Source organism: Patella vulgata, chromosome 5 (assembly GCF_932274485.2).
Source record: "Patella vulgata chromosome 5, xgPatVulg1.2, whole genome shotgun sequence".
NCBI classification, from domain to species: domain Eukaryota; kingdom Metazoa; phylum Mollusca; class Gastropoda; family Patellidae; genus Patella; species Patella vulgata.
Window position 1 is genome coordinate 15,980,907 of NC_065883.2, and position 142,569 is coordinate 16,123,475.

Sequence of the window (142,569 nt, forward strand, 5' to 3'; positions counted from 1 at the left end):
ACAAGTACATTGCACCCCCCCCCCCACGCCCCCCGCCCAGTAGCGTTACGCGTGACGTATGCTCTTATTTATCATACGAGTTAATGCGGAACAGTAAGACAATAAACCCCTTTTGATATTTTTCTCTTCATTACAATTGTCACTCCAATTACATAATACTATTTAGTTTTTGCCATGCATATATGTTATAGATGCTTTGTTTCAGTTTAAATATTTGTTAGAATGTTAGCCTCAAATCTTATCTGAAATACAGGTTTACACCTAATCTAGTAGAAATAATTTTGGGGGAGAACTTGTCTGTTGTTAAATCCTATTCAGTTTATTGAATAAATTATTCAAACTAAATACTGAAATCGGTAATTATTGATATTGACCATATAGAGAGATAACTCCTTGTATCGTGTACCGTTAATATATTTCCAACATTCTGTGTGCCCCCCTCCCCACCCTGTCCTTTGCGTTTGGGGTATTCTTGTTTAAATCAAAATTAGATGTTTTCGCCAATATTTAATTACAGAAAACTGTAACAACAATTCATGAATCCATACAGGACAACAACAAGATCAAAGGGGTTTATTCTACAAAAAACTAATTAAGTGTGAAGAGTAACCATTGAGTATAGTTAAGCAATTAGGTAGCTATGATGATAGATACAATACTACCGACAGAATGGGATAGTTTTTCGTAGAATAAACCCCTTTGATCTTGTTGTTGTTCTGTATGGTTTCATGAATTGTTGTTACAGTTTTCTGTATATATTGATCTCATAATTCTTGTATTACTGTATTAGTTTGATAAAGTTGAGAGAATACTCTACGAAACGTCGCCCAAATAAATAAGTAGCTGTTTTTCCATAAGTATGTGTTTTTTGTGTATTGCTCTACCCAGTTACTAAATGCCTCTTAAAGATTAGAACAGTTGTATGGTCGTGTAGGCATCTATGACATGCAGTAGAACGGATATGAGCAAATCTATTATAATAAAAAAAACAACAGAATATTTCCGAATGAAAACTTTTAACCTCTGTAAATAAATACAAAAAGCAATTCGAAATAAAATTGAAAAGAAGGTAATTTCGAAAAGTAAAACCAAAAATATAGGAACCACCTCAGTTTCAATAAAATCATGCATTATAACTATTTTTATTTATTTATCTTTGCTTCTTCAAATTTAATTTGATTATTCGGATGTAACAAGTTATACATATTTATTTTATATAGAGTGCCAGTTTTTAAATTAGGGAATAAATGTTTTTAAAGCTTTAGATCATAGTTAGTTTTTATATATCTCTCTACCATAAATAATAGCCCGAGCATTTCACAGAATATCTGGATTTAAGTATAGTATTTACGGCGTAGATTTGATGTAGAGTATAAGTCGAATCGTCCTATTCTACTGTTTTCCGACCTCCATCCATATACATGTATAAGTCGAAGCGGTTTAAAATCGAATGTTTTTCAATTCCACGGTAGCAATCTTTTATCGAGTTTCGGGACTATTATCCTAGTCTATATAATACCGTGCCGGTTTACGCCAGAATTAATTGGCCCATTATGTTAATTACCATAAAATAATCACTTTATAAATGTAGGACTAACTTGATTAATATTGGTTTATTTGAACCAGTTTTTATTTCAATATATCTGATAAATATAAGACAACACGGGCGCTGTTTCTAATCACACGTGTTTATAAAGTACGTTAATAAAAATGGAATACAACAACGCAATATAGTATGCAGTCAAAAGTTAAAGAAATGTAACCATTTTTTATTGTCAGTTTAAAATACTGAGCCATTCAGATACAACTGCCGAATTGTCATGAGCACGCGGACTTTTCAGACAAAAGTATAACCAGAAAACTTACTGTCCTTACATACTAAAAGTTATATTACTGTTATTAATTCCATTCAATCATTAGTTTGTCTTCAACTCGTCATTTGTGTTCATGGGCATCATGATGAGATGGCAACGTTATATGATTTATATTTATGTTCAAACGAATACGTCATGTGATCAGTTATTTGTGTATAAAACAAATGATAACCTCCCATGTTCAATAGTCTAATTGTGTGAAGTACTCTTGCCTTAAAAAAGAAATAATTATTGGGGGGGGGGGGGGGTTCTCGCTGCAAATAGTATGCATCCATGTGTTTGGAAATAAAATCTGTAACTTTTATGTGGTCGTTTATTTTAGATCTAAAGGTCCCGGAAATAATATTTTATATTTGTGCTTTAGTGTTTTCCTCCTTGCTCGTGATTGGCTATTCACGATAAACGTGGCATATGGGTCGATTATGTTCATGTATAAGGAAAGGTATAGCAACGTCAATGCAGAAACCGATATAAATATCAAAACAAAACTATACAGTTATATGGGACAACAATCACTGGTTTATTATACACAAGCACGACGTTTCGATAAGTATTCTCTTATCGTTATCAAGCACAATGACATTTAGTAAACTTGAGGGTCTATATAAATATGTCTGCACATTTATAAACAAATTTTGTTATCGGCTTAAATCGATTGTAACACTTGTTTAAATTGTAAAGAACATAATATCAATTATAAAACGATCAATTGACAAATGTAATTTGTAGAGTGTTCATAAGAAATAGTGGGCGACGAGTGGACGGATCGACGGCAATATACGACCATATTTCCATGTGGGCGCTTACAAAGTAATCCAAAGTCACTGAAAATATTGCCTCGAAATAGACTGAGTGACTAAGTGGTGATAATTGTCTCAATTTTTTGGGCGGGGCGGGCGTAGGGGAGAGGAGCTTTTTAGTCCTGGATTTACGTCGTTTTTGATGAATTGGTAAGATAGCCACGAGATATGGTTTGCTATTCAGGATTTACTATAGAAAGCATTCAAGACACACGGTCTCTGACAATTAACAATAATTTACAGACCAATGTTCTAGTTCACTTTTATGTCCCTTGAATCCGGGACCTATAGCGATCGATATGAGTAGCAATAGTTACGTGACTTCTTTGCACAGCTCTGTGGAAATCATCGTTGGAAAAAGGAGTGTATATATTATTCCAGGTCCAACACGACAATTACACCCAATGTATCTTTGTGATAGTTATCAAAATCGTGAAAAATCTGTGCGTTTTGTTCAGCTGAATTATGCGAAATTATGTGTTAATCAGTACGAGTATCACGACGCCAAATCGGCATATCATGATAGTGCACAATATTGTTTACAAATGTTTTGTTATTATTTCGTATCATATCATGTATGATCTAATTAGTATTCGTCTTTAAACCGTTTCGACTTATATATGGATGGAGGTCGAAAACAGTAAAATAGGATGGTTCTTATACTCCACATCAACTTCTGTGAAATGCTGTGGCTATTATTTATGGTAGAGAGATATATAAAAACCAACTATGATCTAAAGCTTTAAAAACATGTATTCCCTAATTTAAAAATCGGCACTCTATATAAAATAAATATGTGTAACTTGTTACATCCGAAGAACCAAATTAAATTTGAAAAAGCAAAGATAAATAAATAAAAATAGTTATAATGCATGATTTTATTGAAACTGGTGTGGTTCCTATACTTTTCGAAATTACTTTTTTAAAATTTTATTTCGAATTGCTTTTTGTATTCATTTACAGAGGTTAAAAGTTTTCATTCGGAAATATTCTGTATTTTTTTTGTTATAATAAATCTGCTCATATGCGTTCTACTGCACGTCTTAGAGGCCTACACAACCACACAGAAGAAGAAGAAGTGTTTATTAAAGTGTCACAACGGACAAGACAAGAACGCATGCAATACCATAAATTATGATCACATTATTGATATCCATATGTCTTCATAATTAACGTTTAAATTAAATTTAAATGAATGTATGAATTGTGTGCTTTATTTATTTTCCATTTATTGTCAATTGGTATGAGCTGAAACATTCATCGCTGCACGTATATATAGCTTTGCTCCAATAATGACATTTTGTGCAATGTTATGGGGGTTTCAAAAGAAACGTGGTCAATGCTGAGTTAAAGACTTAATTTATTTTTCTACAGTAAATATAAAAAATAAATCGTCGTATTGGAAATGTGAAATGTTATGCCTTTTTCAATAATAATGGATTATTTGTTGCGTTTCAATATGTTAGATTAAATAAACACTAATTTAATGTCTGCGATATCAGTTAGGTGGAAGCAGACGTCAAGTAGAGCTATTTCACACACAGAGCGTTCTTAAATAACATCTACAACTTCTAGATTTGACGTCGTCTTCAATTACAGCTTCGGTGAATGGTAGTTCAAGAAGGCCGCCATATTGCACTATTTTGTGCTTCGGTCTGGTCTATTTCAGATATACACAATCATTTCTGTTAAAGTTTTTAGCGTGGGGATTGGCAAATAGTTAATTTATTTCAGTTCTAGACAAAAATTTAAATCTTTAACGCAATTTTAAAAAATAGCCAAATTCTGGCTGGGATTACTGCGCAAAATGGCCATTCACTGTATACGTGCGAAAAAAAAAAGCCAGCTACCATTTAATTTTTGTACGTTAGTTACGTACGGTCCTTTACGTGACCCGGAGGTTTCACATAGTGGTAAAATATACAAATTTCAAAGTTATACCATTAAAAAACAACTGTAGATAGACCCTTCCTGATAATGGACGATGAACTGGTCTAGGTTTAATTTTATTTTCATAAATATCAATTTATGCAACAAATTGTTTAAGGCAAATACTCTAATTTGGATAGCTCATGCAATATTCAGGGCAATGGCTATATAATATTACGAACTGATAGAACGGTTCATTACCATAGAAATACAAAATACATTAAGTAATTTACTTTAAAAGATAAAGGAAATCACGGTGTTTAATGGAGTAAGGCACCGAATCATTGCTCGGTCACTCGGGATTTTTTGTCTGGTTCCCGTTGTCAGTGACATCTAGACACTTGGGTAGTATGATAAATCTCTGTCCGGGTTAATATTATATGTACGTGACATATTACATGTACGTCTTCATTAGCTCCTTGCAGAAACGTTGGACATTGAACGCGATTTTGTTGATCGAGACTACTATACAGAGAATTTGATATGGCATGCTTGTGTGTATATGCAAATCTGAAAAGTACAACTATTGATTTGTTTTAAATTGATTTCAAATGCAGGTACACAGCTGGAAATTTATTTGAAGAAAAAGAAAAAAAATGAGTGAAGTGGAGATTAACGTCCTACTTTTCTATTCCGATCGAGCTAATGACGATGTGCATACCCCATGTATCTTGCGAATTGCTCTGTTTTCAGCTCTTGTGGCCGTTTTCTGATATTAAGATCCATTTGGAATTAGATTCATAACATGTTGATTGCTTATCAGATCGGTCATTTGAATCAACGTGTCCCGGTGTCTTTTATCCGCCGAAGAGTGCGAATGCCGCAAAATAGGTAAAATGCGACATGATGATCGGGATTAGTTTATTTTCTGTGGAAATTTCACAACGAAACGGTGAAAACTATTTTTGTTAGCGATTTTTTTTCATTTGAATGCGCAGTCCATTATTAAGTGAAAGGGCTTTTGGGATACAATTGACGAGTCGTGCAAACACTTGCTGGGATTTCAATAATTAAGGGGGTCTATATCTTCAATACAATACAAAAATAAATCGATTTACAGGCCTGGATCATTAAATCGACAACGAAAGGAAAAGAACGGGGAAAGTTGTGGTTAAATTGCAACAATTTAAGGAATTTGATGAATGAAGAAGACAAAATGGTATGTAAAAAAAGACCCCTCCAGCACCTATAGCATTTCTTCATTTCGTTGCGATCTGTCGAGTGGTTTTGATTTATACAACATAATAAAGAAAGATATACGCTGGGTATAAACTAATCGTCAGTAATCAAGTCGCATTATCCCTATTTTTCGGCGTTCGCCGTTCGTACTTTTCGGAGAATCAAAAACACCGGACTTGTCTCTATTTTTACCTTTCACTGCTAACTCTGCTGTAAACTCTTTAGCCAAATATTTGTTAGAAGTATGGTCTCAAATCATATCTGAACTAAAGGTTTATAGATATACTAGTAGACGTGCTGTTTTGAGAGAACTTATGTAGATTCTGCCTGTTGTTTAATCCGATTCAGTTGGAAGAATCAAATATTGTTTAAACTTTTGTCTTCCCTCCCATCCAGCACGCCCCCCCCCCCTCCTCGTCCTGTACCACTGACAAGGGGAAACCGCTCCGAAGATATCCTGTACAGATCTCTGTTAGTGTAGTCAATGTGAAAATGAAACAAAAAGACCATTAAAGATACCGAATTTGATGTTTAAACATACAGCGATGATGATGATGATGACTAACTTTGATGGGTATTTTTTGTGCGTCATGCAGCATCACCTGACATACTGTTATCTATTGCAGATATTTGATAGAAAGGGAGGTAACTCCCCTTTTTTTACCGTTAATGGATTTTCAAAATTCTTTGTTCAGCCTTGTCATTTATGTTTTGGGTGTATTTTTTAAATCAAATTTTAACCAATACGCTATTCATTCCCAAGAATGAAGACATTGGGTGGTTTTCGTCAATGTTTAATTTTATGCCAACTTAAGAGTGATTAGTATAACTATAGAATTTACTCGACAATTGTCGCGAATTTCATCAGGCCCTTAATCAAGTTTTGAACTCATATGTGGGCATTGAATCGAAAGGTCTGTCATTGAGTCGAGTGGCGTACTCTCGATTCCCCGCCTGTCCGACCTCGTAGGATTTCTCCTGGTCCTCCAGTTTCCTACCATTGCTAAAGACCCCTACGCGCAGCCGAAGTATTGAAATAAAATTGAACTATGTGTTAATTTCTCTCTCTAGGTTAAATGTTAAGGACCTTATCAGATGGTATAAGAATAAGGTTATCATTCGCGAAGATTTATTTATAACTTTGGTGGTATTTTTCTAGGCCATTTTTACACAAGATATTATTTCAAGATAGTTTTTACAGATAATTTCGTTTGATTGTGATATTGAGCTAGTCGGGGATTTAATGCAACGTTACAGTGAGTAAAGTCAATTCTTGTTAACTCTTTAATTCTTTAATGGCCCTTTTCTGTTCCCGAGTTATTATATAAGATTTATATGTCTTATTACCACTTAAATGGTCGTGTGATGATGGTAAATTAATTTGGGTGTTTAAGTTCTGATCATATTTCTCTACTGTATTGTGCGAGGCAAGGAACTTCATTTTGGTCAAAACTGTTTCTAAGAAACCATGTAAATTTGATGACCTACAATATTATTTCTTTTTAAAAGCAATAAAGTCTAGAACACTGTGCTGTGGTTTTAGAATTACAGTTCCCAATATATTATAATAGTGTATGGAACTCGCAATTTGAAATACCGTATAATAACCATATAATATACCCCATTATTGTGAAAAACTGTTAGTTGTATATATATATATATATTAATTTCTTTTGGTATAATATAATATATAATATACCCCATTATTGTGAAAAACTGTTAGTTGTATATATATATATTAATTTCTTTTGGTATAATACAACTAACATTTTTTTACAATAATGAGGTACTGTGTTGTGGTATTTGGTAGTATTTAATTAGTATTGAGCAAATTGTCCTGTCGGGGGGAATTACCTCCCTTTATTAGTTCACGTGTGGTTTGAAAACCGATTGTAAACACCATTACATCTGGGGTACCACAGGGTTCCGTGCTTGCTTCGCTATTTTTTCCTGGCTTACATTAACTATACAATGAATAAATGTTAATTCAAATATACCACATTTGACCTATGATACCGCTATGTACTTAATCGCCGTAGATCCATTTCACTGTCGCTCATTGTAAAATAAAGATTTATAATCTCGTATTCCATAATGCCCACGTCAAAGAGATACCAAACAGCATAAGTACCTTGACCTGTTTTTTTACAAATCCATGCCAGACGACTACCAATATCTAATTTCAAATGTAAGGTCACAGGCAGACTGTTTTCGTAGTTTTAATTATCATATTTCTCGAAAATCACTAGAAATTATTTACAGATCTTTTATTTTACCAGTATTCGATTACGCAGGCGTTATTTGTAATAACTGTACAGACATTTTTCCTGAGTAAAGTGAAATTCTGCATTTAGACTGACAACGTACAGTCACAGGTCCAAGGAGAGAGAGAGAGAAATGGGGTTTAACGTCCACTCGACACAAACTAGGTCATTTCGGGACTAACATATGGTTTTTAAATTTTATTTCAATAATTCGCTAGCGCGTAGGGGTCTTTAGCAGTGGGAGGAAACCGGAGGACCCGGAGAAAACCCACGAGGTTGGACAGGCGACCCTACTCCTTGTCACGTACAACCGGGGATTCGAAACCACGCCAGTCGACTCAATGACAGACTTTATGATACAGCGCGCTCACGCTAACCATTCAGCCATGCAACCCCCCCACAGGTCCAAGGAGAAAATCGTGTAATTGGAATTATTTATAAACAAAGTGGAATTACGCCATGAAAACTATTCGGTGTCGAAATCGGCTCGAAACATTTTATAAAATTATCAATAAACTTTCGCCGCAGAATATTCAAACAATATTCGACTCAACATGTCAAGACATACTCTTACTCTAAAAAATAACGTGAAATCGGATAACGTAGCCTACTGATGTTTCATAAACCTTCTGGTGGATGGAATGGAATAAATTAGATCATATTAAAAAGTCATTAACGATTGTAGAATTTAACACCAAAATCACAAAAACGATGCACGTTGCAAATTACTTATATACATATTTCAAATCATAAAGGGGGGGGGGGTGGATGGCCGAATGGTTAGCACGTGCGCGCTGTATCATAAGGCCTGCCATTGAGTCAACAGGCGTGGTTTCGATTCCCTGGTTGTTCGTGGCAAGGAGTAGGGTCGCTTGTCTAACCTCGTGGGTTTTCTTCGGGTCCTCCAGTTTCCCTCCACTGCTAAAGACCCCTACGCGTAAGCGAATTATTGAAATAAAATTGAACCATGTGTTAGTCCCGAAATGACCCAGTTTGTGTCGAGTGGACGTTAAACCTCATTGCTCTCTCCCTCTCTCTTGGTAAGTCCTATATTTAGCGAAGAGCGTCGTAAAACTATATTAAACTATCCAATATGATAGAAGACCATTAGATTACCAAATCGTGTTTGAATTAATATGAATCGCTTGTTCAAATATGGATTTGGTAATTAGTAGTATTTTTAGATTAAACTGGGTCTTTTACTTTTGTTTTACTAGCAAATTACACATTTTGACCTCAACTCATCTTCTCCTTCCTTTTTTTAAATATTTTTTATTATAATCATTAACGGTGATCAGGCTTGTTGTACTAAATACATATCTAATGGAAGAACGTTAATATAAGCCTATGACCTATTTTTGTATCGGTAAAAATTATGTATGTATACTACTGGAACCTGAAACAATATTTATTATGTATTTACCATTAATTTTTAATATGAAGTATATCAGTACCTTTGTAGCTAGTAAAACTGGTCAACGTTATGTTATCCATGTGCATAAATTAATAAATTACAAGCCAACGAGAGAGATAAACAAAGATAATCATGAATTTATTAATAAATTAAACTGTTTCATTTATCTACGTGTATTTGTATAGTTTTGTCCAGTTTCGATAACGGTCTCCTTCAGTGACAAACAGTATACGGTAAGATTGCATATTTAAAGCGAATTTCTTAACATGGCTATACATCTTTGATCTGGATCACAAATTAGATTGATGATTTCATTGGACTATTGTTATAGTAATACTGAATAATTGAGAACATAGAAACAATGCTGTTATACAAAGGTTATGTTATGCGTAGCAATCACAAGCTACGGGGTTTGTTGGGGTTTTTTTGTTTTTGTTTTTGTTTTGTTTTTTAAAAAAAATATTACTGGATATGGTAATTGAGAATATAGAAACAAAGCTATTAAATTTATCATTAACATATACTTTTCGGCTTGTTAACGCGACATTTTTCATCTGAGAGCCATTATAATCTTACAGGCATTTGCATTCGCGCATTGACCATGAAAATTGCGAATTTGAAATCGACTTTGAAAATAAATTAATATAATATAATCCACACGATTGTTTGAGCGCATTTCTTACTCTTAGATAATAGTTCTGATTTGGGGGAAAATAGTATAATTTCTATCTACTTGTCGCTTCGCTGTGGGGACCGCTGAACCGATCCACGTACTAAACCATATTGGAATTTGGTCACTTGAATCGTGAGGAAGAATTCGGTGATTTCTTTTTTAATGGTGTTCTAGTAGTTTAGACATTGCATTCTACTGTCAGACACTGGAGATATAGGCATTGCGGCCTTTTCTCTTGATTCGTGAAGAAGAATTCGGTGATTTCGTTTTTAATTGTAGGGTAACGTGCTGTACAGGATCGATGAATCGATTCACCACAGTTGGTTAATTCATTCCGTAGTTTGAGAAATAGACTTTGGCGTATAAATTTCATGATTTCTGTTTAGTATTTTTCGGGCAAATCAATCATTTGAGACATTAAGGGCACACGCCACATTTCCAGAATCCATTGTTGTTTGATTTATAATAAAAAGTATCAAATTAAATCTTGTTTATTGTTTGTTTCATGACATTAGCTGCCGCTGCATCCAGTATCCGAACCCTGTCCTACATTATCAACCATTTCCGGTTTCTTGCGTTTGCATTAATGATGAAGCCTCTGATATATCTAATACACGGTATTTTAGTATAGCAATCATTCATTTCATTTTTTAGATATGAAATTTTTATAAGTTTACACAATCTGTTGTGTATAGACTACTCTGTTTGAGACGATATTTTCAATTCTATACCTTTATGGAAATTACATGATTTTTATAACTCAATAATTTATTATTTATCTGTACATGTGTTGTTTTTCACTGTGTAAAACAGTTTTAATTTGCATGGATCTATAAAATCTGCTTTATATAAGCTACTCTGTTTAAGATGATATTTTTAATTCTATAATTTTATGAAAATTAAATGATTTATTATAACTTAATAATTTATTATTTATATCTGTATATATGTGTTGCCTTTCACTATGTAATAAAATTTCCTGTAGGATAAGGCATTATATTATTCTCGCTTTAAAAAAAAGTTTAATTTACTCCACACAACAATTAATATTAATGTTTTGGGTTAACTAACCAATATGGCTTTACTGGCTTTAATTGTCATATTGGTAAAATGGTGTCTTGCTGTTTAGAGTTCATTCAAGCTTCTTGCGTAACAATCTTGATATGGATATTCATAAGTGCTGGGCACATCCGGGCAACACACGACCTACATTTTAACCCAGAACTGTACTATATATACGATCAATGGTTTTACTGTCGAACGATAAATCAATCTACATAGTTACCTACATTGTTTAACATATGGGTAGCCATCACGTACCGCGCATATCCTAACAGACTTTTCCAGGGGTTATACAGAAGTACGAAGCGTCGATAATCCAAATCTGTCGGCTCGTTTTGTCTGTGCAATAACATTATAAGCATACTCAGTAACTACGCCGTATTAATATCAGGTAAGATATCGATTACTGTAGCCATACCTATGTGGTGTGTAATAATTATACAACCGTACGTTGATATTTTGTTTTAAATCGAAAGAAAAATATACCCCAGCCAAAGAGGCTTTTAACGGGTGGTACTTTTTACCGCCGACCACCGACGACTACCGCCGACCAATACTTTTACCGCCGAACAGACACATGCCAAGTAGTAGCCAGAACAATCTGAGTTAACAACTACCTGAATTCACACCTTAATCAAGAACGTATAGAGATGTCCATGTATATTGCACATGGTCATTAATCTGTATATATGGCTAATTGACACTTGAAAATCACATCTTGCCATATTAAACAACATAGGCATATAGTTCCCATCCAAAGAATAATAATTTATATGATTTATATTGACCAGCAGAAGAGACGTGAGGCGGCAACGAATCGACCTTTCACTGCAGAGGGTGCAGTCAGTTGCCCTCTTTGTGGTCGTTTGTGTAAGATCTCATATGAGGCCCCACTAATTTGGTGATAGGTTGGACATTATCGTCTTCGATTGTCGACCATATTTATATATAATAAAATCTATATTTTTTTTTATCAAACTCTGTGTATTTAACCAAATCTATTTATTTGTCACTAATAATTTAATTAATTTTATATAGTCGGCGGTAACAAGCATTTGGTCGGCGGTAACAAGTATTTGGTCGGCGGTAATTATATTACGATCGAAAGTCATTACAATGCGGTCGGCGGTAAAAAAGTATTTAGTCGGCGGTAATTACACGACGGTCGGCGGTAAAAAGCATTTGGTCGGCGGTGGTCGGCGGTAAAAAGTACCACCGCCCAAACAGCGTACTAGCTGACCCAGTATCAACCAATCACAACCTTCTATTCAACCTGTTAACGTTTAATACGTGAACAATTAGTTCTTAAACCAAATCGTACCTTATTAAACATATGAAAAAATTGTAGTTTAGAAGATGATGGATAATAATCGTAATATATTTCTTAATTTCACATTTATTACTACAATGATTTTCCTATGAATTAAAAAAAAAGTTTTTATAGGCCCTCATTTCCATGTGGACGTATATTGTCGTCGCCCTTGACACTCTACAGGTCACAATTTGTATCCGATTTTGACGAAACTTGAAATATAGGTTTAGCTCCAAACGATCTCGGTTCCATGCGATATACTTCGAATTCCTAATTCAAGCGTTCTTTTACAAGCACGTCAATGGGTGAGGTCAAAAGCAGTGTTGGAGTTAATATATGTGACGTAATGTAACACTAGTTTAACTATTTTCCTAAATTTGGACCTTAAATAGTAGCTAAGTCCGTAACTCAATATCATCCAAAATCTTCGACATTGAAAACACGAAAAGATGGGCTTCTGATATCCAATTAAGAAAAAAATAAACATTTTACCATTGGTACACGAATCGTGTACCATAATGCGTTTCAGCGCCATTTGTAACACGGTGCTCGTGTTACTCGAAACAAATTTAAAAATGGCTTCCGCTCAACCCGCTTCGTATCTTAACTTATGTAAAAAAAATTGACTCAATGAAATCTCAAATTTTGTGTGTTTTACATAAATCTTGTAGGGCTTTTCATAATGAATAACGGCATTAGGAGGAAAATGACAAACGTTTGTGAAAAATTGATCTCGATAAAGTGTCAACCCCAAAGGGATACAGTTACTGGTCTATTGGGCCCCATGTTAAAAAATCGGTAAACTTCCCTGAGCCGAGGTTAGGAAACACTTAGCGTGATATTGCAGTTGGGTTCACTTCATTTGTGTAATTTAAAGACACGAACATGTTATAAATATGGCGTAGCTCAGTAAAATGAGTTAGTGTTAAGTTTTGAGGTAAATAATTAAATAATAAATATATTTTAAGTGTTTGTCTCCTCAGAATCATATAATTATAGAAAAAACTAATTTTGAAAATGGCCATGCATATCAAATTTAAAATTGAATTTATTTTCCCAAAGTATAATGGGATCCTGGTGAACTATTTAGCTGACACAAACTCGTATAGCAGAAACACTAGCACTAACATTTTGTTCTGACCTCACCAAATGTGTAGGCGGGTTTTCCGGCCATTGTCGATCCCAACGATCATGACTTAATTCTTTTTTTTTACAGCAATAGACATATACATAGAAAATGAGCAGTGACGCATTGCTAACATCTATATATGACGTATCCACTCCAAACTTTTTGATAGATCTAGATATTTTAAATGAAAATGCCAAGAAGATGTTGACGACAGCCAGGGAATTAGGGGTAGAATTGCGACCTCATGTCAAAACACATAAATGTCGGTAAGTGTAAAGTACTTTCAGTGACGGAAATGTTCCTTATTATTTTATTTTTCAGTGATACCACTCAAAATATTTTCTATTTCTATTTAAGTTTAGCACACAGTTGTGAGATGTGAGGCAAGACGACGTGACAAAGTGGAATCAAATTATCTGTTCCAGATAATTAAGGGCAAGGTAAAGTGACAAAAATTGTCACAACACCTGAAATGGGGGTGGGGGGCCTCAAGTACTTTCAGTGACGGAAATGTTCCTTATTATTTTATTTTTCAGTGATACCACTCAAAATATTTTCTATTTCTATTTAAGTTTAGCACACAGTTGTGAGGCAAGACGACGTGACAAAGTGGAATCAAATTATCTGTTCCAGATAATTAAGGGCAAGGTAAAGTGACAAAAATTGTCACAACACCTGAAATGGGGGTGGGGGGCCTCAAACAATCATTCACAATACCTTTAATGCCTTTATTTTGGTGTCTAGACATGCTTGAGATGATACTGAACAATAAAAAATGGATGAAAATCAAAAATAATGACTTTGGAATTTGTAACTTTGGAAAATACGAAGCAGATATACCATTCAGCACCGCACAGCTACGGGATAAACAACTCAATATGGGAAATCACAAAGTCCACAGAGATACCTGAATATATACACTACAACCGTCAAGACTTCAAATTTTGAAAACTATCTTTGTTTTAGCAAACCACGTGCGTTGAGACTACTATGGAACAAGATGGTGTCATTTTACCGTGCCCTTGACATAATATTTTGTCGGCATTATTTAAGTAGATCCCTTTGATATTTGGATGAAAAAGAAATGCTATTATGGATTTCATGGTATTTTATATGTTGCGTTGTTTTGTGGGATGACAATCGTTCAATGCTACCATTTGTTTTTAATATAAATAAGGGTGAAATGGGCGCTACCTGGGCCCTTATTCACGAAAACTTAAACTAAGATACAACCCAAATTTTAAGAAATGCTGCAATTCGATTGGCTGACCAGTAAAATCAATTTGCATATATATCCAATGAAGTTGCAGTATTTCTTAAAATTTAGGTTGTAGCTTAGTTTAAGTTTTCGTGAATAAGGGCCCAGTGTTTATATTTTAGCTATGAAATATGTACATGCTATTGAAGCCAGTTGTTTTATAGTTGTTTTTATATACAGTCACAGTGAAAGTTGTTTGTATATCGAACAGTGAAATAGTTGCTATTAGTTATTGTTTTTATACGCCCACATTTTCATGTGGACGTATATTGTCGTCGCCCCTGTCCGCCTGTCCGTCCGTTCGCACTTTGTTTGTGGACACTCTGCACTCTGCAGGTATTTTTGATTTTGACGTCCGTTCGCACTTTGTTTGTGGACACTCTGCACTCTGCAGGTATTTTCGATTTTGACGAAAATTGAAATATAGGTTTATATCCTAAAGATCTCGGTCCCTTTCTGTATTGGCATGTATCGGACCGTAACTTGGTCCTATCAGTGGTTGTTTTTATATTAAATAATAAACTAGGTCCTATCAGTAGTTTTTTTTTTATACTAGATAATAAACTAGGTCTTATCAGTAGCTGTTTTTATATTGAATAATAAATAGGTCCTATCAGTTGTTGTTTTTATATTAAATAATAAATTATAGGTCCTATCAGTAGATGTTTTTATATTAAATAATGAACTAGACCCCATCAGTATTTTTTTTTATTTTTTTTAATATTAAATGATGAACTAGGTCCTATCAGATGTTGTTTTTATATATCACAGTGAAATAGGTACTATCAGCACTGGAGGAACTAAATCAAGGATCAGTGTCTCAACAATAAAAGAAGCTTTGTTTTTCTCTAATGGAGGATTCACGGATATTCTATATGCCGTACCTATCACAGATCACAAAATAAAAGGGTGAGTAGTCATTAAGATTCGACTAATATAAAATAAAGTGAAATGAAATGGGGTTTAATGTCCTATTTGTCTGCACCGACTAGGATAATGAATAGTGCTATGAGGGAAATTTTGCCAGGACAGCGGCGCTACTGCCTACTATTATTTCGAATTCCAACTGCCAAATGTTCTTCTACATGCACGTCAGCCTGTACGCGGGACCTCGGTTTTTCGTCCTATCCTAGCGACTAAACACTGCCCCTGATCCACCGCCAATGGGAAACCACAGCTGGGATTAATATGACACATTAAGTGCGAAATCCACACATAGAAAATATGTTTGTTTTTAAAGCTTTCAAGATATAATAAAAGAAGTACCGAGTTTAAAGTTGATGTTTGATAGTATGTATGGTCTAAAATGTATGATTAATAATCCACGTAATGATGGTCAACCCTGGGCAGCCATCTTAGATATAGACTGTGGCTACGGTAGAAGTAAGTATGGTGTCTGATACATGTTTCATTCTCGAAATGAAATAAAATGAAATGGGGTTTAACGTCCTACTGTTCTGCTCCGAACTGGTCCAATGAAGACAGGCATACGCCATACAGTGTCTTATGAGGGAAATTTTGCCCGGGCAGCGGCACTACGGCCTACTCTTATATCGAATTCCAATTGTCAAGGGATATTTTACGTGCACACCATTGTGTACACGGGGCTTCGTTTTTTCGTCCCATCCGAACGACTAGACAGAGAAACACGCCGGCAAATCTGGATGAACTTTCTAGGCCAATGCAGGGATCGAACACCCGACTTCCAGGCTAGCGAGCCAGCGTCTTACCCACTTGGCCACCGTGACCCCCCGGTTCATTCTCGGTAACACTTCTGTTAAAATAAACTCAAAAGTTCTATGGAAAGCAAATACTGTATTTTACTCGGTGCTACGAGTTGTATACCGTCAAAATCATTTCAATAACTTATTCAAAACATATATGTTGATGTTTGAGATATGTCACTTTTGATTGCAAACTAGGTTATTGAAAGTAAACAATATTATCTCGTTAGTGGTTGACCTTGTATGGGGGGCTGGATGGCCGAATGTTTAGCAAGTGCGCGCTGTATCATAAGGCCTGTCATTGAGTTAACTGGCGTGGTTTCGAATCCCCGGCTGTATGTGACAAGGGGTAGGGTCGCTTGTCCAACCTCGTGGATTTTCTCGGGGTCCTCCGGTTTCCTCCCACTGCTAAAGACCCCTACGCACAAACGAATTCTTGAAATGAAATTCAAACCATATGTTAGTCCCTAAATGACATAGTTTGTGTCGAGTGGAGGTGAAACCCCATCTCGGGGTCCTCCGGTTTCCTCACACTGCTAAAGACCCCTACGCACAAACGAATTATTGAAATGAAATTCAAACCATATGTCAGTCCCTAAATGACATAGTTTGTGTCGAGTGGAGGTTAAACCCCATCTCTCTCTCTATCTCTCTCTCTATCTCTCTCACTCTCTCTCTCTCTCTCTTATCCTGTAAATATGGCTTCAAAGCATGTCGAAAGAATTGATAACATCGCCAGCCACGTTTAAAAATAAATATTGCGTGTGTAATCAAGTCTATTGCTATTTCACAAAACATTTAAGTATCAAGCGAAATAGTCATTAAAGTTAACTCAGTTATCCAGGCGCCTGAAAAACAATTTCCGAGAATAAAGATAGAAACAGACATACAAATTCTGTATTTTTGGCTTTCCATAATTAGTTGGGGGTCGTTCTTGAATTTTCTCAGAGGAACGGCCATGAAAATATTTAGAGATATTGTTTCTACTTCTTCTTGTAATTTCAGCCGGATTAGAATGGGATGGAGAAGAAGTTTTATCTGTTGCTATGGAAGCCAATGAAAGTAAAAATATAAACTTTTTGGGTTTATATACTCACTGTGGGAATTCATACGATGCGAAAAATGTTGAAGAGATCCACAAAGTTGTCGATGAGACTTGCGACAGAATCGCCTCTGTTGCTAAACGGTAAGTGGAAGTGTTACATCCATACGGTAGAATGAGATGGGACGTTGAAACCTTAATTTTGTACGTTTGCGCTAAATAATTTCGCGCGATGTGCACGAGGCAAGGTATGTTTTATCTAATCGCAAACGTTCTTCTATTTGAAACTATATGGTCATTTTATTGTATGATATAATTATGTATACGATTCATATATCGATTCAGTCCCATTAAGGCCTATTGTTATGTTCAATAACAGTGTATTCAGATGTATGGATAATCAAAGAACTTCGTGCAATTTTCTGTAACACAGGTTTTATTTGTAACCTAATCTAGAGCCACCGTGACACCGTGCTTCAAAGAAAATTTGGTGGTAGTCAAATATAAGAAATAAATGATTTTCTAGCCTAGAAGAACACGGCATTAAATGTGAAACTGTTGGCAGCGGTTCTACGCCATCTTGTAATCAACCAACACAGAAAATGGCGAATCTCACTGAAATACATCCTGGTGGTTATATATTTAATGGTAATTATATTTTATCCACACACTTAAACTTTTTGAGGCTTTTGTGCAAAATAAAATGCTACATTCTCGCCATCTTCAACAGAAGGTTTGATCTCGCTTTAACCACGTACATCTTATCAAGGCCTTCACGTTATACCCTGCATATTTCGGCACTAATTTCGATTGGGCACAAGCCCAGCTTGTGAACCTATCAGATTCCTTGGTCGTCGCAAATACCAAGTCTCGCGCTTTCAAGCTAAAATGTCGACCTGTGATAATCGGGTTGCAAAGTTCAAGGTTCGTCCAATGTCAAGGTTTCCGTGGAGGTCGCGATGTCACAATCTCTGATTGGACGCTACTGTTCATGTGTCTTTAGATAACATAGCTATAAGTTCGAGAATTGTGAAGTAATCTAGCAACGTCCAGATGTTGTAAAACACGCAGTAGTTGCTACAGGAACATGCATTCTCGCAGAATGGAGGGAGAGTCTTGCTACTCAGACAAAAATCATCCATTTCAAGCCACAGACCAATGCAAAAAATGTTGTATAGTTGAAGCAAAATCTCCAGATCATGCCCAAGGTGATTTTGCTTCACTGGGTGTCGTACATGGGGCTTTGTAGGCTAACTATTTCCAGAGTATTTGACATCTGGTCTAACTTGTTGTAGGTGATTCTCGTCTTGGGGGATTTTCGGATTAATTTGATAATTGTGAAAGGATTTCTTTCTTCGGGGTGGGATGGGGTGGTATAAGGGTAGATCACTTCAATTTCGTATTAGAAACATGCTAAGCAAGTATTCCGTCACAGATAATATAACTGATTTGAAATGGTTTTGTTTTAAAGATTATGGTCACACTTTAAATGGAGCGTGTACAATAAGAGACATCGCTGTCAAGGTAGCAGCAAGAGTTATCTCCCACAAGAAGTCTAAAAATCACCTCCTCATTGACTGTGGTTTTCTCGCTCTCTCTTTCAATGGTTTTGAAGAAGTTGGTAATTATGGAGACCTGTGTGCTTTTCAAGATCATCCCGATTTAAGGTGAGTCATATGCTAATCTCGGGACCATTAATTTTAACTACAAACTAATCATTTTAAAATCCTTTATATTAAAATAATTTATAAAAATACAAAAATGTATTATAATTTGTGTAATATTCAATCAAAAATTCTTCTTTACATTTTACAAAATTAGCCTGGTAATAATTGGGAATGATATTGAATGCATGTATTTTTTTTACCCCCATACGATCAACATTATTTTCAAACCATCAACCAATCATATGACTCCCGACGACTTACATGTACAAATTTGCTTAGTGCCTGATTAGATAAAGAGGGTCCCTGGGCTTTAAGAGGCAATTCCTATCCCCAACGCTCACAAAAAACATTTTCTTGAACAAAATGTGAAACATGGACGGGAAATCTTTCTTAGTTCTTTGCGTTGAATATGCAGATTGGTGTCGCGCTAATAGATTGGATGGAGCTTAACTATGAAATAACTAGACAACTTCAATGTTATTGCACATGTTTTCTAGTTTTCACCAGTTTTATTAGAATTCATATAGAGAAGTGGGTGGATTTTCTGTACAATAACAACGAGCATGAACATTCTTATTTCACTCATTATTGACAGGTCATTTATATCACGCTTCATTCGTTAACAGGTTTAACACCTTGAGAGAGAGAGAGAGAGAGAGAGAGAGAGAGAGAGAGAGAAATGGGGTTTAACGTCCACTCGACACAAACTAGGTCATTTCGGGACTAACATATGGTTTAATTTTATTTACATAATTCGCTTGCGCGTAGGGCTCTTTAGCAGTGGGAGGAAACCGGAGGACCCGGAGAAAACCCACGAGGTTGGACAGTTAACACCTTGACCGTCGTGTTATAAATATTGTCACTTAGTGAAGCCGAAGATAATAGCCGAGGGGGGGGTGCAAAATGATCTAAAGTGTCGCGCTTCGAGCTGTAGCTGGCCGGTCACTTGTGGCTTGTGGTCGTGGTTTCGATCCCTGGTGTGAGCGTATGTGACTTGGCGAGTAGGGGCGCCGTCTGAACCTCGTGGGTTTACCTCAGGTACTTCGGTTTCATCCCACAGGAAAGACTCGTGCGCGTGCTAAGATAATAAACATGAAAATAACTGGTCTGCGATACCACCCCGTTGGAAGCGGACTTTATACACCAAGAACAACAACCGAAGATCATGATTAGTGTTTACAACTAGAATCCGTGTAAGAAATGCCTTTGACACACTGACCACGAGATTGTTAGGCCATGAAAATAAACCGAACAACGAATACAAATTAATTTAATTTTCTTAATCCTAGGTTAAAGGGCTTAACACAGGAGCTAGGGAAAGTGACTCTGAAGGATGGCGTTTTAGATTTTGATAAATATCCAATTGGTACAATGTTATTTATTTATCCTTTCCATGTAAGTATATCATAGTACTTATTGGATTACCTTCTTCTAGGAGCCATTTTATGAATTGGAAAATAATGATCCTTGGAGATTACAAAATAGGGAACATATACTGAGACATATACTGGATTATTGGATATCTCGTTTGAGAGATACACTTTAAACATACATTATGCAAGAGCTACATCTGTCTATTGCAGGTCATTCTTTAGGCCTGAAATGTTATCTAAATTATTAATTAGACATTAATGAACTTATCCAGACCATAATCAACTCTCGATGGCATCGCTAGCCTGTGATCTTTAGTGGATTATGTTCGGATTTATTGCATAACTTTCCTTCACGATTTAATTTTCATAGTTGATCAATTTGACTGAAATTTTCAGCAAATTGCCTTTACATTATCTATTTTTTAACTATTATAGTGAGAACTACCAACTCGTTATCTAATCTCCCATAATGTGTCTTTAATCTTGCTATTTTGAATCATTAGATCGCGACGGTAACATTTGATATTTTTATTTCCACGATCGCGTATAGAGCACCACAGATCAATTTTCTGAAACATATAAACTTGATATTGGATAGAATGGATTGTTAAAAAAATGGGATTTTATGGTTTTCCTCTGAGGTATAAAATGTGGCTTTTAAGAAGATAGAGCCGGTACAAGTCATACAGTTCTGTGGACGCAACGATATGCAGAGGTCGGCAACTGCACACCAGTGCTGACAATGTTCGTCGCCGACTACGATCTACCGGATAGTTTTACGTTGGGCCGTTCGTTCGTGGGCCTTAACATCCGGTTCCACCGAGGAAAATATACCGTTGGGCCAATTCTGACTCGACGCCGTTACTGACCGACAATGTTTCCCCTCGTGCCTAGGTTTCACGCCAAAAAGTTGTTATATCCTCCGTTGGTTGTTGTTTTCTTGTTGTGTCAGTAAATGTCCAACCTACAATCATATCAAAAACACATTTCAGCTGCATTGTGTCTAACCAGTACTTCCATTCAGCAGTGAATTTTCATCGCGTATTTTAGTCAGTTATTTAAAGAAAATTTTAAAGGAAAAGTTAAAGCAAACTAAAATTCCTGTGCGACCGTAAAATTTACTTTTTGTTTATTTTTTAGTGTTGTAATACTGGTACAAACTTTCACCATTACTACGTACATTCTGGGGACAAGATAGTTGATGTGTGGACTCCAGTTCGAGGTTGGTGATCGGGGACCCCTCAACAGCAACCGAAACATTCCGTAGTTACGTGAACTGGCCTATTTAACATCTTCTGTCATGGGCAGCAACCACGCATTTACTAGATTTAATTCTGCACTGAATAAATTTTAATTTATCTCTCTTCGGCGTATCAGTTTGTCTGTTCCCCGTGAAGATATCTGCTGCAATTACAGGCGGAAAATACGAGATTTTCTTACATACTCAAATTACTAAGAAACGGTATTTCTACTGGACACTATGTTCTTAGCATGCATGATCCCGCCCCATACATTTACCCTAGAAAAAAATGAAAAGGGGTTTAACGTCTTACTGTTGTGCACCAGCTATGTTAACGAAAACGGTTATAATAGGCCATGCAGTTTGCTATGAGGGAGAATTTACACGGGTAGCGAGCGACTCGACGACCAACTCTTATTTCGAATTCCAACTGCCAAAGGATCTTGTATGTGCCCTCTAACCTCTACAAAGTTTAATAAAATTGTAAACAGACGGACTGACAGTGGTGACGACAATGTGTACCAGTATTAAAATTCATCCACTATACTCCAAAATCATAATCATGAAGTCAATTCTGAACTATCTAAATTTGATAGATAACAGATCACCGATTAACAGTTAACGTGCCCTTAAAAGTGGTTCTTCTTGCATGCTACACTACATTGGCACAAATATCAGGAACCCAGATATACAATGTGTTATCAAGTTGGCATCATAAATATAATATTGTCTGGTGGGTTCATATTACTCGGCTTAGGCCTACTAAAAGACTGTACTTGGCTTATTGGCTTAGAGAGTGAGAGTTATGGGGTTAAATGTCCACTGGACACAAACTAGTCATTTCAGGACCAACATGTTCAACTTTATTTCAATAGATCGCTTGCACATAGGGGTCTTTAACAATGGGAGGAAACCGGAGATTGCGAAGAAAATCCACGAGGTTGGACAGGCGACCCTGCTCCTTTTCAGCTTTACACAACTTTCTCCCTTGATAATTACCCAAAATGATGACTGAACATCTATGTGATCAGCTTCAATTTTGATTTTATTACAATTTAACAAAACCTTCCATAAGTAATAAATATAAGAGCATCAAAAAGTCTATTTATCACCCCACTTAACCTGGGCAGAAAATGCACAGTATAGAACTTACCTCCGGTACTGATGCAATGAAACTACATGTATGCAACAAGATTCATCACTCTCACAAGGAGCCCCAAAGCATTCACATATCAAATCAAATCTGCTTGGTCCAAGCAGAAAATGCCATAAGTATCACTACTCTCAATTAATTAAAATTAAAGTTTTCATGTCCCAAAGCATCAACCAATGAAATTGCTTATTTCTACTTAGCCTCAGTAGAAAATGCTCATCTTCAGCTCCATCAAGGCAATTGACCTTATAAATACATGTACCTATACGAAGTTTGAATATTCTACCTCAATTAGAAGCAGAGACTTCAAAACATGTGACGGATAGACAAATGAATACCTGCTTTCTCCAACAGGGTTGGACAATAAACAAATTTGTACCAAATCTGGATTTTCTATTCACACAAAATATTGACACGTCTAATGGACATCTACACCAATTTTGAACTTTATACTTCCAAATATTGTGTTCCAAAAAGTGTGATGGATAGATAAACAGACAAACCCATTTTAATAGTTCTCTGAAAGGGTAAGAAAATACACACATTTGTACCAAATCTGAAATTTTTATTTACTCAAAAAAGTTAAAACTAAAGGCTGATATAACACCATTAGTTACATTTCAACACAACATGAATGGGTAGGATTGACAATCCAACCAAAAAATATACTTCATAGAAGCTGAATATTAAACAAATTCAATTTAGATTTAGACTTAAGATTAGGAGGCAAGGTTAGTTGGTTAAGAGTTACTCCACTTATATATCTAAAGAACAAAAAAAGAAATGACTCCTTTGGTTAGATCATTAGCCCATTCTTTTAATCTTTATAGATGATACAACACAATTTGTACATGAAGGACATTTAAGTAGAAGCCACTTTGAATCTGGGAGGAAAATTACATGTAGATGGTAGCCTACATGTGCATATATTTATATAAATCTAATTTGCGCATCCCTGGAGATACATGTATATAGTCAAGTTAAATCACATCACACCGAAATATTTTGCCCTATTAAAGATCCTCTTTAAAGTGACTCCCTTCCAATTGCAAGGTTTTTAATGGATATTGTATCCAATATACATGTCTGACACAAAACAGCATTGTATTAAAGTGACTCCCCTGCAATTGCAAGGTTTTTAACTGATATTGTATCTAATATACATGCCTGGCACATAACAGCATTGTATTAAGAAATCAAAAACCATAGTCTATATAAATGTCTAATACATTAATAATTTACTGACTGTCAAAATCCCATTCTGAAAATAATTCAGTTAATTTTATGTACACCATCAAATAAATCATGTACATGTATATTCAAATTAGATTTAGTCTTATTGCTTATTGTGCCAGTCAGACTCGATCAAAAGGCATCTTTAAGAATTGATCATACAATTGACTGGCACAGCAATTTAGACTATAATGTAGACTCTGTTTGTATATTCTCCATTGTATAGAAAACATTGTACCACCACACCAACATCAAGTATTAACATTAATATTCAAAGAATATTTCATCATAATAATAATAAATTAACTCTAGTTATGAATGTATATAAATAATAGCCTCTCTGTCACTCAGATTAAACACTGTTTCACAAACATCAATATAAATTGTCTCGTCTTTTGCGGACATCCACCAGATCATTTTGACAGACACAAATCATCCATCAACACACACAAAAGTTTGAAACATGCGATCAGATCAAGTACAATATATCTCAGTTAATCCAATGAATATCAACAACAATATGGAAACAGTGCACATAAATTCAGACCAAAATTTACGTATTTTTGAAATTTTTTTGCAAATCCGTCTGTTGTGTAAGTGGATGATGAATACAGTATTAAACTGAAGACGGACAGGCTTCCAGGTCATGGTTGGTGAGATCTTTATTTAGACTTTCTTTTTTTCGATTTAGAGATGATATTTGGAGAGAATTGTACACTGATCTGTTTTCCACCCATTGTTGTATGATGAAGTCTTAATGCAATCTGAAATAAGATATTTAATCTAATGCATACATTTTCTTCTAAGACATAATGTCTTAACCCTTAACCGGTCATTTTCGACTATAGTCACTACAACGTTATACAGCTAAGTGGTCACAGTCGACTTTACACGGTCGACTAAAGTCGACCACAGCAAGAACCTTTTTTATAAGCCGCATTTGAGTATTTAGTTTCGTATTTAATTGATATGGCCACACATGCGTGTCAGACAGGAACTTGACTTGTCAAGGGCATTGAGAAAAACATGTCTTTGTTCAACATTTTTGGACGAAAAACGTAATTTAACGGTGTCGGGAACGTTAAAGACGCTCGAAGTGGTTGAAATACTTATGAATTATTCCGAATCGGATTATATCGATGACACCGATTCTGAAGACGATATTTCTGATGAAAAGGATTTAGAATGATATGCAAATTATAGATCAACTTATCCCCAGCAACTTTTTTATTGGTGTCAAGAGTCTATCACTTATAATTATTCGGCAGTCGTCGATTAAAATAGGCATACAAAATATTTCACGTCAGCCTTTATTTAGCCTGACCACTTGACGTCATAACGTCAAAATGATGTCGATCAGTCAGGGCTGGCCACGAATAAATTGATGGCGAGCAGATCACTGCTCACGCAAATTTAGGTTTGGGCGAGCAAGGCGAGCAATAAAAATTGCTCACGCAAAATGTTGTTTGCGTGAGCACACATTTTGTAACATTGTTTCAATTTAAAATCATAAGAAATTGCTATTCCTGGCTTTGCAGTAAATATGTGTGAACATCGCTTTCTGTTTTTGACAGTCATACGACTCTTCTTTAAAACCAATTTCCGTATGGATTTCTTCACCCCACGACATAAATGTGGATAGGGCAATCAGGTTTCCTTTGGCCATTATTGGCCCAGATTGAAAATTATACGACTGCACAATGGAATAAAAACCGAAGTTCTGATAAAATAAGAAATACCGATAAATATTAGTTTGAAACATGTTTATTTAGCGTGAATGCCAAATGCAGGATGTAAACATTCTTTACTTTAGACTCGATTATCACGCGTTTGTTACTGGTGTTCGTAGGAAAATCAGTCATGACGTTCAGGTCTCAAGTGTATTTTTAGTAACACAAGTGGCGAGTAACTTCATTAGCCAATCAAATTTAAGGAGGAAATGCCGCGTGCAGCTGGGTGAATCTCAGTTTGACAGACGAATTTATGACGTTATTGACATTGTTGGGTTAGTTTCGGCAATAAACTTATCAATATTTTGATTTTTTTACAGGTTTTTCTTAAAATTAACTCCACTCAACACAAACTAGGTCATTTCGGGAATAACACATGGTTCAATTTTATTTCAATAATTCGCCTGCGCGTAGGGGTCTTTAGCAATGAGAGGAACACATAAACATTATGGAATGATTTAGCGAATTCTATTTCAAACACTGTTTTTAATTCAGAATATAGATTTTATGCAAGTTTGGACCATTTAAACACTTAACTAAAGCTTTTTTTTCTCAGAATGAGCTGACAATTCTCACTATACAATAGATATTGAAAAGGAATATTACTTCATTCTAAGCTACCATTGTTATGATAATAAACAAAGTCTTGATTATATATTTTTAAATTAAATTATCAAATGGTGATAGTGTTTCATTCAATCCGTTCAATATCACAACCATCAGATCAGCTAGAGAGATGATTATGGGCTTGTCATGTGAATAATTTTTTTATTAATAATGTATATAACATTTGAGGATAAAATTAAGACCTGCTATATGAAATGCAATAAAATGGGGTTTAACATCCTACTGTTCTGCTCCAAACTGGGCTAATGAAGATGGGTATACGCCATACAGTGTGCTATAAGGGAAATTTTGCCTGGGCAGCGACACTACGGCCTACTCTTATATCGAATTCCAACTGTCAAGGGATCTTTTACGTGCATGCCAATGTGTACACAGGACCTTGGTTTTTCGTCCCATCTGAATGACTAGACAGCTACCTGCTATATGCAGATTTAGCTCTTACATAAAGTATCTTTAATAATGCATGAAGAGACATCAAAAACTTAAAATTTAAAAACATTAAAAAAAACAACACAATTCTAGACAACAATAAATTTTACTTACCCCATGACTGATACGACTTTTGAAATCTATGTAGGCTATTCCTTTTCCAGTATCCTGGCCCTTTTCTTTTGGAATCTGAATACTTTTTACACCTCCTGCATGAGAAAGTATTATACAGAATAAAATTGTATGTGGCTTTGAAATTGGGTCTTTTTCTTGCGATGTAGTCAGTAGTCCTAATCCTATTTGTTGAAGTGAAATTAAATAGCTTTAAAACCTTATCTATATTTATGTACATGTACCGCCCTTTTATATGAATATGTCAACTGTCGGTTTACGAGGAAAGATTATGATATGATAGATTAGATTCAGTTTTAGCTTGAACAGAAATGAAATGAATGAGTTTTATGTCCTACTGTTCTGCACCAAATAATCTAATCAAGACGGCATATGGGGGGAAATTCTTCACCTGCTTTTGGTTGAATTCTATCTATCAACAGATTCTCCTGTGGAACTTTCTCAGGCTAAATACTGGGACCTAACATGGGACCTAGTTAGCACACGCTCAGACTCAGAGCCGTGTTCTTGTAAGCCAGCACTCTATTCACTGAGTCACCATCACCCCCAATAAATGAAATGAAATGAAATGAAATGGGGTTTAACGTCCTACTGTTCTGCTCCTAACCTGGGCTAATGAAGACGGGCATACGCCATACAGTGTGCTATGAGGGAAATTTTGCCTGGGCAGCGGCACTATCGCCTACTCTTATATCGAATTCCAACTGCCAAGGGATCTTTTACGTGCATTCCAATGTATACACGGGACCTCGGTTTTTTGTCTCATCCGAAGGACTAGACAGCTGTCCTTGTCAGGCCCTCCGTCCTGCATCACTGACAAGGGGGAACCACGCCGGAAAATCTGAATGAACTTTCTCGGCCAATGCAGGGATCGAACACCCGACCTCCAGACTAGTGAGCCAGCGCCTTACCCACTTAGCCACGTGGTCCCCTCACCCCCAATAAACTTGATTAACTAGACACATGCGATATAAACAGTAATATTTGACAGGAATTCGTACTTTGATTTTTCATTTTACAATACGTTTAAGTGTATTTATTTTTTCATATTTTATTTACAATACGCAGGGGATACACTGGATTTATTTTTTATCAAACTGAATACTGATATAATTACTCGAAATTGACATGTCTTGCAACATGTGTTGTACTTCTTGATTCCTTATTTCCGAATTAATAGTCCCTATTCATAGAGTTATGTCCCTGTATTCTATAGTACAGTATAAGAAATTGTGTCTGGGTAGTTAAGAGAAGAAAATGTCACACAGAGAATTCAGTTTTGTTTATAAAATTTTATTTGACATTTTATACACATTGAAATTTTTGAGAAAGCCTTTTAGTCTTCAAAATGTGGATAAATCTTTGTGTTAATATCCAAAATGACAGGCATATTAATGATTCGCAGTTACTGCGAATCAAAACTGTGAATCAAAAACGTTAGATTTTAATTTTTGATTAGCAACGGACAAAATGTGTGTTGCAAATTGGGCTGTGATACTGGTTGTCGGAAGCCCTGTCAACAATTTTATTTTTTGATCCAAATCAGAGAGAAAATGTTCATTTCTAAATCCCACCTACCTGTCTTTCTAAAGTGTTCCTCTAACTGCTCTTTGGTTACATCTAACGCTAAATTACTGATCAACAACTGAAAATTACTTTTAATATGATTGGTCACAGGGGATTTATGATCGACAGTTTTTCCATTCACATGTGGCGCTTTGGCCTTTCCTTTACTGTCATTTCCTTGATTAACACTTGCATCTTTACTTGTGTTGGATAAGCGTTTAGCGCCTGGTGGCAGCTTTGTTTTAACAATGTGTAGCACGGTTGGTTTGTTGCCTTGTCGAATCTGTAATTGTACCTTAGGTTTTTCCTGCGTATATGGTGGTGTTGTTGCGGTTGTTGTTTTAGCCTGTTGTACTAATCTCCCTGAAATATAAATGGTTATACATGTTATACACCAGGAGAGTTATAGCTGTTACATGTACCTGTTATATACCTTTAACCTCTGATATCAACGGAATGTACCTATTCTATTCTTATAGGAAATGAAGTGAGAGAGAGAGAGAGAGAGAGAGAGTTTAATGTCCACTACACACAAACTAGGTCATTTCAGAACTAGCAGATGGTTCAATTTTATTTCAATAATTCGTTTGCGCGTAGGGGTCTTTAGCAGTGGGAGGAAACTGGAGGACCCACTGAAAACCCACGAGGACAGACAGACGGCCCTACTCGATGTTGCGTACAACCTGGAAATCGAAACCACGCTAGTTGACTCAATGACAGACCTTATGATACAGCATGCACGTGCTAACTATTCGACCACCCAACTCCGCTGGTAATGAAATGGGGTTTAAAGTTCTACTTTACTGCACCGACTGGGCTAATGAAGACAGACGTATAGCATACAGTGTGCTTATTTCGAATTCCAACTGTCAAGAGTTTGTTAATGTGCATGCCAATGTGTGCACAAGACCTCGTTTTTTTGTCATCTTAAACACACATTATGCAAGAGCTAAATCTGATTACTGCAAGTCTTTATTTAGATGTCATAGAAATTATAAATTAGATCTTTATTTACACAACAAGCACAAAATCAACTCTGTAGAACCACGGATGGCTTGGATTTAAACAGGATTTCATTGATTGATTAAATTTTTAAATGGCGTCGCAAGCAGAGATTAACCGTTACGTTGGCGTCATACTCCCGGAAATTTTAGATCGAGGCTAAATGATAGAGTGTACGAAGCGAGGCCGCTGTTGAGCGAGGCCGCATGTCGGTCAATTTGATTGAAAGTTCGATATATACGGCCTTGATATTATGTTTTGTTGTGGTTAAAATGAGAGTTTGGATGTCGGTATTATACGCTCTTTTGTCACTTGCGTTTACAGAAAAAATATGGAAATTGCTAAACATCGCAGCTAACTAACTTCACCCCAGTTGAATTGCAGACCCATTGGATCACTGTTTCCTATCTGTCTGCTTCGGGAGTTACGTAGGCCTACAAGAGTACACGCAGGCTAACAAGAAGTCAGCTATAAATATGCCTCATTGATTTGGTACATTCCTTTCACACTTTCGCTTCTTATCTATATATTAAAAGTCTTATTTTTAATTTGTAGTAAAAATAAATGTGATACGAATTGAATTGCAACCCCGTCTCAAAATGAATAGGCTAACGGTACCACAGCCATTGAAAACGTTACTTGATAATCGAGATTATGTACATGTAGGTGGAGTTAACGCCTGTCAATCAAACGATCGGCCATTCTCGGAGACGGTGAAGAGAGAGTTGACTCCTATTTCTAGTGAAAATTACAATGGTGATAACTTTGTTCTGAATAAAGTAATTTGACTGAAATTTTCAATATATTCTTCTTTCATCATCTATTTTTGAACTGGCTAACTCTCTATTAAAATCTCCCATAATGTATCTTTAACCTTGCCAGGCCCCTATTCTTATATACTAAAAAGCCCTGACAAATGTCCAACTAATTGACAAAAATGCTGGGGCGACATAATGTCAAAAATGTCATTTTTGTCATGGTTGTAGGCTGGTCATTTACCAACAAGAAAATCAACAAGAAGCAGCAAGAGTCTCAGGGGGTAAAGATCAAAAGTCAGTAATAGCATTGAGTAAAGCTTGATCCAGTCGTCCGCCCCAACCTGTATCATCCCTGATGACTCATCTTGACCCATCACAGCAGTAACAGTATGTCAAGCTGGCAGCATGCAATCCAGCAGATGTTGCAAGATAATGTACTGGTCTTGTTGAGGTGTTATTATGCTTTGCTGTCTAGCCCTTGGCAAACTTCTAATGGTTCTGGTCTGCTAGAAACAACAGGCCAGTCTCTGGATGGTTGTGTGAGAGCATTCAAAGCCTTAATGGAATGGCTCATTCTCAGTGTTCAGGTACATGTATCAACCTTGGCATATTGTTGCCTCTTCCACCTAAAGATCCATGTATGCAAAGCAATTAAACATACATTATGCAAGAGCTAAATCTGCCTATTGCAAGTTTTTATTTAGGCTCCAGATGTTATAGGAATTATTAATTAGACCTTTATTTACAAGACAAGCTCAAAATCCACTCTGTAGACCCACGGATGGCTTGAATTCAGTTTGGATTTAAACACTTGTCAATTTAAAATTAAATCTATAAATGGCAGATCAAGCAAACGTTTACTGTTAGTCGCTTATGTCACTACCGGAAACTGGTGATGAAAGACCTGCTTGAGAATATGTGGGTGGAGTTATCGTCTGTCAGTCAAACGATAGCCAATTCTCATAGACAGTGCAGACACAATTGATGCCTATGTCTAGTCCAAACTTCCAACAGTGGCAATTCGGTTCAGAACAAATTGACTGAAAATTTCAACATTTTCTTTTTTTATCATCTATTTTTGAATTATTACAGCAAGAATGGACAACTCTTTATAAAACTCTTAACTAATGTATCTTTAATATACTGTACAAAAAGTTCAGATTTTTCTTTGTACTGATAAAATTCTAGAAAAATAGTATATGGATAAACATGTAATAATTACAAATTATTTCTGCTGTGTGAAAGAAACAAAACTGATCTCTTAAACATACATTATGCAAGAGTTAAATCTGCCTATTGTTCTTTAAACATACATTATGCAAGAGCAAAATCTGTCTATTGCAGGTCTTTCTTTAAGCCTGAAATGTTATCTAAACTATTAATTAGACATTAATTAACTTATCCAGGCCATAATCAACTATCAATGTCATCGCTAGCCTGCGATATTTACTGGGTTTTAATCCAGTTTGCTGCTAAACGCTAATTGATGATTTAATCTAAAAATGGATAATCAAGACTATGTTTTTTATCGTACCGAATTTAGTAATGATGATCGAGGCTAGGCCTAAAATTCAAAAGCTAATATCTAGGTTCAGAGCGTATCAATTTGACTGTTATTTTCAGCAAATTCCCTTTACATTATCTATTTTTTAACTATTATGCAGAATTGATCCCACCTTAAATTTCTATCAAACTCCTTTCTTTACCTGAGGTTCTTCGACCAGTTTGTTCTTTTTGGTTATTCCACCATTCTGATGTACGTTTTATTCTACCATTACTACCTTTAACACCAGGTTTACTTGATGCATTATCTTCCATTTTACTACAGTACTGTTACCTGAAAATATCAAAATACAAGAATTGTTAACTCTATGGAATTATTAATGTAAATGACACATCTATGACATTATTTATGAATAGTCCCAAAACGGACGAAAAGTACTTTAAAATGTTATTAAACCAGTGTTGAAATCAGTTTGTGTCGGCATACCTTTTACCTTTTCATCGTTTACTGTGAAACAAAGTAGTGTAGCTTTACTGTTGTGATAATATTTTTGGATATGACATTGGCATAGCAGTCATGTAGACCATTTCCCAATGTATAGACTTAATTCGCAGGCAAATTTAAATACATAAAAAATGCACGCTTGCATACATTTTGGACAGTTTTACATTAAAATAGTATGTTAAAAATTTTGGGGTGCTGAAAAACGGTGTTCTCCTGTATGAACACTACTTAATTGGCACTATTGTCTGTGTATGGTGGTCTAGAAAGATAACATTAACAAATTTTAAATATAGAACACTTTATAACATCTCAGGTGCACTTCGTATTAGAATTGCTGCGAAAAAGAGAGAGGGAGGGGAATGGGGTTTACCGTCCACTCGACACAAAAAAGGTCATTTTGGGACTAATAACATATGGTTCAATTTTTTTCAATAATCTGCTTGCGTGTAGGGTCTTTAGCAGTGGGAGGAAACTAGAGGACCCAAAGAAAACCCAAGAGGTTGGACAGGTGACCCTAGAATTATGAATAAAGTTATTATTATTATTATCATTATTAAGCATCATTTTAGAATCGATTTCAAGGTTCCAAAAATAGAGACATACGCCCTTTAACGGAAAGTGTGAACCTTGCCGATTTTCAGCAATCTCAGACTTTCTGTTCCAGAGTTATTTTATATGTTGCGAAAAGCTTCTGACCACATAGATAATCGATTTATCATCAAACTTGGTAAACTTCCAATGTTTCCTTTCCAACAAGCTGCTGTGCTGGCGTATTTCTACGTTTTCCGTGGCTATCTTTTTATTACTTGAATTTCATCAATTGTGCATGGATGTCACATACAGTCGGGGAATCGAAACCACGCCAGCTGACTCAATGACAGACCTTATGATACAGCGGGTGCCCTAACCACCCTGCGAAAAAGAAACAGGGGACTTAACATTAATATCTTGCTGCACTAAATGAAGATGACATAAGTTTTTATATGTATAATTATGGGTTAGAAATCACATACTGGAATTTAAAAAACATTCCTCTTTATAATATTGTACAATATTTCTTCATACAATGTATATCTTGTACTCCTTTTAACTACTAAAAAACTAGCATCAAATTTGTAATGGGATATATTTTTGTAACTATGTTTGGTTTATCCTCATACCAAGTTTGTACATTATACATGTATTATAGCAGGTTGTATGAAAGTGTAGGTGGCCACAAATATCCTGCGTAAATTTACTCCCATGAAAAAGACAGGGAAATATTTAATACACGATTGAAATATACACCATAGACTACAATGCTGACTGTTTTTCTAAAATATTATTACCGATAAGTCTGCTTTAAACTTCTAATATTTGAATATTAATGTATATATTTCTGAATAGACGCCCTGAAATATTTGTGGGGAAAAGAGTCGCCAGAAACGAAAGTATAATTTCTCTTTTCCACAAATCCAGAATTTTTTCTTAAGCAAATAAAACATCAGAAGAATTAAATCTAACCATAAAACTGACCGATGCAAATATAACCACGAAAAAACGCTGATAGATATTTTTGGGCTGACCTTTTTATGTCGAACTAACGCAGTGCAAATTTCAGTGCTACGCAACACATTACGTGCAACTTGTCAGGTAGAAAAGAAAGGCCCATAACCGCTGTTGTTAAACCCTCCAGCAGTCATTCAATATCCATATTTTAGGATTACTATTTTCGTGTATATGCTCCTCAACCTAAACATATCCAGCGATAATTGTTCAATATATATTACCATAAACTTGTCTTCATTTGTGAAATTTACTGAAACAATATCAATACGTGGTCTCCAGAAATTTTTAAAACGCTTCGAATGGAACAATATGACCCAAACATGCCCCTTTATCCGCGATGCGCGCCACCTGGCGATAAACTCCAGAAGCGATATACGAGCTTGTCAGTTGGAACTTTAAACCATTTTCTGAATTTGGAAGTGCAATTTCATACTGGTCGGAGTCAAACTTTATATACTTGTTGAAAAAGAAATGTAAATAAAAGTTAATACTGCAGGAATGTGAAATCTACACGCATTTTAATGATCACGGATGACTACATTTATTCCATGAAATATGGAAAGGAAAAGTGAAATTTGTTGTTTGTAAAATTTTCCATAACGTTTGATACGAATTCGAATTTATTCAAAAGAATTATGAAATATAGCCCCCCCCCCCCTCAAAAAAAAAAATAAGGTTAGAGTTATAAGTGCGAATTTTAAGACCTTTAATTGTTTAATTTTATTCATGAACTAATTATATATTTAGCCTATCATTTCTGCCACGGAATAAAACTTATGTTTGCCCAAACAGATGGAGGTGTGATGGCTTCAGTATGTCAAAGATGCATTTTTTGCGTTAATAGTGATCCTCCGAAATATATTTTTAATGGGTACAAAGTAGATGTGTTTGTGTTCCATTCAGCCTAAGTCCTTAACAGGCTTATTTCAGACCCCCTGTCCTATATAGCTTCTGTGAACTTTTTCGAACTTCTCCTGAACAGCTGTGGATTTATATTAGGGAATGTGTTGCCAGAGGCGTAGCCGTGAAATATATATTGGGGGGGTCCGCAACCCTAACCCATTTTTTAAAACCCCTAAAAAATATAAACAAACACCATGTGGCCATGCTGTCTACCAAGACACTGTGTGCAAAAGCATTATGGTTATGTTGCTGGCTGAGCGGGCGATAAATATTTGGTTTAGGCGGTTATGTTTTTGGGTACCTACATGCGATTCACTCTGATAAGTGGCAGAAAAAAATTAACAAAATATTACTGACAGGCTAACTAGACACAATTTTATGGAACACGTACTTTTCACTTCACACGTTTCCAGGATGATTTTCTCTGTGTTTTATTTTAACAGTATAAATCATATTGGGATATGTACAGGTTTTATACAGATAGAATCTTAACTAATCCTAATAATTGTTGTAAATAAATAGGAGTTGGGGCCTAGTATGTAAATTTTTGGGGGGGTCCAAGTATATTCAGACCCCCCCAGAAAAACAATTGGGGGGGGGGGGTCGGACCCCCCCATGTGTGATGCCCATGTGTGTTGCAAGGGGGTCCTTGGCCTATACACATTTTATTATTAACAAAGTTGACTGGTCATATATAAGGGCATCAAAATGGGCAGATTAATAAAGTTTCAACTCCTACCAACCCACGAAATGGACTGCATCTCATTTTGGTTCATAGTTGCATGATTGCTTGTTTGATCGCCTGGAAAGATGAATTAGTCTTAAAAGACAAATAAATATAGATTTACGACTTCCTCTCTTGTACCATTTGATGGATTTCCACCAAATTTAGTAGGTATATTGATGCGCTTATTCAGATTTACATTGCTAAGTTAAAGAATGGTGCTTGGGCTATGCTTATTTTGAGTTAGTAAAAGGCAGTTGATCGGTACCATACCGACGGTTCCACCTTAAATGGTCAGATTTAAATGTTTTGACTCCTAAACCATATGACATGGATTTTAGCCAATTTGGCAGGTATGCTGCTATTTAGATCTGTTCAATTCAATGTTGTTGGCCTCATAGACCTGTGGCTGTAGAACCATAAAAGGGCAGATTTAAACAATTTAGACATTTTCTTCTCAACTACTTGATGGATTTACCAACAAATTTGGTAGTATAACTTTATCCTGTAGAATGCCCTCAATACCAGAACTCTACATAGTGATTATGAGAGAAAGAGAGAGGAGAGAGAAATGGGGTTTAACATTCACTCAACACAAAGTTGGTCATTATGGGACTAACATATGGTTCAATTTTATTCAATAATTTGCATGAGCATAGGGATCTTTAGCAGTATGAGCAAACTGGATTAATGGTAATAGGTAGTACATGGCAACTAATTTCTCCATACTACTTTAAAACAATGCAACTGAGTTTTAAAAAGATCAGAATGGACTAAAGAACAGTTGCAACTAAAGTATACGTCATATGACCACTTTTCAATCTGGGCTTCTAAAATATAAATTGTTTACCCCTGAAGGACAGACCAAAAAATAAATTTCCAGCATTAACCAATGAAAAGGTACACATGTACAGAATTTCCAATATTAACTAATGAAAAGGTACACATGTACAGATTTTCTATCATTAACTAATGAAAAGGTACACATGTACAGATTTTCTAGCATTAACCAATGAAAAGGTACACATGTACAGATTTTCTAGCATTAACCAATGAAAAGGTACACGTGTACAGATTTTATATACATTTTTATAAATTCTTCCAATTTTATAAGTTAGTTTACATTTATGCTTTTACATTATTAGCAATATGTACATTTACATAAATTTGCGCTCATTGTTTTCTCTCCAATACCAATATCATAATTAAAAAATCATCAATTTCAAAACAGAGAAATCCCACAGAGTTAGGCAGACAAATATAAAACAGGTACTGGTATATTCTAATCTACATGTACTTATGCAATCATTGAGTCAGATTCAATATAATTCATTGTGCAATGTTGTGTACCAGGACATCCACTTTTTCGCGGAGATCAACTTTGTCCACATTCTGTTTTTCTTAAATAATATCTAAGAATTTTTTTCAAAGAATAAAACATACATATATATCAACTTTTAAGTGATCGTTCATATAAAACAGTATTTCTCCATCATTTTCAGTAGCATCAAACATATGTAACAAAACATGGATGTTAAACAAAACTTATCTTTTACAAGAAAAAACATCACAGTATGTTCTATATCCTGCAGTAAAGAAATTAGAAAAATATACATGTATATCTAACAAAGCCAGTAGCAAGAATATAAACATACACATTAGTTCTTTTTCATAATTCCGGAAAAGTATGACGTTTAAAACCACATTTCACTTCATTTCAGAATACAATAATACAAACTGAAATCACCAAGGCACACACAATCTTTGTTAAAGTCCCACTGCATCATTTGCATTTTTTGCTAAAATAGCAAATTTGTCAATGCTTAATCCACACTAATGCGTACAAGTCCTCAGATTGATTAATTAACATTTAATTAACAAATCAAAATACCAATGTTAGATAATCTTTCGGCTTAAGATTAAAACAGATTTAAAACAGGCCCATCAATTACGTTCACAGACAACAAAATAGTGGCGGCTTATTACATGGCAATGAGACTTGAATATTCTGAAAAAGCAAGTTACTTCGCCAGAGAGAATATCAAATAAGTGATCATACAACACTAATATTAATTAGAATATTCAGGTTGGTTTTAAAAATTCAACCCAGGTTTGTACACATGACTACATCCCAAATTAATACTCCATACAAGATACATGTATTTAAAGTGACATTGACAGAGACAATAAAAAAAATTAAAAACAAAAAAGCACAGCATAAGTTGATGTATCACTTATACCTAGGGCAGACGAGCGCATTTTTTCACATATTTAAAATCGCTTGAAAAACTTGCCTGTGTGCCCATTCACGGCAACGACAATCTGCTTGGCAAAACATTCACCCAACCGATCGCCGGTATCTAGCATGTTAGATATTTTCGGCCGAATGTTTTACACCAGCAATCGATGCGTTGGCAGAAGAATTAGTGATTCTTTGGTCAAACTTCAAGATTCGAGAGTTTTAATAGCAAATAAATAGCAGCTACCACAGCAAGCTTATGTTTTAGGAGATTCGCCATTTTGCACAAGTCATGTGATCGATGTAATTTACTCGCAGAGTGGCGTACACTTTTTGAGACGATCGCTATGTGTGCTAACACGTGATCGGCTGTAAGAAATTGCTGCCAAATGTCAATCGCTACAATCAGGTGAAAAAATACACTTGGCTGCCCATAGCTATAGAAACCAGCCATATTTGTCCTGTAAGTTTGTGTTTTTTTAAGGAGTATGAACCCTGACAGAAAAAAATAAATTTATTGTTGCATAGACTGAAGATTTTGGATTGTATGCTTTTGAAATCTACATAAGGATAAAGTAAAGCTGTAGGTGTGAACTGTGGAATGGTAAAACAATGATGAACACTAGAATATAAATACTTATACCATATCCATCTTATTCTGATACTTAACATGTCAGCCCTCAAAACCTAAAATATGCCAATATTACAACAAAATATTTCCAATAATTTAAATAAATGTATCACAGTTCAAAGCGATATGACGTCCTTAATCTAAGTGTCTATTTTCACGATTTGCACCATTATTAGATCTCCAAGATGTAAAAGCTGCAAACATAAAAAGAAAGCTTATTCCTGCTAAGGAAAGGGTTGATATAGCATTAAAATATTGTTTATAGTTAAATCTAAGATACCACAGAGTACCAAGTAATAAACCAAATATGGGTATCATAAAGTTTCCAATATTTATATCATCCTCGGTATCGTAATTGTCTCTGGGTTCAGATCGCACATTTTGCGTCACCAAGCAATGAAGCACACTGTTATCTACTATATTACACGACTGAAGGGTTGAAGTTTCGTTTCTAAGATCTTGACCATTAAAAATTAATCGAACCAGTTTTTGCTGTGATAGTTCTTCTGAGAAATGTGTTCTGAAATAAAGAAAACAATTGTCTCAGTAGAATTATCAAGTTTACTTACAGTATCATTAAAATTGAGAAACTACTTGCACAGTATGCCAAAGTAAAATTAATCCTTTGACAACCAGGGGGGTGGGGGGTAAGTGATATTTCACAAACGAAATGACTTCTGTCAGTACTATTAGAATTGAGAACCCACTTGCACAGTATGCCAAAGTAAAATGAATCCTTTGACAACCAGAGGGGTACAATGTAAGTGATATTTCACAAAAAAAAATGACTCCTGACATCATTGGTTATATCAGATTTCTCAAGAACACAGCTGATGTGATAGACAAAAAATCTATTTCCTAAATCTGGGTGATTTGATGGAAGCATTCTCCACCTTTGCCTTTTTTGTTTTCATGACAACATCAAGAATACATACTGTACCTTCTAAAAAAACCAATAGTATCGAGAGGCCTGGCAAACACCAGTCTTTGTGTATCATTCAAATACTTCAGTCTTACTCGAATCTGAATACTATCTGTTTCTGCGTCCAGGGGTGGGGGCTGTTGTGTATCACTATTTCCATCACTTACAACATCACTAGATGCAGTGGGAACTGTAACTGGCATTTCTGGTGAAGTAGAATTCTTTACTTCTTTAGAGGATTCTCCAGTATTTTGAGACAGAGTAGCACTATCAGATGGACCATTTTCAAAAAATGCCACTCTTCTTCTCCGTAATTCATTTTCTGCCAATTGTTGAGATTCTTGTGTATGTGAAGACGCCTCGGAACTATTAGCTTCTTGAGATGGTGAACTGATAAATTGTTGAGATGACTCATTCCCTAAATTAACTGATGTAACAATTTCAGACTCAATGTTGTCTTCATCCTCCTCACTATTTTCTGTTTCATCACCTTCTTCTTCATCATCATCATCATCATCCAAAACCGACGTATCTAGTCCTAGAGCCGCATTCACATTATCAAGAGCAGTATTGACTACATCGCCTAACGAACTACCATCACTGTTATCTACATGAACTATATTTTCATTTGCATTAAGTTCTTCATTATTAACATTTTCTTCAACATGTTCACCTACATTTTGACTAGGGTTTGCTGTCTGTCTGTTATTTCTGTTAGCTCTTTGAGAAAGTTCTACAATAATCACACTAAAGAAAGGGATATCAGATGTGTGGGTCGAAAACCAGGCCAATAACCCTACGATTAAAACTACTAATATACCAATTACTATTGTTACTTCATCTCCTAGTCCTTCAATGAGAGGCATTTCTTTGCTTTTATAGTTTTATCCCCAATTCAGCTCTAATCTGCAATTCAATTATTATATTTTTATGATAATTTTATACACAACAATGGAATGCAAATATAGGAATCAAAGAGATCTATTTTAGTACTAGTACAGTAGTAAGTGGCAGCAGAACAGGCTTTTTGCCAACTTGATAATATAATCAAGTGATTATAACTAATAGTAATTGTATTTATTATATAAATTCAAAAATATGAGGTGCTTAAATGTACAACAAAATACATAATTAATAATAGGCCTAGCCCCATGGGCGTATGGCTAATGATAAAATATAGTAGATCTATCTACCGCCGTACCGAGTAATGATACTGATAGTGATAGTATTATAATACGTATGTAAACTACAACTTAGTTAATGATGACCAACCAGAGGCATGGATACAAGCTTTTAAAGGAATGTGGACTGTAAATTTTATTATATCCTGGTACATATTTATATTACCGTGTTATGTTACGTACGTTTTTTGACATAAAATTTTTACGTGTTCTTAGGTCGCCATGTTCCCGGAAGTTATGATCTGTCAAGGGAAATAACTCCCGTTTCGTTGTTTCAAGCAAGCATTTTTTGCTCAGTGTTAAAAACATTCCCTATTTAGCACCGACTTGGTAATAAAATTATCGCTTATGATGTATTAATTTGTTTGTTTTTTTTTGTTTTGTTTTTTTTTCTTCAAATTAGTATTTCGTTTCGTGTGAAATTCCGACCATTCAATCATTTGAATGAAACCGGATGTTTGGCCTTCTTTTGTTTTGTTTCCCTGCAAATTGTTATTATTCACGTATTTTTGTCAAGTTGGCATTGCAATGTCATTTAAAGCAGAGACTTTGACTAATTCATCATAAAATGACACACGATTCCCAAACTGGCATTTCCGTTTTAGAGGAAGATGATATTTTATCTAGTAAAAATAAAACCAACAATGTCAATAAACCAGAACTTACCAAAAGAGGGGTGATTTTAATATTAGGAACGTTTGGGGGATTATTTGCAGGAATTTATGCTGTTGCTACTCCATTTGTTTCACCAGCATTGAGAAGAATATGTCTACCATTTGTTCCAGCTACTCCTCTTCAAATTCAAAATGTTTTTACGGCATTAACTAAACGAACTGGATCATTGATTGATATAGGAAGTGGAGATGGTAGAATTGTAATTTAAATTCATATTATTATAATAATATTGTATTTTTATGATCATAGTATCACTGAGAAATTTTGAAAGATGCATCCCTTCCTGCATTTTTTTAATTTCAAATTTGTTTCATTTGTCAGACAGCATTAGTCTTGTTGAATTCATTCTGATACATATTAAATGCTTCAAATATATTTTTATATCCATAGTATAGCAGGCTACTGATGATCCCAATATCTGTCTACCGGTAATGAGCCAATAAGTCTCTGCCATAGATAATTTTACAGTGCCGGGTCTGTAGACATCTTGATATAGCTACCTATACTAGTCCCATTTTATTGAAGAAAATGATAAAGTTGTAATAAAAAACATTTGCACTTTGATCCACCCAGCATAATATATGTGACATTCACCCTGCACTCTGCTAATTGATTATATTCCATTTTTTTTCATGTCATTTGCCAGAAGTACAATAAGCTTTTTCATGGCGAACCATTGCATTTGCCCTCGGCTTTCTGTTCCTTGTCACAAAAACTTGATACACAGAGTAAGAACATGGGTTTCCAGGACATTTAGTAAACCTATTGGAAACAGCAGGCAAATACAATGACATCATCTTTTGAATATACATAAAATTAGAATTATAGATTATAAAATATTCAATTATAACCTTTTGATCTTTCAATTAATTTTTTTTTGCAGGTTTTAGATGCAGCACGACAAGGATTTAAATCAAGTGGAGTTGAATTAAACTACTGGTTAGTTTTGTACTCAAAATATACAGCATGGAAAAATGGTCTTTCTCCACAAGTATCTTTTTTCAGGAAGGATTTATGGAAGGTAATACATGCTTGATTACCTTTTTAGCACTAGATCTTGAGCTCTTTAGACTGCCCAGTCACTTGCTTAGCTTTCGCGCCAACAAGAACTAGTAAACGGTCTTATACATGTAAAACAGAAATCTGGTCACATATATCTGGCAATCTGAGGAACAGCAGTTTTACACTGTTTTGTTCTGTGTCCAGGGACGTACCAGTATTAATTTTTTTCAAGGGACTGGGGTAGTTAACATTTACAAGTACTAAAGGACAATATTGCTGTCCACAATTTGGAATTGTTCTTTAGATTGCAGGTCTAAAAATTAAATTACATATTTAGTATAAAGTGTGTGTGAATTTCAATCTTGGTACTGCACCATTAACTTGTGGAAGAGGATGGTTAATTAATTATTCCAAATGGTAATTTAGTGTTTTCTTCTGTATTTAATATTTAAAAGGATCAGAATTTGTGACAAATTGGCTTGAGGTGAAAAATATATATTTCTAACTTTTTCTATTTTCAGACATCTCTGTCTCAGTATGATAATGTTGTTATTTTCGGTGTGGAACAGATGGTAAGTCCAGTCATTCTGCTTGGAATAGATCAGAAGTATATTCTTAATAGAATGAGGAAAAACAGGTGAAATGCCGAACCCAATACAATTAGTTGTAGTTCATATCATTAAACAAACATTATGCAAGAGCTAAATCTGCTTATTGTAGGTTCTTTCTTTAGGCCTGAAATGTTATCTAAATTATTAATTAGACATTAATTAACCTATCCAGACCATAATCAACTCTAGATGGCATCGCTAGCCTGCGATTTTAAGTGGATTGTGAGCCGATTTACTGCATAACTTTCTTTCTCGATTAAACGATTAAATGGATAATCGAGACTATGCTGCTTATCGTACTGATTTTTGTAATGATGACCGAGGCTAGGCAGAAATTTCATTCGCCTAGTTATCGGTTCATAGTGGATCAATTTGAATGAAATTTTCAGCAAATCTAGTTTTTAATTATTATAGTGAGAACTGCCAACTCGTTATTGAATCTCCCATAATGTATCTTTCAATTGCTTGCAGAAAAGGCTTTTTAGCAGTAAGAGAAAACTCTATGATCTTAAGAAAAGTGACAAGATGAAATCATTTGTGAGGAAATGACTCGGATCATTCAATCTCACAATCCTCACCCCATTTCTAAATATAAATGGTGTTTGTTAAGCATATCCGCAATATCACCCATGGCCCAACAGTTCCTGATTAATGCTAATTTATTACTACTTCAACATTCTTGGGAGGATCACGGTGGGTAAGACGCTGGTTCACTAACCTGGAGGTCGGGTGTTCGATCCCTGCATTGGCTGAGAAAGTTCATCCAGATTTTCCGAGGTGGTTCTCCCTTGTCAGTGATACAGGATGGAGGGCCTGACAAGGACAGCTGTCTAGTCATTCGGATGGCATGCACGTAAAAGATCCCTTGACAGATGGAATTCGATATAAGAGTAGGCTGTAGTGCCTCTGTCCAGGCAAAATTTCCCTCATAGTACACTGTATGGCATATGCCTGTCTTCATTAGCCCAGTCGGAGCAGAACAGTAGAACGTTAATCCCCATTTCATTTCAACACTTCTGTGGCTGGGGAAAGCTATTGATAGTGATTTATATCTGTATTAAGCAATTAATATGAAGGGTCTAGCTAAATGCACAGTAGGTTAAAAGCAGATTATCTGACAAAAAGCTTTAAACCCAAAGAGAAACTAAACCAAGGTACTGTTTATTTTCCAGATGTCAAAGCTAGAGGAGAAATTAGACAAAGAACTGGTAGAAGGAAGACATGTTGTGGCATGTAGATTTCCATTTCCAACATGGCAACCCGCGAAAACAATAGGAAGTGGTGTTGATACAGTTTGGTTGTATATAAAAGGAAGAGAAAAACTTTGTAAAGATAACCATAATAATCCAGTCTGATATTTATTAAAAATGTTTTGAAGTGATGTTATTTTTATTATCAGACTATTTGAGGGTCAGTGTGTTTAAGAAAGAATGGCTCTTTCCTACATGTGATGAAATAGATGACAGTGTGTTAACCCTGTAATGCAATTTGTTACACAAAAATAGTGTTCTTTAATGCAAAGAATTAGAGCACAAAAGTGAAGCCAACAGTAATGGTTCTTTCCTACATGTGATGAAATAGATGACAGTGTGTGCCATGAACCCTGTAACACAATTTTTTACACCAAAATAGTGTTCTTTAATGCAAAGAATTAGAGGACAAAAGTGAAGCCAACGGTAAGATGTTCATGGTGAGATACATACAGACAACATTAATCGGGAATATCCATGAGTTAGACTATATTATATTTGGATGATATACTTCATGTAATTGATCTTGCAATAGTGAAGTGTTAAAAAGTTACCCTTTTACATTGCAGATGACAGCATTAAATTAAAACATAGAATAATAAAAGGATTTTATTTTCAGATACATGTTTGGTGTTCCTTTGTAATTTGTATGACTCTTCTCTTTTAACTTAAATTAATAATACTTAGTATCAAAATAATAAAATAAGCATTAAATATCTTTGCATTAAAAAAATATATCAATAAATTGTGTTTAGATTTATACATGTACTGGCCTGGAAATAACGGTTTTAGATGTACCCAACAAAATGTCGGGCACTAATGAAATTGTAGCTGACATTTTCATCTTAGTGCCGGACATATTATATTAATAATATCAATAACAAAGACAAATCAGTGCCGGACAAAATAACAGGCGCCAGAGGTTTAGTGCCTGACAAAGCCTGAATCTGTGCCTGACAAAGTCTGTGACAGGTGCCTTATTTCCAGCCTTGCACATGTAATTAAATGTACCCTTTATAACCTCTACATTATTTGCAAGCTGTAGGAGGGAAATTGAGACTATATCATTATGATTACCCTTCTTCAGATAAATATACATCACTTATGTTCTACTAAAGACATTTAAAAAATTTAAGACAGGTCAAAAAAGAAACTAATATCATAAAACAAAGAAAGATCTCTCAACCCAATCCCAAACAGATTTGCACCCAGAGACTAGTTGAGTTCTTTAAATCAAAAATACAATCAAAAGTTATGTACTTACTCCAAAACTATGTAAGGTAATGTTAAATAGAAATAATATGAAATCAATGGCATACAGAAGAGAATATCTGGCTTTAATTTATATTTTTAAATAAACATTATCAGATTGCCAGTATTAACAGTTCACACTAAAATACACATATGTGACCAGCTCTGGCTAAATAAAAGACACATTCTGTACATGTATCACCCTTATTTTAGATATGCAACAAAACCAAATCTATTTGGTGAACACTTGCTTTTTTGTTGGCCATTGTCTTGATATCTTTATTTCAGTAATTTACAATTGCTTTTTTTTTCTAAAAATGAATATCATTTTAGATATCTCTGGCATTGTGTAAGATAATGCACATGTCTTTGGATACAGAAGTTAAATTTATAAATACATGTACCAGTAGCTGTGTTTTAAAATTTTACCAATGTGTCTCATTAGGTCATGTAGCCAGTCGTATTTAATTAAAATAATAAAATAAAGACCCCATTTATATGATGATAAGCTAATGAATATTTTTATATAATCAAAGATTAAAGGAGCTAAGTCGCTAATATTTGGGACCTAGAAATTGACACAAATGGGTCGCAACGCATACAATAATGTAATATGAAAGCATATAAATTGATTTACATTCAATCGTTTCTGTAATTTCTAATCAGTTAGTTTCGGCGAAATACACCTGTATTCTCAATCGAATTTCAATCTCTAGCGTCTGGTTATTCCAGTCTACATCGATAGTATTTATTGGGCATGCTCTCCAGATAAGAATATAACGTCACCGTTTGACATGACTTGTGGAATATGCCTAGCCTCGTTTTTCTAGTACCTTCTTACAAATAGTGCTGAAACACATTATGGTACACGATTCGTGTACCAATTGTAAAATGTTTATTTTGTCTTAATTATTGGATATCAGAAGGCCATTTTTTCCCGGTAAGATCACAACATCAATGTTGATTTAAACCGACAAATAAATCGTGTTTTCAATATCGAAGATTTTGGATGATATTGAGTTAGAGACTTAGCTACTTTAATTAAAGTATATTAGTATAGTATATATATTAAATGTAATAGAACTATTGAGATCATTTGACATAAAATATTTCATAGAAATATATACAGACAGCTCAGTCTCAACCAGAATAAATGATGGTAAATTACAAATGCTAAGACCAAAATGTTTTTCAGAAAATCATGCTAATCTAACTGTAATACAATGTGCATCTCAATTCATACTTCTCAATAGGATAAAATATAATAGTGTAAAAGGAGGATTGTAGTTTCCTGAACAGTCAAGAACGACCATCAACGTTGATATATACTCTTCAAAAAAAAAAGTAGGGGATATTGAAATGCAAATACCTATGCAGGTTGTGATATGATAAATAGTCATGGATACTTGACATGCTTTGAGAGTATGTTCACAGATGAAGAACTTATCGCCCCAACAGAACCACTGAGCTGCACATGCGACACGCAATAGCGCCGTACACGTGGGAGGGGTTCATTGTCAAATTTGACACTTCAAGGAAGGGTTGATAAAAACTGCCGTGTGCTGGTTTATCTATCCATGTTAGCATTCCTATCGGTTCTTGCATAAGATTTACTGTTTAGCGTATCTTTGTTTTAGTGTGTTACGTTTATTTTCATCGTGAGACGTGTTTGTCAACGTCAACCGACAACACTGCAAGAATTGCCTGTGACACTGCAAGGGGAGTGGGTCAGATTGCCCCAAATCGTGATTGGACGGTTGATTAGGAGCATGCCACGACGAATTACTGAATGTCTGAGGATTGGTGGATCTATTACTCATTATTAAGACAAAAATCAAAAACGTCCATTTTCACTTTTGACGGTGTATGTCGTTCTTTGCGAGTGAAATGGGGCCGTCAGATAAGCCGCCCATATGAACTGTTTATGTTTATGTGTAGGCAATTGGCCTGTTAATAACATACACTGGTTACCTCTAATAAAAACAGCAGTGCATTTCCGCATTGTTTCTGAATATCCCCTACTTTTTCTGAAGAGTATATATCATCAAAGATCTTTTGCCATTTAAATAATAAAATGAGAGCAATAAAGATTATGTCATAGCTGTCAAAATTTTTAAAAACTTTCATCCATATCAAAATGGCTCTTGGAAGATAATTTTGAAGCTGAACTATGGTATTGTTCGAGTTATCTTTTCTGCTGTAAAGCATCATCTATAACTTTTCTCATATATCTAATAACTTCACGTGGATTCTCGTTCTTCACAATAGCACTACCAGATACAATTACATTTGCTCCAACCTGCAGATAAAAACAAAACAAATATTATACATGTTAAAATCTTGATACAAAAAATTGTAGTCTATATGCATGTTTTAAATTCTTTGAGTGTCTTAAAAGACTCAAGCTAAAACAGTTCTACATTTCAGTTCAAGACATTTACAACCTTGACCAAAGAGTATGTGTCGATCTAGAATCTAAATATCACCTATTGTTCAATATGCCCCCATTATTCTATCAAATCTTAAATTTCAGTCCTTCACGTTTAAGGGGAGCTTTTGCTCCTCTCGACGCACATCGACTTTTCGAAGGAGTCATTAAAGACTCCCGCAAATTAGCTAAATCTCTCTCCTAAATATTGAGATTAATAAACTACTTTCAGTTTTTGTTTACTTTTAAACTGCATATATTCAAGGTATCAGGAGCTTTTTATTGCTCCCGCACAATTTTATAAACATGAAGGACTGAAATTTCTGATTGCTTTCAACAGGTTACTGAGTTTAGTATAGGAGGATGGTCTTTGGGAATATTTCTCAAAAACTTATAGTCATTTTATGTGCTCCTAGATTTAAATGATTATTTGAAGAATACTGATATTCCATTAACTATAAGTTCCTATACCCAATAAAGGAATATTAGTATCTGCTAATAACTGCTTTCAATCTCACATTTTGACAAGTTGGATCCGGATTGCAGTTATGACAAGTTTATTCAGTATGTGAGAATATATGTGCAAAGGCTGAAGCATTTGCACCAATCAACTCTAATACTGGTCTCTAATACTGGTAGGTCAGCTGAATAGATTATTATTACAAAACATGCATAATGATAATAAGACATACATCAGCACACTGTTGTATAGTTGAGGGCCCAACTCCACCATCAACCTCAATATCAAGATTTTTATATTTCTCTCTTAAAAACTTAACCTAGGAAAAAAAAGACATGATTAAAAAACCTTATTTAACACTTATCTTCAGAGATGGGTTAAAATGTCCTATGACATCAAGTCTGTAGCAGTTAGGGACAGGAATATTAAATGTAAATTGAATAGCTAGAATATAGCAGGCCATAAAATCTGATTCTGCTCCAATCTTTGGTATCTATTCTATAGCATACACAATATTAGAAGGCGCAGGATTATTTTGATATCTTAAAGGAGGTTTTTTATAATGATCTTTCAGAAAATATCAAATTTTCCATGGTACAGTTGTCGTAAAAATGTAATCAGATTGATTATTGAAGAAAACAAAATAAAACAAGTTTGAACATTCTAGCTCAATTAAAAGTTATCGTGTCCCAAAGCATCAACCAATCAAATTGCTTATCTCTGCTTACCCTAAGCGGAAAATGCTCATCTTCGAACTCCATCAAGGCATTGACCTAATCAACACATACACCAAGTTTGAACATTCTAGCCCAATTAGGAAGAGAGTTATCGTGTCCCAAAGCATCAACCAATCAAATTGCTTATCTCTGCTTACCCTAAGCGGAAAATGCTCATCTTCGAACTCCATCAAGGCATTGACCTAATAAACACATACACCAAGTTTGAACATTCTAGCTCAATTAGGAAGAGAGTTATTGTGTCCCAAAAAGTGTGACGGACAGACAGACAGACAGACAGACGGACGAACCCATTTTAATATTCCCCTGCTTTCTTCGAAAGGCGGGGGACAAAAATAGATTGTTGATATGTTGAGCAAGTGATCCTTCTCTGCACACTTGTTATTAGACCACTCAAACCACTACCCCCACCCCTAATTTGATTAGGACTAAAGACAGAAACTACTGTACAACTAGGATATGATTGGTCTAAAATTCATAATAAACCAAGTTGGTGTGTCATTGAAATAATAATACCGGGTAATAGTAATCCGGCCGGTAATGAAGTATTAATTATAACCCTGTGTTGGATGATGACTCACAAATTTAAGTACATGTAGCAATTTCACTGCTTTGTTCATTGCCTGTATAGCACGTTATTTCCTTCTTTAATGTACTTATCAGATTCTATGCACTGGTATATGTGGATGTTCATAAGCTTAAATACCAATAGAATTTTTGCAGGTTTTTTTTTTTTTTACCTTTGGTAGACATTCGGCTATAAATGACTGTCCTCCAAATCCCGGATTAACTGTCATGACTAGAATAAGATCAACTTGATCAACATATGGTAGAACAACTTCTACTGGTGTAGGTGGATTTATACCTAAACCAACCTAAAATAAATTAAAAGTTTAAGTAATACAACAAAAAGGGTTTAGAATTTGATGCACCCACAAAACAAATTAACTCTTGTGCGGATACAAGGTGTATTTCGGGACCCAACAACCATATCCTTAACATTTGTGGGGAATTGGTTTATAATTGTCTAGAGAGAACTTTATACATTGTCAGCTACTTAACTTTGGGTATAATGCTGCAAATAGAATAGAGGTGAGACAGTGGCAACATTCACCATTTGACAAGAGACTAACAGTATTACATTATCGAAAACAAGGGGTCTTGTGGACCCCCTCCCATCTCTTTTAAACATTTTACTGGTTACAAGTTCCTAATCTGTTCTGTGCTCAGTGCAAGCTTTGTATTTGGAATCATTCTCACTGATGATATTGTGTTGATCATTCTAGTAATCTAGATCTGAAAACAAATCTAGGTACCCTACCAACCCCGTCAAAAGACGATTCTACATTGGAAATGACAATTAAGCTATTTGCAGATTTTGATGGTTTCAAAGATAGCTTATATTTCATATCTTCACTGTTAATACCTCAAATATATTTTTTTTTACTCTGATTGATTATTCTTCAGTTTTATATGAAGCTCTAGTTTGATCATATCTGAATAAAATTATAAATATAAAAACCTATTTATGTCTGAGGTCTTTGGGTAACGTGTCTGCACAAGGGTTAAACTACTGGTACATGTAGTTCAATTCTATGTCGGGAAATAAATGTTATTATGGTTTACATGGAGCTACCTCCATTGTTAAGATTTTATTTAAAGGGATTCCAGTGTGCTATAAACTAACTGTATCAATGTATCAAGTACATACTTCAAGATACTAAAAATAAATTATCAAAAGAACACCTGCTTAAATGTTGATTAAAATATATTCAGTTCTACTGGAAGTTCTACTGAAGGTGACATGTAGGCCTACCATATATCCAGTACTGTTATAAGCCTTTAATATATAATTTATTTGTATATTCCTTACTTGTGTTGATATAGTTTTTGTTTCTTTTGCCTTTCGAAGTTTGGAGTGTTTTTGTTTTATATTTTAGTTGGACATGATATCAAAATACTATACCTTCATGCCAGCTTCTTTTATTTTTCTAATACACAATTCAGGATCTTTTGTAGCTTCGAAATGAAACGAATACATATCACCACCAGCATCAGCTACTGGTTCAACCCACTAAAATTAATAAAATAAGAACAGGCTTGTGTAAATTTTTAGTAGGGCTTTAATTAAACCCCATTTCATTCCTTTTCATGTGAAATATTAGGTATTTGCGAAAGATTATTTCCATATTATTTTCCAAATGTGAGATACACCCATAACTAATGTACATGTATGTTCTACAGACAAGCACTGTAATAATTTATTAGTCTTGAACTATCATGACCTAAAAATATGTCTAGTTAAAAAACAAAAATTTAATGTAAGCTCTAAAAATGGATCAATCTATCAACAATTTAATAAGTTAAACTCATATAAAAAAAAATTCATATCCTGTGTATTAATATTATTTGAAAAAGCATGATAAAATAAGAAGTGTGATAATATACACATTCTATTTTTTTTTCTAAATGAAATAATGACTAAGCATATCTATATACAGCTATATCATCCTGTGGAAAAAACAAAACAAAAAAAAAAAAAAAAATCCATTAATTCAAAACTTGCTAAATTCAAAAGTTAACACCATAATTCAATGAAAATTCGTAATATAACATTAGTTCAATATATTTTTTATCATATCTAATAAATATTGAAACCATCTTTGGAACTTTTAGTAGTCCTAGAACTAGCGAAGTAGGCCTTGACACAATGTTACTTGCATGAATTGAGAGTTTTGCCTATTATTAAAGGTCGGCCTGTATGTATAGGTATCCCTTGGTCAACTGTTTATGGTAGCACTAAATTATTATGAACATACGGAATGTCAATCCATCTCCAAGGTTATAATTCACAAAACTAAATTACGTGTAACGAAACAAAAAGAGCAAACCTTTTCTGGATCTTGAACCATCATGTGCATTTCAAAGAAAACTCCAGGCAGCTTCGGCCGCAGGCATTTTACAACAGGATGGCCGAATGTAAGGTTCGGAACGAACTGGCCATCCATTACATCAAGATGTAAATAATCGGACCCACATTCCATAAACCGCTGACATTCACTGGCAAGTGAAGATAAGTCCGCATTTAAAATTGAAGGACCGATTCTGCAAGCACTGCCATTGGAGGTCGCCATCTTGGATAATATGTTACAACAAATTTCGTCTGCTCAAATTAAATGGAACGAAATATAATATGATCAGATTGTGTGTGATGATAGTGTGGAGTGAAGGGGTACTTTCTTGTTTTTTAAGTGCAGCGGAATAATTTAATCCCATTAAACACGAAACTGTTGTATATTTGCGCGGATTTGCATTTTGACATGCTGTCATTTGACCAATTAAGCGCACTATATAAAAGTGGTGGACTATTGATTACCATAGCAAATACATATTATTTTAATGGAATTTTAATATTTTTATTTATCTTTTATTTATTTTTTTTTCATTCATTTAAAAACAAATATTTTTAAAAAAATTTAGTTCTTTTTTAATTGTATTTCATTTCCCTTGTATATGTAACAAAAGTCAAAGCACTCCTTTAATTTCTGCGGTATGTGGTCAAAAGGAGCGCATTATCCTTTACCAACTTGAATTTGATGTAATATAGTAACTAGACTCGTAACAGTTGTAGTACCCATGGACAACTGCTTATGGGCAGTGTGAAGTTAGCTCGATTTTCGTTTTTCAATATTATTGGTGAATATCGAAAAACAACTTGCTCGTTTTTCGATATTGGCGAATGTCGAAAAACGAGCTACTCGTTTTTCAGTATTCAAACTTGAATCTCAAAAAAGCAGATTTGATGGATGTATATCTCAGAATACCTCCAAAACACATTTGATTAAATTAGTTTTCTAAAACGAAATAAAGATATCATAAATGGGGATGCCTGAGCAGTGGATTCACATAAAAAATGCTCTTTCTCCTTGGTTTTTGATATTGGCGAATGTTGGAAAACAAGCTAATCGTTCTCCGATATTCAAACTTGAATCTCGAAAAAACAGATTTGATTGATGTATATCTACAGAATGCGAAACACATTTGATTAAATCAGTTTTCTATAACGAACTAAAGCTGTCATAAATGAGGATGCCTGAGCAGTAGATTCGCATAAGAGCTGCTCGAGCTACTCATTTTTCGATATTCAGACTTGAATCTCGAAAAAAAACCAGATATAATGGATGTATATCTACAGAATGTCTCCAAAGTACATTTGATTAAATAAGTTTCATAAAAAGAACTAAAGATATCATAAATGAGGATGCCTGAGCAGTGGATTCACATACAAGATACTCTTTCTCCTTGTTTTTTTTTATATTGGCGAACTTGAATCCCCAAAAAAGCAGAATTAATGGATGTATGTCTACAGACTGTCTCCAAAACACATTTAATTAAATAAGTATTCTAAAACGAACTAAAGATATCATAAATGAGGATGCCTCAGCAGTGGGTTCACATTAAAAAAAAGCTCGTTCTCCTTGTTTGTTGATATTGGCGAATGCCTGAGCAGTGGATTCACATAAAAAATGCTCTTTCTCCTTGGTTTTTGATATTGGCGAATGTCGGAAAACAAACTACTCGTTTTTCGATTTTCAAAATTGAATCTCAAGCTAACTTCACACTGCCCTGTTTATGATACTAATTTGTCTAATTGGGGGCATAAAATTACATTATGTTAAAAATAAACGAAATAGCGTTAATGAAAGCGTGGTAACATTATAACCCCGTGGCTTAGTCTTTGTACAATGACGAGTGCATACTATCCTAAAACAATAATTAAATCCGAACAGTCAGATTTTTCGGACAAACGGGCAAAAATAATATAATATAGGTTTGACCGACGTGGATATTGTTGGAACTCTCTAACGTTGGATTTCACGTTATTCGGCGATTAAATCGTATATATCAGGAACACAAGGATTTTTTATATACATTTTTATATCAAGCAGGATTCCAAGTTTACAAGCATATGTCTATATAAAACTCAAAGATAACATCTTTCAGTCTCTTAACCATTATACTAAGCTCGCAGAACGAGCTAGCTGATAGAAACGTCACATCATGTTTCTCCCAAGAATTCAAACGGCATCTGATTTAATCAGATTGAGTTTTGGTCTTTTATATTCCCCGATATCTCATATAGACCAGTCAATTTATGACAAATGAGGGACCAGTCCCTAAACAGGTTTTCTGGTAGTATTGGGTGTACTGAATGACACCCTAAAAGTTTACCAAAATGGGAGTACCGGATTTTGAGGGTAAATGCCAGTTTTTTTAATAGTTCAGTAAATTTATGAAAAAGGGAGGACAACCCCGAAACAATTGAAAGAAAATGTTTTTTGATAGTTACTGGTAAAGTTGTGTGTATATACCGAATGACATCCTAAGCGTTAACCAAAATGGGATTATGGGAATGTCCCAAATTGTGATGATAAATTCTAAGTTTCCTTTAAAGGTAAAAACTTGAAATCGGGTATATTTAACAGAACCCAATGAAACTGACCCGGGCTTTCTTAAGGTTTTGAGAGTCAATCCTTCACATGAAATGGTTTTAATCCGATGCTTCTTTGTGCCATTTTCGGGGTGGAGGATACCCTACACTAAAAGCCTACGGTCGAGAACCCATATATATATATAAATATGTATAACTCCACACTGTTTCGTCATACAATAGCAAATTTGGCTATGTGTAGATATGTCCCTTACACCATTTTCAGGTGTACCCGTATACCTCAGAACCTGCGACGGAAAACCCAAATTTACGAATAAGAATAACTCAGCACTGGTCCCATATACCATTTGCTGAGTACTTCATCACATACTGGCATAGTCGGTATGTATATGTTTTGGGGGTCGACACCTCAACCCCCATAACCCACTGTCGTGAAAAATGAGGAAAGCAAGACAAGCAAATAGATGTGTAAGGAATCATTTACCAATTAGATTTACATATATGTATGGGGGCTGATTGGTATCATGTCGTAATGTCGTCTTTCATAACGCGACAACCCTATATGTGACGAATTGGAGTTAATGGGGAGGGAATGGGGCGGGGAGGCAATGTTTGACATGGTAATTAAAGATAGCTACTGAAGCGGTAGAGTTGTATTCCACGATACTGATTGCGGGGGCGGGGGGACACATATCTTCTGATACTTTTAAATTGTTTAAGCGGCATTAAGTTACTGGATGAGAACAACAAATGACACTATTATATCGAATACAAAGTAGAAATAAATCTTTCAAATAATTTGTATTCCATATAAATGTGTTATCTTCTGATATACTGCTGGTGCGGAATGCAAACATAAGCTTTTCTTTCTAACACGCACGGTAGTCTTAAACATCTATAATCATCCTCGGCTTTCTTCATTTGTATATAAAACACACTTTCATCTGCATCTAGTGCCGAGGGTGGTGGGTTGGGTTGGTTAGGAATAGCCTAAGTCCTTTCTTCGTCTAAATCCGAAACAGATGCTGCATAAGGTGTGTTATTTAAAATGACTGGATGTCATGTATATTTATTTAGAGGAGTGGGTATATATGCCTACTCAAAAAATGTTAGGTCAACAAGTAAAACCCTTGTTACAATACGATTACAAAACAACCGACTCCCGTCTTACATTTAGAAACGATTATTTAATTGTTTTTATAGTAGAGTTTGTCCCAATGAAACATTATGAGGCAGTAACTAGAAGAATATCTAATATGAATATATTAACAACTAGTTGCAGCACTCTGCTGATTTTATATAATAATAAATAATAATAATAATAATAATGGATTTGTATAGCACCTCGTATCCAAAAAGTTTGCTCACTGGCGCTGAGTTAGTCACATTTACGACAGTTTTCCATCATCTGCACTGAATAGGTGTGTTTCTAGCAAGGATTTAAATAAGTACACAATGATTTCGCATCCTTAATATGTGATGGCAGCCTGTTCCACAGTTTAGGAGCAGCAACAGAAAAGCTTCTGTCTCCACATTTCACATAATTTGATTTCGGAATTTCTTACTGAATTTTGTTTGAAGAACGGGTTTCCCTTTGTGATGATTTTATGTGAAGTAGATCCTGGGGGTAGGTAGGAGAGGTGGTGTTTGGCTGTAAACATTTGTAAGTCATTAATAGTATTTTGTAATTAATACGTTATACAGCGTTCATAGTTCATATTCTCGGTTGTCAAATACCATTATTATGGTAATACCCAAAGTATCGATAGTCCTTCCATCAACAATCTGCAATCATATCATCGTTTAACGGAGATATGACGGGCATTGTCAATCCACACAATATCAATGCCTTCAGATGCTTTAGAAAGTTGATTATGGACTTGTCTTGTGAATACATGTCAAAATAATAATTTATATAACATTTGAAGCAAGACAAACGTCCAACAATAGGCAAGGTTAGCGCTTACATAATGTCGCTTTAAGTAAACAACGTAAGGAACATTTTAACATTAATTCATCCCTTTATTGACATTATTTAAATATGAAAGCTTCAACATAAAAAAAAACTCAAATCCTCCATTACCTTAGATATAGTCTTTCTAAATTAAAATATAAACGGGCACCATATCAGAATGTATCAAAATATGAACGGATATGGATATACCAAAATGGAGTGATCCGCGCTTGGCGTTGGTACTTTGATTCACACCACCCTATAGCAAATGGATTGTTTATGCAAATTGTTTCTAACAACATAGTTTCAGACTAATTCCCATTACAGCTCACAACTGTAGCATCATTCAAAGGCGGGACTGAAGATATAAACAAAATCATATATGTAATTTAAAACACCGAAGAGGTAGGTTAAAGATGCATTATGGGAGATTAGATAAAGACCTGCAGTTCTCACTATAATAGTTAAAAAACTAGGCAATGTAAAGGGAATTTGCGTAAAATTTCAGTCACATTGGTACACTCTGAACCGAGATTTTAGCGATTGAATTTTCGGCCTAGCCTCGATTATCATTACTAAAGTAGATAATAAAACATAGCCTCGATTATCCATTTTATGATTAAATCATGAATGAAAGTCGAGCAGTAAATCGGATCCTAATCGAGTAAAGATTGCAGGCTGGCGTTGACACCGGGAGTTGATTATGCTCTGAATAAGTTAATTAATGTCTAATTAATAATTTAGATAACATTTCAGGCCTAAAGAAAGACTTGCAATAGGCAGATTTAGCTCTTGCATAATGTATGTTTAATCATAAAGAGATAAGAAACTGAGCCTTGAGTGCAGGCAAACCATAGATTATTATGTAATAACTGTAATATCATTAAGCAGACCTGGTTTAGCTGGAAAAGAGACGTAGTGAGATCAAATATTTCTCACAGCAGATGACAAAAGTATATTTCAGAAATTCTGCAATTCGTCCAAAAATAAAGAAATAAGTAAGGGATTGATATGTAATTTCTAGTTTCCTTATTATTGTTATTGGCCCGACATCCCTCCTATGATTAAATGATATTCCGATGGTCAGAAAGCTGCCAAAAATGACTGTTGTGAATCGATGTGCTGAGAAAATCGTTTAGATGGAATTATAGCTGAGGAGACGAACGGATAAGAGTCATAATGCTTGCAATAAACCCACATATTGGTATAAACAGATCCCAGATTTTAAGATTAGGGGCCTCGATGCACTTCTTTACCCCTGGAACACTAATAATTTTAAGACCGGCTTCCGTATACGGATGTGCAGTATTCTGGGTATAACATGGAGAAAAGTCGTTCAGGCTCAGAAGAAGAAACGGAATTATTGGAGTTTGTCATTTGAACTGAGCAAATCCATTTTATTAAAGACTCACCATAACTAGAATCCAGTACAAAGGTTATCTTTGAATCAGGTCTGCATCCACCACAAATACCATCACAACGCGCTTCTATAACATAATCAGAAACTCGTGTCACGTGGTCGATCTTGGCCTGCCATCCATATAGGTACATACGTGTAAGATGTCTGTAAATATCATTAAAATAAACCAATTAAAGAAAGCCTAAAAAAGAAGTCCCAATTTTCACATAATGGAAAAATATAAAAGTAAATTAGAAAGGTTTGGACTAAGATGGGAAGTGTTTCATAGCATAATCATTGTGGAAAAGCCGAGGCTGAAGTCGAAAAGTTCCTGTAACCTTGACATTGAGCGAACCTTGCATTTTGCAACTCGGTTATCACAGGCAGGCGTTTCAGTTAGAAAGCTTGAGACTTGGTATTCGCGATGATATTTTCTATCGGGAAATCTGAGAGGTTTAACTAAGTCCTAGACCAATCGATATGGTGACGAGTATTACGCGATGGCCTCGATCATTCGGCACACCTCCAGCAATACATCTAACCTCGGCCACATTGGAACTACTTTCAAGTTTCCGGATTAAAAATGGTGGAGCCTATGAAGACGCATGCGAAGAGTGTTTTATCCCAAGAATCAACCGACAGCCGCATCACAATTGCATGGGTGTAGCCACACATTACTTACCGTCATACAGCCGATGCTAGATAAACCCTTCCGAGGTTTGCAAAATGGTCCTCGATAAGAAGTACGGAGTTACAGTGAGGCCAAAGCTTCTATTAAAGATGTGTTTATCCAAGCACAAAACGATTGTTACACAATAGGGGGGTATTATGGAAACGTTATCGTGTCGCCTTTGACACATTAAATATCCTTATAATGTCAGCTATGACACGGGAAGGTGTGAGATATTAATATAATATCACTCATGTCCAGATTGTCGACCCATTACCAGATGGTTAGGCTGAACTATGTAATGTCCGTTGACTTGTGCAGAAAGTTTATCTGACATTATGCAATAGCCGAGCCGTGTAATCGTTTTGACATCCTTTGTCAGCGTGGTCGCACGCTAACGCTAGCTATCCAATCGGATCACAGTCCACCCTCGTTGTTGTTATTCCTAGTGCGTAACGTCCGCTTCCACCGCAGATGATATCAGACAAGTTGTCTTATTTTCATTTATATTATCTTAGCGCACGCGTAGGGTCTTTCCTGTGGGGAAACCAGAGTACCCGGAGTAAACCAACGAGGTTGATAAGGCATCTCCAAGCCACATACGCTCACATAAGGGGTCGAAACCACAACCACAAGCCAGAGGTGACCGGGCAGACGGAGGTCGAAGCGTGGCACTCTAGACCACAGTGTGTTTGGCGTGGGGCCGACTATTGGGGCTGGACATCTGACCGGTCCAAAGGGGTTAAAAGCAGGTATCTAAACGATAGTCGGGAGTATGTTGAAACCAGATGACGAGTTAAGACCAGGACCAGCGCCAGGGCCCCAAACACAAAATTAAGCTAACTAAGAGTAATTAACTACGGAGTCGTATACATTATATGTTTAGAAGAATAAAAGTATTATATGGAGCTAATTCAGTGTTATCATCAAGAACTAATAGTGCAATACGATTGCTAATGAAAATGTAGTCTCCTGCTAACTCGACGTTGGTAGTCCGTTGAAAGGGTTTCACAGAGCTTCAGATACTCGCTTCCATATGCAACGTCACCGATAATATTGCTACTATGTAACGTCAACAAGAAACTTTAAAGGGACTAGTAGGACGTTAAACCCCATTTCATTTCATTTCATTTAAAGGGATTGTACGTCTAACTCAATATTTTACATGTAATTGTGGGCGTATAAACCGTGTAGAATGGACCAAGCAGGCGTAAACGACTGTCGTTCAATTTTGACTTTGAACGTCAACGATATTGCTATACCACTATGTTTGCTATTATATAACTCATGGCAAAGTTGCGGGTCTGTCATTATTATGTAACGCCAACAATACTCTTTAGTATCTACTATACGTCAACGATAATGCTTTGGACCTGTGCAACGTCAACGATAGCATTTCCGACCTACCATACCTAAAGTCAACGATCGGACACACTGTTTGTAAAGACAACGTTTAGGGGTCCGCCTTTAACGTCAAGGGTAATGTTTAAGGACTACCAAACGTAGCGCCAAGATAATGTTTAAAATCTACCATAATAATATGTAACGTCAACGATAATGTTTCTGGCCTACCATATTTAACGCCAACGATAGTGTTTACGACTACCGAAACGTCAACGATGTTTAGAATCTACCATATCTAACGTCAGCGAGAATGTTTACTACCTACCATCTGCAACAGCAACGACAATGTTTATGATACACCATCTGCAACACCAACGATCTACCACTTTAAGTAATGTTAAGATACACGTATAGGGCCTACAGTAGCATTCAACGATAATATTCCAGAAAGTTCTCATTTAGGAGACAGGTTGGAGGGTGGTTGGGAGCGGGGTATTATTAGACTGTAAATTTAATACCGAGCTGTTTTCAAGAATATCTGGCACCGTTTTAAATGATAGAATTAATCAAACAAACAAAACCCGATATCAAATGACCATTTCTGTTTTGATTAAAACACTTCTCTTACCTGATTACTGAAGGCTAATCCAGTATTTGTGATGTCTATTCTCATTGTTCCTAAACCTGGGCAGGGACTGTACAAACTACAAGCAAACGCATTACCGAATTTAACATGATACCCATCTGCACTAGTGGTCGAAGCGAAGGTAAAATCATCTTCTATAACTTGTAAAGTCTGAAAAATAAATATTAAAACATGTCTGTTTAATAAACAGTTTTATAAACTCTGGTCATCCTCACTAACCCAGGCCCATTTTCTTTTTTTGCTTGGGAAATTCTACTGGACTTCTCTTTCAAATTTGAACATGTCAAAAGGGTAATTCTATCGATTACGTAACATTTCGATCACAGATAGTGGAGTGGTTGTTCGATGGAGTATTTTAAAACGTTGCACGATTGTCTAATGCTACGTCTCCAAAACCATCACGATTCGTTCTACGATTGAAATCGTGGTTTTAATCGTGGAGTAATCGAGGTGATCAATCTTGAGGTCAGTCGCAGCAACGCTGTTAATCTCAGATACGTTTTGGGCGGTTCAAACCTTTACTACGATCAACACTATTAATTGTAAGTCGCGATCATCGCTTCAGATCATAACAAAGTGCGACAAATCGCAACTAATCGTGTTTCTAAACCGTGGTAGACCCATAATATTGCCATTATATTTGAATTCCCAATCTACATGTCTTCAATGACAAAAGCAAATCTGTATTGAAATTAAAAACCCACCGGAGTTGTAATGCGGACTTTGTTGAACCTGGTTCTCCCAGATATTGCAATATAAATATAACGCGAAGAACAGGTCGATCCCGATTGTCTTGTACTTGGAAAATTAGCTTCATTATTCCGATGAAGAGTAATAAAATCAGTTGGAGTAGTGGTGGACATCATATGACAGTAGATTTTAACAGGTTGATAACCTGTCGCTGGGGGGTATACCCAATATTCACCATCAGTTCTGTAGATTGAGTTGCAGATCTTAATATCTTCACAACTTGATACAGCTGAAGAATTAAAATGATAAATCATCATACTATGTTTGCTTATAGTCTCAGCGCGGGGGGGGGGGGGTCCACCAAATGGGCACAAAACCAGACCCAACTTTTCAAGAGTAAAATTTTGCGTAGAATACGATGCCGAGTTGTAATCAGTCCGTCGTTGGGGCGTTTTCCGTTTTCGAGATATTCGGGGTCAAAGGTCAAATGGGTTCATTTTCACTGAAAGTGAATGCGCAGTCATTCTTGTCTTTTTCCCCCTTTTGCATGGCGATTTTTGTTGACTTTTTGGTGTAGAATTGAGGAAAAGGGTTTGAAAATACATTTTCTGCCAGGTTTTGGTGAATATTCATAATTTTGATGCGGAAGGATACAAGAGTTGAGAGGTTGGTTACGTTGAAATGTAGGGCCTGAAATTGCATGTTTACTTGTCTCTACTTCCAGCTTGTGTATCTCAAGTTTTTCATGAAGAACCTCATACGTGCTTTTGGGCAAGTGGTTGCCACATGTTGCTCCATCTGTGGTAGAAAGCGTTCTACCCAACGAAAATTTGGGAAAAAGTTAGAGCCGGTCTAAGATACGAGAATTAACATTGGAGTCAATGGGAAATCTTTAGTGATCTGTGTCCTGTCTGATCTGTCAAGGGAAATAACTCCCGTTTCGTTGTTTCAAGCAAGAATTTTTTGTTCAGTGTTAAAAACATTCCCTATTTAGCACCGACTTGGTAATAAAATTATCGCTTATGATGTATTAATTTGTTTGGGTTTTTTTTGTTTTGTTTTTTTCTTCAAATTAGTATTTCGTTTCGTGTGAAATTCCGAACATTCAATCATTTGAACGAAACCGGATGTTTGGCCTTCTTTCGTTTCGTTTCCCTGCAAATTGTTATTATTCACGTATTTTTGTCAAGTTGGCATTGCAATGTCATTTAAAGCAGAGACTATGACTTATTCATCATAAAATGACACACGATTCCCAAACTGGCATTTCCGTTTTAGAGGAAGATGATATTTTATCTAGTAAAAGTAAAACCCACAATGTCAATAAACCAGAACTTACCAAAAGAGGGGTGATTTTATTAGGAACGTTTGGGGGATTATTTGCAGGAATTTATGCTGTTGCTACTCCATTTGTTTCACCAGCATTGAGAAGAATATGTCTACCATTTGTTCCAGCTACTCCTCTTCAAATTCAAAATGTTTTTACGGCATTAACTAAACGAACTGGTTCATTGATTGATATAGGAAGTGGAGACGGTAGAATTGTAATTTAAATTCATATTATTATAATAATATTGTATTTTTATGATCATAGTATCACTGAGAAATTTTGAAAGATGCATCCCTTCCTGCATTTTTTTAATTTCAAAGTTGTATCATTTGTCAGACAGCATTAGTCTTGTTGAATTCATTCTGATACATATTAAATGCTTCAAATATATTTTTATATCCATAGTATAGCAGGCTACTGATGATCCCAATATCTGTCTACCGGTAATGAGCCAATAAGTCTCTGCCATAGATAATTTTACGGTGCCGGGTCTGTAGACATCTTGATATAGCTACCTATAGTAGTCCCATTTAATTGAAGAAAATTATAAAGTTGTAATAAAAAACATATGCACTTTGATCCACCCAGCATAATATATGTGACATTCACCCTGCACTCTGCTAATTGATTATATTCCATTTTTTTTTCATGTCATTTGCCAGAAGTAGAACAAGCTTTTTCATGGCGAACCATTGCATTTGCCCTCGGCTTTCTGTTCCTTGTCACAAAAACTTGATACACAGAGTAAGAACATGGGTTTCCAGGACATTTAGTAAACCTATTGGAAACAGCAGGCAAATACAATGACATCATCTTTTGAATATACATAAAATTAGAATTATAGATTATAAAATATTCAATTATAACCTTTTGATCTTTCAATTAATTTTTTTTTGCAGGTTTTAGATGCAGCACGACAAGGATTTAAATCAAGTGGAGTTGAATTAAACTACTGGTTAGTTTTGTACTCAAAATATACAGCATGGAAAAATGGTCTTTCTCCACAAGTATCTTTTTTCAGGAAGGATTTATGGAAGGTAATACATGCTTGATTACCTTTTTAGCACTAGATCTTGAGCTCTTTAGACTGCCCAGTCACTTGCTTAGCTTTCGCGCCAACAAGAACTAGTAAACGGTCTTATACATGTAAAACAGAAATCTGGTCACATATATCTGGCAATCTGAGGAACAGCAGTTTTACACTGTTTTGTTCTGTGTCCAGGGACGTACCAGTATTAATTTTCTTCAAGGGACTGGGGTAGTTAACATTTACAAGTACTAAAGGACAATATTACTGTCCACAATTTGGAATTGTTCTTTAGATTGCAGGTCTAAAAATTAAATTACATATTTAGTATAAAGTGTGTGTGAATTTCAATCTTGGTACTGCACCATTAACTTGTGGAAGAGGATGGTTAATTAATTATTCCAAATGGTAATTTAGTGTTTTCTTCCGTATTTAATATTTAAAAGGATCAGAATTTGTGACAAATTGGCTTGAGGTGAAAAATATATATTTCTAACTTTTTCTATTTTCAGACATCTCTGTCTCAGTATGATAATGTTGTTATTTTCGGTGTGGAACAGATGGTAAGTCCAGTCATTCTGCTTGGAATAGATCAGAAGTATATTCTTAATAGAATGAGGAAAAACAGGTGAAATGCCGAACCCAATACAATTAGTTGTAGTTCATATCATTAAACAAACATTATGCAAGAGCTAAATCTGCTTATTGTAGGTTCTTTCTTTAGGCCTGAAATGTTATCTAAATTATTAATTAGACATTAATTAACCTATCCAGACCATAATCAACTCTAGATGGCATCGCTAGCCTGCGATTTTAAGTGGATTGTGAGCCGATTTACTGCATAACTTTCTTTCTCGATTAAACGATTAAATGGATAATCAAGACTATGCTGCTTATCGTACTGATTTTTGTAATGATGACCGAGGCTAGGCAGAAATTTCATTCGCCTAGTTATCGGTTCATAGTGGATCAATTTGAATGAAATTTTCAGCAAATCTAGTTTTTAATTATTATAGTGAGAACTGCCAACTCGTTATTGAATCTCCCATAATGTATCTTTCAATTGCTTGCAGAAAAGGCTTTTTAGCAGTAAGAGAAAACTATGATCTTAAGAAAAGTGACAAGATGAAATCATTTGTGAGGAAATGACTCGGATCATTCAATCTCACAATCCTCACCCCATTTCTCAATATAAATGGTGTTTGTTAAGCATATCCGCAATATCACCCATGGCCCAACAGTTCCTGATTAATGCTAATTTATTACTACTTCAACATTCTTGGGAGGATCACGGTGGCTAAGTGGGTAAGACGCTGGTTCACTAACCTGGAGGTCGGGTGTTCGATCCCTGCATTGGCTGAGAAAGTTCATCTAGATTTTCCGGGGTGGTTCTCCCTTGTCAGTGATGCAGGATGGAGGGCCTGACAAGGACAGCTGTCTAGTCATTCGGATGGCATGCACGTAAAAGATCCCTTGACAGATGGAATTCGATATAAGAGTAGGCTGTAGTGCCTCTGTCCGGGCAAAATTTCCCTCATAGCACACTGTATGGCATATGCCTGTCTTCATTAGCCCAGTCGGAGCAGAACAGTAGAACGTTAATCCCCATTTCATTTCAACACTTCTGTGGCAAGCTATTGATAGTGATTTATATCTGTATTAAGCAATTAATATGAAGGGTCTAGCTAAATGCACAGTAGGTTAAAAGCAGATTATCTGACAAAAAGCTTTAAACCCAAAGAGAAACTAAACCAAGGTACTGTTTATTTTCCAGATGTCAAAGCTAGAGGAGAAATTAGACAAAGAACTGGTAGAAGGAAGACATGTTGTGGCATGTAGATTTCCATTTCCAACATGGCAACCCGCGAAAACAATAGGAAGTGGTGTTGATACAGTTTGGTTGTATATAAAAGGAAGAGAAAAACTTTGTAAAGATAACCATAATAATCCAGTCTGATATTTATTAAAAATGTTTTGAAGTGATGTTATTTTTATTATCAGACTATTTGAGGGTCAGTGTTTTTAAGAAAGAATGGCTCTTTCCTACATGTGATGAAATAGATGACAGTGTGTTAACCCTGTAATGCAATTTGTTACACAAAAATAGTGTTCTTTAATGCAAAGAATTAGAGCACAAATGTGAAGCCAACAGTAATGGTTCTTTCCTACATGTGATGAAATAGATGACAGTGTGTGCCATGAACCCTGTAACACAATTTTTTACACCAAAATAGTGTTCTTTAATGCAAAGAATTAGAGGACAAAAGTGAAACCAACGGTAAGATGTTCATGGTGAGATACATACAGACAACATTAATCGGGAATATCCATGAGTTAGACTATATTATATTTGGATGATATACTTCATGTAATTGATCTTGCAATAGTGAAGTGTTAAAAATTTACCCTTTTACATTGCAGATGACAGCATTAAATTAAAACATAGAATAATAAAAGGATTTTATTTTCAGATACATGTTTGGTTTTCCTTTGTAATTTGTATGTATGTACTTACTCCAAAACTATGTAAGGTAATGTTAAATAGAAATAATATGAAATCAATGGCATACAGAAGAGAATATCTGGCTTTAATTTATATTTTTAAATAAACATTATCAGATTGCCAGTATTAACAGTTCACACTAAAATACACATTATGTGACCAGCTCTGGCTAAATAAAAGACACATGCTGTACATGTATCACCCTTATTTTAGATATGCAACAAAACCAAATCTATTTGGTGAACACTTGCTTTTTTGTTGGCCATTGTCTTGATATCTTTATTTCAGTAATTTACAATTGCTTTTTTTTTCTAAAAATGAATATCATTTTAGATATCTCTGGCATTGTGTAAGATAATGCACATGTCTTTGGAAACAGAAGTTAAATTTATAAATACATGTACCAGTAGCTGTGTTTTAAAATTTTACCAATGTGTCTCATTAGGTCATAGCCAGTCGTATTTAATTAAAATAATAAAATAAAGACCCCATTTATATGATGATAAGCTAATGAATATTTTTATATAATCAAAGATTAAAGGAGCTAAGTCGCTAATATTTGGGACCTAGAAATTGACACAAATGGGTCGCAACGCATACAATAATGTAATATGAAAGCATATAAATTGATTTACATTCAATCGTTTCTGTAATTTCTAATCAGTTAGTTTCGGCGAAATACACCAGTATTCTCAATCGAATTTCAATCTCTAGCGTCTGGTTATTCCAGTCTACATCAATAGTATTTATTGGGCATGCTCTCCAGATAAGAATAAAACGTCACCGTTTGACATGACTTGTGGAATATGCCTAGCCTCGTTTTTCGAGTACCTTCTTACAAATAGTGCTGAAACACATTATGGCACACGATTCGTGTACCAATTGTAAAATGTTTATTTTGTCTTAATTATTGGATATCAGAAGGCCATTTTTTCCCGGTAAGATCACAACATCAATGTTGATTTAAACCGACAAATAAATCGTGTTTTCAATATCGAAGATTTTGGATGATATTGAGTTAGAGACTTAGCTACTTTAATTAAAGTATATTAGTATAGTATATATATTAAATGTAATAGAACTATTGAGATCATTTGACATAAAATATTTCATAGAAATATATACAGACAGCTCAGTCTCAACCAGAATAAATGATGGTAAATTACAAATGCTAAGACCAAAATGTTTTTCAGAAAATCATGCTAATCTAACTGTAATACAATGTGCATCTCAATTCATACTTCTCAATAGGATAAAATATAATAGTGTAAAAGGAGGATTGTAGTTTCCTGAACAGTCAAGAACGACCATCAACGTTGATATATACTCTTCAAAAAAAATGTAGGGGATATTGAAATGCAAATACCTATGCAGGTTGTGATATGATAAATAGTCATGGATACTTGACATGCTTTGAGAGTATGTTCACAGATGAAGAACTTATCGCCCCAACAGAACCACTGAGCTGCACATGCGACACGCAATAGTGCCGTACACGTGGGAGGGGTTCATTGTCAAATTTGACACTTCAAGGAAGGGTTGATAAAAACTGCCGTGTGCTGGTTTATCTATCCATGTTAGCATTCCTATCGGTTCTTGCATAAGATTTACTGTTTAGCGTATCTTTGTTTTAGTGTGTTACGTTTATTTTCATCGGGAGACGTGTTTGTCAACGTCAACCGACAACACTGCAAGAATTGCCTGTGACACTGCAAGGGGAGTGGGTCAGATTGCCCCAAATCGTGATTGGACGGTTGATTAGGAGCATGCCACGACGAATTGCTGAATGTCTGAGGATTGGTGGATCTATTACTCATTATTAAGACAAAAATCAAAAACGTCCATTTTCACTTTTGACGGTGTATGTCTCTCTTTGCGAGTGAAATGGGGCCGTCAGATAAGCCGCCCATATGAACTGTTTATGTTTATGTGTAGGCAATTGGCCTGTTAATAACATACACTGGTTACCTCTAATAAAAACAGCATTTCCGCATTGTTTCTGAATATCCCCTACTTTTTCTGAAGAGTATATATCATCAAAGATCTTTCGCCATTTAAATAATAAAATGAGAGCAATAAAGATTATGTCATAGCTGTCAAAATTTTTAAAAACTTTCATCCATATCAAAATGGCTCTTGGAAGATAATTTTGAAGCTGAACTATGGTATTGTTCGAGTTATCTTTTCTGCTGTAAAGCATCATCTATAACTTTTCTCATATATCTAATAACTTCACGTGGATTCTCGTTCTTCACAATAGCACAACCAGATACAATTACATTTGCTCCAACCTGCAGATAAAAACAAAACAAATATTATACATGTTCAAATCTTGATATAAAAAATTGTAGTCTATATGCATGTTTTAAATTCTTTGAGCGTCTTAAAAGACTCCAGCTAAAACAGTTCTACATTTCAGTTCAAGACATTTACAACCTTGACCAAAGAGTATGTGTCGATCTAGAATCTAAATATCACCTTTGTTCAATATGCCCCCATTATTCTATCAAATCTTAAATTTCAGTACTTCACGTTTAAGGGGAGATTTTGCTCCTCTCGACGCACATCGACTTTTCAAAGGAGTCATTAAAGACTCCCGCAAATTAGCTAAATCTCTCTCCTAAATATTGAGATTAATAAACTACTTTCAGTTTTTGTTTACTTTTAAACTGCATACATTCAAGGTATCAGGAGCTTTTTATTGCTCCCGCACAATTTTATAAACATGAAGGACTGAAATTTCTGATTGCTTTCAACAGGTTACTGAGTTTAGTATAGGAGGATGGTCTTTGGGAATATTTCTCAAAAACTTATAGTCATTTTATGTGCTCCTAGATTTAAATGATTATTTGAAGAATACTGATATTCCATCAACTGTAAGTTCCTATACCCAATAAAGGAATATTAGTATCTGCTAATAACTGCTTTCAATCTCACATTTTGACAAGTTGGATCCGGATTGCAGTTATGACAAGTTTATTCAGTATGTGAGAATATATGTGCAAAGGCTGAAGCACTTGCACCAATCAACTCTAATACTGGTCTCTAATACTGGTAGGTCAGCTGAATAGATTATTATTACAAAACATGCATAATGATAATAAGACATACATCAGCACACTGTTGTATAGTTGAGGGCCCAACTCCACCATCAACTTCAATATCAAGATTTTTATATTTCTCTCTTAAAAACTTAACCTAGGAAAAAAAAGACATGATTAAAAAACCTTATTTAACACTTGATCTTCTGAGATGGGTTAAAATGTCCTATGACATCAAGTCTGTAGCAGTAAGGGACAGGAATATAAAATGTAAATTGAATAGCTAGAATATAGCAGGCCATAAAATCTGATTCTGCTCCAATCTTTGGTATCTATTCTGTAGCATACACAATATTAGAAGGCGCAGGATTATTTTGATATCTTAAAGGAGGTTTTTTTATAATGATCTTTCAGAAAATATCAAATTTTCCATGGTACCGTTGTCGTAAAAATGTAATCAGATTGATTATTGAAGAAAACAAAATAAACAAGCCAACAGTGAGGCTGATGTCCCCCGCCGAAATAGGAAAATAATTAGAGGACACATATAAATTTATCACAAATTATCTTTTACAAAGTATTGAACAATCAAACAGTATATCTTTACTTATAGTCTAACAATCAAAGTAGGAGAGTTATTGTTTTCCAAAGTCTCGACCAATCAAATTGCGTATCGCTCTGCTTACCCTGAGCAGAAAATGCTCATTATCAAACTTAGTCAAGGTATTACTGTAATGAAACTATACACCAAGTTTCATCAATCTCACTTAATTAGAACTAAAGTTATCGTGTCCCAAAGCATCAACCAATCAAATTGCTTATCTCTGCTTATCCTAAGCGGAAAATGCTCATCTTCGAACTCCATCAAGGCATTGACCTAATCAACACATACACCAAGTTTGAACATTCTAGCTCAATTAGGAAGAGAGTTATCGTGCCCCAAAGTATCAACCAATCAAATTGCTTATCTCTGCTTACCCTAAGCGGAAAATGCTCATCTTCGAACTCCATCAAGGCATTGACCTAATAAACACATACACCAAGTTTGAACATTCTAGCTCAATTAAAAGTTATCGTGTCCCAAAGCATCAACCAATCAAATTGCTTATCTCTGCTTACCCTAAGCGGAAAATGCTCATCTTCGAACTCCATCAAGGCATTGACCTAATCAACACATACACCAAGTTTGAACATTCTAGCCCAATTAGGAAGAGAGTTATCGTGTCCCAAAGCATCAACCAATCAAATTGCTTATCTCTGCTTACCCTAAGCGGAAAATGCTCATCTTCGAACTCCATCAAGGCATTGACCCAATAAACACATACACCAAGTTTGAACATTCTAGCTCAATTAGGAAGAGAGTTATTGTGTCCCAAAAAGTGTGACGGACAGACAGACGGACAGACAGACAGACAGACGGACAGACAGACGGACGAACCCATTTTAATAGTCCCCTGCTTTCTTCGAAAGGCGGGGGACAAAAAATAGATTGTTGATAGGTTGAGCAAGTGATCCTTCTCTGCACACTTGTTATTAGACCACTCAAACCACTACCCCCGCCCCACCCCTAATTTGATTAGGACTAAAGACAGAAACTACTGTACAACTAGGATATGATTGGTCTAAAATTCATAATAAACCAAGTTGGTGTGTCATTGAAATAATAATACCGGGTAATAGTAATCCGGCCGGTAATGAAGTATTAATTATAACCCTTTGTTGGATGATGACTCATAAATTTAAGTACATGTAGCAATTTCACTGCTTTGTTCATTGCCTGTATAGCACGTTATTTCCTTCTTTAATGTACTTATCAGATTCTATGCACTGGTATATGTGGATGTTCATAAGCTTAAATACCAATAGAATTTTTGCAGGTTTTTTTTTTTTTTACCTTTGGTAGACATTCGGCTATAAATGACTGTCCTCCAAATCCCGGATTAACTGTCATGACTTGAATAAGATCAACTTGATCAACATATGGTAGAACAACTTCTACTGGTGTAGGTGGATTTATACCTAAACCAACCTAAAATAAATTAAAAGTAATACAACAAAAAGGGTTTAGAATGTGATGCACCCACAAAACAAATTAACTCTTGTGCGGATACAAGGGGTATTTCGGGACCCAACAACCATATCCTTAACATTTGTGGGGAATTGGTTCATAATTGTCTAGAGAGAACTTTATACATTGTCAGCTACTTAACTTTGGGTATAATGCTGCAAATAGAATAGAGGTGAGACAGTGGCAACATTCACCATTTGACAAGAAACTAACAGTATTACATTATCGAAAACAAGGGGTCCCCCTCCCATCTCTTTTAAACATTTAACTGGTTACAAGTTCCTAATCTGTTCTGTGCTCAGTGCAAGCTTTGTATTTGGAATCATTCTCACTGATGATATTGTGTTGATCATTCTAGTAATCTAGATCTGAAAACAAATCTAGGTACCCTACCAACCCCGTCAAAAGACGATTCTACATTGGAAATGACAATTAAGCTATTTGCAGATTTTGATGGTTTCAAAGATAGCTTATATTTCATATCTTCACTGTTAATACCTCAAATATATTTTTTTTACTCTGATTGATTATTCTTCAGTTTTATATGAAGCTCTAGTTTGATTGTATCTGAATAAAATTATAAATATAAAAACCTATTTATGTCTGAGGTCTTTGGGTAACGTGTCTGCACAAGGGTTAAACTACTGGTACATGTAGTTCAATTCTATGTCGGGAAATAAATGTTATTATGGTTTACATGGAGCTACCTCCATTGTTAAGATTTTATTTAAAGGGATTCCAGTGTGCTATAAACTAACTGTATCAATGTATCAAGTACATACTTCAAGATACTAAAAATAAATTATCAAAAGAACACCTGCTTAAATGTTGATTAAAATATATTCAGTTCTACTGGAAGTTCTACTGTTATAAGCCTTTAATATATAATTTATTTGTATATTCCTTACTTGTGTTGATATATTTTTTGTTTCTTTTGCCTTTCGAAGTTTGGAGTGTTTTTGTTTTATATTTTAGATGGACATGATATCAAAATACTATACCTTCATGCCAGCTTCTTTTATTTTTCTAATACACAATTCAGGATCTTTTGTAGCTTCGAAATGAAACAAATACATATCACCACCAGCATCAGCTACTGGTTCAACCCACTAAAATTAATAAAATAAGAACAGGCTTGTGTAAATTTTTAGTAGGGCTTTAATTAAACCCCATTTCATTCCTTTTCATGTGAAATATTAGGTATTTGCGAAAGAAAATTTCCATAATATTTTCCAAATGTGAGATACACCCATAACTAATGTACATGTATGTTCTACAGACAAGCACTGTAATAATTTATTAGTCTTGAACTATCATGACCTAAAAATATGTCTAGTTAAAAAACAAAAATTTAATGTAAGCTCTAAAAATGGATCAATCTATCAACAATTTAATAAGTTAAACTCATATAAAAAAAAATTCATATCCTGCTGTGTATTAATATTATTTGAAAAAGCATTATAAAATAAGAAGTGTGATAATATACACATTCTATTTTTTTTTCTAAATGAAATAATGACTAAGCATATCTATATACAGCTATATCATCCCGTGGTAAAACAAAAAAATCAAAAAAAATCCATTAATTCAAAACTTGCTAAATTCAAAAGTTAACACCATAATTCAATGAAAATTCGTAATATAACATTAGTTCAATATATTTTTTATCATATCTAATAAATATTGAAACCATCTTTGGAACTTTTAGTAGTCCTAGAACTAGAGAAGTAGGCCTTGACACAATGTTACTTGCATGAATTGAGAGTTTTGCCTATTATTAAAGGTCGGCCTGTATGTATAGGTATCCCTTGGTCAACTGTTTATGGTAGCACTAAATTATTATGAAAATACGGAATGTCAATCCATCTCCAAGGTTATAATTCACAAAACTAACGAAACAAAAAGAGCAAACCTTTTCTGGATCTTGAACCATCATGTGCATTTCAAAGAAAACTCCAGGCAGCTTCGGCCGCAGGCATTTTACAACAGGATGGCCGAATGTAAGGTTCGGAACGAACTGGCCATCCATTACATCAAGATGTAAATAATCGGACCCACATTCCATAAACCGCTGACATTCACTGGCAAGTGAAGATAAGTCCGCATTTAACATTGAAGGACCGATTCTGCAAGAACTGACATTGGAGGTCGCCATCTTGGATAATATGTTACAACAACAAATTTCGTCTGCTCAAATTAAATGGAACGAAATATAATATGATCAGATTGTGTGTGATGATAGTGTGGAGTGAAGGGGTACTTTCTTGTTTTTTAAGTGCAGCGGAATAATTTAATCCCATTAAACACGAAACTGTTGTATATTTGCGCGGATTTGCATTTTGACTTGCTGTCATTTGACCAAAGCGCACTATATAAAAGTGGTGGACTATTGATTACCATAGCAAATACATATTATTTTAATGGAATTTTAATATTTTTATTTATCTTTTATTTTTTTTTTTTCATTCATTTAAAAACAAATATTTTAAAAAAAATTTTAGTTCTTTTTTAATTGTATTTCATTTCCCTTGTATATGTAACAAAAGTCAAAGCACTCCTTTAATTTCTGCGGTATGTGGTCAAAAGGAGCGCATTATCCTTTACCAACTTGAATTTGATGTAATATAGTAACTAGACTCGTAACAGTTGTAGTACCCATGGACAACTGCTTATGGGCAGTGTGAAGTTAGCTCGATTTTCGTTTTTCAATATTATTGGTGAATATCGAAAAACAACTTGCTCGTTTTTCGATATTGGCGAATGTCGAAAAACGAGCTACTCGTTTTTCAGTATTCAAACTTGAATCTCAAAAAAGCAGATTTGATGGATGCATATCTCAGAATACCTCCAAAACACATTTGATTAAATTAGTTTTCTAAAACGAAATAAAGATATCATAAATGGGGATGCCTGAGCAGTGGATTCACATAAAAAATGCTCTTTCTCCTTGGTTTGTGATATTGGCGAATGTTGGAAAACAAGCTACTCGTTCTTCGATATTCAAACTTGAATCTCGAAAAAACAGATTTGATTGATGTATATCTACAGAATGCGAAACACATTTGATTAAATCAGTTTTCTATAACGAACTAAAGCTGTCATAAATGAGGATGCCTGAGCAGTAGATTCTCATAAAAGCTGCTCGAGCTACTCATTTTTCGATATTCAGACTTGAATCTCGAAAAAAACCCAGATATAATGGATGTAATGGAAAACAAGCTACTCGTTCTTCGATATTCAAACTTGAATCTCGAAAAAACAGATTTGATTGATGTATATCTACAGAATGCGAAACACATTTGATTAAATCAGTTTTCTATAACGAACTAAAGCTGTCATAAATGAGGATGCCTGAGCAGTAGATTCGCATAAGAGCTGCTCGAGCTACTCATTTTTCGATATTCAGACTTGAATCTCGAAAAAAACCCAGATATAATGGATGTATATCTACAGAATGTCTCCAAAGTACATTTGATTAAATAAGTTTCATAAAAAGAACTAAAGATATCATAAATGAGGATGCCTGAGCAGTGGATTCACATACAAGATACTCTTTCTCCTTGTTTTTTTTTATATTGGCGAACTTGAATCCCCAAAAAAGCAGAATTAATGGATGTATGTCTACAGACTGTCTCCAAAACACATTTAATTAAATAAGTATTCTAAAACGAACTAAAGATATCATAAATGAGGATGCCTCAGCAGTGGGTTCACATTAAAAAAAAAGCTCGTTCTCCTTGTTTGTTGATATTGGCGAATGCCTGAGCAGTGGATTCACATAAAAAATGCTCTTTCTCCTTGGTTTTTGATATTGGCGAATGTCGGAAAACAAACTACTCGTTTTTCGATTTTCAAAATTGAATCTCAAGCTAACTTCACACTGCCCTGTTTATGATACTAATTTGTCTAATTGGGGGCATAAAATTACATTATGTTAAAAATAAACGAAATTGCGTTAATGAAAGCGTGGTAACATTATAATCCCGTGGCTTAGTCTTTGTACAATGAATATTGCTGTTTCCAATAACGAGTGCATACTATCCTAAAACAATAATTAAATCCGAACAGTCAGATTTTTGGGACAAACGGGCAAAAATAATATAATATAGGTTTGACCGACGTGGATATTGTTGGAACTCTCTAACGTTGGACTTCACGTTATTCGGCGATTAAATCGTATATATCAGGAACACAAGGATTTTTTATATACATTTTTATACCAAGCAGGATTCCAAGTTTACAAGCATATGTCTATATAAAACTCAAAGATAACATCTTTCAGTCTCTTAACCATTATACTAAGCTCGCAGAACGAGCTAGCTGATAGAAACGTCACATCATGTTTCTCCCAAGAATTCAAACGGCATCTGATTTAATCAGATTGAGTTTTGGTCTTTTATATTCCCCGATATCTCATATAGACCAGTCAATTTATGACAAATGAGGGACCAGTCCCTAAACAGGTTTTCTGGTAGTATTGGGTGTACTGAATGACACCCTAAAAGTTTACCAAAATGGGAGTACCGGATTTTGAGGGTAAATGCCAGTTATTTTAATAGTTCAGTAAATTTATGAAAAAGGGAGGACAACCCCGAAACAATTGAAAGAAAATGTTTTTTGATAGTTACTGGTAAAGTTGTGTGTATATACCGAATGACATCCTAAGCGTTAACCAAAATGGGATTATGGGAATGTCCCAAATTGTGATGATAAATTCTAAGTTTCCTTTAAAGGTAAAAACTTGAAATCGGGTATATTTAACAGAACCCAATGAAACTGACCCGGGCTTTCTTAAGGTTTTGAGAGTCAATCCTTCACATGAAATGGTTTTAATCCGATGCTTCTTTGTGCCATTTTCGGGGTGGAGGATATCCTACACTAAAAGCCTACGGTCGAGAACCCATATATATATAGGTATAACTCCACACTGTTTCGTCATACAATAGCAAATTTGGCTATGTGTAGATATGTCCCTTACACCATTTTCAGGTGTACCCCTATACCTCAGAACCTACGACGGAAAACCCAAATTTACGAATAAGAATAACTCAGCACTGGTCCCCTATACTATTTGCTGAGTACTTCATCACATACTGGCATAGTCGGTATGTATATGTTTTGGGGGTCGACACCTCAACCCCCATAACCCACTGTCGTGAAAAATGAGGAAAGCAAGACAAGCAAATAGATGTGTAAGGAATCATTTACCAATTAGATTTACATATATGTATGGTGGCTGATTGGTATCATGTCGTAATGTCGTGATGTCGCCTTTCATAACGCGACAACCCTATATGTGACGAATTGGAGTTAATGGGAAGGGAATGGGGCGGGGAGGCAATGTTTGACATGGTAATTAAAGATAGCTACTGAAGCGGTAGAGTTGTATTCCACGATACTGATTGCGGGGGCGGGGGGACACATATCTTCTGATACTTTTAAATTGTTTGAGCGGCATTAAGTTACTGGATGAGAACAACAAATGACACTATTATATCGAATACAAAGTAGAAATAAATCTTTCAAATAATTTGTATTCCATATAATTTTGTTATCTTCTGATATACTGCTGGTGCGGAATGCAAACATAAGCTTTTCTTTCTAACACGCACGGTAGTCTTAAACATCTATAATCATCCTCGGCTTTCTTCATTTGTATATAAAACACACTTTCATCTGCATCTAGTGCCGAGGGTGGTGGGTTGGGTTGGTTAGGAATAGCCTAAGTCCTTTCTTAGTCTAAATCCGAAACAGATGCTGCATAAGGTGTGTTATTTAAAATGACTGGATGTCATGTATATTTATTTAGAGGAGTGGGTATATATGCCTACTCAAAAAATGTTAGGTCAACAAGTAAAACCCTTGTTACAATACGATTAGAAAACAACCGACTCCCGTCTTACATTTAGAAACGATTATTTAATTGTATTTATAGTAGAGTTTGTCCCAATGAAACATTATGAGGCAGTAACTAGAAGAATATCTAACATGAATATATTAACAACTAGTTGCAGCACTCTGCTGATTTTATATAATAATAAATAATAATAATAATAATAATGGATTTGTATAGCACCTCGTATCCAAAAAGTTTGCTAACTGGCGCTGAGTTAGTCTGTCACATTTACGACAGTTTTCCATCATCTGCACTGAATAGGTGTGTTTCTAGCAAGGATTTAAATGTACACAATGATTTCGCATCCTTAATATGTGATGGCAGCCTGTTCCACAGTTTAGAAGCAGCAACAGAAAAGCTTCTGTCTCCACATTTCACATAATTTGATTTCGGAATTTCTTACTGAATTTTGTTTGAAGAACGGGTTTCCCTTTGTGATGATTTTATGTGAAGTAGATCCTGGGGGTAGGTAGGAGAGGTGGTGTTTGGCTGTAAACATTTGTAAGTCATTAATAGTATTTTGTAATTAATACGTTATATAGCGTTCATAGTTCATATTCTCGGTTGTCAAATACCATTATTATGGTAATACCCAAAGTATCGATAGTCCTTCCATCAACAATCTGCAATCATATCATCGTTTAACGGAGATATGACGGGCATTGTCAATCCACACAATATCAATGCCTTCAGATGCTTTAGAAAGTTGATTATGGACTTGTCTTGTGAATACATGTCAAAATAATAATTTATATAACATTTGAAGCAAGACAAACGTCCAACAATAGGCAAGGTTAGCGCTTACATAATGTCGCTTTAAGTAAACAACGTAAGGAACATTTTAACATTAATTCATCCCTTTATTGACATTATTTAAATATGAAAGCTTCAACATAAAAAAAAACCCAAATCCTCCATTACCTTAGATACAGTCTTTCTAAATTAAAATATAAACGGGCACCATATCAGAATATATCAAAATATGAACGGATATGGATATACCAAAATGAAGTGATCCGCGCTTGGCGTTGGTACTTTGATTCACACCACCCTATAGCAAATGTATTGTTTATGCAAATTGTTTCTAACAACATAGTTTCAGACTAATTCCCATTACAGCTCACAACTGTAGCATCATTCAATGGCGGGACTGAAGATATAAACAAAATCATATATGTAATTTAAAACACCGAAGAGGTAGGTTAAAGATGCATTATGGGAGATTAGATAAAGACCTGCAGTTCTCACTATAATAGTTAAAAAAACTAGGCAATGTAAAGGGAATTTGCGTAAAATTTCAGTCACATTGGTACACTCTGAACCGAGATTTTAGCGATTGAATTTTCAGCCTAGCCTCGATTATCATTACTAAAGTAGATAGTAAAACATAGCCTCGATTATCCATTTTATGATTAAATCATGAATGAAAGTCGAGCAGCAAATCGGATCCTAATCGAGTAAAGATTGCAGGCTGGCGTTGACACCGGGAGTTGATTATGCTCTGAATAAGTTAATTAATGTCTAATTAATAATTTAGATAACATTTCAGGCCTAAAGAAAGACTTGCAATAGGCAGATTTAGCTCTTGCATAATGTATGTTTAATCATAAAGAGATAAGAAACTGAGCCTTGAGTGCAGGCAAACCATAGATTATTATGTAATAACTGTAATATCATTAAGCAGACCTGGTTTAGCTGGAAAAGAGACGTAGTGAGATCAAATATTTCTCACAGCAGATGACAAAAGTATATTTCAGAAATTCTGCAATTCGTCCAAAAATAAAGAAATAAGTAAGGGATTGATATGTAATTTCTAGTTTCCTTATTATTGTTATTGGCCCGACATCCCTCCTATGATTAAATGATATTCCGATGGTCAGAAAGCTGCCAAAAATGACTGTTGTGAATCGATGTGCTGAGAAAATCGTTTAGATGGAATTATAGCAGAGGAGACGAACGGATAAGAGTCATAATGCTTGCAATAAACCCACATATTGGTATAAACAGATCCCAGATTTTAAGATTAGGGGCCTCGATGCATTTCTTTACCCCTGGAACACTAATAATTTTAAGACCGGCTTCCGTATACGGATGTGCAGTATTCTGGGTATAACATGGAGAAAAGTCGTTTAGGCTCAGAAGAAGAAACGGAATTATTGGAGTTTGTCATTTGAACTGAGCAAATCCATTTTATTAAAGACTCACCATAACTAGAATCCAGTACAAAGGTTATCTTTGAATCAGGTCTGCATCCACCACAAATACCATCACAACGCGCTTCTATAACATAATCAGAAACTCGTGTGACGTGGTCGATCTTGGCCTGCCATCCAATAGGTACATACGTGTAAGATGTCTGTAAATATCATTAAAATAAACCAATTAAAGAAAGCCTAAAAAAGAAGTCCCAATTTTCACATAATGGAAAAATATAAAAGTAAATTAGAAAGGTTTGGACTAAGATGGGAAGTGTTTCATAGCATAATCATTGTGGAAAAGCCGAGGCTGAAGTCGAAAAGTTCCTGTAACCTTGACATTGAGCGAACCTTGCATTTTGCAACTCGGTTATCACAGGCAGGCATTTCAGTTAGAAAGCTTGAGACTTGGTATTCGCGATGATATTTTCTATCGGGAAATCTGAGAGGTTTAACTAAGTCCTACACCAATCGATATGGTGACGAGTATTAAGCGATGGCCTCGATCATTCGGCACACCTCCAGCAATTACATCTAACCTCGGCCACATTGGAACTTCTTTCAAGTTTCCGGATTAAAAATGGTGGAGCCTATGAAGACGCATATGCGAAGAGTGTTTTATCCCAAGAATCTGTATATTGTTTGCTATATACTTCTGATAGCAAACGCTTACATTGATTGATTGACTAAATTTAAAGATAAGAAGGGTACCCGGGTCTGCCGAACGACCCCATTTTGAGAACTTCTTTCCAAAGGCGGCAAATCTTCCTAATAGTAAATCAACCGACAGCCGCATCACAATTGCATGGGTGTAGCCACACATTACTTACCGTCATACAGCCAATGCTAGATAAACCCTTCCGAGGTTTGCAAAATGGTCCTCGATAAGAAGTACGGAGTTACAGTGAGGCCAAAGCTTCTATTAAAGATGTGTTTATCCAAGCACAAAACGATTGTTACACAATAGGGGGGTATTATGGAAACGTTATCGTGTCGCCTTTGACACATTAAATATCCTTATAATGTCAGCTATGACACGGGAAGGTGTGAGGTATTAATATAATATCACTCATGTCCAGATTGTCGACCCATTACCAGATGGTTAGGCTGAACTATGTAATGTCCGTTGACTTGTGCAGAAAGTTTATCTGACATTATGCAATAGCCGAGCCGTGTAATCGTTTTGACATCCTTTGTCAGCGTGGTCGCACGCTAACGCTAGCTATCCAATCGGATCACAGTCCACCCTCGTTGTTGTTGTTCCTAGTGCGTAACGTCCGCTTCCACCGAAGATGATATCAGACAAGTTGTCTTATTTTCATTTATATTATCTTAGCGCACGCGTAGGGTCTTTCCTGTGGGGAAACCAGAGTAGCCGGAGTAAACCTACGAGGTTGATAAGGCATCTCCAAGCCACATACGCTCACATAAGGGGTCGAAACCACAACCACAAGCCAGAGGTGACCGGGCAGACGGAGGTCGAAGCGTGGTACTCTAGACCACAGTGTGTTTGGCGTGGGGCCGACTATTGGGGCTGGACATCTGACCGGTCCAAAGGGGTTAAAAGCAGGTACCTAAACGATAGTCGGGAGTATGTTGAAACTAGATGCCGAGTTAAGACCAGGACCAGCGCCAGGGCCCCAAACACAAAATTAAGCTAACTAAGAGTAATTAACTACGGAGTCGTATACATTATATGTTTAGAAGAATAAAAGTATTATATGGAGCTAATTCAGTGTTATCATCAAGAACTAATAGTGCAATACGATTGCTAATGAAAATGTAGTCTCCTGCTAACTCGACGTTGGTAGTCCGTTGAAAGGGTTTCACAGAGCTTCAGATAGTCGCTTCCATATGCAACGTCACCGATAATATTGCTACTATGTAACGTCAACAAGAAACTTTAAAGGGACTAGTAGGACGTTAAACCCCATTTCATTTCATTTCATTTAAAGGGATTGGACGTCTAACTCAATATTTTACATGTAAATGTGGGCGTATAAACCGTGTAGAATGGACCAAGCAGGCGTAAACGACTGTCGTTCAATTTTGACTTTGCACGTCAACGATATTGCTATACCACTATGTTTGCTATTATATAACTCATGGCAAAGTTGCGGGTCTGTCATTATTATGTAACGCCAACAATACTCTTCAGTATCTACTATACGTCAACGATAATGCTTTGGACCTGTGCAACGTCAACGATAGCATTTCCGACCTACCATACCTAAAGTCAACGATCGGACACACTGTTTGTAAAGACAACGTTTAGGGGTCCGCCTTTAACGTCAAGGGTAATGTTTAAGGACTACCAAACGTAGCGCCAAGATAATGTTTAAAATCTACCATAATAATATGTAACGTCAACGATAATATATTTAACGCCAATGATAGTGTTTACGACTACCGAAACGTCAACGATGTTTAGAATCTACCATATCTAACGTCAGCGAGAATGTTTACTACCTACCATCTGCAACAGCAACGACAATGTTTATGATACACCATCTGCAACACCAACGATCTACCAATTTAAGTAATGTTAAGATACACGTATAGGGCCTACAGTAGCATTCAACGATAATATTCCAGAAAGTTCTCATTTAGGAGACAGGTTGGAGGGTGGTTGGGAGCGGGGTATTATTAGACTGTAAATTTAATACCGAGCTGTTTTCAAGAATAACTGGCACCGTTTTAAATGATAGAATTAATCAAACAAACAAAACCCGATATCAAATGACCATTTCTGTTTTGATTAAAACACTTCTCTTACCTGATTACTGAAGGCTAATCCAGTATTTGTGATGTCTATTCTCATTGTTCCTAAACCTGGGCAGGGACTGTACAAACTACAGGCAAACGCATTACCGAATTTAACATGATACCCATCTGCACTAGTGGTCGAAGCGAAGGTAAAATCATCTTCTATAACTTGTAAAGTCTGAAAAATAAATATTAAAACATGTCTGTTTAATAAACAGTTTTATAAACTCTGGTCATCCTCACTAACCCAGGCCCATTTTCTTTTTTTGCTTGGGAAATTCTACAGGACTTCTCTTTCAAATTTGAACAAAAGGGTAATCCTATCGATTACGTAACATTTCGATCACAGATAGTGGAGTGGTTGTTCGATGGAGTCGTTGCATGATTGTCTAATGCTACGTCTCCAAAACCATCACGATTCGTTCTACGATTGAAATCGTGGTTTTAATCGTGGAGTAATCGAGGTGATCAATCTTGAGGTCAGTCGCAGCAACGCTGTTAATCTCAGATACGTTTTGGGCGGTTCAAACCTTTACTACGATCAACACTATTAATTGTAAGTCGCGATCATCGCTTCAGATCATAACAAAGTGCGACAAATCGCAACTAATCGTGTTTCTAAACCGTGGTAGACCCATAATATTGCCATTATATTTGAATTCCCAATCTACATGTCTTCAATGACAAAAGCAAATCTGTATTGAAATTAAAAACCCACCGGAGTTGTAATGCGGACTTTGTTGAACCTGGTTCTCCCAGATATTGCAATATAAATATAACGCGAAGAACAGGTCGATCCCGATTGTCTTGTACTTGGAAAATTAGCTTCATTATTCCGATGAAGAGTAATAAAATCAGTTGGAGTAGTGGTGGACATCATATGACAGTAGATTTTAACAGGTTGATAACCTGTCGCTGGGGGGTATACCCAATATTCACCATCAGTTCTGTAGATTGAGTTGCAGATCTTAATATCTTCACAACTTGATACAGCTGAAGAATTAAAATGATAAATCATCATACTATGTTTGCTTATAGTCTCAGCGCGGGGGGGGGGGGGGAGTCCATCAAATGGGCACAAAACCAGACCCAACTTTTCAAGAGTAAAATTTTGCGTAGAATACGATGCCGAGTTGTAATCAGTCCGTCGTTGGGGCGTTTTCCGTTTTCGAGATATTCGGGGTCAAAGGTCAAATGGGTTCATTTTCACTGAAAGTGAATGCGCAGTCATTCTTGTATCATGAAAATAAGCTGAAAATGATCGAAATTAATCACACTTTCAATAAAAATGTAAACTTGCTAAATTCACCTTTGTTCTTTGTGACCCCAGAGGTCAAAAGGTCACATTTTCCGTTTTAGCACTAGGAAAATTAAAGTAATAAATGTCAGCGTAAAATATAAAAAACTAAAGCGAAACCTGTTCTTTATTTCGATCATTTTCAGCTTCTTTTCATAATACAAGAATGACTGCGCATTCACTTTCAGTGAAAATGAAATCATTTGACCTTTGACCCCGAATATCTCGAAAAGGCCCCAACGGCGGACTGATTACCACTCGGCATCGTATTCTACGAAAAATTTTACTCTAGAAAATTTGGGTCTGGTTTTGTGCCCATTTAATGGACACCCCCACCCCCGCGCGCTGAGCCTCCGATCTATAAATATAACATTTTCTAATTTTAGTTATTGCATCATTTTACGTTTTCCTTTTGCAAAATTCAGCATTTTCTGATTTTAAGCGTTACATTATTTTTGATTGCTGCTTTTAATGCGGTAAAGATATTCCCGCTAACATGAAGAAGTCCGGGATGGGAACAAAATAAGAATTACCTTTCAAGGATCACGGGGTCCATAAAGCCTCTTTAAAGGATGACATGATAACACATCTTTCATAGCAATTGGGAACCGAATGATGTTATTGAGTAAACTGGCGTGATTTCGATTCCCCGGTTGTTCGTGACAAGGAGTAGGATATCCTTTCCAATCTCGTGGGTTTTCGCTGGGTCCTCCGGTTTCCTCCCACTGCTAAAGACCCCTACGCGCACGCGAATTATTGAAATGATATTGAACCATAGGTTAGTCCCAAACATGACCTAGTTTGTGTCGAGTGGAATTTAAACCCCATTTCTCTCTCTCCCTGTAACTGCTTTGTATTGTTTTGATTTCCATATTTCTATTAAGAGTTTGGACGTTTTGGATAGGGAAATTCAATGCCTGGTTGGTTAGCAAAAGAATTAAATACTAAAGGATTCCGCTATTCCACAACCAGCGTATGCAGTCGAAAAATAGTCACTGAATGCACTAGTCATTGGAATTTTGTTTGTGACATTTATAGTTTTGAATATACAAATGAACGTATAAAAGTCGGCGGCCGTCTTGAAATACAATGCTCTCTCTCTTTCTCTCTCTCTCTCTCTCTCTCTCTCCAACCCAGGAATGACTGAATATACTTACGTCGACATTGAGATGGGGGTGACCAGGTACTATTTGACTGACACACGGAAGAAGGAGTATTAGATATATTGTATCCAATGTTACAAGTATATGTTATTACATCCTCTTCTATGAACTGACTCCTTGCAATAAGTGGGTACCCCATAGTAGCATGGTCAACGATGTACGGATCGACATAGCATATGGCTCTCGCTCGACATTCGGAAGGAATACTCCACGTGCCATTAGACTGACAGATTGAAAATCTCGGTGGGTCTGCTATATAATATTCAGAACAGTTATACATGTAGTTGATTATCTCCCCTTCTATAGAAAAGATTCTACCGGATATATTAAACGATATATAATCAATCATAGTAGCATTATCAACAGCATACGGTTCTTCTTCACACCCTAAAAAATAAACGGGTACTCTAAAGTTTATATAAATTGTAATTATAAAATGTAAATGAAATATGAATGGATTATTTCGACATTTTTCAATATGTTGTTTCCTTCCAATTAAGCGTTTATTTCAAAATTCACGAAGAAAGCTATGGATGATTCCAAATTGGATAGCTTCGTAATTGTGACGATTTACTTTAGAAAAAATTGGCGTTGTAAACCCAGCACGAAAATGTACGGAGCCCCTTAAGCGCAATTTTCGATACTTTTTTAATTATTTCGTTTAAACGAATTAATTATTTCGTTTGTTTAAACGAAATAATTCATATAAATAGACGTGTGTATGTACCAATTCCTACGGAGCCCCTTAAGCGCAATTTTCGATACTTTTTTTTAATTATTTCGTTTAAACGAAATAATTAATTCGTTTAAACGAAATAATATCATGTATTTCGTTTAAACGAATTAATTATTCGTTTAAACGAAATAATTAATTCGTTTAAACGTCATAATTCATATAAATAGACGTGTGTATGTACCAATTCCAACTAGTTGTATAGTCACAATAGCTGACCGTAGACCCATTCAACAATTACGTAACGCTATTTTTGCCATTTTTGACACCCACCTACCCCTGTAAAACATCTCGACCACTTGCCATACTAGGGATCTTTACCATGAGCGACAAGCATCCTGAACACTCTGTCACACCAAGACCTCCACCATGAGCAGCAAGCGTCCTAACCACTCAGTCATATGTGGTTTCTACCACCACTCGGACACCCCCCCCCCCCACTCGGCCACATAGGGACTTACACTACTTTGCCACACCGGACCCTCATTTCACTCGTCCACACCGAGCCCCCATCATGAGAAAAAAGCGTCCTAACCAGAACATACCACAACGTTTCAATGCAATTCATAAAGACACAGGCGGTCACGTTTAAACGAAATAATTCATATAAATCGACGTGTGTATGTACCAATTCCAACTAGTTGTATAGTCACAATAGCTGACCGTAGACCCATTCAACAATTACGTAACGCTATTTTTGCTATTTTTGACACTCACCCACCCCTGTAAAACATCTCGACCACTTGGCCATACTAGGGATCTTTACCATGAGCGACAAGCATCCTAAAAACTCTGTCACACCAAGGCCTCCACCATGAGCAGCAAGCAAAGAATCGAAAAAGAAAGAAATAATTAATATAAATAGACTTGTATACACCAATTCCAACTAGTTGTATAGTCACAATGGCTGGACGTAGACTACATTACATGTAATAAAAGCCAACCTTTTGACACTCACCCACCCCATGTAAGGCATGCATGTATGTCGCCACTGGAATGACCCCCAAACCACTCCCCCTCCCGTTACATAACAGTAGAGTACCTCCCTCTGTCACCAAGTACCTGCCGTCTGCTGATAGTGACTGGCGGCCAATTTGGTTGATATTCTTTCGAGTTTTGGGAGGTCCATGTAAACTGCTAAACGATGACAAAACGTTGCCATTTTTGACACCCACCGCCTGTGCCGTTATGAATTGCATTGAAACGTTGTGGTATGTTGTGGTTAGGACGCTTGTTTCTCATGATGGGGGCTCGGTGTGGAAGAGTGAAATGAGGGTCCGGTGTGGCAAAGTAGAGTAGGGGGGTGTCCGAGTGGTGGTAGAAACCCGATATGACTGAGTCCCCTTTGTCACCAAATACCATTCCGTCTGCTGATAGTGACTGGCGGCCATTTGGCTGATATCCTTTCGAGTTTTTGGAGGTCCATGTAAACTGCTAAACGATGACAAAACGTTGCAATTTTTGACACCTACCACCCACCGCCTGTGTCGTTATGAATTGCATTGAAACGTTGTGGTATGTTCTGGTTATGACGCCTGTCCCTCATGATGGGGGCTCGGTGTGGACGATGGAATGAGAGTCCGGTGTGGCCGAGTAGAGTAAGTCCCTGTGTGGCCGAGTGGGGGGGGGGGGGTCCGAGTGGGGGTAGGAACCCGATATTACCGAGTGGTTAGGACGCTTGCTGCTCATGGTGTGACAGAGTTTTTAGGATTCTTGTCGCTCATGATGAAGATCCCTAGTATGGCCGAGTGGTCGAGATGTTTTACAGGGGTGGGTGGGTGGCAAAAATGGCAAAAAAAGCGTTACGTAATTGTTGAATGGTCTACGGTCAGCTATTGTAACTATACAACTAGTTGGAATTGGTACATACACACGTCTATTTATATGAATTATTTCGTTTAAACGAATTAATTATTTCGTTTAAACGAATTAATTATTTCGTTTAAACGAATTAATTATTTCGTTTAAACGAATTAATTATTTCGTTTAAACGAATTAATTATTTCGTTTAAACGAATTAATAAACGAAATAATTAATTCGTTTAAACGAAATAATTAATTCGTTTAAACGAAATAATAATTCGTTTAAACGAAATAATTAAAAAAAAGTATCGAAAATTGCGCTTAAGGGGCTCCGTAAAAATGAGCCCATCCAATGCGATGATTATATTTTTTGATTGTCTTGCTTATCCAGTCCATACTACAAACCGCGTATTTCTCTGTGAATTATTTAAACCAATTTACCAACAGCTAAACAATAATTTTTGTCAATAAAGACAGAGTGACTTACTTGTTTTAAATGAACTACAATTAACACCATATGTTAACTCTGTACAGATACAAGATGTAGATGTATTCTGAACACCGCCATTAAAACATTCGATATCCTATAATATCAAAATGAATCTCCTAATCCAAATATAAAAATAGACTAAAAACACAACACAATTTATATGGAAAACAATCACTGGTTTATACACATATAGCACGAGGTTTCGACAAGTATACTCGATAAGAGAATACTTGTCGAAACGTCGTGCTATTTGTATAATATCGTGTTCTGCTTTTAAATGTTAACGGGGTTGATTTGTATTTGTTCTGCTTTTAAAATGTAAACGATACGAGAATACTTGTCGAAACGTCGTGCTATTTGTATAATATCGTGTTCTGCTTTTAAATGTTAACGGGGTTGATTTGTATAATATCATGTTCTGCTTTTAAAATGTAAAGGGGCGGGGTGGAGGGTGTATACGATTATGCCTATTTTTGTTTTTAATTTTAAGCACACCATCCACAAGAGCCATTCTGATCAATGAAAATATAGCGAATAATATCATTTTGTTGTTTTTCTTTTTTATATATTATAAAATTAAACCCATTAACATTTAAAAGCAGAACACGATATTATACAAATACCCCCGTTTAAACGATATTATACAAATGATGCAACCGTTTAATTTTAACAAATTCATGAAATAACTTACAAAACCATGCTTGAAACTATCATATTAACACGATAATATAAAAATAACCCCCGTTTATATTTAAAAACAGAACACGATATTATACAAATGATGCACCCGTTCAAATTTGACGAATTCGTGAAATTAACTGTTACAAAACCAGGCTTGAAGTTAAATTTTACATTAAAATAGGACACGTCATCACGAGCCCGTTTCACTAAAACATGAAATAAAATACTATAGCATGTGCGGTCTTTTCATTGGTTATGTTAGTAAATCTTCATACAAAAGTACAACAAAATATTATAGTAATATTTTGCTATAAGAATTTAGCTCTTGGCTAATGAAAATGCGGTATTGTTTTAAAGGGTATGTTTTCTTCTATAAAGGTCTAATAACTCAATAATATTGACAAGGCCCTTAACTTTACCTTATAATAGTATAATGTGTTGGGCTCATCCACCATATCGCTGCATCCAACATCGCCAATTTTATCAAACTGGTAACATGTGTTAGTGACAACATCAAATGATACCGACATACAATCAACGCCATTACTTCTCATGGTACACAATAACTTATTTGAGGCATTGAACGAATTATAGGCCTCTCCTCTAGGTAGAGTTTTACTTGGACAAGTTGAATGTTTCCACCATCGTTTAAATCGGGGGCAAGCTGTTAATAATGGAATAAAACACATAACCAGAACAAATCTATACATCGACATCGTGGTCTTTATGTTCTCTTTAGCCGCGAATACAAATATCGTGTGCATAATGCTCCGTTCTCATCGTGAATTCTTGTTGTTGAGAAAATAAATAGTTTGCTTTGACGTCAATCCGGGATCTGGCGTGCACAATTCCTTTGCATCAATACGATAAATAAATCACGCCCTTTGGTACGTAGGGATACTGTAAAATCAATTTCTTTGATACACAAAGGAGTAAGCAGACGTCAGCCTGTGGCAGTAAATGTAATCGTTAAGTGCCATTTAGTGATTGAGAAACACATTAAAAAACATTGTAAAAGATATATAAGCCAATCGTTTTGTATTGTTATATATGTATTAGCTTCACAAAGAAAACAGTTGAGGCCTCCTTAATGATTGTCAACGATTTTTAAGATAATAAAATAAAACCAATTACGTGCAATCCAAACCATTAGACAAAATTCGAAGTCCTAATGTGCGTATCCAATCCAATGTTCATCTCGGCTTCTACGAATAGGAGTACTCAAAGTAGGGCTGTTGGTATGGTTGTAAATTTTCTTTAATATAGACACTCTCATTCATATCTGACAGTTCCCAATTTAGAAGAAAATACATTTTTCATATCTAACAGTTCCCGATTTAGAAGAAAAGACATTGCGAATAATGTCTTTTAACCGAGCCTTTAATTTACTATGGGGAATTTTAGTGTACAAGTTACAAAAGTCAAACGTGTGTATATATCAGACTGAAGCAAGTGATCTAGATTGCAAATGATCTAGTAATTCTTTGGAATTTTTTAATATCCACATCTGATTAATACCACTATGATACTTTATTTTGTCATAGTATGTTTAAATACCCTGTTTAACTGCCGTTAGATGTCAATACTTTTTAAAGTGGTGTTGTGGATATCCTGCTATAAAACGGTGTTTGTAGGTTTTTTATATGCAGTTTAGGTATCCAATATAACAAGGGCCGCTCTGTATAGGTATCTCCACACGGAGTACCAAATGAAGTGAGTACAGATTAGTGATTGGGTATAATATCATCCTTACTAAGAGTAGAGCGTTTATAAGTAGCACTGTCGATTGATTTCCCTAAACCACGTTCTTTGAAGAGACATTCATAATAATATCGTTTACATATAAACACTGTTATTGGACGGTTTGTCAGTCGGAATGACATACTTGTCATGTACAGCGTTGAAAATAGATTTAGGCCTAGTGTCAACTAACAGACGCTGCATTTAAGTTCTTCGTTTTAGTAAACGACTGATAAGACTTAGTCCAATCTGAGAGAGTATCAGAGATAAAATCTTCCATATTGGCCCATAATAAGTCTGAAATTTTGATCCCATGAAAATGGTTGCGGTTCCCGGTATATGCGTCCTTTGGGCAACACTTATAATTCTGGACTATGTGCAAATCACCAGTGACCACATGTCCAGTTGGTTGGTAAAGGAAGGACGAGGTAGAGCAAGAGCAGTGTAGAGAGTTATCATGTAAGTCTTTTGCATTGACATCAGATAATGCGTTTCGGTAATTGAATCTCAGGAGAAGTAACAGTAAGGAGGGACTATTGAAATCTGTCAGTCACACATTTTGGGACGCAATAACTCTGTTTCTAACTGAGCTAGAATTTTATTAGGTATATACCTTGACCGGGTTGCATGACGGGCATTTTCTGCATAAGCTAAGGAAGAATACGCCACTTGACAGGGCCGATGTTTTGGGAAACAAAACCTTTGCTTCTAACTAAGTCAGAGAGGTGAAACTTGATGAATATTTTCATTACATCAATACCTTGACTAAGTTCAATTTTGAGCATTTTCGGCTCGGGTCAAACTGAGTGATAAGGGATTTTATTGGTCGAAACATATGCACACTTTTAGGGACACATTAACTCTTCGAATTGAGCTAGATTGTCCAAAATTGGTGTAGGTGTTTATTTAGGTTAATGCCTTAATGGGGTTCGAAGATGAAAATTTTGTGCATAGGGTAAGCAGGGATAAGTAATTTAATTGGTCAAGACTCTGGAACATAATAACTCTCTTTCGGGGGCTAAGCAATTTGATTGGTTGATACGATAACTCTGGTTCTAATTGGGCGGGAGTCATGAAACTCAGAGAATAGATTCATTATATCAATACCTTGACTAATTTCGATGATGAGAATTTTCTGCTTAGGCGAAGTAGCGATAAGCAATCTGGTTGGTCAAGGCGTTGAAAAATAATTGCTTTTAATTGAGGTAGAATGTTTAAACTTGATGTAGGTATTCATTGGGGTGAATGACTTGACTGAATTCAATGATTAACATTTTCCGCTAAAGCTAAGCAAGATAACTTTAATTCTAACTGATAGAGAGTTTTGAAACTTAGTGTATAGTTTCACTACCAGGTACTTCAAAGGCGAAGTAGCGATAAACAATCTGGTTGGTCAAGGCGTTGAAAAATAATTGCTTTTAATTGAGGTAGAATGTTTAAACTTGATGTAGGTATTCATTGGGGTGAATGACTTGACTGAATTCAATGATTAACATTTTCCTCTAAAGCTAAGCAAGATAACTTTAATTCTAACTGATAGAGAGTTTTGAAACTTAGTGTATAGTTTCACTACCAGGTACTTCAAAACCTTGACTGGGTTTGATCGTGAAGACTGATTGCTTGATGATTTAGAGCAAGATAAATGTGCAAGTAATTAATATGTGTCATCTAGGGTTTTGGAATTTCGGCGGGGGACATCAGCCTCACGGTTGTATTCTTTGAAATGGAAATATAGTAGGAACATATCCAGCATTTGTAGGGGAATGGCCCTTTTTACCTGAAAGAAAAATAAGTTAAATTATTGTCCAATGTTTCTAAGAAACTATTATAATATCATTAAATCAACATTCTTTGACTGATGATATTTCATTTATCGCAGGTACTAAAGAAATAAAGATAAAATTATTAAAAATAATATGGATCAATATTTATTTATTATAATTGTTGAATGAAATCATCAGAACTATTTCATTGTACATATTTTCGGACTGACTGTACAATAAACCAATTTATTTATTGATTTCTACATTTATTCGTTATTTAAAAATTGTTGAATTTATACTATACTAAACCTATCCATTTATTTATTGATTATAATTTGTGAACTAATTAATTCTGTTTGTGTTCGTAATGTAAAAACCAACTGTTAAATAAGCAATAAACACTGTTTATTTATAGATTACGAATTGTTCGTATTTGGAACATTGTTTGAATTCGTAAAATATAATTGTTTTAAATTGATAAGATAAAATTGTTTTATTTTAGGAGATGGTCTAGATGTTGTTTTATCATATATACTAAGCAGCAAAAGAAACGTCAGGTTGGTATGTTAATCTGAAGAGCCGCATTGCATACAACTTGCCAAATGTTTTTATTGTATATTTGTGACCACATCTCCAACTTTACCTGAGCAATAAGGCCCCTTCCCAATCACAGAATTGAACCCAGGAAATGTTCTCAAAAACCAACCTGACTTCGGAGATGGTAATGTGTTCTCCATGATTGTCATGTAACTCATGCTGCACGTGCTGTTCACCGGGCCCAGCCCTATAAACTGCACCCCCATACCTGGTTGAATAATTCACACTACAACGTCAGCAGTATGGCACGACTCACGACATCTCAGAGGAACCAGGCGCTTGAAAGCCTCGACGCTGGCCACACTGCCCAAGCCGTTGACAATCACTTCCAGGTCAATGTTCGGACCATCTACAGGCTTCAGCAACGCTTTCGGGCCACCAAAAACACGGATGCGGGGCGGGGGAGTAACGGTTGCCTTCATTACTATCAAGGTCTATTCGAACCAATAATTGTTTAAGTGGCATTTGGTAACTGAATAAACACATGAAACAATTATATTGAACACAAGTTACTTAGTTTATTTCTGCCGACGTTTCTGCGAGGGTTCACGGGTCTTAAGCAACTTGCATTCTATATAATTCTGTCATGTGTTAAACCAATTAATATCATTTTCTACAAGACAAACATATATCCACAAGTCAACAGTGAGGCTGCACGTGTCTCCCGCCGATATCCCAAAATAAATAGACGAACCAACTAATTAATCCATCTTTTTGAAAATTATCGAGCAATCAGACTGGTTATCTAATTCTAGTCTAAACAGAAAATGTTCACGATCAAGTTATCTTGTCCTAATGCATCGACCAATGAAATTGCCTAGCTCTGCTTAGCTTTAGCGTAAAATTTTCATCATTGAACTCAATCAAGACGTTCACCCAATTAACAGCTACCAGTTAAAACATTCTACTGCAATTAAAAATAGAGTTGTTATGTTCCAATGTCTTGACCAATCAAATAACTTATCGCTACTTAGCCTAACTAGAGATCCCCCATCATGGACGTAGTCAAGGTGTTGGTATAATGAATTTATACTAGTTTAATCACCCTCATCCACCAAAGTTATCATGTTTCAGTTTCAAATTAGTGGTAAATGCGCATGATTAAACACTGTCAAGGTATTCACGTAATAAACACCTACACCAAGTTTGGACATTCTACCTCAATTAGAAGTAGAGCATAAAATTGTGCTCCAAATAGTGTGACGGACAGAGAGACGGACGGACGATCGGTCAGACAGACCTATTTTAGCAGTCGCTGCGTTCTTCGAAAGGCGGGGAACAATAACCATAGCACCAGCCAGATTATGGCAAGGACAAATTATTGTACATGTATTTAGGAAATACCTTTGTTGTAGTGTGGAGTGTGGAGGCCGAGTTGTGTATTCCCAATCCGAAAAAGCGAGTTATTGAAGTAAAAATATAACTACATTTTAGAGTTTCGCTCTGACTAAACGGAGGTAGCAGAAGCTCTGGGTACCATTTGAAATGAGTTTAATTCTTTCTGAATGATATAAATTTGAATCATTTGTGGAATAAGATTAATTTTAGTCATTGTTCGAAAGTTTGACAATAATACATCAAAAATAACTGAGGTACAAGGCTTATTTACCTTTTTCAAAGATACCAAACATTATTTCATTTCATGTTGAGAAACATTTTGTTCAATTGGTTTAGTGACTGAACCCGGTGGTGAAATCAACAAAATTAGTTAATATTACAGTATAGTACAAAAATCAGAATGATTGCTACGCAAAGCATGGAAATAGGCCCTCAGCAGCGTTGTGTCGAAAACACGATAGCTTTAACAGCAGCTTGTCCGAAAGGAAACATTGGAAGTTGAGCAAATTTGATAAGGATCTGTTAAGCTTTTAAGATATCCAATCTCAATCTAGTTCATAAGCTTGTCAATCATTTATTAGCATTCTCTCGGGTGGTCGTGTATTAGTCCTTGTGTTCTATAAGAATTTGATGAATTGACTTTTGCAGAATCTCTAGAGAACAAATAAGTGGTTTGTTTTCCTAACAAATTTTCTGAGACAATACGTTTTCTAAATACAGTAAGGTTTGTCAGTATGAAGTACTCATTAATATTTAATATTTTAATCCCTTATCAACGCTATGCCACTGCCCGAGAGATGATCTCTTTCAGAGGTAATCGATACCCAACCCCGTTTGGTTCAAGAGTGAACTAATTGATGTGAACGAAGTGGAACATATTATGAATTTTTCACCCCAATGCTTTAAATACTCTGATAACTTCTAAAGCCACGGAGAAGACCCACGGGGGTATTTTTGCTAGGTCTAAGAAACAATTAATCGACAAAAAACCAATGGTTTTATTAGAAATCAAAACGGCAGACATGCAATATAAAATACAATAGGGTTCGTATAGTTCTTTCTTTTGACTTGACGATAAGTTATAGACTCTCAATTAGTTATTAGTTTTCACACAATCCCATTGAAATATCTGTTGATGTTCAATTGTCTTCTGACACAAACAAAAATTGTGTTTAGAATTAATATAATAATCTTTTAAGTAAGTATAATTTCTTTGATTCGCGTAATAATAAAAGTTATTCTAGCCTGCTTGCTTTGTGATATATCGATAAATAATCGAACAAGCTTTCCTTTCATCAGAATGAACAGGAGTTGAACAGAATACTTATTCTATTCTGATACACGCACCATTGGTTAATGTTTTTCAATGCCATGGAGAAGAATTTCTCCTCGACAGCGTGTGCGCCTATTTTGTTATTGCAATCCAACGTGTACGCGGAATTATCCCACTGCTTTCCGACCAATCCCAACGATTAGGCAACCATTTACAGCCCATTCCCCTATCCAGTAAGAACCAGACATGAATAATTGATCAGAATTTTGATTTCTGAAGCGCCACAAAAACGCCAAAGAATAAACTAATAAAACTTAATATAGGCCCCGGGTCCAAAAAGAGAAGCGAAAATCCCGCGAAAAGGGCCCATGTGTAATGTAACGAAGGAGACGAGTCGGGTACAGACTATTTTTATTCGGTAATAGGCAATCGTGGGTCTCCGCTTGAAACCTCGTATAACGAAAAAATGCAACAAATTAGTAAAGGAGTTAACCGATAAAATTTGTTTTACATAATACTGCCGCATTTTTATTAATAACATCGGATATCAATTTGGTGAAAATATGTGTACGTTTTGTTTCATGAACATTTTCAAGTGAAAATATTTATTTATTCTAAAATATAATCGAAAAAAGTCATAGACGTGTTTTTGATTCTAGAAAGATGACCAATTCTTCGGGTACGTGTTTTTTGATCACCGAAAGTTTAAATACAAGTTTAACAAAAACAATGTTAAAATAATCAGTTTTGAGCTTTCGAAATTTTATAAAAATGGAATAATATAATAATTTCATGTGTCTGATATATTTCATATGACAATTATTTAATTTTGTAATAACGAGAATTTTCAGATGGGTCGTGATTTTGGAAAACTGATAAGTACTGTTCCCGATACAATGCAAAAGGGTTAATATGAGTAGGACACCGGGATCCGCAGTGCCTCAGTGACTAAGGCACTGGTTCGCAAACCATAGCGTCCCGGATTCGATCCCGGTGTTGACCTAGACAGTTCCTCGGGATTTTCCAGCTGTCAGCTGTCCAGGTCGGAGAGGGTCTGGCAAGGAACAGCGTTTAGTCGTTCGTATGGGACCCCCACCCCCACCTAAAACATCAGATACTCGGGATCTGTAACGTCAACTGTGGCAGGGCAGGACCATTCTTCCCATCATCATACTGTGGCAGGGCAGGACCAGTCTTCCCATCATCATACCAATCGGATACATACTATAGAGATACCAATTCTTCCATCGCCACACCAATACCAACCAGATTCATGCTCTAGACATACCAAATCATACCAATACCATACTACCCATGTTGCTAGTTACCATTATATACCTCAGGAGCTTCGAGTCGCATCCGTGTCCAAGGCTCGGGTACTCATACTCATATTTACAGGCATTGTGGTGGACGCCCTTTCCTGCAGGTGGTATAGGGGTACCCAGTAGTGTCATGTTGTCTAGGAGGTAGTGGCGGGATATTACTGGTGTCCTAGTCTGAAATCCTTCTTCCAAAGTCATGGCCGCATATTCCAGCTCCATCTTCTGCAAGTCTATGTGGAGCCATACCACGGTCTTTCGTCCAATTGCGACTGGAACCCGACTGTCTTCCCAATCGCGTCTGGCTGGTGGTAATAGTGGCATGCGTCCACGACTGGGAAGGTCTGCTGCTACCTGTGCTGGTGTTCTTTTTGGACATGGTCGCTTCTGAGCAGGAACTGGTGCCGGACTGAGGCTTCTCTTGATCGGATTATTTAGGGGAGAACTTGGTGGAGTATCTAGCAATACAGGCTGTATGGCGGCTCTCATCTCTACGGTAACCGTTGACATATTTTGAAGAGATACTGTGGTCTTCAGCTTACGGGCGCAGACAAAAGGTTTGTTCCATTTCATTCTCCTGTCTAGCGAGTCAGAAGATACTCCAAGAAATTTGGTCAAGGTCAACTTCCTCGTTCCCAAATGGGATCCTTTAAGGGCGATGCCAACACCAGGCGGTCTCAGGTTGTTGAAGTTTGGTAGAAGAGTTAACTTTCGGGTTAGAGAACCCAAGGTCCGAGGGTCTTGTACGGCGGTTTTCTTTAGGGTGACCCTGTACCACACCTTATCTTCATCAGTCGCGAACAGCGCAACTCTGCCATCCTTCTAATAGTGAGATCTGTAAAAGTAACCAGATCGGCAAGGTTGAACGATGGTTGATGAGGATAATACTTCTCCAGTGAAGGAGTTGGTGTTGGCGTTATCTTCCCTTCGGCACAGATAGGCAACACATCACTGACACTATCGCGGTCACCTCTGAGGGTTCTCCATTCTTCTGTCCATTCTTCTTCTGACCGGAAATGATCTGAAAACTTACGGATCCAGTCCAGCATCATCTGTCTTGTAAGCTTGGATAGTGGTGAAGCCCACTTTGGTACCGTGGCAACTCATTTGTAGACTTGGGTGGTGATGGCGTTATACGACTGAAGGATCGGAAATCTCGACAGTAAAAAAACACACAACCTTCATTCGTTTATGGGGAGCAGCAGCCAAGTGGTTCTTTAGTTGTTTCTTCGTTGCAACGACTCAAGGCAAGACCCAATCTCGCAATTCTATTTAGACATCTTGGAAAGCCTAAAATGTATAATAATGTGAAAACCTTAAGTTTTGCGGACTATAAAACGTTATCAATAATGCCATCATGTGTATCTAAGAACGTAACTATTCGGGCATAGATCATATTATAATCAAACAGCCATCATCCACGTATACTATGTACTTACAGTTTCTCTATAATAGGCTATTGCTCCCAACCTCCATTAATTCTCCCTTTGAGTTCGGTACTTTCAATGCAGCTCCGAATTCATTTGGAAAGATCCCTTGTCAGTAGGTTTCTGGTTGATCAGGCCAAAGCTCTACTGACAAATTACTTCAATGGATATACTTCATATCCACACTCTTCTCTGTCAGCCTTTAATTATCCAATATCAATTTCCGTAACGAAATCACTGCATCTCAAACTCAAGACTTCTTTTTACCTTCTTCAAGGATGCTGACTAACAGCAATATAATTTCTCTCACTTAAAAACTTCTAAAATGGACAACTACATAGTATAAGATGACCGGATTACTTCACTCGTTTACCATCTGTTTAACTTCTAACATTTAAGAAATATTTAATCTCTAAAGACTAACAACAACATATATACAGACAATGGGACATCGACGCAATCTACAAAAATTTGACGTTGGAATCCTTAAGTTTTCCCATCCAGGTGGGAAGTTTTCTTCCTTTGTAAGGTAAAAGCCTATCTAAGTGAAAAACGCGTGGTGCTTTCTTCATGGACTGTTTTATTTGGTACGTTACATCATAGATTTCCCTAACAAGATATGGCCCTTTCCATAAAGAAGTGAACTTGCTGCACACCGACTTTTCTCAAAGGATTGTGTAACCATACTGTCTGTCGTTCTTTCAGACTCCTCTTCTTGGCCTTTAAGTCATGGTACGTCTTCCTGTAACAAGGAACTTCCGACTTATCTCGTGACATTGTTTGTTTTTGTGTTGAAGACATGACAAATAGTTGTCTACATCTTGTTCAGTTACTTCCTTTGCTGGTTGCCGAATAATTGCCTGCATTGGTAAAGTTATCTCTCTGCCAAAAAGCATCATATTCGGGGTTTTGCCTGTACTTGAATGAACAGATGATCGATAGGCAATCATGACTTGTGGTAAATATTCATCCCACAATTTCTGGTCTTTTTCACAATACATAGTGATCAAAATCCGGTTGAATCTTTCTACACTTCCATATGATTTGGGTCGGAAACTAGTCGTTCTAGTCTAATGTATGTCTTTCAGAGAACAGACGTCATGAAAGAGTTTACTTTGATAGTTTGTTCCCTGGTCGGCATTTTAATGTCATAGCTACAGTCTTGGTTTCAGGGATGGCAAAGCCCAGCTTAACCGGAGGGGCCCCTAACGCGACTAAAAGATTATTTCATATCCTTTTGAATGGCACACATGCGCAACAAACGATTAAACTGTCTGTAATAGAAGAATGATTACATAATAGCTGATCTCATACGAAATCTATTCAGTTCCGAATGACATACAATGCGCGGAAATGGCATATAACAGCGGGGAAGCCTAGACCGATCACCGAGTGGAACTTCACAGAGAAGGTTGAGGGATAGCTCAGTCTCCACCCTCGCACTGCTAGATCGATTACCGTGAAACTTTCATCTGCAATTTGAATTTGTTCTCTTTTTGCCATGAACCGCGGCCTGGGCCCATGCCTAAGCTGGGCTTTTAGGGATGGGTAGAGCTGAAGCTTCTGTCCATTTGGTAAAGCAGTCGCTGATTACTATTATATATCGATTACCTATATTGATGAGCGGCAAAGGTCCAAGGATGTCCATGGCGATTCTCTCCATTGTAAAAGCAAGAACAAAGGCGTTTAATTGGGCCATTTTTCTATTATTATGACATATTTTGGTACGGCGTAAGTAAACAACGTAGCTATTGTTCGTGTTTGTAGGCTTAAAGGCTTTGTCTAATGCAGTGGTTATCAACCTTTTTTTGCCAACGGCACAACTTGGAACACATGATGAAAATAGCGGCACACCTGGCTAAATATATGTGAAAAATATTTTAATTTTGCAAAATAAAAACATGTCAAGTCAGACAGCATACAACCGTAGGCACAGACCAGTCATAGACACATTGAATGACTCGAACTAAATAAAGAAAAACACGGCTATGAGCTTACTTTATTGCAGTGTTTCGAATTTCGTCAGTCAAATAGCTAGCTTCTTTAGTGAGAAATGTTCTTGGTGTGCCGTTCAAAATTTCGCGGCACACTTCGTGGACTGTGATGTTCTAGAGTATAAAGTTGTTTACTTTCATTCTTTGATCATTGACATGGTCTCACTCCCCTGTGTTTCCTAAGAATGGTACAAGAAATGGCTGTTCAAGTATTCTTATGGGACTAATACGTAGTTTGTTTATCTAATAGATGTATAGGAGTCTCTTGAGACAAATATGTGCGTCAGTTGCTCTAATTGATAACCAAGTTCCACGTTACTTTCTCTATACCCAAAACAATCAGGTTTTGTGTTTAATTGAACATATATATCGAATTACGTTAACGATTATCTTAAGGAACACTTCAATAATATATATAATATATATATATAAAAAAGAGAAAGATTTGTTGTGTGTTCGCTATGGGAGGGTAAATGTCATAATACAAGTTCATGCAGTATTAATAATGATATAAACAATCAATGAATATCGCGTTTTTATGGAACATATATTTTAAGTGTCATCTAGATATCAAACTTATCCAAAATCTTGATTTCCTTAACATATACGTTACGTTTTATCTGAATCGAACAACAATTATGACCGCTGTAGGGTTCACAAATAACAGATTTCACAATTTGCATCAAAGGCAGGTGGGCATAACCCATTAAAAAGAAGTTCTGATGGTAACCAATGTCCAAGATCTTGTAATTCCTAACACGCATTTTAAATGTCATTTAATCAGACGAAAAGTTTGGGATCTAGAGGTCCCAAAATGTTTGTACATATTCAAAATGTTGCTTAAAATGCAAGGGGAACAACCTAAGAGCGGAAGATCCGATGCGCTCAAAAATCGAACTCATCAAAGATCGTTAACACACTGTTGAAGTTTTATCTTATTAACCTCTGTTCTAACAAGGCACCATAACAAAGGGGGTAACTCCAATCATAACTGAATCCTCTGTTATGCTAACAAGTTTCAATAACAAAGACGGGAATTGACTCCAAAAGTTAATGAAATCACTGCAAATAGAAGAGGGTCTTAGTTTCAATTGGATAGACATCATATATCAATTTCAGACCTTAATTGAATCCTCCATGGGGCTTTTATAAACGTTGTAATAACTATGAAAGTTAATATTACAAAAATGTATATGAGCTATTGTAGCCTGCATTATACTAAGACTAACTGTGAATGCTCTTGTGTGGTTACAACTACAAATGAAATGAAACGGGGTTTAACGTCCTACTGTTAGGACGGGCATACGCCATACAGTGTGCTATGAGGGAAATTTGCCCGGGCAGCGGCGCTGCGGCCTACTCTTATATCGAATTCCAACTGCCAAGGGATCTTTTACGTACATGCCAATGTGTACACGGGACCTCGGTTTTTCGTCCCATCCGAACGACTAGACAGCTGTCCTGACAAAGTTCGACCATCGTCGTTAAAATGGAGTACTACAAAAGTTTACTTGACCATAACTCGTGTATTCTCTCACACAATTCCCGGAACGTTTGCCAAAAGTTTCTGACTATATGCTGAACAAACTACTGTACCAGAATAAAAGGATAATGGCGATTTCAAGAAGTCTAGTCTCAGTTGAGGTAGTTAGTGACCATATCTTCAGACAATAAAATAAACTAACCAAATCAGTGTTTATTTGCAGTTACATAATTTATATTTACAATATACATCAAACTAATGTATTTAATGCATTATTGTTTTTCCAAATAAAATTCACAAATGGGAATTTATTGCCTTCAAAAATGTTTGAAAGGCTCTTGTTTTCAAATTCATCAGGTTTTGACACGTTTGACTGAGCTTCAATCACTGATCTATATATGGCTTCGATGAATAAATTTTACCGTAAAACTTTCCCTTTCACAATTTCAGTTAAACATCATTCTCGGTCGAATTGAATGAAAAAAACATGATTAGCGGAACAAAATAATATGGAAACTACTTAAATATAATATCTGAATTTAAATAACTTGCAAGCTCTCGGTCAACATTGGTAGTATATTTTCGTTCTTCAAATAGGAATTCCGACACAACATGCATTGTGTCCCAAGCCGCCATTTTTAATCTGACTACCTCGAAAGGTGGTGAACCTCGGTTTGCGACTATAGTAAGAAACATTTTATAGGACAATGTTAATGTTAGCCAATGTTACATATGTGATAAAATATAATGTTAATACTGAGATCATTGCTACGCTAGATGTATAACGAAGATTTGAGGAAACCGGAAATGAAGAAAGCAAATCACGAGTAAATCCTTATATATAACTGACCGAAGATAAGAGCGATAGCAGACGAATGTTGCAATATACTCTTCAAAAAAAAGTAGGGGATATTGAAATGCAAATACCTATGCAGGTTGCGATATGATAAATATATAGTCATGGACATTTGACACGCTTTGAGAGTATGTTTACAGATGAAGAACTTATCGCCCAAACAGAACAACTGAGCTGCACATGCGCGCAATAGCGCCATACACGTGGGGGCATTGTCAAATTTGACACTTCAAGGAAGGGTTGATGAAAACTGCCGCGTGCTGGTTTATCTATCCATGTTTGCTTTGCTATCGGTTCTATCATAAGATTTACTGTTTAGCGTATCTTTGCTTTAGTGCGTTACGTTTAATTTGACCAGGAGACGTGTTCGTCGACGTCAACGTCAACCCTGCAAGAATTGGCCGTGGCACTGCAAGAGGAGTGGGTCAGATTGTCCCAAATTTTGATGGGACGGTTGATTAGAAGCATGCCATGACGAATTGCTGAATGCCTGAGGATTGTTGGGGCAATTACTCATTATTAAGACAAAAATCAAAAATGTCCATTTTCACTTTTGACAGACAGTGTATCTCTGCGAGTGAAATGGGGCTGTCAGATAAGCCGCCCATATGAACTGTTTATGTTCATGTGTAGTCAATTGGCCTGTTATTAATATACACTGGTTACCTCTAATAAAAAAAACCCCAGTGCATTTACACAGTTTTGTATTGTTTCTGAATATCCCCTACTTTTTTTGAAGAGTATATTAGACTGTGAGAGGATATAATATTGGAAAGTAACAATCAATTCATAAATATAATTAACTGTCACGATATAAGGGAAAGCGAAAAAATAGAAAAAGTCCGTGCTTTACATCTTTTGTTTTATTAATTCTCTACTTACAAATTTTGAGCGATAATTATATAGTATATTCCGGTAGCCCTTTAAATACACTAAAGTCATATAAGTTGAAAATTTCGACGACCCGAAGGCGGGCCAGGATGACAGCAAAAAACCACTACATTAAAATGTGGGCTTATAGAAATGAAAGGGGTCTGGTACCTGTGTCATACTGAGGTGTAATTCCCACGAAGACACAGTTACCGACCGTGAACAAAATTAACCCTTCCCACAGATGTCGACTTAACGGCTTTCGTTTGAAGAGAGACATGTTGTTATTAAGACCAAATGGAGTTAAAGATTTTATGAATTTATGTTCAATCTGAATTTTATTTACCAATTGGCAAAGTGGTGTTCACATATTCTCAATCAGTGAAATTTTTTATACGCCCACATTTTCATGTGGACGTATAGTGTCGTCGCCCCTGTCCGTCTGGATGTCCGTCCACAATTGTTTGTGGACTCTCTACAGGTCCCAATTCTTATCCGATTTTGACGAAACTTGAAATATAGGTTTATCCGGGCCATACTATATACCGGAAAACACCGGGAAAACAACCGGAAAACACCGGAAAATAACCGGAAAACACCATTTTATACTGAATACCGGAAAACACCGGAAAAACACTAAATACCGGAAAACATCCTAAATACCGGAAAACACCCTAAATAGGTAACCCGGAGCCTGGTCCTCTGTGTGCGGTTTTGGACCAAGTGAGCGCCGATGAAGGATGGTCAAGGTCATTACGATGTTCGTTTTACAAATAGCCCCCCCCCATCAATTTTTTTTTAAAAAATCCGATTTTTTTTCTCCAAAATTTTGTTGATGCCTATTATGTTTTGAATGTTTTAAAAGACGCAATCAGTCTACCTCCATCATTGACCATATTTTATTTTGTATTTTAATTTTAGTTTTCAGTAAATTTCAGCAGATTTCAGTGTTTCAGTATTTCAGTAGATTAAACACTGCCCTCGGAGGGCCCCATTATATGCCGGTTGCGCCGGTCTCCTGATTCTTACCAGTAACGCTGGCATCAGGGTGGTACGAATTAGTGGAAGGCACGACTAGGCCAACTCCTCCCTAGGTAACAAAAAATCGCATCATAAAACAGCAAGTATCATCAAAAGCGAGTTAATAAATCTCTGAATAGTTCGAGTTGAAGTTCCAGGTTTAACCGCTATATGTCCTAATCACCAAACGAAATGGATGCCACGCAATTCTCGGACAGGCTGCTGTAAGCTGAAAAGTGTCTATCCTTTCCAAGAGCTATCCATCTCGTTGGAAGGGCTAAATCTACTTGTTTCTGAGCTTACTTTCATTCCAGGGTCAAATATAATCACTTGAACCATAATAATATTCAACATATTCCATCATATTCCGAGGGCCGCACACAGGATTTTTTTCTGGATTACTTTTCGAGCTTTTTACCCCAACTTGTTGACCAGTTTTCCTTGAGAAAACCCCAACTTTCGCCCAATTGTCCATGAGAAAACTACATATTCTGTCTTACTGCATTGACGGGAAGTGGTAAGCTGGACGTCTGTGAAAAGGGTTGATCGATAAATTTTCAAGGAAGCAATTGTTGTTTTTGCTTGTGAAATAGAGGACTCTAGCCGACGAGGCTACTTTCCCCCCGAGAACCTCAGGCAACCAATTTCGTATCGTAATAAAATATTACTACGTTAACCACTTCCTGGTGGCTGAAGACTTACACCGAATGCGTATTCGGAAAAAAATGTCCCCGAGAAAATGTTTTTTCCGACAATCGATATTCGAGATGTCTTCTGTTGCACAAATTATGCTGCACTGTGTAAGAACTTGCATCCTTTGATCTGAAGATTGTAGATGGAAAAGTATCATTTGCACTATTTCTAAGTAAACCTGCATTTTCGTATATCATCCCGTAATTTGTGATTAATGACAATGACTGTGGAAATAATATGGGTTGAGGAACGGAAGATCTATGTTCGTCACGTGACTGGACACTTCCACTCCCGTCCCACCCAGACGATGATCCCTCCCGGAGCGGCGCGGCGCGCTATCTAAAGAAATCTCGGGCACAGTTTACTCTTTTACGTTTTCCGGTAGCTATTTAGTAACCCACAGTTTGGTCCTCGTGTGTGGTTTTGGACCAGGTGAGCGCTGATGAAATAAGTTCATTAACATACAAGCGATCGATCGCTTACGGTCAAAGAAAAATTTAGTTTCAGACTTTTTTTTAACAATTTCTTCTCCCAAATTTCTCTCCAAAAAAAATTCTAATTTTTTTTCCAGTATTTTTCTCTGTAAAATTATTTTCTCCGTAATGTTTTTTACGGAAGCGTATAGGGGTCATGCAAAAGTTTGTAGAAGACCTCGTGATCCTGCGATCCTGTGATACTTTCTCGAGATCTCAATTTAATGTTCTCGAAATCCCCTAATAATATTCTCGAGAATCTCCCATCCTGTGTTCTCGGGATCTTGCCATCCTGTGTAAATGTTCGCGAGATCTCGGGTATTTTTATGTGTGCGCGTAGTTTTAACGTATTTTTTAAGCACCCCACAGCCTGTCGTTTCGGCGTTTAGCCCCCTCCTCCACTACACACACACTTCCCCGAAAACCTTAATAGCACGGTATAGCCTACAGTTTTTTACGGATTTGTTTTAAATTTAGTGTATCCCTGTCGCTTCTGGCGCACCTGATCGTTTTGGAGTTATCCCCCTTGTCCGAAAAACTTGTTAACGCAATAGAGGCTACAGTTTTTAACTGAGTTTGTTTTTCAAATGTGGTGGGAAGCACTAGGACCTTTCGATCTTCAGTACTACGCTAACTTCTGTTCGAGAGTTACCCTCTTTGTCCGTATTTCTTTCAAATATGTGACGACGAGAGGACGAACCCTATCGATATTCAGCATTCTGTGACCTTCTGTTCTTTAATATACCCCCTCACTCGCCCGCTCCCTGAAAGCTTTGGGGTCATGAACTTTATTGATATTCAATGGTTAGCCATGCTTTGGGGTCATGAACTTTATTGATATTCAATGGTTAGCCATCTTCCGTTCAGGAGTTATACTCTCCATTCTTTGAAAACCTTATTTTTCAGCAATATAAGGTTTTCTGTCCCAGAGATATAACAAGCACGTGAACACGATAGAGATTAGATTTCTTGATGAATGCTACATCCTTATTCAATTTATTAAACAACCAAGTTTTCCTTTCGAATAATCTGCTGTTGAGGCATAGATGCTGCGTGGGCGTACCTCCACACTTTGCGTGGCTATCGTTCAAATTTCTTTTGAATCATTAGTGGCATAAGCAGAGGAACCCTATTTATTTTCGGCCGAACAATGAACCATATTGATTTGCAGCGCTCCCTGGCTTTTTGTTATGGCGTTATTCCTATTTTCCGGTAAACCTTGTGAACGGGTTAGAGCCCAGACTTTTTCAAGATTTTTGATTTAAAATCTGCTCCGAAGCATTTGTGCCACAAGACGATAAACGCTGTGTCTAGCTTTATTCTAAAACAAAATATGGTCTGAAAACCCAGCAAAAAATGACAAAGCTAACGTGGTAGGGTTTTGAATTTCATATTTGGTGTGAAGTATTTTGGCCATAAGACGACGAACCCTATCGATTTTAATCATATTTCAAATTTAGTGTAAATCATGGTACCCTATCGATTTTCCGTTTATTCTTTCATTAGTTAGCAGTTTTCCTTTGTAACAAATGTTAGAGTATTTTTTTTATATCAAATTTGGTGCGAAGTATTGGGCCAATGGTTGTTTCACAACGTGTAGACACTATCATATAATTTAAGGTTTCATATTAACTCGGGATCTCGAGAAAATTTACACAGGATGTCAATATCTCAGGAAAATTATCTGGGGATTTCAAGAACATGAAATTGAGATCTCGAGAAAATTACCAGGTGATCACGGGATTTCGAGAAAGTATCACAGGATCGCAGGATCTCGAGCCCTTCTACAAAATTTTGCATGACCCCAATACGCTTCCGTAGTTTTTTTGTAAAACCAATTTTTCTGAAAAATTCGAATTTTTTTTTTTGTGACAGAAAATTTTTTTCGTCCAAAAAATTTTGGAGAAAAAAAAAAATCGGAATTTTTTTTGGGTGGGGGGGGTGCTATTTGTAAAACGAACATCGTAATGACCTTGACCTTCCTTCATCGGCGCTCACTTGGTCCAAAACCGCACACAGAGGACCAGGCTCCGGGTTACTTATTTAGGGTGTTTTCCGGTATTTAGGGTGTTTTCCGGTATTTAGGGTGTTTTCCGGTATTTAGTGTTTTTCCGGTGTTTTCCGGTATTCAGTATAAAATGGTGTTTTCCGGTGTTTTCCGGTATATAGTATTGCCGGTTTATCCCCAAAAGATATTGGCCCCCGATTGTACGAAAAATCACGTTTTTAGCTTGTGGACTCTATAGAGGTCACAATTTTGAACCGATTTTGATGAAACTTGACATGCATGTTTATAACCCAAAGATCTTGGTTCTTTTCGAGATTTGCGCCCATCGGAACGTAACTTCCTGAATTATGGCCCCTGATTTTCCGAAAAATCGCCTTTTATAGCTTGTGGTCCCTCTGGAGGTCACAATTATTATCTGATTTCAAAAACGGTTTGATTATATCACCGTTACATCGTAAGGAAGGTTGAGTTCGAATTTCGTGAAAATTGCCGGACAAAATGGCGGCCATGGTATGGTATATCAAGGATGTGGACCCTGTAGAGGTCACAATTTAAATTCGAATTTGATGAAACTTGAAATGCATGTTTATAACCTAAAGATCTTGGTTCCTTTCGATATCTGTGCATCGGATCGTAACTTCCTGAATTATGGCCCCTGATTGCATGAAAAATCGCCTTTATTAGCTTGTGGTCCCTCTGGAGGACACAATTATTACCCAATTAAAAAAAACGTTTGTTTATATCACCGTTACATTGTAATGAAGGTTCAGTTCGAATTTCGTGTAAATCGGACCAAAACTGCCGGACAAAATGGCCGACCCTCGTACACAATTAGCGTAAAAATATGGTACATCAATGTTGTGGACTCTCGAGAGGTCACAATTTTCTTCTGATTTTGTTGAAACTTGAAATGTAAGTTTATTACCTAAATATCTTGGTTCCCTTCGAAATTCGCGCATATTGGATCGTAATTTCCTGAATTATGGCCCTTGATTGAACAAAAAATCACGATTTTTGCTTGTGCAAAACTGAACTTCCTGGATTATGGCCCCAGATTGTTCTAAAAATGGCATTTTTAGCTTGCGGATTCTCTAGAGGTCACAATTTTTTTTCAAATTTTAAAAAACGTTTAAATATTTCACAATTCCATCATAATGAAGGCTGTATTCGAATTTTGGGAAATTCGAAAAGAAATTGCCCAACAAAATGGCCGCTCTTTGTACGCAAATTGTGTAAAAGCATGCAATACGAAGGTTGTCGACTCTCTAGAGGTCACAATTTTTATCCGATTCTGATGAAACTTAAAATATATCTTCTTATCCCAAAGATCTCAGTCTCTTTTTATATTTGCGCATTTCAGACCATAACTTTCTGGATTATGGACCCTGATTGTAAAAAAAATCCCCTTAGTATTTAGCTTGTTCTCTATCCAGATGGTTGCTCCATCCATACATCAGAATAGCGCTTGAGTGGCTTGTGTCATCCACCGTTCAAAGAGCAGTCAATAATATACTAAACAGCAAAATTAAATAAATTAAAAAACGTCAGTACGATTTGAAAATCAGAGAGGCACTTTGATCAAATCATTCTAGAAAACGACTTACTAAATGGATCAAAGCAATTTTTTGTGAACAGTTAGTTGACACATTAGTGATTAATTCATCACAATTCCAAGACATTGCAAGAAGGTTTAGAGTCTGTACACAGTCTATAAATCAGTATCTGGTGTGTCCACCGCGAGTGTCAATAACAGCAGGGCAGCGTCTGTACATGGAGTGGACCAGACAATTGATGAACGCCACTGACACCTGAAACCACACTCTCAGAAAAGCCTGGCGCAATCCATTGGCTGTGTTTGGTCTCAGTACGACGTTTATCAAGTCTCCTCTGAATTTCATCCCAAAGATGTTCAATCGGGTTTAAGTTCGGACTAAGGGCTGGCCAGTGTATAGCGTTTACATCGTTCTGCTGTAAAACGTCCTGTGTAACTCTAGCGGTCTGGGCACGGGCGTTGTCATGCTGGGAAATGTTGTTTCGATGACGTGCGAAATGTGGTATGACGTGGGGTCTGAGAGCTTGATCAATGTAGCGCACTGCTGTGATGCCGCCTCCTCTGCATGGACCAAGATTTTGGAACACCACAGGACCTACTCTCTGGTTCAGGCCGATTCCATCCCAAATCCTTATGCTTGGACCTCCCCACGAGTCTCGTTCTATGAAACATTGGTCAGAATAACGCTGGCCACGTCGACGCCATATTCTGGTCCTGCCATCTGCAGTTGATACGCAACACCGACTATCATCTGTGTACAGAACAGTTCTCTATTGCCTGTCTCGCCAGTTCTGGTGTTGTTGGGAAAACTAGACGTTCATGGCGAGGGGTGAGGATCGGTCCACGGTAAGGTCTACGGCAATGGATGTTCTGTCTGGTGAGACGTCGGCGCACTGTATCAGCACTGATGGGTCTTCCGTGCGTTCACACTGTCTGAAGTGCTGTCTCAGAAAATGAAATGAAATGAAATGGGGTTTAACGTCCTACTGTTCTGCTCCTATACTGGGCTAATGAAGACGGGCATACGCCATACAGTGTGCTATGAAGGAAATTTCGCCCGGGCAGCGGCACTATCGCCTACTCTTATATCGAATTCCAACTGCCAAGGGATCTTTTACGTGCATTCCAATGTATACACGGGACCTCGGTTTTTCGTCTCATCCGAAGGACTAGACAGCTGTACTTGCCAGACCCTCCGTTCTGCACCACTTACAAGGGAAAACCACGTCGGAAAATCCCGATGAACTTTCTCGGCCAATGCAGGGATTGAACACCCGACCTCCAGGTTAGCGAGCCAGCGTCTAACCCACCTAGCCACGTCTCAGAAGAGATTCTGCACGTGCTATGCCACAACATGACGGTCTTGTCGCCTTGTGGTAACCCTTTGTCTACCAGTTCGGGGGCGATCATCCGTATTTTTGGTGGCCCGAAAGCGTTGCTGAAGCCTGTAGATGGTCCGAACATTGACCTGGAAGTGATTGGCAACGGCTTGGGCAGTGTGGCCAGCGTCGAGGCTTTCAAGCGCCTGGTTCCTCTGAGATGTCGTGAGTCGTGGCATGCTGCTGACGTTGTAGTGTGAATTATTCAACCAGGTATGGGGGTGCAGTTTATAGGGCTGGTCCCGGTGAACAGCACGTGCAGCATGAGTTACATGACAATCATTGAGAACACATTACCATCTCCGAAGTCAGGTTGGTTTTTGAGAACATTTCCTGGGTTCAATTCTGTGATTGGGAAGGGGCCTTATTGCTCAGGTAAAGGTGGAGATGTGGTCACAAATATACAATAAAAACATTTGGCACGTTGTATGCAGTGCGGCTATTCAGATTAACATACCAACCGGACGTTTCTTTTGCTGCTTAGTATATATGATAAAACAACATCTAGACCATCTCCTAAAATAAAACAATTTTATCTTATCAATTTAAAACAATTATATTTTACGAATTTAAACAATGTTCCAAATACGAACAATTCGTAATCTATAAATAAACAGTGTTTATTGCTTATTTAACAATTGGTTTTTACATTACGAACACAAACAGAATTAATTGGTTCACAAATTATAATCAATAAATAAATAAATAGGTTTAGTATATTATAAATTCAACAATTTTTAAATAACGAATAAATGTAGAAATCAATAAATAGATTGGTTTATTGTACAGTCAGTCCGAAAATATGTACAATGAAATAGTTCTGATGATTTCATTCAACAATTATAATAAATAAATATTGATCCATATTATTTTTAATAATTTTATCTTTATGTCTTTAGTACCTGCGATAAATGAAATATCATCAGTCAAAGAATGTTGATTTAATGATATTATAATAGTTTCTAAGAAACATTGGACAATAATTTAACTTATTTTTCTTGCAGGTAAAAAGGGCCATTCCCCTACAAATGCTGGATATGTTCCTACTATATTTCCATTTCAAAGAAGCCAACCGTGAGGCTGATGTCCCCCGCCGAAATTCCAAAACCCTAGATGACACATATTAATTACTTGCACATTTATCTTGCTCTAAATCATCAAGCAATCAGTCTTCACGATCAAACCCAGTCAAGGTTTTGAAGTACCTGGTTATAGTGAAACTACACTGTAAAAAATATCCATTTTTAATGTGGCCGAATTCCGTAATTTAACACCTTTTTTCTGTTAATCGATGGATTTTTTTGATAAATTGTGTTAATAGTGTGGATTATTTCTTCAAATTACGTGTTTTATGTATTTCTGTGGAATATTCAGTATTAAACAGGAAATTTCCGTGAAATTTAGGGATAAAATGTTTTAATCCCTTCTATAATGGACTTAATTCTGTTATTTTACGGAATAAACGGTGGAATGACAAGGAAGTTCCTTGAAATTTAGGGATAAAATGTTTTATTCCGTTCTGTAATCGACTTAAGTCTGTTATTTTACGGGATAAACGGTGCAACGATAAGTAATCGTATACATATATAATCATTCCTAATAATCGTCATGTTATAGTATTCATTTCAATTTATTAACCATAATATGAAGAATCATATTTTGTAAAGTTTGGTATATTAATTGTCATGTATATCTAATTTCCATTATTTATAAGATCTATAAAGTGTATTGTAATTCATCATACGGAAATCAGATTGTAAGTATTTTCATAAATATATAAAAATATGTTTTAATGCTGCGTGAATTAAGGTTGTAATATCTGGTAATCAAGTACGCTTAAATCCGGATAGTACAACAGGTTGGCCAGTGTAAGTCGGTTTGTCTCTATGGCAGAGTCTACATACCTGCGAATTGATAATTCCGCAAACTTGCATGTAAAAGCCTCCAACCACTGACGAGTAGTGGTGTGTGATACCTTGCTCTCGATTCTTATATCAGCGAAAAGAGGTTACGTTTAAAGATTATCTGCGGTATCACTTCGGTGGAAGCGGACGTTAAATAAAGCTATTTCACGCACGCATATAAAGTCAATGGTTAATTCAATGAAATTTTTATCACCTTCATCATCGTCAGGAAACAAAATTTACCAGGATTTTTTTTTCTGTATTTGAAAATGGAATTTCTGTTAATTGAGGGAATTTCTGTAAATTACAGGAAAAACAAATACGGATAAAATTTTCCTGGTAATTTTTGTTTCCGGAATTTTTTACGTTTTTTCACGGAAATTTTTGTAACAGTGTATACACTAAGTTTCAAAACTCTGTATCAGTTAGAATTAAAGTTATCTTGCTTAGCTTTAGCGGAAAATGTTAATCATTGAATTCAGTCAAGTCATTCACCCCAATGAATACCTACATCAAGTTTAAACATTCTACCTCAATTAAAAGCAATTATTTTTCAACGCCTTGACCAACCAGATTGTTTATCGCTACTTCGCCTAAGCAGAAAATTCTCATCATCAAAATTAGTCAAGGTATTGATATAATGAATCTATTCTCTGAGTTTCATGACTCCCGCCCAATTAGAACCAATCAAATTGCTTAGCCCCCGAAAGAGAGTTATTATGTTCCAGAGTCTTGACCAATTAAATTACTTATCCCTGCTTACCCTATGCACAAAATTTTCATCTTCGAACCCCATTAAGGCATTAAAATAAATAAACACCTACACCAATTTTGGACAATCTAGCTTAATTCGAAGAGTTAATGTGTCCCTAAAAGTGTGCATATGTTTCGACCAATAAAATCCCTTATCACTCAGTTTGACCCGAGCCGAAAATGCTCAAAATTGAACTTAGTCAAGGTATTGATGTAATGAAAATATTCATCAAGTTTCACCTCTCTGACTTAGTTAGAAGCAAAGGTTTTGTTTCCCAAAACATCGGCCCTGTAAAGTGGTGTATCATTCCTTAGCTTATGCAGAAAATGCCCGTCATGCAACCCGGTCAAGGTATATACCTAATAAAATTCTAGCTCAGTTAGAAACAGAGTTATTGCGTCCCAAAATGTGTGACTGACAGATTTCAATAGTCCCTCCTTACTGTTACTTCTCCTGGGATTCAATTACCGAAACGCATTATCTGATGTCAATGCAAAAGACTTACATGATAACTCTCTACACTGCTCTTGCTCTACCTCGTCCTTCCTTTACCAACCAACTGGACATGTGGTCACTGGTGATTTGCACATAGTCCAGAATTATAAGTTTTGTCCAAAGGACGCATATACCGGGAACCGCAACCATTTTCATGGGATCAAAATTTCAGACTTATTATGGGCCAATAGGGAAGATTTTATCTCTGATACTCTCTCAGATTGGACTAAGTCTTATCAATCGTTTACTAAAACGAAGAACTTAAATGCAGCGTCTGTTAGTTGACACTAGGCCTAAATCTATTTTCAACGCTGTACATGACAAGTATGTCATTCCGACTGACAAACCGTCCAATAACAGTGTTTATATGTAAACGATATTATTATGAATGTCTCTTCAAAGAACGTGGTTTAGGGAAATCAATCGACAGTGCTACTTATAAACGCTCTACTCTTAGTAAGGATGATATTATACCCAATCACTAATCTGTACTCACTTCATTTGGTACTCCGTGTGGAGATACCTATACAGAGCGGCCCTTGTTATATTGGATACCTAAACTGCATATCAAAAACCTACAAACAACGTTTTATAGCAGGATATCCACAACACCACTTTCAAAAGTATTGACATCTAACGGCAGTTAAACAGGGTATTTAACAGGGTATGTTTCCAATTGCTAAATGCCACTAAAGGATTAGGGTATTTAAACATACTATGACAAAATATAGTCTCATAGTGGTATTAATCAGATGTAGATATTAAAAAATTCCAAAGAATTACTAGATCATTTGCAATCTAGATCACTTGCTTCAGTCTGATATATACACACGTTTGACTTTTGTAACTTGTACACTAAAATTCCCCATAGTAAATTAAAGGCTCGGTTAAAAGACATTATTCGCAATGTCTTTTCTTCTAAAACGGGAACTGTTAGATATGAAAAATGTATTTTCTTCTAAATTGGGAACTGTCAGATATGAATGAGAGTGTCTATATTAAAGAAAATTTACAACCATACCAACAGCCCTACTTTGAGTACTCCTATTCGTAGAAGCCGAGATGAACATTGGATTGGATACGCACATTAGGACTTCGAATTTTGTCTAATGGTTTGGATTGCACGTAATTGGTTTTATTTTATTATCTTAAAAATCGTTGACAATCATTAAGGAGGCCTCAACTGTTTTCTTTGTGAAGCTAATACATATATAACAATACAAAACGATTGGCTTATATATATATAAATCTTTTACAATGTTTTTTAATGTGTTTCTCAATCACTAAATGGCACTTAACGATTACATTTACTGCCACAGGCTGACGTCTGCTTACTCCTTTGTGTATCAAAGAAATTGATTTTACAGTATCCCTACGTACCAAAGGGCGTGATTTATTTATCGTAGTGATGCAAAGGAATTGTGCACTCCAGATCCTGGATTGACGTCAAAGCAAACTATTTATTTTCTCAACAGCAAGAATTCACGATGAGAACGGAGCATTATGCACACGATATTTGTATTCGCGGCTAAAGAGAACATAAAGACCACGATGTCGATGTATAGATTTGTTCTGGTTATGTGTTTTATTTCATTATTAACAGCTTGCCCCCGATTTAAACGATGGTGGAAACATTCAACTTGTCCAAGTAAAACTTTACCTAGAGGAGAGGCCTATAATTCGTTTAATGCCTCAAATAAGTTTGTGTGTACTGTGAGAAGTAATGGCGTTGATTGCATGTCGGTATCATTTGATGTTGTCACTAAGACATGTTACCAGTTTGATAAAATTGGCGATGATGTTGGATGTAGCGATATGGTGGATGAGCCCAACACAATATACTATTATAAGGTAAAGTTAACGACGTTGCCAATCTTAACGTAGACGTATTAACGGTAACTAAATTAAATATTTTAGGAGTATTGATATTTCCTTTTTACAAAAGCATTCAAGAATATAGTTTTATTACCTGTATTCAGCATTTAAGGTCTTAATTTTCAACTTATATTATGAGAAATAATCATCAAATTTCATATTAATATTGGCATGTGTCAAATAATTTGTAATTAAAGTAGCTAAGTCTCTAACTCAATATCATACAAAACCTTCGGCATTAAAAACACGAATTAGTTGTCAATTTTAATCAACATCGGTGTTGTGATCTTACCGGGAAATGATGGGCATCTGATATCCAATATTTAAGACAAAATAAACATTTTACGATTGGTACACGAATCGTGTACCATAATGCGTTTCAGCACAATTTGTAACAAGCGACTCGGAAGAACGAGGTTAAATATATTCCACAAGTCATGTCAAAGTCTTATATGGAGAGCATGCACAATAAATACTATCGGTGTAGACTGGAATAACCAGACGCTAGAGATTGCCATTCGATTGAGACTTCTGGCGTATTTTGCCGAACAGAACTGCTTTGAAATTAGAGTAAAAACGGAAACGACTGAATGTAAATCAGTTTATTTACATTCATATTACATTATTATATACATATACGTTGGGACCCATATGTGCCAATTTGTAGGTCCCAAATATTAGTGATTTGGCTCCTTTAAATAATCGTAATTTGAAATTGTCTGAAATATTCAAACTTTATTTATACAGTTAATGTATTAAGGTATCTAAATCTTAATCTCATTCCATTACATAGAAATTTAACCAGTTTATTGCAAGCGGTGAAATTCATTAACTCTATAAACTTGTTATTCATATCAAACTGGTATCATTTTGGGAATAATTCTAGTCTCAAATGATCATATAATGGACAGACAACTAGAAAATAAATTTCATCTTCAACATATTTCCTATACGCGCACACTGAAATGTGGTCGTATATTGCTGTCGCCCCTGTCCACCCATCCACTTTAAATGTATACACAGTGCTGAAAGTTATGCGACGAATAATCCAATTAATTTGCCACGATTTCCGAAAATTACCGCTAGAGTTTGGAAACCAAAGTGTCTTGAAGTTGATACCTCCTTAATGATTGTCAACGATTTTGAAGATAATAAAATAAAACCAATTACGAGCAATCCAAACCATTATACAAAATTCGAAGTCCTAATGTGCGTATCCAATCCAATGTTCATCTCGGCTTCTACGAAAAGGAGTACTCAAAGTAGGGCTGTTGGTATGGTTGTAAATTTTCTTTAATATAGACACTCTCATTCGTATCTAACAGTTCCCGATTTAGAAGAAAAGACATTTTTTCATATCTAACAGTTCCCGACTTAGAAGAAAAGACATTGTGAATAATGTCTTTTAACCGAGCCTTTAATTTACCACGGGGAATTTTAGTGTACAAGGTACAAAAGTCAAACGTGTGTATAGATCAGACTGAAGCAAGTGATCTAGATTACAAATCATCAAGTAATTCTTTGGAATTTTTTAATATCCGCATCTGATTAATACCACTTTGAGACTATATTTTGTCACAGTATGTTTAAATACCCTCTTTAACTGCCGTTAGTGTAGATGTCAATACTTCTGAAAGTGATGTTGTGGATATCCTGCTATAAAACGTTGTTTGTAGTGTTTTTTTTCATGCAGTTGATTTCCCTAAACCAAGTTTTTTTGAAGAGACATTCATAATAATATCGTTTACATATACACTGTTATTGGACGCTTTGTCAGTCGGGATGACATACTTGTCATGTAAGGCGTTGAAATTTTCAACTGATTTTTTGCCCCCCCCCCCCGTTTGATGCTTCGTACCACCAGTGGATGTACGCATCCTGGTTAAGAACCACTGGCTTAGGCTAAGCATGAATCTTATAATACATAAGGTCCATCATGTTCCTGAAGCAACGACCGCGAGTTTTACAACGTCTAGCTTGATAAGATGTACGTAGTTAAAGGACAATATTGGTGCCAGTCATTATCACATATGTGATAGAGCTGGTTAAACACATTCCAAATATAATTTTAACACAGAGATCATTGCTGCGATAGCTGAGTAATACAGGTTTCCAGAATAGGAAGTGACGAAAGCCAAAGGAAAACACAATCATCTCTCTATATAACTGACTGATGTGGCGAGTGATAACGGATATACGGGCGAATTTCTGCTCACTAATAATTCATTCGAAGACCAAAAGTTGTTGTATGAGATTGTGAGAGGATATCTGACAATTCATAAAAAGAATTGACTGCCACTAGATAAGTGAACACGAAACAAAAACAGAAAAAGTCCGTGCATTACCATGTTTTTATAAGATATAGAATGAATATAAACAAGGGAATGTACGGACTATTTCTATTTTTCTCGTGTTCTCTTATCTAATGACATTCAGTTACTTTATTGAATTGTCAGGTATCCTCTTACAGTCCCATATATCAACTTTTGGTCTTCGAAGGAATTATTAGTGAGCAGACATTCGGCCGTATATCATGTATATCACTCATCACATCAGTCAGTTATATAGAGAGATGACTCGTGTTTTCCTTTGGCGTTCGTCGCTTCCGACTCAGGAAACCTGTATTACTCAGCTATCGTAGCAATGATCTCTGTGTTAAAATTATATTTGGAATGTGTTTAACCAACTATATCACTTATGTGATAATGACTGGCACCAATATTGCCCTTTAAGGCGAGATCAAGCCATCTATTGAAATGAAGGTCCATGGGCTAAGCAATTGTATGCGCCCATACTTAGGAACACTATCATTTGGATTCTAATCACCCATCATCTAGCTAGGCATTTTCGATTTCAAGTAAGTCAATTGATTGTGCAAAATAAGTGTCATCTGCTTTTGGAGATAAAGGCAGAGGTGGGGGGTGCAAAATAAGTGTCATCTGTTTTGGGACATAAAGGGTGGGGGTCAGCCTCATTGTTAGCTTGTTTTTTTTATTATTTTGTTTTTTGTTTTGTTTTTTTATTTAAATGAAGTCGTAAGTATTGTCAAGGCAACATTAAATGCCGCTTTAGAATAGTTACGGGCTCGTATTTTCGGGATTAACTTTGCGAGGTTTTAGATTGTGCCCCATAATGGGGAGTATCGTATTAAGATGTCCTCCAGGGACCGGTTGTTCAAAGCTCCGTTAAATTGTAACGACTCGTTAACATGGAGTTAATGGATCGTTATCTTTAACAGAGAGAAAAACTGCTGCTTTTTGAAGCCCCGTTAACTTTAACACTTCTTTAACTTGCCGTTATATTTAACGGAGGTGTTGGTCTCCGTTATCTGTTTAACGATGACAGTAGTCAGCTGTCAGTCGAAGTATACCCCGAACAAAAAGTCATGGATTACCAGTGTAATTAAGAAGGGTTGGGCGATGTAGGGGGGGGGGGGGGGTATTCCATTTTCTAAGGATGAATTTCTATAGTATTCTACAGACTACAGAATTTTGGAAGCCTGTAGGAAATAATGGACCAAAATATTCTACAGTTTCTTTAGTGCAAACCCCATAATTTTTCCTACAGGTTTAGGCTTAAATTTCTAAAGGAAAAGGTAAAGTATTCTATAGATTTTTAAAGTGTTTTCTCTAGTAAATTATACAGTTATCTTTTTGTCTTCAGTTTCTTGTTAATGCTAAAATCTATAAAGTTGTTTACATGTACATTAATTTTTAAAATTTAAAATTCAGTCATTGAACAAACAGTCTTATCTTGCATTAATTTTAATCAGTCCATTAGGTAATGGATAATGAAATTGACATTCCAGCAACAGAAATTTAACAAACCGTTAGCAAAATAACGATCCGTTAGAGTTTAACGGATCGTTAAAATAACTTAGCTTTGAGCAACCTGGCCCAGGTTGTATGATAGCATATATTCATGACTTTTTGTAATGGCAATATACAAGTATGTTTTGTAAATATTGTTTTGTTTTGGGGGTTTTTCTCACAAATCCTGTTATATTTAATTCGGGATTAGGAGAATAATTTTGAAATTACAGGATATCGAATGTTTTAATGGCGGTGTTCAAAATACATCTACATCTTGTATCTGTACAGAGTTAACATATGGTGTTAATTGTGGTTCATTTAAAGCAAGTAAGTAACTCTGTGTTTTCATTAATTGACAAAAATCTATATCTATTTATTTACTGTAATGTGGATTAATACCGCGCTGATTTGTATTTTGCGGACAATATATTCCCGTGAAAAATGGCCGCCATCTTGGGAAAATGCAATATAGGTGAACATGTGATCATTTAAACAGTTGTAAATGCCAGAAATGGAATCTGGTCTATGAAAACATATATATTGACACCGAACATGACACTTAACTAAAATCAGCACATCGTCCGATTTCCTCGCCAAAAATGGACGCCATCTTGAAAATATCTTTGTAAAAGTGATGTAAAGAATCTGATATAGTCATGCAAATATTAATACAGTGCCAAATCACGGCTTATATATCTTTAACATTATAAATAAATTGAAATATTATCGCAAAAAGGCTATCCTTCAAAACATGACGTCCCATACTATGAAGACATACTGAGAAAAAATGTCAACATTGGTTTTTTGCTACTAAACGTCGAAACAAACCGAATTGGAAAAATAGTAAAAATCCCCTGCATGACGAAATGTATAATTTGATGAGCTTAATCGTCTATACAGTACCATCTATATAAATTAATTCACAAAGTGTGAATTTGCATTACCGTTTTTGATATGTAGTTATTATTTATTCTACCACACCATCATTAGAACCAAGTAATCTTACTCGGTTCCTTTTTTCGTCTACGAAAGTAACTTTGATATGCTTGGGTAGTTATTATTTATTCCTCCACACCATCATCAGAGAGAGAGAGAGAGAGAAATGGGGTTTAACGTCCACTCGACACAAACTAGGTCATTTCGGGACTAACATGTGGTTTAATTTTATTTACATAATTCGCTTGCGCGTAGGGGTCTTTAGCAGTGGGAGGAAACCGGAGGTTGGACAGGCGACCCGACTCCTTGTCACGTACAACCGGGGATTTGAAACCACGCCAGTCGACTCAATGACAGACTTTATGATACAGCAAGCGGAATTTCCCCATCAATATCACTGTGATAAGTTGCGTCAAAGTAGTTTTAGAGTTTTGGCAGATTTTTGCGTCGCGTACGTATGTGTCGATGAGCTGAGCTTAGTTCTATTACAGCAAGATGGCAGATATCTACCAAGATCACCATCAGTACTACTAGTCAAGTGCCTAGCCGACAATTTTGCAGAGGGAGTGAAGTCGCTCGACAGTCGATGAGCTATTAAAAAAAAATAATGTCGAAATCCTATTAAAAATCTTCGACTTCGACTCGACTGTAATTTTTGGTTTCACTCATGTATCATTTCAGGAAGTTTATACCCCTTTACCACAGAATAAAATCATCTTCAGATTTGCAAGGTTCCGCCTCCCTAAATTTAGAACGTAGATCAACCATCGTGGTTAAAATCACACCAAATATACACCTTCGTGTTCTAGAATACACAAAAATTCATAAAAACGCTATGATATAACATTTCAGCGTCTAAAAGTAGCAAAAATGTCGACAATGTTATACGGACCTTTTCCGTATGAAAGCTGTCCGATATGTATCCGTGTGCCGCATCACGTATGAGAAATACACACACACTAATGACGTCACACGCAAAATCCATAGGGATACGCGATACGGACCAGTAAAGAACGCTTGCCATTAAACGTCATATAATTTGTCTGCTTCCTGATACTTACACGTTATTTCATGTGTATTCATGTTTATATTTCAGGGTGTGAGATGGATCCATACGTCGTTGACCACGCTGTTTTAATGATGCCGATTACTGGAAGGAATGTTTCTCTGGAAGGAGATCTAATAACTTATAATTGTAGCATTGGTGGATATCAACCGTTTTCCACGTGCCAATCAAATGGTACCTGGTCACGCCCATCTCAATGCCTCCGTAAGTATTGTTCCCATTACTGACAGGATAATGGTAATTATCCGATAGCATTTCCGAATTTCAGTACTCAGTGAAATGGGCAATATTACACTCATTTAAACCCGTATTTATTAACAATTATATAGAATAATAAATGAATTATATGGATTCAGAAACAAGCTAGAAAGCCTACATTAATCTGTTTGTAAACGGTAAAAGAATTTCATGTTTAATTTGCATAAAAACATAATAATTCACATAATATTAATGATATATGTATAAAGTCGTGTCATCCCGTTATTATAGTCACATTTTCATCATCATCAGAACCGTGATCTCCGACAATATTTTTATTCGGCTGAATAACTTATTAAATGAACTATTTGAAAAATAAGCCGACCTTGTGACTTAGCTGACTACGGATTAGAAATGAAATGGGTTTGACGTCCCACTGCTCTGATCCTACTGAGATAATGAAGACTGACTACGGATTAGACTTGTTATTGTAAAGATATTAGTGACAATATCACAAATATCTAATGCACATTTTGATAATCTATGTTTTCTAAAATGGAGATAATACAAAATTGATAAACTATAACACATACTTATAAAAGTGATGAGAAAAAAGATAATGTGATTATTGTTTTTAATTTTCCTTCCTTAGCTGCAAGTTGTAAAGACATCAAGATCTGCAGCTCCAGCTATACCTCTGATGGTGAATATTGGCTATATCCCCCAGCAGTTGCCCATAAACCTGTTAAAGTCTACTGTCATGGCATGTCTACCACAAACCCAACTGATTTTATTACCCTTTATGGTAATAATATGGCTTATTATCCCAATAAAGAGCAAACGTCATCGTCCTCCTGTACTCCATTTGCGAAGAATAAACCAAACTCTGGTACAACAAGATTCACAAAAGTCAGGATAATATCGTCGGTACGTACCAGATGTCGATACAATTCACTCTAGATTCGTGAATATAAATTACCCAGTTATTGCAACAATGTGACTAGCTATTACGTGGAATTAGCTACATCGCCAAGTGTTCGGTTATTAGGGATTAGAAGAATGCCCGTCTTCGCTCGGGGGTCATAATCCCGAAACCGAAAGTGGTAGACTAACGCCCCCTGGCCTATGTTACTCCCCGGTCCGAGCTACCCCTATACCCCAAATTTCAGACTCGGGGCAGACCTAGTGTAGCCGCCAACCCCGAACAGGCAGACAAACAGACAGACAGACAATTGACAGGCACAAATACTAGTATAAGATTGTATCTATTACAGTAGTTGTATTCCGTAGACTTTTGTTCTGTATACTTCCAGCTCAACCACTCAATACATTTGAAACAATTTGTGGAAATCATGCATTAAGATAAATCTGCTGAAAGATAATTCAAACATTTTCATTTGCTAAACAATCTAAATAAAATGTTCCCGTTAAACATATATATTTTGGTAACACTATAGTGTGATTTCACTGACAAAATTTGATGTTTTTGTAAAATCTATACGGAAACATGTGAAGTGAATATAGCGGTCTGTTTTATAGGCTCAATATTAAAAAAAAAACACTTTAATTTACGATGTCCTGTGAAATCTGGGACTTTTCCTCTAAAACCACCAATCCGAATTCTCGCATCTCACAGCAGCCGACTAGACGAAATTGTCCAACAGAAACTGAACAGATTATACCACAGATACAATACAAAATTGCATAGCCCTTGGTTTTGCTAGGATGAAACACTTATATATTTGAATGGATAATTTTATTAATTTTGCAGATGTTACAAGTTATAGATGACGATTATACCTTCGCTTCTACCACTAATGCAGGTGGTTATTATATATTATTTGGTAATGCTATGGCCTGTAGTTTATACAATTCCTGTCCAGGTCTAGGAACGATGGTAATAGACATCACAAATACTGGACTAGTCTTCAGCGATCAGGTAAACGAGTATTTTCGCTAAAATAGAAACGAATACTAATATATTTTGGTATTTAAAGAAAGCGGCATAACTGAAAATATCATCTTATTAAAAGTATGATCGCCACACAGATTGATTGACATTGCATTAATAGATGAAATAACTACGTAATTCGCGCGTGTCTCTTGGTCGTCATATTGCCCGCTCCCCACACCCAACCCACACACACCCTGCTAATCTATCGTAGGTGCACCACAGTCCGAAATGATATCTGATAAATTTGATTTCCTGCGTGTCTGTTCATCGCCAAATGGACAACATATCTCGCTAATTGAACATTTCAACATCAAATGACAATTTCTAAAGTGAATACGTTAATATAATAGTGTCTGTGTCTATGTAAAGCGCACACGTGCACGTTTAATATTAAAATCTAATCACAGCTTCGTTATTGCAAGGGACGTAACTCCATTTTTAGATTTGAATGGGCCATGTTAGTATCAACACAGCTTCTGACACTAATCTCCATTTTTAGATTTGAATGGGCCATGTTAGTATCAAAACAGCTTCTGACATTAAGAAACACATTTTTCTCTTAGATCATCCATAATAAAAATGAGGTAATGAAATGAGGTTTAACGTCCTACTTTTCTACACCAAGAGGGCGGTATCTGTGATATAGAGATGAGGTTTTGTTTGCATCTTGACATTCGAGTTACGTTTGTCACTTTCTACATTATGTCCCTATGGGGGTCTTTTCCATTGTGAGGTAATCTTTTACCACGTGGCATTCTTTTTTTTTAACGGATTCTTTTCAAATTTGGTGTGAAGCATTGTGGTCATGAGAGGATACAATCTATTCCGGAATTATGCCTACTTAGTCGAAACCCTTTGAGGCTAGATTTTTCAACGGATTTGTTTCAAATTTGGTGTGAAGCATAGTGGTCTTGAGATGACGAACCCAATCGATATCCAGCGTTCCGCGACTTTCTGTTCTGCCCTCTTAGCTGCAGTTGTAAACGAAATATTTTCCAATTTAGATGGACCCTACACATATATGGTGTTCCGCAGGTATGAAATGAAATGAAATGAAATGTGGTTTTATGGCACGTCAGCACCCACCGGGCTATATTGCGCCAAACATATGGTGATTTATGCGAGACAAGTTAAATAAATATCACAGAAATAGTATTATATGCATAAATAAAAACAATATCACAGTAAATGGCTGCTGTGTGGGCGTATCTTTTAAAATACTACATTACAGATCTCCTGGAAACCGAGTGGATGGGCGAGTAAGATTGATCACGTGACACGAATTAATAATCAAGTTATAGAAGGACGTTGTGATGGATATTGCGGTGGCTGTATGCCTGTATCACCAATAACCTTTGAATTGGATTCCAGTTATGGTAAGTTAGTTGTTCTTATTATAATTCGGTATATTTGGCATTGTCTAATAATTTAGTCATCAGTGTTAAACCGTCTCAATCCATGTAGATATTACAGGTAAGCAAAAAAGGAATGTCGAATCCCTAATCTTATTTGTGGAAAGCTTTTGTGGCTATGACTTGGGCGATAGGAAAATGATATAAATCGAGCTTCAGAGGATGGGTATAATATGACACATTGGTCCGGGGATCACGATGGCTAAGTGTTCGGCTATCTTCCTTTTCTTTTCAGTTCTCACTTTTAAATGAGGCTATAAGAAACAGCATGATCCATGTTTACAATATTAAAGTTAACGTATTGTGCTGTATTTCTTTTTCTTTTCAGTTCATAATTGGAGTGAGGCTACAGTTGTGAGCTGTGGTGCGACATGATTCTTAGATAATAATTAACTTATCCAGGCCATAATCAACACTCGATGGCATCGGATTAGAACAGTTCAGCGATATTCTGATTTAAGCTAAAAATGGAGGAGCGAGACTTAGTTTCGAACGGCCAGTACGGTGGTTGAAATTATTGTACACGTCTTGTCAAACCTTCAAAGACTAATATCTTCGCTCGCAATAGAGTAATTTGAATGAAATTTTCAAATTATTCATTTTACATTATCTATTTTCGAAATATTATAACAAGAATGGCCAGCTCTTTATCTAAATATTACATAATGTATCTTTAATCCAATTTACTTTTTATGAAACGACATCGTTTTGTTTTGATGGTTATAATAGCGGTATACAAGAAATATTTTTAATTCGATAGTTATGTATAGCGGTATACAGGTCATATCTCTAATGCCATGGTTATTTATGGCGGTATACAGCATATCTGTGTAATTCGATGGTTATTATAGAGGTATACAGGAAATTTGTAATTCGATGGTTATTTATAGGGGCATACATGCCATTTTTAATTCCATGGTTATTTATAGCGATACATAAGACATATTTTTAAACTGATCGTTATTTATAGTGGTATACAGTATGGAAGACCATACAGCTCTTTATTTAGTCGGGGGGTTGGATGGCTGAATGGTTAGCGTGCGCGCGCTGTATCATAAAGTCTGTCATTGAGTCGACTGGCGTGGTTTCGAATCCCCGGTTGTACGTGACAAGGAGTAGGGTCGCCTGTCCAACCTCGTGGGTTCGTAATTCATTCTTATTTCTTATACAATTAAGTTAAACAAAAATACATATACAAATATTGACTTGAGATACAAATGTCAATTTTAGCATACAAATGTTGAAATACGACATATAGGGTATAAGTCTTTCTCCTGTATAAATTCAGTTCAAAATAATCAACGATATATGTGTATAAACCAGTGATTGTATTCCATATAATTTGTGTTGTGTTTTTTAATGACATTTTTCTTGGGTGTGGGTAAGTCAACTGCCAACTTAACAGAGTTGAAATTGGTTGGATTAGAATGTATCAGACAGCTCTGTAAGCTGTATCATATTGATAATAACCGCTTACTATTTAAGATTTTTTCATATTTATCTTGTTCTAAAAAGAAAAGGGATTAGATAAATAGTATTTATAAGTTTTAAAATCTATTAATATTATCAATATTGTCTTGGGAGGTAATGTTAATGTAAAATATTTATCCAATGTTGCAAAGTGTAAACTAAGACCACTGGATAACAGTTAAGGTGCGTTCACGCTCTATTCGAATTAAATCTAAATCCCGGCGACCGGTTTCCGGAATTAAGATTGGTTTGTCTCGGATTAAAAGCGGTGAGTTCACATTACAGCTTATTCGGATTGAATTTAAATTGAACCGCGCAACACTAAATGCATAAAACTACAGGTAGCCAACTAGCAGATGTGAAGGTCATTCACATCCAAGATGGATGCGCCCGACATTCATATTCGTGATCATGGTGATCCTGCAGATTATTTAACATTATTTCTGTTTCTAATCTCCAGCATCTTGCCTTCTAAGGCGAATGAGAGTGATTACTCTTCTGGTCGCGTTTGCTAGGCATCAACAACTAGGTATTTCGCTGTCGATTCTGTACTAGCGAAGATCCATTTCATATTTAAAATCAAATCCTTTCAGCACTATAAGCATGCATAATGCAAAGCAATATATTTTGTTGTCATTTTCATCTAGCTGTATACAGTAAACTCGGTTTAAACTCAGTTTGATCTGATTCTTGACTGTGAATATGCCGATTTGGAATAGTTGTTTCAGATTAAATTCGGAAAATATCCTGACTCCTTATTTCAGATGCATTACGGTTGTTAGCGAATTGAGTGTGATGACTAAATCAGAAATAAGACTTTATTCTGAATTCAACATACCTTGATAAATACGACAGCTGAGAATGGTTCTTTAATAATCGCTATTGAGACTGACCGATATACATAACGCCGAACTGCCCTCGTTCGTAGACTATGCAAAATCTGTGATAGCAACTAGATTGAAGATGAGTTACATTTTATACTTCAATGCCCGTGTTACAACGATATACGATAAGAATTTCTAATTGAGGAATAAAATCAAAAATGCTATAGCTTAGCTAAGCATATGGTGAGTTTAAATGTTATCAAATTCAACTGAACGTCAACTTAGAGAGTTCTTAGACCAATTAAATAGTAGACGAAACTATTAGATAGAAGCAAATGGTTACATTCAGAAATTTTTATGATTACAATATATATTTTCTATAATGGATTGTTTTATCTACTTTTTATATTATTTCCCTATAATACATGTACATACATGTGTGAAATTATATTATTAGAATAGATATTTGTATATAGTTAATTGTTTTACCTGTATTTATTGTCTTATAGTATTTAATGTGCTTGATGTTGTATAAACTCTGTAAATATTCTACAGACTGTTCCACTTTTATCAAATAATATAAAATAAAATTTTGAAAAAATCATGAATGGGTGGAAATCACTACTAAATAACATTTATTATTTCATGATTTGAGTAACAAATATACAAAAACATTGGTACGGCAGATATTGGGCGAGATGAGTCTAGCTACGGAACATCTATCCAATACGTTTAGTCCGGCAGAACTATGGCTGAACCTGGAAAATTTTTTTGAGAAATTCAAGACGGCGTCCAGGAAGGCCGCCATTTCAAATAATCCCCTATAACTTCCATAGTAATTAATCTAGAATGATAACTCTAGTGTCTAACCATATGTTTTGGGGGTCAAGGAATATACTGAAATCGTTCATTATGTTGTCGGGTGATTAGATGATAGTAAAATCAAACATGCCAGACAATATGGTCTTTTAACTCGTTAGCGGCGGTTGGGGACGATTATTTCACTAAACCAAACTATATCTAGAGACAAACTATATATTCTTGGACATAGGAGCATATGAGCGATACGCCACATACATGCCTATCGGGGGCTCCAGGGCCACATGGGTCGGCCCGGAAAAGGGAGGGACAAGCTGTTTGTTGAACATATATAAAACCAAATTCTACCCGCAAAATATGAACATAACCTCCACAAACTAGGTAATAATCAGTTTATTCCTGAACATAACCTCCACAAAACTATAGGTAATATTCAGTTTAATCCTGTAGTTGTGTTTCTGGCTTCAACCTGTGACAGCACAAGCGCAAAATACGGAGAAACACATGTCAATTATCATTGAAATCCTGCCATCCCATGCTCTTACTGGGTGTGACACGGTTACGTGCTGCTACGTCGTGGCGAAAGGAACAGCTTTGAAAGTGGTGTGAGCTTGATTACATTCTCTCGAACTCGAGTAGTAGACACTCGAATAGAATCAATGCTTACACAGGCCACATTATTTATGTCAGCTTGTTATGGACAGAGCTCTAGAAACACGCTGGAGGGTTTGGACATCTAAAACTGGAAATGTATCGTCATCATTCCCACCCAAACCCTGTAGTCTTGCTCAAGGAATGATACATTTGCAGAGAACGCAAAAAAGAGCTCATCACCAAGCTATTGTGTGACGTTCACTGGAAAAAGGTAATCCGTCGAAACATGATTCGGAACTGTATTGCTGAGTGAAAGATACTAAATTAAGAACATTACAACCGGCCAACTTGCTCCGGAATCTGTCATGTGGCTCATCAGATGTGGATGCAACAGTGACAACCCATGTAGTGCGCTTGCTTGTAGCTGCATTAGAGATGGCTTAAAATGTAGAGTTTTGCGGGAAGAATTTGATTTCTTAAATGTTCAAAGACAGTTTGTGTCGCCCTTTTCAGGGCCGGCCCATGTTACCCTGTAACACCTGATAAGCATGTATGTGGTGTTATCGTATCACTCATATGCTCCTATATCCAGAAACATATATTTTGTCTCTAGATATAGTTTGTTTTGGAAAAATAATGATCCTCAACGGCCGCTAACGCGTTAAAGGGACATATTTGGATTTTACTATTATCTAATCACCCGACAACATAATGAATGATTTCAGTGTATTCCTTGACCCCAGAAACATACGGTTAGGAACCAAAATTATCATCCTAGTATAAATACTATGGGAGCTATAGAGCATTATTTGAAATGCGCCCGTCATGGACGCCATCTTGAATTTCTCAAAACGCTAAAGAGGACACCCTAGACTACTAAAATCAATTACAAAAAAAAACTTTTGTATACAATTTCCAGTTTCACTCGAAATATTCGGTTTGGCGACCGGACTAGTTAACAAAATAATTAAAACGTGAAAGTGATATGAAAATGTAGTGGAAATTTAAATACAGGGTTTCATCGCTATCAGATGGCCTTTTGAAAGACTTACGGACTTCGAGAATAGCATTGCAGTGTGTATATTCATATAAAATGTGCACATTTTGAAAATGTTATTGGAATACAATTGCATTTAGTTTAAAATGAGATAATGTTCTAGAAACTATAAATCCAAATAGGGTGAATTAACTTATCTAAGAACACTGATTAATCGAAGTTAACTCTGGTGAATAGGAGAAGGGGCTATTTAGATCTTTTTGTCTTAAAGCTGTTAATGGATTTCAATCATATTTGGTAGCTATATTTCTGAAATAATGTTGCCTGGTCCCACGAACTGGTAAATGTAGACCTATTTTCATAAACCGAGAAAATATCAATGTAGTGAAAGACTATCCAGACCAATCGTGTGGTTGTTTATAGACCAGTAGAAATTTATTTAAATGACTATTTCAATAAACGCTATTGATAATAGTTCACAATGCCAATTTTAGTTAATGGATGTGTATATAGAATAATATAGAAATGTTCCCTTGTGTAAACTATTGGATATTAAAGATCAATGTATTTTTGTTGTATAAGCTTTAATAAACCAATAAATATCAACCTAATTTATATTGATTTTATACGCCCACATTTTCACGTGGGCGTGTATTGCCGTCGTCCCTGTCAGTCCGTTTACATTTAGCCTGTGGAAGCCTGTGCACACTCTAGAGGTCACAATTTTTATCCGATTTTGATGATGCCTAACGTATGTTTATACCCCACAGATCTCGGCTCTTTTCGACACTGGCGCATTCAAACCGTAACTTCCAGGACAAGGGTCCCCTAATTACACTAAAAATTGCGTTATTTGCTTGTTTAACCGCGAGAGATCACAATTGTTATCTGATTTTAAAAACCGTTCAAATATATACTCTGCCGGTCAATTTCGAATTTCGTGAAAATCGGACCCACACTGTCCTACAAAATGGCCACTCCCCGAACGCAAATAGTATGTAATATCAAGGTTGTGGTACTTCTAGGTCACAATATTTTTATCCCATTCCATTCAATATTCGCTCATATCGGACCGTAATTTCCTGGATTATGGTTCCTGATTGTACAAAAATTCTCGTTTTTAGCTTGTGGGCCCTCTAAAGATCACAGTTGTGTATCCGATTCTAACACCGTTCAAATATGACGGTTGAGCCCTAAACTGCCTGAAAAAATGTCCGATCTCCGTATGCAATTAGTGTAAAAGTGTGTAATACCAAGGTTGTGAACCCTCTATTCGATTTTGTTCGAATGATCTCCGTGCTTATCAATATTCACGCATATCGGACCGTAACTGCCTGGTTTATGGCCCCTGATTGTACGAAATGTTACCATTTTTTTAAGTTTGTGGGCCGTCTAGAGGTCACAATTTTTATCCGATTATGAAAAACAGGTTTTCAAATATCACCGTTACGCCATAATGGTGGTTGAGTTTGAATTTCGTGAAAATCGGACCAAAATATCCCGTCAAAATGACCGCTCCCCGTACGCATATAGTGTAAAAGCATGCGATACCAAGGGACCCTCTAGTCCCAATATTTATCCGTTATCCGATTTTGAGGAAACTTGAAATATAGGTTTATATACCAAATATCTCGATTCCATTTGATTTTGGCAAGTATCGGATGGTAACTTCATGAAAATTGTACGAGAAATCATGTCCTACGTGTGCAACTCCTTCAACCACACAGGTCTACCACTAAACACAACTGACCGTCCATGATCAACCAAAATAACTAAGCCATGTGCTTGTGCCATTCACGGGTGCCGAATTCAGATAAATCTACGTGGCACGGCATATCTATTCTTTGCAAATATTTAAAGCTTGTATTTGGTAGAAGATATATTAGCAAATAGAGTTGAGTGATAAGTTCAAGATACACTCCTTTGAGGATTACGGTGTTGCAGTTGTCTTAGCGCTTGCGGTGGATTTCCTAGACCTTGCAACGCTGTAGTGAGGTCTCAGTTATTTGGTAATTATACAAAGGCCATTCCTTGTCAAATCTACGGGTGGATCCCATGTTTGAACTAACTGCAAACCAATGCCTAATTCCCATTTTTGCGCGTAGTAAGCGTGTCGTCAGCTCTTATTTGCGTGTTAATTAGGGAAAGGTCTTGAACTAGCTGCAAACCAATGCCAAATTCTCATAAAGCGCCAGGTTTGACAGGTCTACATTGTTTCATTATTTTTTTCATGTATAACACCTTTAAATAACCTTGGTAAGTGGATACATTGCCAGCCTGATCAAAATCGTCATCCATAACCAAGGAAAATGATTGGGTTGAATTGGTAGGTTTCAATATTGAGTGTAAATTCTATAGCTAACCCAGTTCTTATTTCCGACACTAAGACCCCTCGGCAAACAAGTCTATAACTCCGACCACTCTAACATGAAATGTATCAATACTCTCTTAATCGGGGTCACCACAGGTGACAAAAGTAAACTTACTATGGTGGCACTGTAAAAGCATTTGTTGATGTTCTGTTATATTCTTGCTAGCTGAAAGATCGTCAAGAAGTCTGTAAATAAACCTGATCGTCTTGAAACACTCCAATCCTGTGATATTATTTCAAACACATTGAATATTGGGGTCTACAGGGCTACCAGAAACAAACACATCACGAGATTCCGCAGTATTTTTGTGTATCGGACGCACGGGTGCCGTGTCAGAGCCTACACGCTGAATGAGTAAATTATTCGAAGATAAAAGTATTATTTAAACAATGAAAAAATTCTCTTCAGAAATAACCATTGCCATTTCGACACACCAATTTGATATTCTATTCTTCGAAATCTTTATATATAAATAGTCACCTGAATTATGTGAATGTGAAAGATGTGTTGTTTTAATATTTAAAAACTTAAAAATTTGAACTAAAAACCCAAAACCCAAGTACTTTTGTATGGAAGGGTATCGCTGCCAATATTAAATGCTCTGCGACAATGTCGTTTCCATTGATTATATGTAAATAGTACAATGTACAAAGTCCTAATACCGATAATGATAAAGTCCAAATACCTCTAATGCAAGAATTAAATGTAAAACGCCAAATGTTAAGTGTTAAATGACAAATGCTTTGTGGGAACATGCCTTTTTTGACGTGTCTACATTTTACATTTCTCTCATTACATTTTACATTTGTGCTCTGCCACATCCCATTTGTCCTTCACGCTTTCTACATAGCATCAACTTTCATATGCAAATGTAGGATATCACGTGACTTATTAACATATACGGAAACATGGCACACTATAAGCCAGAACAAGGATATTCACGACACTATAACAGGAAATCAGCTTAGCACACAATAAGAAATTTACTTACCTTGACACGTTGGATGGTACTTTACCATGATTACGGGGGTGGGGTGGGGGCTGTGCAATGTCCAAGGATATTCACGACACTATAAAAGGAAATCAGCCTAGCACACAATAAGAAATTTACTTACCTTGACACGTTGGATGATACTTTACCATGATTACGGGGAGTGGGGTGGGGGCTGTGCAATGTCCAAATACGAAAATACCGGTATCATGTGAAAAGCACGTTTATTTATGTTTGTAAATATGTAAATAGTTTTCTTGGACAATCGTATTTTCATAATTAAAATCCAATAAATATCACACTATTAAAGGGGTATTCAAGTAAAAATACTGGTCTAAATACGAAATTCCAAATACCATGTTACGTATCACTGTTTGCTCTTTTCAAATATGCAAATAATTTTCTGGCACATTCATATTTGCTTAACTTTACAAAATAAGATTAAAGTTTAACTGAAGGAAGGGTGGGGGGATTAAACTAAACTAAAATAAAGAGACGGGGCTTAATCAAAAATCTCTATGTTCATACTAAAAAATGTATAGTCATTCCTCTCTTTAGATATATTATTTATTTGTTGGGCACAATGCTTATATATTGTTTTTTTGTTTTGTTTTTGTTTTTAAATGGATCAAAGTTAATTAGGCTGCACTCAACTCTGTTTATAGAGAGACCGGAAAGAGTGGGGCGGTGTTTAAAATATCAAAATACGGGTATTAATACGAAATTCCAGTTATTGTGTTATAAATTACTGGAAAGTATTTTCTTTAGCTCTTTGAATCTATCAATTATTTCCTGGCACATTCATGATTACGCACGGTCGTCTAGATAGTTTCTTATGGTGTGCCAGCTTGATTTACTGTTATTGTGTGGTGAATATTCTTATAGTGTGCTGGTTTATAGTGTTCCGGGTTTCCGTATATGTTGATAAGTCACGTGATATCCTACATTTGCTTATGAACGTTGATGCTGTGCGAAAGATGCTATGTAGAAAGCGTGAAGGACAAATGGGATGTGGCAGAGCGCAAATGTAAAATGTAATGAGAGAAATGTAAAATGTAGACACGTCAAACAAAGCATGTTCCCACAAAACATTTGTCATTTAACACTTAACATTTGACGTTTTACATTTAACTCTTGCATTAAAGGTATTTTTACTTTATCATTATCGGTATTAGGACTTTGTGCATTGTACTTTTTACATATAATCAATGAAAACAACATTGCCACAGAGCATTTAATATTGACAGCGAAATCCTTCCATACTTTTGGGGTTGAAAATTGGGGTGGCCTTATATGATGTTACACAACGGCCATTAAACGTGACAATAGCGATCACTCCCAGATGCGTAAATGTGGAAAATCTACACAAATAACATAGTAGTTTTTCTATAGATCGGCAAAATTGACGTTTTGTACAAACATAAAAGATCTAATTAACGCGGCAAATATTTAAAAATGGTCACACAACGAGTGTGTTTGATTTGGTATTTTATTTCACTAATAATTTTCTTAAGTGGTATTAATTGGCAAATCAGTAATACCTGGTCATTTTTTTCTTTTTGTATCTTTGTGTAGAACATAAAATTGACACATTGACACTGGAATTCATCGGAGGGCATCAGCTATTGTTATATTGCGGTTAACTGTGTGGTAAGCAGATGTATATTTTGTCTTATATCATTAATCATAATATGCCACAAGCATAATTTCAAAAGGAATTATTTTAAGTGGTGAATACGATCGTGTTTATCATGTTGGCTAGGGGGTTAAGACGCTAGCTCGCTAGCCTGGAGGTCGGGTGTTCGATCCCTGCATTGGCCGAGAAAGTTCATCCTGATTTTCCGACGTGGTTTTCCCTTGTCAATGGTGCAGAACGGAGGGCTGACAAGGACAGCTGTCTAGTCCTTCGGATGAGACGAAAAACCGAGGTATCGTGTATACATTAGAATGTACGTAAAAGATCCCTTGGCAGTTAGAATTCGAGATAAGAGTAGGCGATAGTGCCGCTGCCCGGGCAAACTTTCCCTCATAGCACACTATATGGCGTATGCCCGTCTTCATTAGCCCAGTACAGGAGCAGAACAGTAGGACGTTAAACCCCATTTCATATCATTTCATTTATAACAATTCCAAAATTTCAAGAGTTTACTAAATCCTATTGAGACAATTATTAAGAGTAACCCGTTGCGCAACGATATTCCAGGGTAGCTCTATTAAGAATATATATTTTCTTTTAATTTTGAATTAAAGAGAGGGAAGACGGGTACGTTATCAACAGACAGAGACCGTAACGTTGGAACTGCGTTTAAGGAATTGCTGAGCCAATATTTACACAAGCAGGGGTTGACGAAAATAAATGTGAGCATATGAAAATGACTTCAGATTGCCCCTGTTTAACGCCCTAATAGCCAATTGAACACTTAAAATGCTTAAATGCGTAATTAACTATAATATTGCTGGTTTGTGTTGTAGGTTGAGTATTGATAAACTAAAATGAAGGCCGTCTTGGAAGAATTTGCCAAAGAAACAACTTGCCATGGCTGGAAAAACGTCGCCGACAAGACAAGTTCAATATACAGCAGGTTAGTTTGAATTTATCATTGACCCTGGGGATTTTATGCGTGTCAGTACTTGTATAATATCCATCCATCGCTATTCAGAACTTAACTTCTTGTACTAAAATACATACAGTTACATATAAAATTATTCTCAGAAAAGGAAGCATGCACCATCAATAGAACATAATACTCCACATATTTTATTAAAACCTCCAGTGATAAATATGACCTGTAGATAATATCTACAAGATTTCGTGAACCAAGGGAAGTAATACCACAAATAATTGTCAGTTTTACAATACGGTCAGGATCAAACTGTTCAGTAATAAAAATTAATTTGGACGCCAGTGTCACTAATACGGTTGACATCGAGCAAAAATTTCATGTGGACGTATATAATCGTCGACCCTGTCCGTCCAGGTTTCCACAATTTGTTTGTGAACACCCTACAGGTCACAATTTTTATCAGATTTTGACGAAACGTGTAATAAAGGATTATCTCCAAAAGATTTCTGTTCCTTGTGGATACACTAGAGGTCACAGTTTTTATCCGATTTCAAGACCCGTTGGCATATATCACCGTAACACCATAATGAAGGTTGGGTTCGAATTTTGTGGAAATCGGATCGAAGCTGCCTAACAAAATAGCCGCTCCCTGCACGCAGATAGAGGTCACAGTATGTTTATAACCCAAAGATCCCGGATCTCACATTTTTTCCGGTTTTGATGAAACTTGAAATGTATTTTAAAAACCCAAAGATCTCGATTCCTTTCGATACTCTAGCATATCGGATTGTAACTTCCGAGGTCACAATTCTTATCCGATTAAAAAAAATGTTGGTTGAGTTCGGGGGGGGGGGGGGGGGTGATGGCCGAATGGTTAGCACGCGCGCGCTGTATCATACGGTTTGGGTCAACTGGCAGGGTTTCGATTCCCCGGTTGTACGTGACAAGGAAATAGGTCGCCTGTCCAACCTCGTGGGTTTTCTCCGGGTCCTCCGGTTTCCTCCCACTGCTAAAGACCCCTACGCGCAAACGAATTATTGAAATAAAGTTGAACTATGTGTTAGTCCCGAAATGACCTAGTTTGTGTCGAGTGGACGTTTAACCCCATTTCTCTCTATCTCTGGTTGAGTTCGAATTTTGTCAAAATCGGACCGAAACTGCCGGACAAAATGGCCGTTGTCGGTACGCAAATAATGTTAAAGTATGTAATATTAAGGTTGGTGGGCCCTCTAGAAGTCGCAATTTTGATGAATCTTAAAATGTGTTTATATCTAAAAGACCTCGGTTCCTTTCGATATTCGTAAGGTCACTTCCTGGATTATGGCCCCTGATTTTACGGTAAAATCGCGACTTTGGGCTTGTGGACTTTCCAGAGGTCACAATGTTTATCCGATTCGAAAAATCGTTTAAATAATATATCACCATTACACCACAATGATGGTTGAAGTCGAATTTCGTGAAACTCGAACCGACACTGCCCGACTAAATACCCGCTCTTTGTACGCAAATAGTGGAAAGATTGTAATACCAAGGTCGTGGACGCTCTAGTGGTCAAAATTGTTATCTGATTTTGATAATTGTTTATTTTGATGAAACTTAAAATGTATGTCTACATCCCACAGATCTCTGTTCTTTTCGATATACACGCAACCATGCTATTTGTTTATCTTGTTCTCTGTCAACATCTTGCAAAATGTGGGCGTATCTTGCATGGCAAAAGTCATTAAGAAAAAGAGAATGTGTTTAGAATATCTGGATAAAATGTATTTTCTACTTAGCGTAAATGTGTACAAAAAAATGCGCTCAGTGACGCCCCCCCCCCGTAAATCTGGTCTGCCCTGCCCTCTACCCCCACCGACACTTCATAATTTTAAAAAATGAAATAAAGTATGTGTGATATGTTTCGGTAATCAATACGTGATTAAATCCCACATTCCCACTCAGTCAGGCTTGTATGTTGTACAGTTCGATTGATTTCTTACTATACCCATCCTGTCAGGCTTGTATGTTGTAGAGTTCGATTGATTTCTTACTATACCCATCCTGTTGTAAACCTGCTATGGGGTAGACAAAATAAACATTTTACCATTGATACACGAATCGTGTACCATAATGCGCTGCAGCGCCATTTGTAACAAAGGACTCGAGGAATGAGGGTAGACGTATTACACAAGTCATATCAAACGGTGACGCCATATTCTTATCCGGAGTGCATGCGCAATAAATACTATCGGTTTAGGTCCCATACATTAGTGATTTAGCACCTTTAAAGCCAGTTTTCCCCATCTTGACTATAAATGTGATCTCTTTTTTTAAAGGTTATTATGGGCAGTGGTTGTCTTCTGTATGATAGGTGGTTTGGGATATACAGTAATCTCAACTTATATAGCTTACACAAAACACAACATATTAACTGTTACACGAACAGAGAAACGAAACAAATTAAATTTTCCTGCCGTTACAATCTGTAATAAAGGTAGATATGACAATAGTTCTGGGCAGATCTCACTTGCTGAGGCCAACATCCTCTTGCGATATTCAGATTATTACAACCCAGAAATATACGATGTGGATATAAGTAAACCGGCCTTTAATACCTCGATGAGAGCTTTTCAGATTAAAACTGCATTTAATTGGTCGCAGATGATAGGATTTGTAAAATTTAAGTTTAGGGCGATGAATATCAGTGATCCAGACCTATTTGAATTTAGGGAAACGGGGATGGGACAGTGTATGACAATCCACGGTCCTCGATATTTCAAGAAGAAGGGAAACCCTAGTGTACAGGGTGAAGGAAGCAAATGAGGACTACAGTTGTTGCTAAACAGTTTACAAGATGATTACATCTTGTTTGATCAAGCAGACGCCGGATTTGAGGTGATATTAATCATTCATTGCTATATCATTTTAAGATTAAGTCCGATTAGATAAATCTCTGAAAATCAAATAATATATGAAATCTGTTGATACAAATACATAGAAGTACAATATAATTTCCAATACTTTATCGCAGATTATGGTGTGGGAATGATAAAATTTTTAATATATTATCTCTTTGTAAAATTCGAAAAAAATCCTGCTTGTCATTGATGCTCCTGTTCAATTGGGTATATAAATTACTTCCAATGGAGATTCCGAATTCCCAGTTTAAGGGTGTGTTTGGTACTAAAAGCTGGTAGGGGCATGTCCCATTCCTTCAACTGTCCCCGTTGGATCCTACTCAGATGTTATATCGCAGTTCAGAAAATCAGTATCTGTTCCATTAGGAGTCCTTTAAAAAGTAATACAAACGTTTGCCAAATAGTTCAAACATGAATACCTAGCATATCCCCAGGACACATGGATACGTTTCTTGTAGCAATCTTTCTATTCATATCCCACCACCACCATGCTGTCATTTACCTATGTACTATTAAATCTGAATTTGGTTGACATTTAAAATCTTTAGTTTATGGACTTCCTATACTTGTGCAACACTAGAGTAAACAAAGTTAGTACCACAACACTAGTATATTTATTTTCCATTTTAATTTCAGGTTTTCATTCACGAGTCGCATACACCAGCGCCATATTTGAATGGAGGAATACCCGTATCCCCGGGATTTAACACATACATTTCCCTGAAACCTACAGAGGTGCGTAAAATTTCGGCGTCGTATTTGTTAGTCCCTCCGGACGACATTAATGGAGGGATACGGAAATGGTCTCTGTCCGTCGGTACATCATTTCTCCTCCTGTACGAAACCTTGTGCAGACATCAACCTATAGTTGAGGCTTTTGTTAATAAGAAATATCTCTGAATTATTATTTCCACTGAAATAGGAATAATTCTTAATTTCTCCGTGGAATAATTTTTTGATACTTTGATATAGTGTTATTAAAAGAATACGATTAATTCAACTCCCATTACATGTAACTAGTAGTATTTGTCAAGAGTATCAACCCGCCGAAAGCGAAGGTTAATTCATTATATTCACACACTGCTGGTGCTTGCTTGTTTTTACAAGAGGAGCAGAACAGTAGGACGTTAAACCCCATTTCATTTCATTTGTTTTTACAAATACATGTAACACAAAAAATAATAAGTCTTTCCCAGCACCTTATAAAACATGTATATGTATTGCAAAGCTCGAAATCATTAACCCTGTTTTACATTTAAGCATCCTCCCACTCAAACCTCTTAAAGTGACTAGAATGTTTTCAGCTTTGTACCGAATAGTCGACCGCTGAAGCCAAACAAAACGATTTACTTAGGTATTAGAGACTTTTGGCAAGCGTAAATTTCTGGCCCGTATCGCGTATCCGTATGGATTTTGCGTGTGACGTCATCAATGTGTGTGCATTTCTCACACGAGATACGTCACACGGATACGGCAGCACGTATCGAACAGCTTTCAAACGGAAAAGGTCCGTATTACATTGTCTTGTCCTTTTACCGTCTTTTTTACTACTTTTAGACGCGGAATTGTTGTATCGTAGCGTTTTTATGAATCTTTGTGTATTCTAGAACACGAAGGTGTATATTTGACGCGATGTTAACCATGATGGTTGATCTACGTGCTAAATTTAGGGAACGGAACATTGCAATTCTGTAAATGATTTTATTCTGTGGTAAAGGGGTATAAACTTTCTGAAATGATACATTAGTGAACCAAAAATTGCAGTTGAGTCTAAGTCGAAGATTTTTAATAAGATTCGACATTATTTTTTTTTAATAGCTCAGCGACTGTCGGGCGACTTTATTTCTTCCGGGAAATTGTCGGCTCTAATAGGCACTTGACTAGTACTGATGGTGATCTTGGTAGATATCTGCCATCATGCTGTAATAGAACTAAGTTCAGCTGATCGACGCACACGTACGCGACGCGAAAATTTGCCAAAACTCTAAAACTACATTGACGCAACGTGTATCACGTATACGATACGGATACGTGACACGGATGGGAAAATTCCGCTTGCCAAAAGTCTCTATTGTCTATTGCCCAATAACTTATTAAAAATCACATCAAATGAACCCAATGTATTACTTCATTTTGAACTATGGATATCATCAAGTCTGTTAAGTTCTTTTTATATTTTAGTCAAACTAATGACAATTCATTAAGCTCAAGTATGTTTAGACAGCATGATTTGTCTCAGATCAAACTAATGACACTTCATTAAGCTTAAGCGTGTTTAGAAAGCATGATTTGTCCCAGATATTCACTATGTTGTTGCTGATGGCAATGTGTCATTTTAATATGGATGTAAGGTCAAATCCAAGGAAACCTAGTGCAGAAAAGTAGGGTGTTAAATCACATTCATTTAATTTCCCAAGAGACCCATGTATTTTGAGTACTGGGCATCCAAGCTGAAAATGTCACGTAGCCCGTCACATAAAGCAAATATTTTAAAAAAGAACTTGCACTTAAATTTATATAGGTATGTGGCACCCACAGATTAAAAAATATGTAGGGCTCCGATCTAAGAATTTAAAATGGCCGTCAAAAGATGTGGAGGTATTAGAGTTCAGGTGCCCATTTTGATACCGCGGTAAATACATGTATTAGCTCCAAACGTGTTTGAAGACTGTACAAATGGATAGAGCATAACTACATTGATTGAGTTTTGATTGTTTTAACAGTTTTAATCTTGTAAGTGATTTGACGGATAACGTTTATTATTGTTTACAGTATATAAGTGATTTAATTGGTTTCTGTTGGTTTATTTTGTGTTTCTTATACTGTTTTTGTTTCAGTATAAGTTTCTACCCAAGCCTTACAGATCATATGGTGATGCATTTTGTGAAGAGACTAGTCCAGACTACAGTCACTCTGCATGTGTGTTTGACTGTGTTGGAAATATTACTGTCAATGAATGTGGCTGCAAGACCCTAAAAGAAGCAGGTAGATTATAAATATTATGTTTGCTCCCCTATATCGCTGATTCGTTGATAGTGCATCACGTTACAATGGATTTTGTTGTCAAGGTTTTGTCTAATGGAGTAATAGTAACAGAGCGAGAGAGAGAGTAATGTCAAATCGACACTAGTCAGTTTTTTACTGGATTAACATAGCCTGTGCATGGCGATATATGATTGCAATAATTAGCTCAGGTACAGGCATCTTCCATAGATGTTGGGCGAAAAACAGCGAGGTTATAATTCTTATTTATGATCAGCGGGGATGACATCGGGGCTCGTCTGTTTATGTGTTGGTCGGTAATCCAGCTTTGAGACAAAACTGTGATGATTTATATTTCGTTAAAAGTGAAATGAATTGTTGCTTGTTTTTATTCTTAAAGGAACACATCCGTCATTGAAAGATTGTACATTTCAAGAGACGTATGGTTGTTACCAAATGCAAACAAGTAAGATGCTTTCGTTTTGTATTTACTTTACTATAAGTAATCAATAAGTCATATATTGGTGTCTTAAAAATTTACTGCAAATATCGATGTTCGATAATTGACTGACTTGACTTCTATTTACATTTATTAGATCTATGTTCTTGTAGATCCAACCAGTGCAGATATTTACACATGAACTTCGATGGTCCTGTGCACCACAACAGTCCCCAACCATGCTGCATTATAGAGGAATAATTCGTAAATTTTTATACGCCCACATTTTCATGTGGACGTATTATGCCGTCGCCCCTGTCCGTCCGTCTCTGTCTGTCTGTCTGTCCGTCCGTCCAGAATTTGTTTGTGGACACTCTACAGGTCACAACTCTTATTCGATTTTAACGAAACTTGAAATATAGGTGTATCTCCAAAAGATCTCGGCTGCTTTCGATATTGGCATGTATCGGATCGAAACTTCATGGATAATGGCCCCTGTTTGTACGAAAAATCACGTTTTTGGCTTGTGGACCCTATAGAGGTCACAATTTTTATCCGATTTTGTTGAATCTTGAAATGTAAGTTTATAACCCAAAGATCTCGGTTCCTTTCGATATTCGCGCATATCAGACCGTAACTTCCTGAATTATGGCCCCTGATTGTACGAAAAATCGCGTTTTTAGCTTGTGGACCCTATAGAGGTCATAATTTTTATCCGATTTAAAAAAACGTATTATTATATCACCGTTACACCATAAGGACGACTGAGGTCGAATTTCGTGAAAATCGGCCTAAAATTGACAGACAAAATGGCCGCCCTTCGTTCTCAAATTGCGTAAAAGCATGGTATATCAAGTTTGTAGACCCTATAGAGGTCACAATTTTTATCTGATTTTGTTGAAACTTGAAATATAAGTTTATAACCCAAAGATCTTGGTTCCTTTCGATATTCGCGCATATTGGACCGTAACTTCCTGAATTATGGCCCCTGATTGTACGAAAAATCGCGTTTTTAGCTTGTGGACCCTATAGAGGTCATAATTTTTATCCCATTTAAAAAACGTATTATTATATCACCGTTACGCCCCAAGGACGACTGAGTTCGAATTTCGTGAAAATCGGACAAAAAATGACAGAC

At 36.1% G+C, this 142,569-nt stretch overlaps 6 protein-coding genes and 5 long non-coding RNA genes across 13 annotated transcripts; 5 read left to right on the forward strand and 6 right to left on the reverse strand.

Moving 5' to 3' along the window:
* The first annotated feature begins 11,348 nt into the window (after positions 1–11,348).
* LOC126821826 (D-serine dehydratase) lies at positions 11,349–22,064 on the forward strand. The gene is made up of 9 exons (XM_050550335.1): positions 11,349–11,586; positions 13,724–13,902; positions 15,666–15,803; positions 16,135–16,277; positions 17,624–17,804; positions 18,187–18,308; positions 19,132–19,327; positions 20,617–20,722; positions 21,841–22,064. Exons 2-9 carry the CDS (start codon positions 13,745–13,747, stop codon positions 21,928–21,930), a joined length of 1,134 nt encoding a protein of 377 aa, XP_050406292.1. The 5' UTR covers positions 11,349–11,586; positions 13,724–13,744; the 3' UTR covers positions 21,931–22,064.
* Positions 22,065–36,824: 14,760 nt separating this feature from the next.
* Positions 36,825–40,966, reverse strand: LOC126821141 (transmembrane and ubiquitin-like domain-containing protein 1). Of its 2 annotated transcripts, none has more exons than XM_050549478.2 (3): positions 40,910–40,966; positions 39,564–40,451; positions 36,825–39,143 (listed from the first exon to the last, which is right to left on the reverse strand). In XM_050549478.2, the coding sequence occupies exons 2-3, from the start codon at positions 40,409–40,411 to the stop codon at positions 38,759–38,761; spliced, it is 1,233 nt and encodes a 410-aa protein (XP_050405435.1). In that variant the 5' UTR covers positions 40,412–40,451; positions 40,910–40,966; the 3' UTR covers positions 36,825–38,758. The 2 variants fall into 2 exon arrangements, with proteins under 2 accessions (XP_050405435.1, XP_050405434.1); XM_050549477.2 differs by lacking the exon at positions 40,910–40,966 and adding an exon at positions 40,747–40,895.
* A 212-nt stretch (positions 40,967–41,178) lies between these two features.
* Positions 41,179–44,888, forward strand: LOC126820254 (ATP synthase subunit C lysine N-methyltransferase). Its single transcript, XM_050548089.1, has 4 exons — positions 41,179–41,600; positions 42,285–42,422; positions 42,925–42,975; positions 44,187–44,888. Exons 1-4 carry the CDS (start codon positions 41,295–41,297, stop codon positions 44,367–44,369), a joined length of 678 nt encoding a protein of 225 aa, XP_050404046.1. The 5' UTR covers positions 41,179–41,294; the 3' UTR covers positions 44,370–44,888.
* On the reverse strand, positions 44,666–52,274 carry LOC126820252 (ribulose-phosphate 3-epimerase). Its single transcript, XM_050548087.2, has 5 exons — positions 52,032–52,274; positions 51,107–51,214; positions 49,881–50,015; positions 48,636–48,722; positions 44,666–47,814 (listed from the first exon to the last, which is right to left on the reverse strand). The coding sequence occupies exons 1-5, from the start codon at positions 52,272–52,274 to the stop codon at positions 47,701–47,703; spliced, it is 687 nt and encodes a 228-aa protein (XP_050404044.1). The 3' UTR covers positions 44,666–47,700.
* A 4,314-nt stretch (positions 52,275–56,588) lies between these two features.
* On the reverse strand, positions 56,589–58,693 carry LOC126820255 (uncharacterized). 2 transcript variants are annotated; one of them, XR_007679892.2, is made up of 3 exons: positions 58,628–58,693; positions 57,959–58,110; positions 56,589–56,904 (listed from the first exon to the last, which is right to left on the reverse strand). It is a non-coding gene; the product is annotated as an uncharacterized LOC126820255 (long non-coding RNA). The 2 variants fall into 2 exon arrangements; XR_007679891.2 differs by lacking the exon at positions 58,628–58,693 and adding an exon at positions 58,284–58,409.
* A 3,726-nt stretch (positions 58,694–62,419) lies between these two features.
* On the forward strand, positions 62,420–66,122 carry LOC130010408 (uncharacterized). Its single transcript, XR_008788242.1, has 4 exons — positions 62,420–62,839; positions 63,525–63,662; positions 64,165–64,215; positions 65,427–66,122. It is a non-coding gene; the product is annotated as an uncharacterized LOC130010408 (long non-coding RNA).
* Positions 66,099–73,419, reverse strand: LOC126820253 (ribulose-phosphate 3-epimerase). Its single transcript, XM_050548088.1, has 5 exons — positions 73,177–73,419; positions 72,266–72,373; positions 71,091–71,225; positions 69,267–69,353; positions 66,099–68,446 (listed from the first exon to the last, which is right to left on the reverse strand). The coding sequence occupies exons 1-5, from the start codon at positions 73,417–73,419 to the stop codon at positions 68,333–68,335; spliced, it is 687 nt and encodes a 228-aa protein (XP_050404045.1). The 3' UTR covers positions 66,099–68,332.
* A 4,161-nt stretch (positions 73,420–77,580) lies between these two features.
* LOC130013024 (uncharacterized) lies at positions 77,581–79,670 on the reverse strand. The gene is made up of 3 exons (XR_008788300.1): positions 79,366–79,670; positions 78,082–78,310; positions 77,581–77,649 (listed from the first exon to the last, which is right to left on the reverse strand). It is a non-coding gene; the product is annotated as an uncharacterized LOC130013024 (long non-coding RNA).
* A 330-nt stretch (positions 79,671–80,000) lies between these two features.
* LOC126821576 (complement receptor type 2-like) lies at positions 80,001–84,962 on the reverse strand. The gene is given in 4 exon segments (XM_056100933.1): positions 80,001–80,007; positions 80,930–81,030; positions 83,061–83,068; positions 84,576–84,962. Coding segments are annotated over 4 exon segments (471 nt in total). The 5' UTR covers positions 84,931–84,962.
* Positions 84,963–119,153: 34,191 nt separating this feature from the next.
* Positions 119,154–121,887, forward strand: LOC126821281 (uncharacterized). Its single transcript, XR_007680392.2, has 3 exons — positions 119,154–119,240; positions 120,946–121,119; positions 121,766–121,887. It is a non-coding gene; the product is annotated as an uncharacterized LOC126821281 (long non-coding RNA).
* Positions 121,888–122,975: 1,088 nt separating this feature from the next.
* On the forward strand, positions 122,976–124,946 carry LOC126821715 (uncharacterized). Its single transcript, XR_007680460.2, has 3 exons — positions 122,976–123,052; positions 124,299–124,443; positions 124,808–124,946. It is a non-coding gene; the product is annotated as an uncharacterized LOC126821715 (long non-coding RNA).
* The last annotated feature ends 17,623 nt before the right edge of the window (positions 124,947–142,569 follow it).

Coding starts and splice junctions, on each gene's coding strand:
- LOC126821826 (XM_050550335.1), top strand. CDS start 13,745: ATGAGCAGTGACGCATTGCTAACATCTATATATGACGTATCCACTCCA. Junction 16,278..17,623: donor AGACTGTGGCTACGGTAGAA/GTAAGTATGGTG, acceptor TTGTAATTTCAG/CCGGATTAGAATGGGATGGA. Junction 19,328..20,616: donor CAAGATCATCCCGATTTAAG/GTGAGTCATATG, acceptor TCTTAATCCTAG/GTTAAAGGGCTTAACACAGG.
- LOC126821141 (XM_050549478.2), bottom strand. CDS start 40,411: ATGCCTCTCATTGAAGGACTAGGAGATGAAGTAACAATAGTAATTGGT. Junction 39,144..39,563: donor ACTATTGGTTTTTTTAGAAG/GTACAGTATGTA, acceptor TCTTTATTTCAG/AACACATTTCTCAGAAGAAC.
- LOC126820254 (XM_050548089.1), top strand. CDS start 41,295: ATGACACACGATTCCCAAACTGGCATTTCCGTTTTAGAGGAAGATGAT. Junction 42,423..42,924: donor TCAGGAAGGATTTATGGAAG/GTAATACATGCT, acceptor TTCTATTTTCAG/ACATCTCTGTCTCAGTATGA. Junction 42,976..44,186: donor TTTTCGGTGTGGAACAGATG/GTAAGTCCAGTC, acceptor TTTATTTTCCAG/ATGTCAAAGCTAGAGGAGAA.
- LOC126820252 (XM_050548087.2), bottom strand. CDS start 52,274: ATGGCGACCTCCAATGGCAGTGCTTGCAGAATCGGTCCTTCAATTTTA. Junction 50,016..51,106: donor TAAAAGAAGCTGGCATGAAG/GTATAGTATTTT, acceptor AATTTATTTTAG/GTTGGTTTAGGTATAAATCC. Junction 48,723..49,880: donor TAGCCGAATGTCTACCAAAG/GTAAAAAAAAAA, acceptor TTTTTTTCCTAG/GTTAAGTTTTTAAGAGAGAA.
- LOC126820253 (XM_050548088.1), bottom strand. CDS start 73,419: ATGGCGACCTCCAATGTCAGTTCTTGCAGAATCGGTCCTTCAATGTTA. Junction 72,374..73,176: donor TGGTTCAAGATCCAGAAAAG/GTTTGCTCTTTT, acceptor TATTAATTTTAG/TGGGTTGAACCAGTAGCTGA. Junction 71,226..72,265: donor TAAAAGAAGCTGGCATGAAG/GTATAGTATTTT, acceptor AATTTATTTTAG/GTTGGTTTAGGTATAAATCC.